Source organism: Cervus elaphus, chromosome 4, assembly GCF_910594005.1.
Source record: "Cervus elaphus chromosome 4, mCerEla1.1, whole genome shotgun sequence".
Taxonomy (NCBI): domain Eukaryota; kingdom Metazoa; phylum Chordata; class Mammalia; order Artiodactyla; family Cervidae; genus Cervus; species Cervus elaphus.
Genome location: NC_057818.1, coordinates 45887557 through 45998994, shown reverse-complemented (window position 1 = coordinate 45998994; position 111438 = coordinate 45887557). Strand labels below are relative to the sequence as shown.

Below are 111438 nucleotides of genomic sequence, written 5' to 3'. Positions count from 1 at the left end.
ACGTAATCTCTCTTACTTAGACTGGGTGTTGTCCTTGGAGGAAGGATTGGTGGCCATTGTGGGAGATCTAAGGTCCTCCTCCGGGCTACTTGTTGCTGTTGACACAGTTGGAGAGTCAGCAAAATGGACCAATAAGCCCAAGGTCATGAGGTGGGGGTGGGATGCCCAAGGGGTAAGGGTGGTGATGGGGTGGGGGTTGTTGGGCCTTAGACCATAATCTCTCCCCTATCCTGCCCATCACAGCCTAGGGAGCTGGACGCTAGGTTCCCAGCTCAAGACAGACCTTCCCAGCTGGGGCTTTTCCCTAGGGTGCTGGGGGCCACATGTCTCTGCAGTGGGCATTGGGGTGGGGGCTGCCTGTTACCCTGGATAAGACCATTGCACTGTGCCGGCCTCCCTTCCCCCCACCTCCTGCCCCTCCTCCTCATGGCATTCCTTCCGGCTGGGGTCTGTGCAGGCCCCCACTTGGTTCCCGTTGGGGTGCCCCCTCCCCCCAATTCCTCCTTTTTAGACAGAGGGACTTTTGTTTGGGAGCTGGATGGAGAACAAGGTGCCTTTGAGTGGCTGGCGGAGGATTGGGGTCACGGGGAGGGGCAGGGCCAGGAAAGGGGTGGCTCTGCTCTGGCCACCAGGCGACCCCCAACACCACTGTGGGGGTGGGAGGAAGGCCGCCGGAGCCAGGCCAGGGAAAGGGTGCCAGGGCGAGTGCTGGAGGGCAGGATGGGGATGGGAGGTTTCGAGGTCAAGGCTCTGCTGGAGGCTGTCTGCTGGGGGCAGGGAGAAAGGACCCCCCCCACCCCCACCACCACTTCTCAGCAGGGAAGGACGAGGGTGGGGCAAGGAATACCCGTCCAGATACTTACGTTCTTTATGTGGGTCCCTCGGGCAAATTCTCAATCCCAGGACCTAGACTAAGACAGGGTCTCCTCCCAATTCCTATCAAGGAGAGGCCCATCCCTACAAAGAGTGGGGCTCAGTCAGGATGTGGCTCAGTCAAAGCAGGAGGTTCAGAGGGAGTTAGGAACAGAGAAGGGGAGGCCTGATTTGGGGAGGATCCCAGCCCAGCTAAGGAGGTCTTTGTGTCTGGGCAGACAGCATCTCTTTCCCAGACATTTCAAGATAGCCACGTCCCATTTAAGACCCCTTTGGTGGTCTTGGGGATGAAGTGGTGTCTCCCTCTGCTGGGAACTCAAGGAACTGCATGCACCCGAACTTGAGTGGGGACCAGGGCTGGGTGGCTAGGAAGGATGGGCCATCCTTCACCTGTGCCAGAGTCTGCACACTCAGTTGCCAAAAGAGCCAGACAAGAATCATGAGCAAGTAAAGCAAGACAAGTGTGAGACTACAAGTCACGATGGCAACTTGGTGAACAAAACTGAAGTATCTCCCAGACATCTTGTTATGGGGGAAAAACAGCAAGGTGTTGAGAAGTATGCTACCATTTGTAAGGGGGAAAAAGAATGTATATTCATGTACTTAGGAGTGAATGAAGTATCTTTGGAGATTGGCACCCATGGTTGTTTCTAAAGAGGAGGACCCAGAGGCTGGGGGATGCCTGGGAAGGGAGACTCACTAATCCTCATACACCCTCTTGTACCTTCTGAATTTTATATCCTGCAAATGTACTACTTTGAGGAAAAAATTTATTTAAAAGAATTTCAGGATAACCTCTATACAATTCTAGCCAATTGCTTCTATGCTTTCAAAAGATGTCAGCACCCTGGATCTTTATGCAGCCCTCTCTATATTAAAAGTTAGCTCCCATTTAAAAAAAAATTATGCAGGTTAGACAAAACATGTCTAAGGGCTGGTTGCAGCTTGAGAGGACCACCGTTAGAGTCTTCTGCCAGCTTCGTTCCCTGAAGCTTTAATCACGTGGCCTTGCATTTGGATAGACAGATGTTTATAAGGCTATACCCAAAGCAGGCTGGACTAGAATGTGCCCCATCCAAGTGGGTGTTGGGCTGGGGCTGGGGCTTAGGGCGGGGAGAGGCAGGACTTGAGACCCCTGTGTGGTTGGAACAGATGTGAACAATGAGAACCTGGGGAACCTGCAGGGAGTGGAGTGCATGTAACCACTTGCATCCTTTAGGGTTTGAATTTTTTGGGGATGAGTCTTCCAGGTTGATTTGACTTCAGTCATATTGAAAGTGTGTCTGCTTATTTATATATGTGTATGCATTATGCATGTACGATTATATACAAGTACGTTTATGTGTGTGTGTGTGTGTGTGTGTGTGTGTGTGCGTGTGTACTCTTTGCGACCCTGTGGGTTGTAGCCCAGCAGGCTTCCCTGTCTATGGGATTTCCCAGGCAAGAATACTTGAGTGGGTTAGAAGATTCCCTTCTCCAGCGGATCTTCCCACCTCAAGGATCGAACCTGAGTCTACTGCATTGGCAGGCAGGCTTTTTTACCGTGGAGTCATGGGGGATGCCTGGGATCAGAGATACCCATGTACAGATGAATGTCACCTCCTGGGGCTTTGTGGAGCTGCTCCCCATGACATGAGAATTCAGTACCTATGGGAGAAAAGTGGGAACTGTCAGGTCCTGTCCTGCCACTTTGGGGGTGTGGCTGTGGGCATGTTGCTGTCTGCCTGGCCTCCAGGAGTCACGTGAGGTGCCAGACAGGGTAACTCATGGGCTTCCTGGTGGCTCAGTGGTAAAGAATCTGCCTGGGATGCAGGAGACACAAGAGAGTTGGATTCGATCCCTGGGAAGATCCCCTGGGGGAGAGCATGGCAACCCACTCCAGTATTCTTGCCTGGAGAATCCCCATGGACAGAGGAGCCCAGCGGGCTACAGTCCATGGGATCACAAAGAGTCAGATATGACTAAGCAACTGAGCACACACACACATATTGTTACCTGGAGGTTTGTACTCTTGCGTGTGTGCATGCACGTGCGTGTGTGTGTGTGTGTGTGTGAGAGAGAGAGAGAGATCTGCACTCTGTGTTTCTCGGATGTCATCTCCCACCAAAAGAAGCCGGAAACATTGATTTTTAGGATGAAACCTCTTGATATTTAAGTGTTGGTAACTGACTTTTAATTTCCCTAACACTTTGTGGAGTAAGTGAAATGTGTCCAAGGTTGGATCAGGCCCTACAGTCAGTAGAGTGAGTCCCCATCTTAGGGACTAGGCAAACTGGGGAAGGGTCAGGGACCACTACCTGCCACCCTGTCTCCCTCCCCAAGTATGTTTCTGCCTCAGGGCCTCTGCAACAACTGCTCCCTCTGCCTGGGATTCTTCTGCCTGTCACTAGGTAAGAGCTCATTCTGATACCTTCTTCAAGTCCTGGCTGAAGACGTGGACTTCCCTGACCCTCTTGCCACCTTTCATTAAGATTTTTTTTTTAATGTGGACTATTTTTAAAGTCTTTGTTGAATTTGTTACAATATTGCTTCTGTTTTATGTTTGCAGTTTTTTGACCACCAGGCATGTGGGATCTTAGCTTCCTGATAGGGATTGAACCTTGCACCCCCTGTGTTGGAAGAGAAGTTCCAACCACTGGAGCACCAGGAAAGTCTCCACCCTTGCCCTTTCTACTCCCTTCTTTCTTTATTTATTCATTTATTTATTTTTGGCTGTGTTGGGTCTTCATTGCTTTGTGCGGGCTTTCTCTAGTTGTGGCAAACGAGGACTACTCTTCATTGCGGTGTGTGAGCTTTTCTTTGTAGTGGCTTCTCTAGTTGTGGAGCACAATCTCTAGGCCGTTGGGCTTCAGTAGTTGCAGCTCATGGTCTGTAGAGCACAGGCTCAGTAGTTGGGACTCACAGGCTTAGTTGCTGCATGGCATATGGAATCTTCCTCGGACAAGGGATCAAACCCATGTCCCCTGCACTGGCAAGCAGACTCTTATCCACTGTGCCACCAGGGAAGTCCTTCTATTCCTTCTTGACTTATCTATCTTCAAAGCATATTCAGGAAACTTCTCTTTGCTTTTTTGATTATCTGCCTCCTCTGCTGGCACATCAGCTCCCCCCTCCCCAATTTTCATCTGAATTATACATAGAGCATATAGTGGTGCTCATGAAGTATTTCTTAAATGATAAGAGAAAGGAACTCATATGACTCCCCTCACCATCACAGAGGTCTTTCTGGACTGAGGTGGGGGTGGTGAGGGCAGCGCTGCTAATGGAGGCAGGTGAGCAGACAGACCATGTTTGCTGACGGGCCTGGAGCAGTTTCCTCATCTCTGGGGGTGACGGTGTGGGCCGATGGCTAGAGGTCCTGAGTGTGAGTAGGGGTTATCGTGTGAGAGGGGACTGGGTGTTCAAGGGGGGCACCCTGCAGCCTCCCCCCAGCCTGTCTCTGTCCCTGAAATGAGGATCTCACATTGGCGGTCCCTGGGCCAACCCAACTATTGTACATGTTTGCTTTAGTTCCAAAAGTATTGCAACTATTTATAGTTGCCAACATTTAAACAGGATATTTCAACGTCAAGCTACGTGTTAGGCTTCTCGTGGAAGATCTGGCTTAACTGAACCACATCCCTCCTTGACACTAGTTGTTGGAGGGACAGGTCTGTCTTCTCGGGGTGACCCTGGCCCCATCTTCCCCTGATAGGAGGTTCCATAGGAGGAAGAGAGGCAGTGGGTGATCCACGGTTGCTCCGGCCCCAGGCCTGCTCCTATCACCTTCCATCTGAGCCCCACCCTCTGCCTACGTGACCACTATTTCAGCACTGACCCTGGACACACACGTCCAGGTGGTGGATCCCTGGGGAATGTAATGGGAGCAGTCACGCAGGAAAGATCCCCAGGGCTGTTTGCCTGCTGTCAGGGGAAAAGGCATGATTAGCAAAAAGCCTGGTCTTATTTTGTGACTTCCTCCTGAAAAGCCTTTGACAGGCAACTAATAGCGGAAGAAACCGAGGCTTGTGAAATGCCCGCACGTGGAAGGGGCTGGAGAAGACTTCTGAGATGCAAGAGCTCAGAAAGAAATCATAAACATGGGCAGAGACAGGGAGAGCTAAAGGAAATGAGCCAAACTACTAAGAATTAGTGAATCTCTCTGAAGGGTTTTTGGGTTCATTGTACTGGTTTATGTAACTTTTCTGTAGTTAAAAATAATTCAAAAGAAAAGTTGGGGGAAATCAGTAAAAAAAAACTTTTAGAAATAAACATTTACACAAAACAATAAGACACAAGGTCAAAAACAACAGCAAAAGAATGGAGGAAAAAATAAATTCAGAATTGGGTAACCTACATGTCAAACAGAATTTAATTGAACTTTGGATATCATGTATTTATGTATATTTGTTCTTTGTTTGGTTGCTAAGTTGTGTCCAACTCTTTTGCGACCCCATGGACTGTAGCCTGCCAGGCTCCTCTGTCCATGGGATTTCCCAGGCAAGAATACTGAAGTGGGTTGCCATTTCTTTCTCCAGGGGATCTTCTCAATCCAGGGATTGAGTCTCCTGCATTGGTAGGTGGGTTCTTTATCACTGAGCCACCAGGTAAGTCCATTTATATATATATAATAAAAATACATACATTATATATATACACACACATATTTTTCCCCTTTTAGATAAAAGCCTGTGTTCATTTTTTGCCCTCCCCCAATAGCTTCGTTTTCCTTCTTTCGGATCAGTTCCCTGACTTGTGGGTACTCTGCTCTGCCTCTCCCTAGCTGTGGTTGCCTCACCCTGCCATGGCTGCCCAGCCCAGGCTGGTGGGACCCCTGAGGCTCTGAGGCAGATTCTAGGGCTGATAGACTCCTGCTTCGCTGCAGATGCAGAGAAATGAGTCTGCAGTTCTAAGAGCTTGGCCGGTTCCCACGGCCCTGGGGAGGCATTGACCAGGCAGCCCGCTGGCAACCAGGGGCCCTGACATCTCAGCCTTCCCATCCCCCTGCCCCCTGCACCTTGGCATCCAAGACAGTGCGGAGAGCCAAGGGCACGCCCCTGTACATCCCTGAGTCATCACCTACTATTGCTAACCGCCTCTCTATTGTCAACTAACAACCCTGCAGCGTGTGGCTGCAGGACTCACCACTTGCTGGGCAGAAAACTGGTGCAGAGGGGTTCAGTCAGCTCCCGAGTCATTCAAGGGTCAAAGTTGGAATTCCAAGGCAGGTTGTCTGGCTCCACACCCTGTGTGTGGGGGGCAGGGGAGTGGTGACAAAAGGGCCACGGGCCCCACATAACTTTGAGGGTCCCAAGAACAGACAGCAGGTTAGAAGAGGGAATTAGACACCAGAGAAGACTGCCAGAACCAAACCCCACTCCCCTCCCTGCCCCCACCCTGGCCCTGCCTCTATCCTCTCCCTCCTGGACCATCACACAGCCTCCTCCCTGGTCCCCCTGCTCCCTCCCAACCCCTACAGCCTGCTCCTCACACTCAGAGAAGGGCACCTGTGAACCCCTGAGTCAGATCAGGGCTCCCCTGGCTCAGAGCCCTCCTCTGGCAGCATCTTTCTCCTGGCAAAAGCCAGATCCTCGCCAGGACCCACAACTTGTAAGTCATTCCCCTACCTGGCCCCCCATCACCTCTCCTCACCCTCAACCCCTTACTTATTCACTCACTCACTCCTCGGCTCCAGTCCCACTGGCTGCCCTATTGCAGGAAGGGGGGCTGCTTCCAGGGCCCGAGAGTGGACTTCTGTCTAATGCTTGGAAATGAACTGTCTGAGGAGACACACGTGCTCATAAAGCAAGAGACTTAATTGGGGAGGGACGCCCAGCGGGGAGAGCAGGAGGGTAAGGTGTTAGGTAGTTAGAATAGGGAAAAAGAGTCCAAAATGGCGGTGGCTAAAAGACCTGGAAGGGAAAGCCTGCGAAAATAGAACAAAGGAAGGTCCGAGGACCGGAGTGAGAACCTCAGGTAAAACAAACAACGCTCCTGCCTAAGCCCAATTTACATAAGACAGGCCCAGGGACAGAGAAACATATAAAAAGAGGAGCCAAAGCCCTCTTCTCTCCCTTTTCTCTCTCTCTCTCTCTCTCTCTCGCTCTCTCCCCCGCGCGATGGGGCGCTCTTCTCTTCGCGTCTTTGGGTCGACGTGCCCTCATGCCTCGAAGATGGATTTTCCTGCTATTATCTAAATAAACAGAGCTGTAACACTGATTTATTTAAGAGCTATAACACGGTCTGTCCTCCGAGAGCTATGACCTGCCAAGGGGCTTTAATGTCCATCACTCCAAATTTTTGTTGTGATGAGACAAAGAACCGAGGAGCATACACTCGCGTGACAAAGGGAACCCAGGAGAACTGCTCTGCCACCTGACTCGCAGTGCCAGGTTTTACGGTGATAGGATTAGTTTCCCGGTTGTCTCTGGCCCATCATTCTGACTCAGGGTTCTTCCTGGTGGTGCATGCATTGCTCAGCCAAGATGGATGCCAACGAAAAGGATTCTGGGAGGTAGAAGGACACATGGGGTCTTCTTTTGACCTTTCCTAAACTCTTCCAGTTGGTTGTGACTTATTAGTTCCAAGATCCTTACCAGGACCTCCTGCTTTAAAATAACTCACGGCCGAGTAGTTACTATGGTGCCCGGCCAGGGTGGGCGGTTTCAGTCTGTGTGCCTCCCCCTAACAACTCTGCTGCTCCTCCAACCCACTAGGTGCCTTTCTAGCCCCAGGACCTTTGCACTTGCTGTTCTCACTACCAAACTCATCCTTCTCACGGATGTCACGTGGGTCACTCCCCTCACCTCCTTCCTTCAGAGCTTTGCTCAAATGTCACCATCTTCATGAAGCTTTCATTGGCTACTGGATTTAAAACCACTTACTTTTTCCATCTGGAAACCACCACACCCCACCCTATTCTCTTTTTTTTTTTTCTGTAGCACTAGCATATGTCACCTCCTGCCATACTGAATAGTTACACACTTATTGGTTATATTTATTCTCCCTCCCACTTCTGTAATGTTAGCTCTGGGAAGAAGGGGCCTTCTTAGGCTGTTCCATTCCCTGTAAGTCTCTAGCACTAAACACAAAGTCTGGTACATAATAGGTGCTCAATAAATATGTGCTGAGTGAATGAATGAAAACTATTTTTTTTTAAGCTTGATAGTTTATTTATTTATCTATTTGGCTGTATGGGGTCTTAGTTACACCAAGCAGAATCTTCATTGTGGCATAAGAACTCTGAAGTTGCGGGCTCAGTAGTTACCCCACATGGGTTTATTTGCCCCGAGGCCTGTGGGATCTTAGTTCCCCAACCAGGGATTGAACCCATGTCCCCTGCATTGCAAGGTGAATCCTTAACCACTGGACCACCAGGGAAGTCCTGAAGATTAATTGAGGCTGATTTCCCCCCCCTTTCTTTTGTTGTTGTTTTGGCCACGTGGCTTGTGGGATCTTAGTTGCCCAACCAGGGATCGAACCCAGGCCCTCGGCAGTGAAATCACTGAGTCCTAACCACTGGACCACCTGAAAATCATTCTTGAGAGTTACTACATCCCAGGCCCCATAACAGATGAATCAGGTACCTCCCTTTCCTTAAGCAGGTCACATTTAGGAGGCACACAAACCCACAAATGGAGAAGAAAGAAACTCAGAGCAGAGGTTCAAAGCTTAGGTTCAAATCGTAGCTCCACCTCTTTTTCCCTGTGTGACCTTGGGCAAGTAATTCTTCCTCCCTGGGCCTCAGTTTCCCCATCTATACAATGGGGTTAAAAATAGAATTCACCCTGTAGGCTGCCCTTTGGATTCAATGGGGTTGTTGTGTGGGATGCTGACTGCATGACTAATTCTGAAAGTGGGTTCCTTTCCTGGAAATTGGGGGGGTGGGTAGTGGGAGGGGCACAGCTGTGTGTTTTCCAACAGGCAACAATGGAACTCTTGTAGGCAGGGGCCCTCAGGCATGGAAAACACATCCACCCCTGTGGGTTTCAGACAAAAGTCTCAGGTCTCAAACGGGAGGTTTTCCAGGGCATTTACATTTTTTTTTAAGATTGTTGTAACAAGAAATACTGGTTTGGAAATAGGAGCCCACTGGAGTGGGCTTCCATAGCACCCTTCTCTCTGCAATGAGCCGCTGTGAGTGTTGGAGGGACCTCTCCTACCTACAGCTCCTGAGGCTAGGGCCGGATGGGCTTAAGACAATCCCTGGGCCACAGTGATTGGCTCTGTGTGATCCAATTAGAGTGAAGCACAGGAATTTTGTTTCATAGTTGAGGGTAGGAAAGATTTAGGTTTTGCTATGGACAGTGGAGGAAGCACATTTGCGACCTGGAAGTTGCTGTCATTTTGCCACCACCATGGAAGCCAGCCTGAAGACAAAGCTAACACTATGGAGGACCACAAGCCAAGAGAAATGCTGATAAACAGAGTCTGCACCCTGATCAAGCCTTGCCTGCTCTCCCTCTGGAATTTTATGCAATTTAAATTTCTACCTGTTTGAGTTAGTTTTAATAATATTTCCTGTTAATTGTAAATAAAACCAACAAAACTGTTATACAGAAAAATTCTGTGGACCCAGAATCACTGCACTTTCACTAGGATACGTCACATGATTTTTACTTAGTTTGAGCCAAAGCATTTCTTTTAGCTTAATCAGTTTGAGTGTCTCCAGGGGGTCAATGAGTGCTTACTTCAACCAGGCCAATGCCCTCTCTCTGTAAACAAATCTGCATCTCATTCACTTGGATAGACATCTTTGAAATGGACCTGTCCTCCTTCCCAACTTCCACTTTGAAAAAAGGCAATGAGCTGAAGGAGCCACAGGACTTGGCAAAGACAGAAACACAAATTCCTGGGAACTCGGCAGTCCTCCCATTGAAGGTGGTGATGTTCGAGTGCTCAAAGGCCTGGCACGTGCATGGGGAGAGCAGGTGGCACCCCAAGATGCCCAGGCCCTCAGGAGGAGGGGGAGCAGTGCAAGTGGAAAGCTTACAGTGGCAAAACTGCTCACAGTGCTCCCCAGCCGGGTGGTACCTGCCCCCTCCCCGCCATGGAGCAGCTGCCCTGCACTGCATGAGGGGGCAGGGGCATGCCATCAGTGCTGCTGAGCACAAATCCTGTGTCGCAGCTGTTAGGCCGGGCGGGCTCAGCGCAGGAACTGGGACATGAGGAGCCACAGAGCTCAAGTGGCTGTGGGGAGGACAAGCCAGCTCTGGAGGAAGATGGATGGGGGCTAATAACTAGCCCAGCATTACTGTTCTGGAATACATCCAACCAGAAGACAACCAAGGGGGCAGAAAGAGAGTTGAGGGGGACAAGGGCAGGTCATAGGGCAGGGAAGAAGGTGGAGGCATCATCCGGAGGTAATGTAATGGTGAGGATGATAATGTGATGGTGAGGATGATGGGGATGGTACCAGTGATGGTGACGTTGATGATGCTGATGAGAGTGGTGGTGACAGTGATGATGATGGTACCTCTGATGGTGATGATGGTAGTGGTGGTGATGGTGATGAGGGTACCACAGTGATGATAATGGTACGAATGATGGTGATGATGTTGGTGATGATGGTGGCGGTGGTGATAATGATGGTGATGATACCCATGCTGATGATGATGGTAGTGGCAGTGATAGTGATGATGATGGTACCAATGATGGTGATGATGGTAGTGGTGGTGATAGTGATGAGGGTACCAATGATGGTGACGGTGATGGTGTAGATCATGGTGATGGAGAGGAGGACAGTGGTGGTAATGATCATAATGGAGGTGATGTTGGAGATGATCATGTTGGAGATGATCATGTATATGATGATAGGGTCATTACCTCCTGAAGATGGTCTGAAATAACATTTCCTGAACACTTACTGGACACCAGGCTCTGCTCTGTGTTTCCTCAGGGAAAACTAATGTTAATATTCTTTTCCTGAATTCACTGAAGAAAACTGAGTTAGCCAGAAGTTATGCAAGGTCATTATCATCTCACTGGTCAAAAGAACTACCTGTAATTGAGCAGATAGCAGGAGCTTGCTTTTCATATGGCATGCTGCCCACAGGAGACAGGACTTTCATCACCCCCTTTCACAGATAAGGAGACTGAAACCAAGAGAGGTTAAGTGACTTGCCCAAGGTCATATGACTACTGAGCGTCAGAGCTGGAATTTGAGGGCGACTGGGTTCCCCTGAGCCCGGACTCCCACTTAGCAACAATCATTAATGCTTTTGAAAGCAAGTTCCTGGAAAATAAGTTTTGAGTAATTTTTTGAATAACATTTTTCAGGATCTGACTTGTGATTTTTAAAGGATTCAGTTGGATGCTACATGGAGAGCAGATCATGGGGACAGAAGCAGGGGGCCCTGGGGGGCTGGTGTCTGGGCAGGACTGCCTGGCACAACCTGGGTGCCCGGGTTGGTGAGTGCAGCACCAGCCCTGTAGGAAGGACACCCTCCCACATTTGCCTGGTCTCCCCTCATTATTACATCTGCTTCAGCCATTTGCTGCCTGGCTCCTTGGGCATTTGGGTTTCTGAGCCCCGAAGAAGCAGCAAGAAACTGCCTGGCGGATGTAGACACACATCAGAAGTGTAAAGAGAGGTGACGGGCAGCTGTCAGGGGTCAGGAGTGTCAGTCCACGTGAGGGCTCCGGTGCTCGGTCAAGGGCTGGCACTTCATCCTAAGGAGAGCAGGAATCAAAGCAACACGCATCTTGCTGACTCTGAGCGACCTCGCCCAAGTTACGGAAACTCCTCCTTGTGCCTCGGCTTCCTCATCCATAACACAGAGGTAATTCTAGCCCTCTCCCTGGCAGGTTGTTATGGGGACTGAATGAGCTAATGCATATTGTAGAGTCACTGATGGTCACTGAACGCCCATGTGCTGCCCCATCCCAGCCCCACTCTCGTAGGGGAGTGGGGCGGGGGGAGGGAATCGCGACACGATCTAGCCAAAGTGCTATGACTTCCAAGGTGAGGGTTGAAGAGTGAGGGGGCGCACCTGTGACCGGGGTGGTGTGACAAGATGGAAATGGACTTGCATGGTGCCCTGGACTACTCTGTGGAATTTGTAGGAGAGAGACTAACCCTTGGTCATGTTCAGGAATGCAGATGTCAGGTGGCTTGGTTACTGCAGCGTAACTTAGACTATCCTGGCTGATTCGATGTCACTCAATGTCTGCCATCATTTTTAATGAAGCAGTCTTCCTCAAGGGGACAGTTACCAGCAGGGTGCACAGTGACTTTATTTGAGTGGCATTGACCTAGGAGGACTTCCTGGAGGTGGTATTGGGCCAGCTGGTGAGAGCAGGCTGAGAAGGACCCTCCCCTGGGAATCCCCACTCACCGCAGGCCACCAGATGTACCCAGGGCTGCGCCGGGAGGCCTGGCTCCTGGCATTCCTGGGTATAGCTCCTCAGCACAGCACACAGTCTGCCCCGACCACCGTGCGGCACAGAGCTCGTGGACACAGTTCTCCACGTGGACCCAAGGCTCCATGTCCTCACTACAGGGCCCGTTGCAGGCGCCCAGCAATCTGCAGACGGCCTGGAACAGGGCTGCCTTGTCAGGTCTGTGTCTTGTGGATACAGAGGGGTGTAGGCCCATGGCGGAGCTGTGGGCATCAGAGAACCACGTTCTGTTGGAGCCATGGGAGCTGTACGGAGTACCCATGTGAAAGTCCCCGGCCAGGCCACAGAAGGTGCTGGCCATCTCGGAGATCTCAGAGGACGTGGGATTCATGGAAGGCCACAGAGAAGCCGGGGGCTACCTGGACTGTGATGGCTGAGGATGGAGAGAAGGCTCAGAGTGTGCCCCCAGCCAGCATCACGGGGTAGGCCAGCCTGGAACCCGGACACCCAGGTTGTGTCAGGCAGTCCTGCCCAGACACCAGCCCCCCAGGGCCCCCTGCTTCTGTCCCCATGATCTGCTCTCCACGTAGCATCCAACTGAATCCTTTAAAAATCACAAGTCAGATCCTGAAAAATGTTATTCAAAAAATTACTCAAAACTTATTTTCCAGGAACTTGCTTTCAAAAGCATTCATTGTTATGCCCAAAGTTTTCAGTTCGTACTTTGTCCCGAGTCTAATTTAGAACCTTCGATAAAAATACTAAAAGGTACAAAAGGCAATTTCACCTCCCTACCCTGCCACATGTTCAGAAAATCTTTTCATATATAATCAAATTAAGGGAATTTAATCTTAATAAGAATAAAAGCAAACTGGAAATGGAAATTATAATGGCAGTAAATTGAGAACATTTCTTGTTTGTTCATTCACCAAATAAATTGTTGCTTCAGGCAAAAAAAAAAAAAATCAGATCCTGTCCTTCCTTTATTCCAAACCCTTCCGTGGCTCCCTAGTACACTCAGATAAAGTCTAAACTCCTCCCCATGGCCTGTGCAGCCCTATGAAACCAGCCTCTGTCACCCCTCTTTCATCATCGCTCACTTACCCCCTTGTCCCCTGCCCCAGAGGTGGGCCGCATTCCAACCTCTGGACCTTTACACTGGCTGTTCCCTCTGCCTGGTTCCCTTCCCTGCGGTGTCTACCTGACTCCCTCCCTCATCTCCTGCAGGTCTCTGCCCCAGTGCCTCCCTGCCTTCTGTCTTAAAGTGTAATATCCCACTGCATGTTCTTGTCTCCTTTCTTGCTTAATTTGTCTCCAGGACAAACTGTATCTTCTGTAGTTTCTGACGTACTAGAAGTTTACTTTTGTGCTCGGATTTTTGTCTATTTATTCAACAAAATAAACGAAGTCCCTGCCCTTGGAGATGTCTTATCCAGTCAAGAGGAACACAGACAGGAAACAGAGAAGTGATTAATAGAAAGGATGATTTAAGATGCTGACAAATTACTCTGAAGGAAAGAAAATGGGGGACTATAATAGAGACTTGGGAGAGGTGGCTCCTTTAATGGGGGTTAGCGAGGAAGGGCTTCTCAGAGGAGGTGACATTTGAGCTGAAACATGAAGAATAAGAAAGCGTCAGCTATGTGAGGCTCTCAAGGAAGAGTGTTTCAGGCAGAGGGAACAGCCAGTGCAAAGGCCTTGAGGCAGGAGGCTGCCTAGGTGTTGGAAGGGCAATAGAGAGGTTGGTGTGGCTGGAGCAGAGTGAGTAAGGGGGCAAGTGTGAGAAGATAAAGTCAGAGTGGTCTCAGAGGCCAGTTTTGTGGGGGTCACATGGATCACAGTTATATTCCAGGTAAGATAGTGCCATGGGAGGGCTTTACGATAGGACCTCTGTGACCTGACTTGGGAGTTTCAAGGATTGCATTTTACTCTGCCTGTGGTGGGGGGCAGGGCACCACTAGGAAGCTGGTTTGCCCTTGCAGTTATGTTTTATTTATTTATCAAACATTTTATCCCCTTACTAAATACCCTATCCTAGGCAATTTATACCTTTTAATGCTCACATACAGGTAGGCACTCGTGACATATTCAGAAATACATACAGTAGGTCCCTTACACACAAATGAGTTCCGTTCCAAGAGTGTGTTCTTAAGACCAATTTGTTCGTAGGTCCAACCAAGTTAGCCTCGGTACCCAATAACATAGTGGGCTATATAGTGCCATACTGTAATAGGTTTATAAATCTTCTTGCACAAATAATACATAAAAGACAATCAAGAAAATATATTTAACCTTACAGTACAGAACCTTGAATAGTACAGTAGTATAGTACAACAGTTGGCACACGGGCTGGCATTGAGTGAACAGGCAAGAAGAGTTACTGACTGGAGGAGGGAGACGAAGTGGGAGATGGTAGAGCTGAAAAATCGTCAGAAAAGGAGAGTGGAGGAAGCTGCAACTTCCCTCACTCCTGATGTTGATGGCCCAGGTTCTGGTTCCTTGCTGGGTTCAATTCTATCTACCCTCTTGGAAAAAATGACCTGGTGATGTGTGGGTAGTAGCTCTTCTGTTCGAGTCATAGATGACATGGTAGCACGTGATTGCATTGAATGGCAGCTGCAAACTTTGAGTCCCATTCTACATTCGGGTCCTATGCCTCAAAAGCTAACAGTGTCTGCTCAGATAGAACAAACTTACGTGACTGGGCGTACGAACACACGGTCACATCTTTCAAAGTTTGCAACTTGAAGGTTCATATGTAGGGGACTTGCTGTTTGTTGTCTCTGCCCCCAGTTTCTGGCGCATGGCTCCTAAAACACTTGTATTTCCTGAGTGACTGGGGTGCCAGGAGCGTCTTTCGTCCTGCTATTTTGTCCTTGACCCTTGTTCCTGGTACGCAGAGCTCCTAGATCCTCTGGAATTCCCGGGGCACTAGGGGTGTCTTTTGTTCTAACGAGGCAATGCTTGGTGGGCTCCTGGATGACTTCCGGTCACTTGAAAAATCAAGCCAAGATCAGGAGCTTTTGTTGTTATAGTTAGAAGCTTGGAACTTTCAATCCCATCCCTACCTCCTTCCTCTGGGGAGAGGTGAGGGGCTAGGGATAGAGTTAATGATTGATCACGCCTACCTGGTGAAGCAGCCATAAAATTTCCTCAACTACGGGCTTTGGGAGGGGGGCACTTGTGGGCTGCTGAACACATTCACACGCTGAAGACACAGCCCAACTCCTTAAGGGCAGAAGCACCCACATTTGGGATCCTTCCGCAGACCTCACCCTGTGTACCACTCGCCTCTCCATCTGGCTGTTCAGCTGTGTCTTTGGGGCTTCCTTGGTGGCTCTGAGGGTAAAGCGTCTGCCTGCAATACGGGAAACTTGGGTTCGATTCCTGGGTGGGGAAGATCCCCTGGAGAAGGAAATAGCAACCCACTCCAGTAGGCTACAGTTCGAGGGGGTCGCAAAGAGTCGGACATGACTGAGCGACTTCACTTTCACTTTCTTATAATAAACCAGTAAATGTGTTTCCCTGAGTTCTGTGCACCAATATAGCAAATTATTGAAACTGAGGATAGAGGGTGTAGGAACCCCTGATTTGTAGCCAAATTAGACAGAAGTGTGGGTAACATGGGGACCCCACTAATTTGGCATCTAAAGTGGGGATAGTCTTCAGGGGTTGAGCCTTTAGCCTGTGGAGTTTGCTGACCCAGGTAGAGAGTGTCAGAACTGAATTGAATCGAAGACACCCAGTCGGTGTCCAAAGAGAATTGTCTGGTGTGGAAAACCCCACATCTGGCCACCAAAGTGCGCACAGCACCATTATCACTCCTCCTACAGATGAGAAGACCAAACCACAGACTGTAAGGTCACCAGGCCAAGTTCAATAGCTAGCGAATGGCACAGTGGGATTCGAACTCAGGCCTCCAGGTCCAGCAGCACACTTTTCACCACTTTGCCCCATTGCCTGCTAGAGCATCAACGAGCTCCAGGTGGGCCCAAAAGGTGGACCCAGAGTGGTAGTCATTCAGTGGTGTCCAATACTTTGGGACCCCATGGACTGTAGCCCACCAGGCTCCTCTGTCCATGAGATTCTCCAGGCAGGAACACTGGAGTGGGCTGCCATTCCCTTCCCCAGAGGATCTTCCCAACCCAGGGACTGAACCAGGGTCTCCTGCATTGCAGGCAGATCCTTTACCTTCTGAGCCACCAGGGAAGCCTGTGGACCCAGAACAGCCATGTAAATGGAGGCTCACAACTCCTTTGTGTTCAGGCTGCCAAACTGCCAAATGGAACATGTTCTAGCCTCTTGCCTTGACACCAGGACCTTCCTAATGGCCGAAGGCCAGGTGACACCTTAGGATCCCTGGGTAGGAAATGATGCCCGAGCACAGGCTGCCCCTGGCCCACCTCCTGTTTCCCGCCCTGGTTTCACCCAGCTGCAAGGGGCCCTGCACGTTCGTATGACCCAGCCTGCCCCTCTCTCAGTCCAGTCGGGTCTCACCCTTCCCGCAGGGGCCTTTGGCTGTGCTCACTGCTGCTGCATGGTCCATTCTCGGGAGCAAGGTCTAGAAGGGGGTCAGGGAGGGGGTTGGGTAGCAGGCTCCAGGGGGCACGTCCCAAAGGGCCTGGGACTCCACCACCCGTGGGGAGAGGGTGCAGTCAGAGGAGCCCAGAGTGGGATCTCTGAAGTGCAGGGCTGGGGCAGGGACTGTCTGCCCAGTTCTAAGGGCATCAGAACCCCAGTATTTCCATCTCCAAAGGGGACACCCTTGGGCTACACTTTTGTCGGTCTTCTGTCACCCATGCTTGTTGCAAGTTGGCTGATGCCTACCTGGACTGCCCCCAGCTATCCCTCCAACAGTGCCAGCACCACCCTGCCAGTTCCACACCCACCTGCTGAGCCCATGTGGGACCCCAGGGCTCCTGATGCCTGACCTACACCCAGATGGTGCAGGGGTGTGCTGTGGCAGCAAGCTGAGGTCAGTGCCCCCTGGCCAGGCCCTCGACACTGGTGGTGGGTTCTGCTGAAGGTGCGTGGGTGAGGGTCTCCCTAGGGCCACAGCACCCTGCGGTACATGAGGTGGCAACCCCCAACACCTCAGGCTGGTGGCACAGTTTGGGGACCCACAGGCACAGGAGTGGCTCTCAAAGGGGGGGTCTACACCTGTAGCACACATACCTCTGGTCACAGGTGGCTCTGGGTAAACCTCAGTGCCCAGAGGGCTGTAGCTGGCCTGCAGGCGGCAGCCACAGTGAGGGTCCAACACTCGTCTGCCCACTTCCAGGCCAAAGCCCTCGTGGCAGAAACAGCCCACTGTGCACGGGCAGGCTCAGGGCATGGAGGAGTTAAGGCTGGCCAGGGGGCTGGGCACGGGGGCCCAAAGAAGTCATAGTGGCTGTGGGCTAGACACATCCAGCCAGGGGAGGGGTGCCACCCTGAAACCCCTGAATCAGAGGGGAAAACCTAGGATGGTTGCAGGACAGGGAAAGGGCAGGGCTGGACCTCAGGACACTTCCTAGGTCACCACTGTTTTGGGTTAGCGCTTTTCCTTCATGGGTTTATTACCATCACACCCATGGGCTGCTTAAAAATCATGGCAGGTGATGAGCAATGAGAATGACTCGGGATGAAGTGCAGAGAGGAGGGAGGGGGGATTAGAACAAGGGCTGAGAGGAGCCCTGACTCTGGTTTTTTAATACCTTTTTTAATGTATTTTCTATTTTTGGCTGCACTGGGTCTTCGTTGCTGCACCTGGGCTTCCTCCAGTTGAGACAAGTGGGGGCTACTCTTGAGTTTCGGTGCTCGGGAGGCTTATTGCAGTGGCTTCTCTTGTGGAGCACAGGCTCCAGAGCGCAGGCTCAGTTGCAGAGCACAAGCTCAGTTGCCGCGTGGAATGTGGGACCTTCCCAAACCAGGGACTGAACCCATCTCTCCTGCACTGGCAGGTGGATTCTTAACCACTGGACCCCAGGGAGGTCCATGAGTCTGGTTTGAGGTTTGGGTGGCCATCCTGGGGAGCAGGGCTTGGGGTCTCCCTGGGGGAGACCAAGGAGGGGGGCATCGAAGCTGCCCAAGGGGTGAGGTTTTCATCAGCAGTGAAGAGGCACCTACTGCATCCCAGGGTGGCTCGCCACTCAGGCAGGCAGACGCTGCACTGGGTACCAGGGCTCAGCATAGGTCTCCAGTGAGGCACACAGCATGCAGTGCCAGGGCCTACTGGTAGAGGTCAAAGACGCAGGCCTGCATGCAGGACAGGGGGTCCTCACGCCATGGAACTTGGTGAAGGGCCCGGAGCAGTTTGCCAGAATTCTACAGAGCTGCCTGGCAGCCTTGGCAGATTTCCAGGCCCCCTGTGTCTTGCTGACAGCTGGTGGGAGGGTAGGGGTCACAGGGACTCAGCACAACCACCTCCAAACCTCACATCCTACCCCCTGGCTGGCCAGCTCTGCCAGCCCTAGTCCTCCAGTCCCTGTCTGCTCCTGGCAGAGTTTTATAAACTTAAAAAAAAAAAAAAACCCAACCCAGACTTCCCCGGTAGTCCAATTGTTAACACTCTGTGCTTCCACTACAGTAGGCACAGGATCGATCCCTGGTCAGGGAAGTCCCACATGTGGCTCATTACGGCCAAAAAAGAAATCCCAACCTATTCATCTTAGGGTGGCTGTAGTTCTGTAGTCTTGTTGGTTTCAAGCCTGTGGCTACTGAGCACTTGAGATGCGGCTGGTGTGACTGGAACAAGAGGTTTAATGTAATATAAACTAATTCCTTTTTTTTTTTTCTGGCCCCACGTTGCAGCATGTGGGATCTCAGTTCCCTGATGAGGTATCGAACCCATGCCCCCAGCAGTGGAATCACAGAATCTTAACCATTGGTCTGTCGGGAAAGTCCCTAAATGAATTTACATTTAAATTTACATGGCACATGAGGTTAGTGGCTGCAGCATGGGGAATCTCAGGACTAAAGGTTTGGTGAGGGGGAGGATTTTCTTTCTCCTTTTGGTGAGGTGGTAGTGTGGAGTATTTAAGATCAAGGCCTCTGGATCCAGGCTGCCTAGATTCTACTCCCTGTTCTATCATTTACTACTGTGAGAACTTGGGCAAATACCTTCTGTGCCCCAGTCTCCTCATCTGTAAATGGGTACAACAATTGTTCCTGGTACTAAGGAGCACCATGTGTTTGCTATCAGTGGCCTCTGTTTCAGCCATCTGTCCTTGAGGCATCCCCTGCTTGCCTGCTGTTTGCCCCCAGCCTAGCATTTCCCCCAACCCAGGCCTCCCTGGCCCTGTGTGGCCACTCACCCAGGCCGGCTATCATGGGTCTGCCAGGTGCTGTCAAAGTCAGCATCGCTAGGGGCGGGCACCCCACTGGGGAGCACTTTGGCATCACCAGGGTCACCTCTGAAGCCACAGAGGCTACAGAGACGGCCCCAGTGCCTGCCCTTGGTACTCAGGCCGCACCATCAGGAATAGCCTGTTGAGGCTGTTGAAATGAAGTAGGAGCTGGTACCCACCTGCAGCACCGTGATGCCCTGCTCCCACCACACATGAGTCCCGGGGCCCAGCTACACTGGGAGGCTCACTCCCTTGCTGCCCACCTGGGCATGGGGGGCGCTCAGGGTCTGACTCCTCCCCCCACCTCCTCCCCCCGCCCAGTGTTGCAGGTGTCAGGGAAGGGAGGGAGCAGTTAGAAACGGACATCTCCAACTCCACCTGTCCAAATGTGAGCCCTGTTCCCCCCCACCTTCTGCATCTCAGGCAGGGACCACTCCACCTTTCAGGATACAGAGGCCCCAAACCAAGTCATCTTGGACCTCGCCCTCTCTCTCACCCCACATCTGATCCTTTCAAAATATTTCAAAATCCCACCACGTCTCCACACCCCCTCCTATCCTTGCCCTGATTCCAACCCCTGTCACATCCTGCCAGGCCTTTCACATCAGCTTCCTGCTCCCAATTATAGTCTTTTCCCCACAGGAAGCCAGAGGGAATTCACCCCATTTAAAATTGTAATCCCCTCCTCACACACATGGACTCCCAATCTTCCTTTCATGTTTTGTTTTTCTAGGACTTATTACCATCTGACGTGTATTTATTTTTACTGTCTGTCTCCCACTGTTATAATGTGAGCCCCAGAGGAGCAAGGACCTGTCTGTTTTGATCTCTGCTGTGTCCCCAGAGTCTAGAACAGGGTCTGACACGAAGTCTCTGTAAAGTTTTGTTGAATAGACGAGTGATGATTGATGGATGAATTTAAAGATGGGTGGATAAATGGATGGATGGAAGGATGGCTGTATAGAGGGAGGAATGAACTGAAGGATGGAGTGATGGATGAATCAGTGGTGTGCTATATACTAGAGATGATTTGATGCAGGGGAGTTTCAATAAAGTTTTATAGAGGGGTAGATAATTGAAGAGTGGAAGGATGGAGGGGTAGGGGATGGGTGGATCAATGAATGGACGAAAAGGTGGATGGATGGATGGATTGAGGAGGATTGTATGGAAGAATGGTTATATGGATTGATGGATGGATGACCTCATGGACTTAAAGGCATGAAGGTGGGATGAGGGATCGGCCTGGACAGGACTGAGAGTGGGGCTCACCAGTCCACCCTCTCACCTGAACTTGTAGCCCCCGTTTCAGGGTCACACAGGTCTTCAGTCTCCAGCTGCTGAGCTCCTCCTCCTTGCTGCACAGGAAGGACATGTGTGGTCTGCGGAGGTTCCTGTTGGAAGCCACACGGAAGGAGAATCCCTACAGGAATGGGCCAGGTGGTGGGTGCAGGTATCTTGCAAGTGACCCATGGCCCCATTGAAGAGGAAGTAGTGAGGGTCTCTGGGGTCCATACAGGTGCCTAGGGGGCTCTGACAGCCCAACTGTCCCCCACCCCGAAGACCACAGACCTCCCCAACAGGGCACAGAGCCGGGCTACAGCAAAGATGCCCTGATCTGTCGCAGTTGCAGTGGGGGGAGCATCAGATCAGCTAGACCACGTCTCCTACCTGGGGAGGGAGGCCAGGTGAGCAGCCCCGTCCCAGGCTGGCCGAACAGAACAGGGCACAGTGGAGGCTTGCAGCAGGCAGAAATTTAGGTCTGGCTGCTGGATTGGGAGGAGCAGAGGCTGAGGGGCTGGCTCAGCGAGGATGGGTATGAAGGAGATGCGTGGAGTCAGCGATGGGCATGTCTGATGCTCATGACGGGCTCAGAGAGCAACAACTGAGAAACCAATGTCCCCTGGCAGAGAGCACAGCCCAGCAGTGAAGAGCACAGTTGAGGGTCGGAGAGACCTGGAGTCCAGACCTGGCTCTGCCCCTTGATCGCTCGGCACACCTGGCAGTCTTGGCTTCCTCCTCTGAACAATACAGATGATAAACTCGAGCTGTTTGAGGGTCAGTGCGATCGTGTGCAGGAGGCACGTGGCACCCAACTGGCCTACAGTAAGCTGTCCACACACACTGACTAATATTACTATTAATAACATGCTGACTCAGTGCTTGGTATAGAATGAGGTCTTAGAAAATATTACCTGCTATTATGATGACAGGATTACACAGTAGTAAATGACCAGACATGTTGGTAAATGACCAACGTGTAGTAAATGACCATTTACATGTAGTCAGTGGCCATTACATGTCGTGTAAATGACAACAACCATTGTTGTTATATATCCTTAAACACTTAGCACAAGGACACAGCAAATGCCCAGTACATATTGGCCAATATTATTATTATGATCGTCATCATTTTAATATGCTTACATACAGATAGGCACATGGGAAATGCCCCAAATATATTAGCCATTGTTGTCTTTGTTGTTAAAATGCTTAGCCTAGGCATGAACACAAAGTAAATACCCAATATATTTTCATTACTATGAGCATTAGTAGTGAGGGACCTGACATATGGTCAGGACTCAAATGTTAGTCACTAAAATAATAGCACCAACAGGGCTTCTCTGGTAGCTCAGACAGTAAAGAATCTGCCTACAATGAAGGAGACCTGGGTTCAATCCCTGGGTTGGGAAGATCCCCTGGAGGAGGGCATGGCAACCCACTCCAGAATTCTAACCTGGAAAACCCCATGGAAGAGGACCCTGGCGGGCTACAATCCATAGGGTCGCAAAGAGTCGGACACAAATGAAGTAACTCATCAATGCTAAATAGTTAAAGACTAGGCATGTTCACTGTGGTGGCGCAGGTTCAGTCCCTGGTTGGGGAACTAAGATCCTGCAAGCCACACAGGGAATATGCCTTTTCCCCACTGTATCCCTAATGTTCGAACCTCTGATATCCAAGCATTAGGGAGCCAGGAAAAACTGTGGTGCAGGAGAGGAGGGCAGGATATTTGGGGGACAGTCAGAAAGATCTGAATATGCACTCAGTTTTTCATATCCGGGAATTCTTGCTCATTTTGTTAAGTGTGAGCAAATGGTGCCTTTTTAAAAAAGCCATATCTCTTATTAGAGCATCATGCTGAAATATTTATAGGCTTCCATGATATCTGGGACTTGCATTACAAAAAGTGAATAATGAGTTCAGGAGTGGGATGGATAAAACAAAGTTGGCCACAACTTCAGTTCAGTCGTTCAGTCATGTCCAACTCTCTGCAACCCCAGGGACTGTAGCATGCCAGGCCTCACTATCTATCACCAGCTCCCGGAGTTTACTCAAACTCATGTCCATTGAGTCGGTGATGCCATCCAACCATCTCATCCTCTCAGCCCTTCTCCTGCCTTCAGTCTTTCCCAACATCAAAATCTTTTCAAATGAATCAGTTCTTCACATCAGGTGGCCAAAGTATTGGAGTTTCAGCTTTAGGATCAGTCCTTCCAATGAATATTAGGGACTGATTTCCTTTAGGATGGACTGGTTGGATCTCCTTACAGTCCAAGGGACTCTCTAGAGTTTTCTCTAACACCACAGTTCAAAAGCATCAATTCTTCGGCACTCAGCTTCCTTTATAGTCCAACTCTCACATCCATACATGACTACTGGAAAAACCACACCTTCGACTAGATGGACTTTTATTGGCAAAGTAATGTCTCTGCTTTTTAATATGCTGTCTAGATTGATCATAACTTTTCTTCCAAGGAGCAAGTGTCTTTTAATTTCATGGCTGCAGTCATCATCTGCAGTGATTTTGGAGCCCCCAAAATAAAATATGCCACTATTTCTATTGTTTCCCCATCTGTTTGCCATGAAGTGATGGGACCAGATGTCATGATCTTAGTTTTCTGAATGTTGAGTTTTAAGCCAACTTTTTCACTCTCCTCTTTTACTTTCATCAAGAGGCTCTTTAGTTGTTTGCTTTCTGCCATAAGGGTGGTGTCATCTGCATATCTGAGGTTATTGATATTTTTCCCAGGAATCTTGATTTCAGCTTGTGCTTCTTCCAGCCCAGCGTTTCTCATGATGTACTCTGCAAATAAGTTAAATAAGCAGGGTGACAATATACAGCCTTGACATACTCCTTTCCCGATTTGGAATCAGTCTGTTGTTCCATGTCTAGTTCTAACTGTTGCTTCTTGACCTGCACACAGATTTCTCAGGAGGCAGGTCAGGTGGTCTGGTATTCCCATCTCTTTAAGAATTTTCCACAGTTTGTTGTGATCCACACAGTCAAAGGCTTTGGCATAGTCAGTAAAGCAGAAATAGAAGTTTTTCTGGAACTCTCTTGCTTTTTTGATGATCCAGCAGATGTTGGCAATTTGATCTCTGGTTCCTCTGCCTCTTCTAAATCCAGCTTGAACATCTGGATGTTCACGGTTCATGTACTGTTGAAGCCTAGCTTGGAGAATTTTGAGAATTACTTTGCTAGTGTGTGAGATGCGTGCAATTGTGCAGTAGTTTGAGCATTCTTTGGCATTGCCTTTCTTTGGGATTGTAATGAAAACTGGCCTTTTCCAGTCCTGTGACCACTGCTGAGTTTTCCAAATTTGCTGGCATATTGAGTACAGCACTTTCACAGCATCGTCTTTTAGGATTTGAAACAGCTCAACTGGAATTCCATCACCTCCACTAGCTTTGTTCATAGTGATCCTTCCTAAGGCGCACTTGACTTCACATTCCAGGATGTCTGGCTCTAGGTGAGTGATCACACCATCATGATTATCTGGGTCATGAAGATCTTTTTGTATAGTTCTTCTGTGTATTCTTGCCACTTCTTCTTAATCTCTTCTGCTTCTGTTAGGTCCATACCATTTCTGTCCTTTATTGTACCCATCTTTACATGAAATGTTCCCTTGGTATCTCTAATTTTCTTGAGATCTCTAGTCTTCCCCATTCTATTGTTTTCCTCTATTTCTTTGCATTGATCACTGAGGAAGCCTTTCTTATCTCTCTTTGCTATTCTTTGGAGGGCTTCCCTGGTAGCTCAGATGGTAAAGAATCCACCTGCAATGCGGGAGACATAGGTTCGATCCCTAGGTTCAGAAGATCCCCTAGAGAAAGGAACTGCTACACACTCCAGTATTCTTGCCTGGCCAAAACTTGGTCATTGTTAAGCTGCCCTGTGGGTACAAGAACCTCCATGATACTATTCTACTTTTGTTTATGTTTGGAAATTTTCACACTAAAGAATTTAAGTAAGTAAGAAAGAACTGAAGAATGTTGCTATAATAACATTTTTTTTTCATCCCTGGAGAAAGAAAGTCTTGGGTTCCAGCCTTAACAATGTCCTTGATTAGCTGTGGTCAAGTGAGTTTAACTCTATGAGCCTCAGTTTTCCCCACTGTAAAATGGGGGTTTACAAAGTCATTGTCTCTCAGGGACTTCCCTGGTGTCCAGTGGTTAAAACTCCATGCCTCCAACACAGGAGGCTCAGGTTTGACCTCTGGTCAGAGAGCTAAGATCCCACATACCACATGGCTCTGTGGGGAAAAAAAAAATTAGAAAAAAAGAGGGACTTCCCTAGAGGTCCAGCGGCTAAGACTTCAAGCTCCCAATGCAGGGGGCCTGGGTTCAATCCATGGTCAGGAAACTAGATCCCACACACCACAACTAAAGGAACCCACATGCTGCAACTAAGATCCAGTGTAGCCAAATAAAAATAAATAAATTTTTTTTGAAAAAATAAAATTTACTTTTTAAAAAAATGTCATTGTCTCTCACTCATGGGGTATTTCTGAGGAGGGGACAGCAAGAAGCACATGAAGCCCTCAGCCCCTTGCCTGGGACCCTATAGAGGCTCCAGAAGTATTAGCAATTGTTGGGATTATTATCTTGGGATCTCTGGGAATTAGAAAAGTGGGCATCTCAGGTCAGGCTCTGTGAGGATAGAAAAGACCCCTAGTCCGCTTGACAAGAAGTCAGGGATTAGCACAAGGAATCACTGAGTCAGCCCAGGCATGGTATTAAAATATACAGCAATCAATAGAATCGCTCCAAAGCAATGAGCATGCCTCCAGATATAGCCTGGGAAGAGTCTAGAAGGCCTTGCTATGCCAGGCTTTGTCATGTGGGAAGAATTCGGGGGTGCCCAGTAGTACAGAGGTGTTTCTGTCTGTTAACAATGAGCATGGCCATCTAGAGCTTGTGGTGACTTCCTGGCCCACTCCACCATGACTCACAGCAGAAGGAAGAATTCCTGCAGGGTCCAAGGGTGACATTTGCACTCTAGGGTAGACTGCAGCGTATGTCCGCAGGGCCAAGCAGAGGGTGGGGTCACTGCCCCCAGCAAGACGCAGACCACTGATGTCACTGGATACATATGAATCTGGATTGATTTTGCTGTGGCAAGGGGCAAAGGGCCCCTGGGGGTCCTACAGAGGCCAGTGCCTCCTCCTGGCTGATGCAAAGGCCTTGAGGTAGGGGGGAGCTGGCCGTGTTCCAGGAACAGCAGAGAAGCCAGTGGGGCTGGAGCCAAGTGAGCTAGAGGAGAGGGAGTGTAGAAGGTGAGGGGTGTTGTGGGGGGAGCTGGTGAGCAAGGAGAGGCAGCACAGGAGGGTCTCTTAGGAAGACGCATGAAGGTTAAATTTCATTCCAAGAGGAATGCCGCACCATGGATGGTTTTAATCAGGAGTCTGATGAGATCAGATTTATAATTTTAAAGGTTGCTGATGACACTGGGGTGACCAAGACAGACCCCCATCCATGAAGACAGAAACCACTGAAGACAGACCCCACACTTGTCTTTGGGCGTTTCAAAAATCAAGGGAAAGACAAATTGGAGGAGACATTGCTGAGGAGTGTGTGTGTGTGTGTGTGTGTGTGTGTGTGTTGTGGGCAGTCTCCCAGCCTCAGAATAAAGGAAGTCAAGAAAAGAGAAATGCTCTGGAGTGGGACAGGGGAGTTTTTCAACTAAAAGTTCATCTTGATTTGGGTGCACAGAGCCCTGGGTGTGGGGAGGAGAATGGGGAAGGTGCCCGCACCCTCCCTGGGCTGTTTTCCTGGGTTCCTGCTACCTGGAATGTTCTCCCTCAGTCAATGTGGACCCTCCCTTCATTCCCGTGGCACGTCCCTCACACCCCACACCCTGGTCATCCTTGACCCCAATGTATCTTACACACCTCTTCCCCAGCATCCCCCAACCCCTGCCTTGCCTCATTTTGCTGACATACACTTTATATTTATTTTTATTTATTTGGCTGCCCCAGGTCTCAGTTGCAGCATGCACACTCTTAGTTGCTGCACATGGGATCTAGTTCCCTGACCAGGGACTGGACCTGGACCTGTGCACTGGGAGCATTGAGTGAGCCACTGGACCACAGGCGAAGCTCCCAACAATACTTGAATCTGTGTATTTACCTTACTCTTTCTGTCTTCTCCACTGGAATGTCACACCCTTTAGAGCAGGGTTTTGTCTGTTTTGCTCACTATAATGTTGGTTGCTCAGCTGTGTCTGACTCTTTGCAATCCCATGGACCATAACCTGCCAAGCTCCTCTGTCCATGGGATTTCCCAGGCAAGAATACTAAAGTGGTTTTCCATTTCCTTCTCCAAGGAATCTTCCAGACCCAAGGATCAAACTTGCATCTAGCACCTCCTGCATTGGCAGGCAGATTCTTTACCATTAGGGCCACTTGGTGGGTCCCTAGCCAAAAATACTGCTTGGCACTCAATAGCTGCTTAATTAACATTAGTTATTGTTACTGTAAAGTGAGTAATGATCTCAGGGCTTGTCTCTGGCTTTAAGAGGAGGGGCAGGCCAAGGAGGGTAGAATGCCCAGCCATCCTCCCCAACACCACCCCGCAACCACCAATCCCACCAGTCCCTTCTGCTGGCCTTTGGAACATGCAATGGGTTGCTTCCTTTAGAAAAAGAGGGATTTTGTTTGAAGGACACTAAACTCAAACAAAATGGGAAAGACTAGAGATCTTTTCAAGAAAATTGGAGATACCAAGGGAACATTTCATGCAAAGATGGGCACAATAAAGGACAGAGACAGCAAGGACCTAACAGAAGCAGAGGAGATTAAGAAGTGGCAAGAATATGCAGAACTGTACAAAAAAATGACCCAGATAACCACGATGGTGTGGTCACTCACCTAGAGCCAGACATCCTGGAATGTGAAGTCAAGTGCGCCTTAGGAAGCGTTACTACAAACAAACTAGTGGAGGTGATGGAATTCCAGTTGAGTGATTTCACATCCTAAGAGATGATGCTGCTAAAGTGCTGCACTCCATATGCCAGCAAATTTAGAAAACAGCAGTGGCCGCAGGACTGGAAAAGGTCAGTTTTCATTCTAATCCCGAAGAAGGGCAATGCCAAAGAATATGCAAACAGCTGCATGAGTGTGCTCATTTCACATGCTAGCAAGGTAATGGTCAAAATCTTTCAAGTGAGGCTTCAACAGTTAGTGAACTGAGAACTTCCAAACATACAAGCTGGATTTAGAAAAGGCAAAGAAACCAGAGGTCAAATTGCCAACATCTGTTGGATCACAGAAAAATCAAGAGAATTCCAGAAAAACATCTGCTTCATTGACTATGCTAAAGCTTCTGACTGTGTGGATCATAACACACTGTGGAAAATTCTTAAAGAAATGGGAATACCAGACCACCTTACCTGCCTCCTGAGAAATCTGTATGCAGGTCAAGAAGCAATAGTTAGAACCCAATATGGACCAATGGACTAGTTCAACATTGGGAAAGGAGTACGTCAAAGCTATATATTGTCACCCTGCTTATTTAACTTATATGCAGAGTACATCATGCTAAATGCTGGGCTGGATGAATCCCAACCTGGAATCAAGATTGTTGGGAGAAAGAGTAACGTGGAAACTTTCATTACCATATGTAAAATAGATAGCCAACGGGAATTTGCAGGATTGCTCAGGAAACCCAAACAGGGGCTTGGTATCAACCTAGAGGGGTGGGATGGGGAGAGAGATGGGAGGGAGGTTCAAAAGGGAGGGGATATATGTATACCTATGGCTGATTCATGTTGAGGTTTGACAGAAAACAACAAAATTCTGTAAGGCAATTATCCTTCAATTAAAAAATTAATTAATTAAAAAAGATTACTGGGAGAAATGTTAACAACCTCAGATATGTAGATGATACCACCCTAATGGCAGAAAGTGAAGAGAAACTAAAGAGCCTCTTGTTGAAAATGAAAGCAAGTGAAAAAGCTAGCTTAAAACTCAAAACTCAAAAGACTAAGATTATGGCAACCAGTCCCATCACTTCATAGCAAATAGATGGGGAAAAAAATGGAAACGCCATATTTTATTTTCTTGGGCTCCAAAAGCACTGAACGTGGTGACTGGAGCCATGAAATTAAAAGACGCTTACTCCTTGGAAAAAAAGACAGAAACGGCAAACCTATGACAAACCTACACAGCATATTTAAAAGCAGAAACATCACTTTGCCAACAAAGGTCTGTATGGTCAAAGCTATGTTTTTTCAGTAGTCATGTATGGATGTGGCAGTTGGACCATAAAGAAGGCTGAGTGTGGAAGAATTAATGCTTTTGAACTGTGGTGTTGGAGAAGACTCTTGCGAGTCCTTTGGACAGCAAGGAGATCCAACCAGTTCATCAAAGGAAGTCAACCCTGAATACTCATTGGAAGGACTGATGCTGAGGCCAAAGCTCCAATATTTTGGCCACCTGATGCGAAGAGCTGACTCATTGGAAAAGACCCTGATGCTGGGAAAGATTGAGGGCAGGAGGAGAAGAGGGTGACAGAGGATGAGATGGTTGGATGGTATCACCGACTCAATGGACATGAGTTTGAACAAGCTCCGGGGGGTGGTGAAGGACAGGGAGGCCTGGCGTGCTGCAGTCCATGGGGTCGCAAAGAGTCAAATACAACTGAGCGACTGAATAACAAACTCACTCCCTGTCCTGAGAAGTGCATGGGACTGGGCTGGGGGGAGGGGAGTTGCTGGGTGCCATCAGCTGGGGCGGGGTCCCAGGCCGTCAGGATAAAGCCCTCCCTCCATGCCTGTCATTGGAGGCCCACAGGCCTGGCCCCTTGCAGCCTCATCCTTCTGCAGGCTCTCTCTGGCTCCACTGCATGCAGTCTTCTGCACTTTAACTTTTTGCCTCTAGGTTGAAAACACTGTTCCTTCTTCCTGGAACATTTCTCTTCTTGTTTACCTGTCTGACTTTGACTTGTCATTCAGGCCTCAATTCAGATGTCCCTTCCTCTGGAAACTGTCCCAGACTCCCCCACCTGGCCCAGATCCCTTGTAAGGGCTCCCAGAGACCCCTAAGTGTCCCTCACTGAGCCTCGATCACTCTGCCTGCCCTTCCCCGATCACAGGCCCCCCTACCCCGCACCCCGCCCCGGCTTCTTGCTGTCTGAGTACAGCTGTCTATCCCAGCGGAGTGTGGGTTCCATGGGACAGAGGCAGGGACCTTATCAGTCACTACTGCGTCCCTAGCATCACCCAGGACAAGGTCTGGTCCAGAGTACCTCAACCCACTCCATAGCTGTGTGTCCTCGAGCCAGACCCCTCACTTCGGTGCCTCAGTTTCTCATCTGCAAAAGGGGTAAGAATGTGGGTCAGGCCACCCCTCAGCTGCCTACTGAACTGAGGAGGGTTTGGGCAAGGCTGACTCCAAGTTTTCCCCAGGATGAGATGACTCAGGGCTCTGGAACAACATCTGTCACCAAAAGGGCCCTGGAATGCAGAGCCCTGTGGGTCTGATCTGGGGGTAGAATGACATCAGTACAGTGTCTTTCCCTAAAGTGAAGAGTATAAATAAAATTATGACAGCTAATCCTTAACAGCAATCAACGTATTATGTGGAACTGTTAAAGCATTTTATTCTCACAGCAACGCCACAAGTTAGGCACTATTAGCATCATTTGTTTTCATGAAAAGGGAAACTGAAGCACAGAGAAAGGTTAAGTGATTCTCCCAAGAGCATCCAGTTAGGAAGTGGTGCTGCCTGAATTCTAACCAGGGGAGGCTGACTTTGGGATCTGCATTCTCAACCTAAAGGCTGTACAGATGTATTGGATAATCTCTACTTTTATATTTGTTTATTTATTTGGCTGCCTTGCGTCTTAGTTGAGACACATAGGATCTTCATTGTGTCAGTTGGGATCCTGCATTGCAGTGCACAGACTCAGGAGTGTGTGAGGTGTGAGCTGAGTTTCTCTGGGTGCTGCATGTGGGATCTTAATTCCCCAACCAGGGATCAAGCCCACATCCCCTGCATTGCAAGGTGGATTCTTAACGATTGGACCACTTGGGAAGTCTCAGAAATCCCTGTTTAAATTTAAAATGGCAGAAAAAAGGGAATGGGAAGTATTTGAATGTCACCTATTTGGTGATACTTTGTATTATGTGTATGCATATATCGGTGTGGCCAAATAATGGCCTAATCCCTGGCTCCTGAGAACCTGTTACATCACATGGCAAAATGCCTATGCAGATATGATTACGTTATGGACCTTGAGGTAAGGGAGGTTATTCTGGATTATTCACATAGGGCCAAATGTAATCACATGAGTTCTTGACAGTGGAAGTTGGAGGCAGAAGGGTTAGAAAGAGACAAGAGAGGTTTGAAGTATGAGAGGGATTGGGCCTGCTGTTAGTGGTTTTGATGAGGGAAGAAGGGGCCACAAGCCAAGGAATGTGGGAGGCCTCTGGAAGCTAAGAACAGACCTCAGTTTACAGCCAGCAAAGAAATGAAAACCTCAGTCCTACAACCACCAGGAATTAAATTCAGCAGCAATCTGAATGAACAAGAAGATGGCTCTCCCCAGAGCCTCCAGGAATGCCTGCAGCCCTATAAACACCTTGATTTTTAGCCTGATGAGAACTGTGTCCAATTTCTGACCTAAAGAATTGTATGTCATAAATTTGTGCTGTTTTAAGCTATGGAGTTTATGGCACTTTGTTATAGCAGCAATAGAAAATGAATATAATTGGGTCCTCAAACTAATAGTATTTTGTACTGTGGGTCTTTCATCAAAAGTATTTGAAAGACTCCTTAATACTCCTGATGAAGGTGGCATGGCAGCAGGGCAAGTTTGGGGAGAGGAGTGTATGTTTGTCCTTGGGGCACTGGCCAGCATCCGTTGCCCACTGCTAACCTCACCCCAGCTTCTGCCCATGCAAACACCCAGAGCCAAAGCCTGGAGTCAGGGAGAAGCCAATTGGAGAATTATCCCACCCTGCATCCCCGAGAATGAGATAGAAAAACATCTCCTGAGAGACACATTTAAGGTCTCCAGTCTGATACCTAAAGAGATTCTCTGACAAGCAAAAGAAGTCTTCAGTGATGGAATAGCCTCAGTTAAGAATCGATGGTTTAGGGACTTCCCTGCTGGCACAGTGGACAAGAATGCCAATGCAGGGGACACGGGTTCAGTCCCTGGTGTGGGAGGATCCCACATGCTGCAGAGCAATTAAGCCATGTGCCACAACTACTGAAGCCTGAGCACCTAAAACTTGTGGTCCACAAGAGAAGCCACCACCACGAGAAGCCCATGCACCACAATGAAGAGTAGCCTCCCCTTACCGCAACTAGAGAAAGCCCATATGGCAACAAATACCCAGCTCAGCCAAAAACAATAAATAAATAAATTACATTTTTAAAAGAATTCATGGTTTAGGATTTTACAGGACTACATTGAACATCAGGTTGATGATAAAGTGATGGCAAACGCAGTCCAAAATCTCCCATCAATACTCCCAGAATGAAAGAAGGCTACTCTGCTCAGGGTGAGCCTGGCTGGACAAGGGCCAGCGTGGCAGGAAGCAGCAAACCAGGGCTGATGACCCTGAACTCCAGGTTGATCCAGGCCTGGAGTAGCTACTCTTAGATCCTTAATCACGTAAACCAACAAAATGAGCTGCCCTCAGTTGGTAAAGAATCCGCCTGCAATGCAGGAGACACGGGTTCTATACCTGGGTCAGGAAGACCCACTGGAGAAGGGATAGGCTACCCACTCCAGTATTCTTGGGCTTCCCTTGTGGCTCAGCTGGTAAAGAATCTGCCTGCAATGTGGGAGACCTGGCTTTGATCCCTGGGTTGGGAAGATCTCCTGGAGAAGGGAAAGGCTACCCCCTCCAGTATTCTGGCTTGGAGAATTCCACGGACTACAATGGTACTTGAAAAAAAAGTTATGACCAACCTAGACAACATATTAAAAAGAAGAGACATTACTTTGCCAACAAAGATCCGTCTCGTCAAGGCTATGGTTTTTCCAGTAGTCACGTATGGATTTGAGAGTTAGACTATAAAGAAAGCTGAGTGCCGAAGAACTGATGTTTTTGAACTGTGGTGTTGGAGAAGACTCTTGAGAGTCCCTTGGACTGCAAGGAGATCCTAAAGGAGATCAATCCTGGGTGTTCATTGGAAGGACTGATGTTGAAGCTGAAACTCCAATACATTGGCCACCTGATGTGAAGGCCTGACTCATTTGAAAAGACCCTGATGCTGAGAAAGATTGCAGGCAGGAGGAGAAGGGGACGACAGAGGATAAGATGGTTGGATGGCATCACTGACTCAATGGACATGAGTTTGAGTAAGCTCTGGGAGTTGGTGATGGACGGGGAGGCCTGGCGTGCTATAGTCCATGGGGTTACAAAGAGTTGGATGTGACTAAGCAAGTTTCACTTTCACTGTTCTGTTTTCTGTAGCTAGCAAGCAGAAGACTCCTGGCTGGCATGGATAGGAAGGCAGAGCCCAGTGCCTGAGAACTGGTGGGGTGGACTCTCACCACCATCTACCCGGTGTCTTCACAGCTGCAGGGGGAGGCCATGTGGCTGCCATCGCTGGGCGTAGCTCCCCAGCCCGGCACACAGGATCTTCCTCAAGCCCCCAGGGGCACGGAGGTTGTGGACACGGTGGATTTGGGCCTCGGCTGGCTCGTCACAGGGCTGGAAGGGCCAGCTGTGGGCTGTCAGCCCACAGAAGGCCAGGGACTGGCACCAGGAAACCCTGTTGTGAGGGTACAGAGGGACGGGGCCTGTGATGGAACGGCTGACTTGGGGAGCCCAGGTCCTTCCAGCTGAGTGCAAAGTCTCTGTGTCGGGCAGCAGGGAGCCATCAGGGCCATGGAAGTCATCCTGGGGGTCCCCATTGAAGTGCCCCCCCCCCAGGCTTCAGAGGGCAGCAATGTAGATCTCAGGCACATGGCAGATAGGTGGTGGGCACCAGTCATAGGCCAGCCTCGGTCTGCACTGCTGCCCAGAACCACTGATGCACACGTGCTTGGGGCCACTGGCCAGGGGCAGGGACAGGTGGGCCTGGGTCCCATTAACCTGGAAACATGAACGGGGCCATGTCCACATCAGACAAGCCCAGGTGGGCTTTCATTCCCTCAGGACCCTTGGCATGGGCCATGTCCCCTCAGGGCCCCCAGGGGCTTGCTGTCCAATCTTGGACTCTGGTCCTAGCCCTGGCTGAGCTTACCTGGATCCTCCCAGGAGTCTGAGCCTCCATCATCACCTTTACCCGCTGGGCACCCACCTCGATCTGCCATGCCCGTCAGGCTGGCTGTGGGGCTTAGGTCATCATTATCCACCCACACCATGAATGCCAGTGCCCCTTGGCCAACTTGACAGGCATAGCTAAGCACACAGTGGTGGGCCCCCTGGTTTGTGAAGATGGCCCAACGACGGTGTGGTGATGGGGGTCACCTGACACTTGGTTACTGCCACTCAGCACTCCACAGCCAGACCCCCACACACAGCAGACACGTGGTCCCATCTCCAAAAGCCTGGGGGCTGCAGCAAGGTAGTCTCCCAGCCTCCTTATCCTTGCCCAGCTCACGCAGTGGGGGATCAGCTCTCGAGCCCTTAGGGGCAGGATGTGTCTCTGCCGGGGCAGCCACAGAGGGCTGGGTGCATGCAAGCCCCACCACTGAACACATAACCAGCGTGGCATACACATCCTTCATGACACAGGCTGTGGCAGGTCAGAGGCACCTTCTCGTGTGGGCAGTTGGTCTGGCAGTTACTGGCACATGTCTCCCAGTGGCTGTTTTCAGGGCAGGATTGTTGTGGAGCAAGCAGAGAGAGAGGGAGAGAGATCAGTATCAAATTTGGGGTTCAAGACAATCCCTCCCCCAGGGTACACACAAAGTTGGGTTGTATCCTCTCAGACCCCAGAACAGGGCTGGATATTTTTGTGCAGTCCACAGCCTGTGCAACCGTACACAGCATTCCCGAACCCAGCTTCCACACTTCTCTTTACTATCTCCCTCCAGCTCACCACAGAAGTCAGGACCATGCCAGGTGCCCAGAAGGGATGTCAGTAGCTTGACAGACCCGGGTGAAGGCAGCCGGTGCCTGACAGATGGCAGCACACTGCTACACACCGTTCCTCCACACAGCTGTCCACACACTGGGAGGGTCCAGGCATGAGCTGGAAAGGGCCTCATCAGTTCTGAAAGCTGCCCACAGGTCTTGGGGCCTGCATACATGGCCCTCAAGTAGGCTGCAGGGCCCCACTTCCAGCCAACTGGGCTGGAATGGCCCGGTTTCAACAGGGGTATTTGCTGTAAAGGGTGTCTAAGAAAGGGGGCAGGAGCGGGGTGTGGGGGAGGGGTGCAGAGGGACCGAGGGATGTTTCTTGTTGTTCACTCGCTAAGCTGTTTCTGACTCTGCGACCCCATGAACTGCAGCACACCAGGCTTCCCTGTCCTTCACTATCTCCTGGAGTTTGCTCAAACTCATGTCCATTGAGTCCGTGATGCTATCCAACTGTCTATCCTCTATCAGCCCCTTCTCCTCCTACCTTCAATCTTTCCCAGCATCAGGGTCTTTTCCAATGAGTTGGTTTTTTGCATCAGATGTCCAAAGTATTGGAGCTTCAGCCTCAGCATCAGTCCTTCTAATGAATATTCAGGGTTGATTTCCTTTATGATTGACTGATTTTATCTCCTTGCTGTCCAAGGTTCTCTCAAGAGTCTTCTCTAGCACCACAGTTTGAAAGCATCAATTCTTTGGCATTCAGCCTTCTTTATGGTCCAACTCACACACCCATTCATGACTACTGGGAAAGAGGCTTCTTAAGATGGACAGATCAGAGCCTGTTGGAATGCAGTGAGAAGGATCCCGTAAGAAGAGGCAAATTGATATTGCAGCATTAAATCAGTGTTGCTCTAGCTTGCGCGTGCATCAGAGTTCCCGAGGGGCTGGTTAAAACAGACCACTGGCCCCACCCAGAGTGGTAGTCTGGGGTGCCACCCAAGGATATCCATCCAAAAATATTCAAACAAGTTCCCAGGTGCTGCTGCTGCTGGTTTGGGCCCCCTTTGAGAAGCACTGATGCAGAAGAGAGAGCGCAGAAGAATCTCCAGGTGAGATTGAGGAGCAATCACGGAGCAGGGCTTAGCCAGGAGCACAGACCATCTTCCATCCGTGTGGCCTGCAAGATACAGGGGCCTGGGCAGAGGGGCAGGGAGGGTGGGGGCTCACGGAGGGTTTCTGCCCCCATTTCCCAGTGAAATAGGAAGTGAGACCATCACAGCCGAGAGTGAGGTGACTTGGTCTGAGGGGAGAGGGGGACAGTGAGGGGGGCTGGTGAGATGGCCCTTCAAGTTCATGATCCCAGGTACGAGGTTGGCCGTGCAACCTAGGGGCGAGAGCAGGAGGATAGGGGCACCTTCTGACAAGGGGCTGCCTAGGTGCGAGGGAGGGAGGGCACAAGTGGTGAGGGTGCAGGCCAGGAGGGAGCCTGAAATCCTAGAAGGAAAGTGATGAGGAAGAAGCAGCAGGGTCAGTGGGTTGGTAGGCTGCGTGGCCAGTGAGGGCAACCAGCGGCTAGAGTCAGGGAACCAGGGAGTGGGAGCCAGAGACTGGGTTGTGTAACAAAGAAAGGGGACGGGTGGGGACAGAGGGCTATCAGCCTTCCTCTCGCTTTCCCTCAGTCTCTATTTTATTTTTAAAAAATATTTGTTATTTATTTATTTGACTCTGCTGGGTTTTAGTTGCAGCACTTGGGATCTTTAGTTGGGGCATGTGGGATCTAGTTCCCTGACCAGGGGTGGAACCCGGACCCCCTGCATTGGAAGCGCAGAGTCTTACCCACTAGACCACCAAGAAAGTCCCTTTAGTTTCTATTTTTATTTCTCTTTTCCTGCCTCCACTCTCCCAGTCCCCATTCCCCAACCCTCAGACTACCTACCCCTTCCTCTCTTTCACTCTGTCTCTCCATCTATGGTCTCACTCCCTTTGCCATCTCTCTTTCAGTCTCTCTCTGTCTCTCTCTCTTCCAGTCCATGTCTGTCCCCCTCTCTCTCCATCACCCATTTCTCTCTCTCTCACTGCACTTTCCTCTTTGTCTCTCCATCTCTGCCATCACCCTCCTGTTTTTATCTTTTGCTCTTTCCCTCTGTCTCTGACTTTCCCCCTTGGTGTCTCCCACTTGCCAAAGAACCAGATCCTTCTTCCCTGGGACTGGGCCAGAGAACCCCAGCCTCAGTCCTTCTCCCTTCACCCCTTTCCTCACCTGGGACCAAGGGCCCCAGGAATGGGAACTCGGTCCCAGGTGGCCACAAGCAAGGCTCACCGGGAGGAGGCACGGGCCAGATCTCGGGCCTTCCACTGCAGCAGCTCAGGCTGGCAGCTCTCCACCTGCTCAAAGGGGATCCCACTCGGTGTGGACCCATCTGCCCAGAACGGGGCCGCAAAGGCCTGGCCCATCTCCAGGGGAAATAACCTCAGGCGTGAACTGGGCCACAGGCTTCCCAAAGGACTCCAGCCTGTTGGTACCGACCTGGGGGAGGCAGGGAAGGAAGAGATGGGCAGAAGGGGCTCAGGTCAGGGATTGGAGAGGGTGCCGGGCCCAAGACCCAGAAGGAGGAGGGAGCAGATACAGACTGGATGAGGCAGGAGTGCAGTCGGGGGAAGAGGGAGCCCAGAGACATACGGTCAGGGGTCAGGGCACTCACACAGGCCACCCCGTGCGTGACCTCAAAGAGTGTAAAGGGCTTCCGCAGCTGTAGCTCCTCGAGAAGCCATTGCCCTCTGAGGGGGGCCTCATCCCCACATTCCAGCCCCAAGGGAGCGAGGCTGGGTACACCCAGACCACTGAGGCTCCACCAGCCTCCCCAGGGTGGGGCCACGTCCCCTCAGACACCCCCCAGGGAGGGGCCCTGTCCCCTCAGACATCCCACGAGGGTGGGGCCATGTCCCTTCAGACATTCTCCCAGGGTGGGGCCATGTCCCCTCAGACATCCCCCCCAGGTGGGGCCATGCCCCCTCAGATCCCTAGGCCCCTCTAGGCCCCTCTCTGCCTGTCCCCCAGTCCTGTCCCCTGACCAAGTTGGGGAGCATGTCTAGCTTCACCTCCTCACTCCTTGCTCCATGTCACTTGGTTCTGCAGGACTGAGGGAAAAGGAAATGGTGTCAGCTAAGGGCTGGGCGCCCCCATCACATCTGACCCTTTTCCAGAGTCTTCTATCCCACTCAGCCACCAGCAATGGCCAGAGAAGCCCCCAGGGTAGCCCCATGGGCTGGGTGGCCGCTCTGGCTTGTACCTGGAGGAGAAGGGACTGGATTGCCAGGGAAGTCCCGGAACAGGTTTGATTTATATTGCAATAAAATATATGCCACTTGAAGCCCATGGTTTCATAAATATTACTATTAATGTCAAGGTTAAGTTGAAAAAGGGGGAAAGACAAAAAGAAAGATAATTATTATATTTTATTTTATTAAATAATTATATTTTATTTTATTAAATAAAATAAAAATACAAATGGTACCAGAGTATTTGTTCCTGGTCCGTCTCTCCTAAAGGCAGCTCCACAGGGCAGGGAATTTTGTCTGTTATTTTTTTGTCTCCATTTCTGCCCCTGGTGCTTAAAACAGTGCTTGACACAAAATAGTTGCTCAATAAATATTCGTTGAATGAATGAATAGTAAAAGTTAAGAAAACCACACTCAGACATCTGAATTTGGGAAAATGATTAATTAACATACATAAAACTCTCAGCAGTGCCCAACACATAGGAAGTGCTCAAAAAATCTTCACGAATATGCTTATTATAAAAATGATTATTATTTAAAGATACAACACATAGGCATTCTGGCCAAATGCTTATGTGCTCAAAGCTTAATATCATCATCTTAGAATGAACTTCTGAGATATTAAAAAAAAAATCTGAAAATGTATTTAAAATGTATTACTGTCGTAATTTTATTACCCACAAAGGTCAAGGGCAACTCTTCTGAGTTGACACTTCAGATAATTTCTCCACTTTGTCAGCAGCCAGTGTTCAATTACAGTCAATAAACACCTATGGCAGTTCTAAAACATAGCCCTAAATTTTCTGACTAGCCTCCCATCATGAGGTGGGGGTCTGTCTCTGTCTCCCCTCCTTGAATCTGAGCAAGTTTGTGATTACTTCAACCAACAGAGCAGAAAAGAAGTGAGGCTGGGCTGTGAAAGGCAGCATTTGCTAGTATGTTTGCTATGGAGCCCTGAGCTATGTGAGCAGTCCGCATGTCCTGCGGCAGCCATGCTGGGAGGAAGGCCAAGCTGCTTGGACAGACCAATGCTTTGATGGTTCCAGCTGAGCCCCGCCACTGAGCCGTTGCAGCCCAGGCACCAGACTTGTGAGTAAAGCAGCCCGTTTTCACCAAGTCAGTCCACCGTTTAGGACAGTGGTCCCCAATCTTTTTGGCCCAGGGACTAGGATCAGGGGGAAGCAGTTTGGGGATAATTCAAGCACAATACACTGATTGTGCACTTTATTTCTACTATTATTACATTGTGATATATAATGAAATACACAGCTCACCATAATGCAGAATCAATGGGAGCCCTGAGCTTGTTTTCCTGAAACTAGATGGTCCCATCTGAGGGTGGTGGGAGACAGTGACACCCAAAGTGTGTTGCCTAAGTCCAGTCTCTGCCATGATCTTATTTGCTTGCTGTCACTGCAGAAAACCCTGCTTCACAAATATAGGATGTTGGAAACAGAAGCAGGCTTTTCAGTATTTTGTGGCAATCCTGAGACACTCTGCTTTGACTTTAATCCAGAATGTATGGATATTTGAAGTCTTCAACATACTTTTAAGGCCACTGTCATTTCCCATCTCAAGTGGTAACACAAGCTATGGGGAGTGGTTGTAAATACAGATGACGCTTCACTCTCTTACCCACTGCTCACCTCCTGCTGTGCAGTCCAGTTCCTAACAGGCCATGGACTGGTACTGGTGCATGGCCCAGGGTGTGGGGATCCCTGCTTTAGGACTTCTAGCTGAAGACCTGGACATCATGAAGCAGAGTTGCCCCTGCTGTTACCCCTCTGACTTTCTGAACCACAGAATCTGCATAATGAAATGGTTGTTATTTTACACCACAAAGTTTGGGATGCTTTGTTATGCAGCCTAGAACTGGGACAGCTGCTCACTAAGTAACTGTAGGATTTAAATAGTATTACTTTTTCTGCAGAAACTAAAATCCATTCTCTCCTTACAGCCCTATTTGAACATTCAACAATAATTATTTCTGAATACAGAATTCATGGCCATCATAATCATTGTTAATTATGGTGGCAATTTACTTGCAGAAAAACCATGGTAGAAAAAAAATAACTGTATATTTCTCCTTCGATTTGACTGGGAGAATGCCAACTTATAAACCACATATGGAGCTTTCCATTCCAAGTTACATCCAGAAGGCTTTCTATATTTGAAAGTGAATACTCAGATATAAACACTCACCATGAGTGCAAAGCCTTGCTCGTATCCCTGAGGTGGTTACATAAATTGGGCCAAAGATAAGATGGGCCAAATATTTCTGGCTCGGAGATACACAGCAATGACATGGAAGAAAGAGTTTGGATATTTGATCTTTCTGAAGACCAAGATCCTGGCAGAGCTTCAAAGCAACCCTGTGATTGTTATTAATATTTTTCTAATATCTGCGTGACTCCTTGAGTGGGTGGCAAGGTTCAGTGAGAGCAGAAGGAGAAACTGAGGCTTACCTACCACTGGCCAACGAAGACTGCTGATTGGCTGTTGAGTAACTCAATCTCCCCAACCTCTTCTCCCCTCCAAGAGAAATGATGCAGGCAAAACCCAGAATGACCTCCTGGTTAACAACTTCCTAGAGGACGATCTATAAGTTTTTAATGTCCAGATTTCCAACCAGATCCCCTAGAATCAGACTGCATCCCCTCAGGCCACCCAGGGTCGGAGTCCTACCCTGGAACTTCAGTCCCAACCAGAGAAGATTGTGTCTTCTCAGACTGGCCCCCTCCCAGCCAGAGTAAGCTGTGTTCCCTTGGACCCCCCAGGACACAGCCATATCTGCTCAGAATCCCCAAGGTAGACCATGTTCTCTCAGAGCTCCCAAACTTCACAAAACACATGTACAGTACATTTTTTAATTGACAATGATAAAGGAAAATTTATAGTCCCGTCCCTGTAATTCAAAACATTTTAAACAAGCAATGTGCGAATCAAGTCTCGAATTATATCTCCAATATGGTGGGTAGAACAGCGAGCACAGCCACACACAGATGTTTGGAAAACTGTGTGGAGATGTGGGGTCAGGGCATTTCTGATGGACAAAGCCATGGTGGGGATCACCAGATCCTAAGGGTCTGATCCAGGGAGAAATGCTTGGAGCATTTTCCAAGTAAATAGTCTGTACTCATTGGAAAAGACCCTGATGCTGGGAAAGACTGAGGGCAGAAGGGAAAGGGGGTGAGAGGGTGAGATGGTTGGGCAGCACCACCGACTCAATGGACAGGAGTTTGAGCAAATTGTGGGAGATGGTAAAGAACAGGGAAGCCTGGAATGCTGCAGTCCATGGGGTCGCAGAATCGGATATGACTGAGCGACTGAACAAAAATGTTATTTGAAGGGACTTTTCTGTGTCTATTTGTGTTTTAGGAAATTGCTTGGGGACTTGTGGTTGATGGGCAACACATTTAACTTTTATCATGGGAAAATCTTGGGAAACAGGCATCTGGTGGGTGTTTTCCTGCAGAGCATCTGATGTCCAGCAGCACATGGTCAAGCCTAACCAGGAAGCCCCATAATTTAGGAGCAGTGGTGCCCCCTGGTGACCATCTGGGTCCCCCCCCCACCACCACCACCGAGATCTGTCAATACTTTGGTGCAGTGGTACCCAACCTTTTTGGTACCAGAGACCAGTTTCATGGAAAATAATTTTTTCATACCCAGGATGGGGAAGCTGGTTTTGGGATGACTCCAGCACATTATATTTATTGTGTACTTTAAGGAAATGGCAACCCACTCCAGTACTCTTGCTTGGAAAATCCCATGGATAGAGGAGCCTGGTAGGCTACAGTCCACAGGGTCTCAAAGAGTCAGACACAACTGAGCGACTTCACTTCACTTATTACTATTATTATTACATTGTGATATAATCATAATGCAGAATCAGTGGGAGCCCAGGGCTTGTTTTTCTGAACTGAGGCAGTGATGCGAGCAATGGGGAGCAGCTATAAACAGATGAAGCTTCGCCTGCCCAATGCTCACCTCCTGCTGCAAGGCCTGGTTCCTAACAGGCCACGAACTGGTAATGGTCTGTGGCCCGGGGCTTGGGGACCCCTGCTCTAGGGAACAAAGTGGGTCCAAGGGGAAGCTGAAAACTACGTCCAGCCCAGATGAAGAGATGAGGGGGATGTCTCAGGCTGTGTTCACTGGGCATGGCACACCTGCCTTCTATCCACAGGGTCGTTTCCCATGGAGATCCACAGTAGATGTCTTTTTTTCTCACTGGGTATCTACAACCATTCCCCCCCCCCCCCCCCCCAGAAACAGCACCCATTCTCCTCTGGAGAAGCCCTCACACTCAGGTCATGTAGTTCTTGAGGGTCAAACCTCCTCCCCACCCCAATGCATAGGTGCACAGTGATCTGATGAGGGATGAGCATATGGGCCAAATCTGTCCAGGGAGAGCCAGGCCTGGGACTTTTTTGCTACAGCTGATGGGAAAGAAGCATTCTTTCTCTACTGAGGCCGCTAAGTGGTCCATGGCATGTAAGCTTGGAGTTTCGGTGGGTTGGGGGGGAACATCTCTATCTCTAGTTGTAGAGGAGACTGCTTGAAAATGAAACAGACACAGAGAAAAGCAGATGTGAGGGAGGAAGTGAGGCACAGTCCTGAAAAATGTTTGAGCAGCTGGATGGAGACGAGAAGCCAGAGGCTCCAGCGCATTTTCAGTTAAGTGAACCAATTAAGGTCTTTTCTGTTAAGCCAGTGGGAACTGGAGGATTATGCTCCCTGCCTTGATCCATGCCAGGCCCTAATCGCTCTCCTCCATGAGCCCAAAATGTCCTCTTTTGCTGCTTACAGCTGCACACCAAGAGACCGCATTAATCAAAACCATCTTTATTATTTAAAGAGCATCCTGTCATCAGGAGCACAAGATGGGGGGTCCCAGATGGCAGAACAATATTTACACGGGGGGCAGGAGGGTGGTCCCAGGGCTGAGTGGGCCCGCCACTGTGGAGGACCTTGGAGGGAAGAGTATCCTTGGACCTGTGGGCTGGGCCCAAGAAGAAAAATGTTCCATCCCTGGCCCAGGGGGAACCCCATCACGTGGGACTGGGGCCCCTTAGATCAGCTCGGGCCCTGGAGGCGTGCACAGCGAGGAGAAGCCACAGGTCAGAGCTGGGTTACCATGCCGCTGGCTTCGGAGTGAGTCTGGGGAAAGACAACTAGGGGCTTCCCCCAACGTCCCACAAGTGCCCACTCCTCCCCAGGAGCCCCGTGAAAGCCATCCGTTCCCTAGGGTGACCCTTCTAAGCCCTATAGGTTTCCAGAAAACCCTGCCTCCCTTTCCCGCTCAGAGTCCCAACCCTCCCGCCCTCTGGATCCCATCTGGGCTCAAATTTCACCTTTATGGCCTGGAAGATCCACTCCCGGAAGTCACTGACTTTGGTGTAGACGCCTGGCTTCTGGGCCAGGGCACAGCCGGTGCCCCAGCTCACGATGCCACACAGCCGCCAACGTGGCGTCCGAGAGATGCTATCCTCACACACGAAGGGACCACCACTGTCACCCTAGTGGGGGACGGAAGGCCTGGCTGGAGGCCGAGACGGCTGGCCAGGAGGCCCTCTTCGGAGAGCCAGGGACTGTGGTCATAGAGCCCTCTGGCCCTGAGATAGGGAGCCCGACTGCCCAAGGCCCTGTGTCTCCATCCCTGGGGAGGCCGGGGCCCCAGCTGCCCCACAACATCCCTCACCTGGCAGGCATCAATGCCACCCTCAGGGTAGCCGGCACAGAACATCTTGGGCTTGATCTGGTTCCCGTAGTAGTCGGGGCCGTTGCAGACATCATTGCTGATTATGGGGACTCGGGCCTCCTGGAGCACCCCAGCCTGTTGGCCTGGGGGTGTGCGGGCAAGGCTGGCCGAAGCTGGGGAGCATGCACACCCCCTCCCCTCCCCTCCCAGTGCCCACCTACACCCTTAGGGCCAAGAGGCACTGGCGTAGCCCAACTGCCCTTCCCCAGCCCGGCTCAGAGTCTCCCTAAGGCAGCTTCCCAGCAGAGGACAAGACTTACCATAGTACTGTGTGTTGCCCCAGCCAGTCACGGTGCAGATCTTGCCATCCACCAGGGCCTGCCCGGCAGCCGGGAGACACACGGGCTGGATGTACTCTGTGCAAGAGACCACAGCAGTCTGGGCCCCTGCCAGTCTGCCCCGCCTAGGACAAACCTCACTCCAGCTGCCCCAGCCCACCCTTCCCTCTGTTCTTTCACAATCACTACAACAGAAGTTGCCTCCTATAAACAACAAGGTCCTACTATATAGTGCTGGGAACTATATTCAATACCCTGTGATAAACCATAATGGACAAGAATGTGAAAAAGATATATGTGTGTGTGTGTGTGTGTGTAACTGAGTCACTTTACTGTATACAGGAAATTAACACATCATTGTAAATCACTATACTTCAATACAGGGCTTCCCCAGTGACTCAGCGGTTAAGAATCCACCTGTAATGCAGGAGACATGGGTTTGATCCCTAGGCTGGGGAGATCCCCTGGAGGAGGGCATGGCAACCCATTCCAGTATTCTTGTCTGGAAAACTCCATGGACAGAGGAGCCTGGCAGCTACAGTCCATGGGGTCGCAAAGAGTTGAACACGACTGAAGAGACAGCATAGTATCCTTCAATACATTTTTAAAAATAAAAGAAGCTGCCTTCTATTGAGAACTCACCATGTACTCGCGCCTTTCTGGGTGAATTCCCTTAATATCCCATCAGGTCAGAGAGATAGGGGCTATTACCCCCACTTAAAGAGGGAAATATAAAACCATGTCACTTGTCCAAACCCTTAGATTGAGTCAATGACAGAGCCAAAATTTGAACCCAGGTTGGCCCAATTTCTAAGCCTGTGTTCTTAACCATGGCCCATGGGGCTGCCCCCTACCCAGAGAGGGACTTTGAGAAATTTTAATTTATTTTTTCAATTTTTTGGCCACTGTGGCATGCGGGATCTTAGTTCCTAGAACAGGGATCGAAATCTGTGCCCCCTGCATTGAAAGCACCTCCCATTTAACTACTGGACGGCCAGGGAAGTCCCTTCTGTAAGAAATTTTACAAGGCACTATCCTGAGATATTGGACTTCCACCTGTCAAAAAATCATCATAATAAACACACCAGTCTATCCTGTCCACAGTAAGAATGGCATCCCTGAGATATGACGTCCTTGTGCAGTGCACAACCCATGCAAGTGGTCCTGGCAGCCCTGCTAGCAAGCCTTGCTGGTGACTTCACCTGCCTGAGCTCAGAGCTCTCAGGTGCAAAATGGAAAGAATAATCATCCCCCCCACCTCACAGAGGTGTATCGTGAGAAATTGGTGAAGTGTTGAATAGCATGCCTGGCTAACGGGAAATGCTCACATAACTAGCAATAGTAGTAAACAACAACAGCAATGATTGTTAGTATTAACTGAATGCCGGCATTGCTCTAAGCAATTTGATTCAGATTAACTCTTTTCAGCATTTTGATAACCTTCAGGAGTCATTTAACAGGTGAGGGAAACTGAGGTTTGGAGAGGTGAAGCCACATACACAAGACCGCAGAGCTGCTGAGTATCTGACCCCAAAGCCCACACCACTCCCCTCAGCCCCATGTCCAAATGCAGGCCACTCACATGTATTGTTCGCTTAAATGGAGAACTAGTCTCATGGACCATTCAAAAGAAAATAACCATTAAAAGTAAGAATAAGGCAGACTTCCCTGGTGACCAGAGGCTAAGACTCTGAGCTCCCAACACAGGGGCCCGGGGTTCAATCCCTGGTCAAGGAACTAGATCTCACAAGCCGCAACTAAAGATTCCCCATGCCACCACTAAGACCCAGCAGAGCCAAATAAATAAACAATTATTTTTCAATCATAAAAAAAAAGACAATAATGCAAACTACAAAATAGTACTGACTTCCCTGGCAGCTCAGCCAGGGGCTTATAGGCACAGATTCCAGAGCCATGCAACTTGGGCTCAAACCTTTGCCATTTGCCAGTTGTGGGAATGTGGGGTATTATGTACCTTCTCTATGTTGGGAGTTTTACTCTTATGAAAAAAAACAACAACAACACAGGATCATAAGAGAACCCACCCTCGCCAGGCTGCTGTGACAATGAAATGACTGCATGCTTGCGACATGCTGAGGCCGGTGGCTGCACACGGAAGGCACGTGCAAGTGTTGGAGTTCATCCTATCATCACTATTATTGTATTCTTCCATTATTACTTTTTAAGATGTTTTAAAATCTTATTTATTTATTTAAGGCTGTGCTGAGTCTTTGTTGCTGTGAGGGCTTTTCACTACTTGTTGCGAGCCGTAGTGGGGCTACTCTCTGGTTCTGGTGCATGGGCTTCTCATTGCAGTGACTTCTCTTGATGTGGAACAGAGGCCTACAGCGATCAGGCTTCAGTAGTTGTGGTACCTGGGCTTAGTTGCTCTGAATCAGGGAATGAACCTATGTCTCCTGCACTAGTAGGCAGATTCTTAACCAACAAACCACCAGGGAAGCCCAAGACTTTTAAATTTTTTTTATATGGGCCATTTTTAAATTCTTTATTGAATTTGCTACAAAACTGCTTCTGTTTTATGTTTGAGTTTTTTTTCTTTGGCAGAGAGGGCATGTGGGTCTTAGCTCCCAACCAGGGATCAAACCCACACCCGCTGCATTGGAAGGTGCAGTTCTAACCACTGGACTGCCAGGGAAGTCCCTCTTTCTCGTTATTATTATCATCATCATACTGATGCCTGCTGAAGGTTCATCATCATTGCTATGATAACTTCCTTATCATCAACGTTATTATTATTACTATTACCACCACTCGGTGGCCTTCTGAAAGCTGAAGCCCACAGCCCACTCTTAATTCAAAAGGCATGTGTAGACAAGGTATGAAAGACATACTGACACCCAGGTGAGTCTTTCTCATTGACAAGGAAATGCTCTGGAGAACTACAAAGGGAATAAATAACTCCTGACTTTCTCATTCATTCATACACTTTTTTTTTTTTTCCATTTCTTTCTTTTATTTTGGTAATAGCTTTTTTGGAGATATAATTCCTGTACCACACAATTCACCCACTTAAAGTACACAAGTCAATGGGTTTTAGACAGGTTTTAGATTCAGGGACCAGCCTGCCTGGCAATAAGGAAGGTACAACCACCACCACAATTGATTTCAGAACATTTTCATTCGCCGCCTTTACCTCTGACCTCCCAACGTTTCTCTGCCATCCCCATGCCTGGGGAACCACTGATGTACTTTCTATCTCTGCAGGTTTACCTGTTCTGGACATTTCATAGAAAAGGAATCATATAGAATGTGGCTGTGTGGGTCTGACTTCCTTCTGAGCACAGTGCTGTTCCAGGGTCATCCATTGTGTACCCTGGATCAGTCAGTACTTCATTCCTTTCTAACCTAATATGATTCCATTGTACGGGTCTAGCATGTTTTGTTTATCCACATGGCAGATGGTAGACATCTGGGTGGTTTCCACCTTTTGGCTGCTGTAAATAATGCTGCTTATGAACACCCATGCACTAGTTTTTGTGTAGCAATGTATCTTCATTTCTTTGGGGTACGTACCTAGGAGTGGAATTGCGGGGCCAAATGGTAACACTCGCACATGGTTTTCCAAAGTGGCTGCACTAATTGCCCCCACCTAATGAATGCACAGTGACTGCCCCTGGAGATCATTTCCCTCATCACCATGAATTCTGTGCCCCAGCCCCTCCTCTGTCCTCCTGGCCCCTGGAGTCCCCAGGCCTGGGATTAGGCCCAGACGTACCTGTGAGGGGCAAGGTGCCGGAGAGGTGGACCAGGGCGATGTCATTGCTATTCTCCTCGCTGTTGGGGTCTCGAAAGGGGAGATAGCCCCCATGGTAGATGACGGCCTGCACCCCCAGTTGCACACCGTGGGGTGAAGTCTGGGCCACAGCACCAGCAAACACTCGCCATCGTGACAGGACCCGGTTCCGCCTACCGGGGATAGGAGGGGAGGGTGGCCACCTGTCTAGGCACAGCCTCCTCCAGCACACGGCTCCCCAGCCTCTCCCCTCAGTGCCCTGCGGGACACTCACTCAGGGAAGCAGTGGGCGGCTGTCAGCACCCAGTCCCTGGAGAGCACGGACCCCCCACAGAGATGCGCGCCATCATAGCGAAGACTGACTTGCCATGGCCACCTGCCCAGGCTGGTGTCCTGGCCGCCCACAATGCGATCGACGGGCAGTTTTCGGTGGCCACAGTCTGTGGGGAGAGGGGCAGTCAGGGGCCAGCGGGAGGCCTGGACCCCCTGCCCCGGGGGTCTGAGAGGTCATGCCCACTCTGGGGAGAGTGAGTGGTCACGATCTTAACCTGAGGGGTCTGAGGAACATGGCTCTGCTCTAGGGGGAAGGGGTCTGTCCGAGGAGACACAGCCCCATCTGTGGGGACCTAGGAGGACATGGCCCTACTTTGGGAGTCTGAGGGGATGTGGACCCCCCACCCTGGGGGAGTCTGAGAGGACACAGGTCCATCCTTAGAGGATCTAAGAGGATAAGGCCTGTCTGGGACAACCTGATGGGCCATGGCCCTGTCACAGTAGGGGCAGGGAGTCTCAGAAGAGGGCTCTGAGTTTTGGGGCCTCACCTTGGCAGCTGGTAGCCAGGAAACGGCCTCTGGGACAGTCGCTGTGGGAAGAACGGGGATGAAGACACAGACACAAAAAAAGAGGCCAATTAAGACGGAGGGAAGGCACCCGGGGGAGCATGGGTGCCCAGGTGGTGGGGCCCGCGCGTGCGCCCCACCTGCCCGCCGCCCTCCTCACCACACGGAGAGGACCTCGAGCAACCTCCGGGCATGCGGCAGCCTCCCCTCGTCCACGCAGAAGAAGCCCGACGTGCCATTGGCGCCCGCCGTCCGCACGTCCAGCTCCGAGTAGTCCAACGCCCTGGGCAGGGCAGCGGTCAGACCTGCGCCCCCCGCCCTCCCAGCCCCCCACCAGGGGCGCCCGGGTACCTGAGGAAGCCCATCTCCTCGCAGCTGAGCCCCGCCACCCTGGCGTTGGAGCGCGAGGAGCAAAGCAGGCGCCACGTGCCCTCCGTCTGGTCGAACACCGTGAGCCGAGCATCCGCCGGGCCAACCTGCACTGCAGGGCAACAAGAGGACCACCGGGGTCGCCTTCCCGCCCGAGCCCTCCTGGCCTCTTCTCTGCCCGTGCCAGTCTAGTCCCGAGTCCTGGCAGGCCCGATCGGAGCACCCTGGGCTCCGCACATTTGTGACTGCCTCTGGAAGGGCTTAGGACTCAAGTTGGACCAAAGATTGGGGGTCCTAAGACTCTGGCTGCATCGCCATGGGGAAACCAGGCAAGGTGGGGGAGGGGGCATTCCCCTTGCCACCAGGATTCCTAAACTGGTTGCCCAAGAGCTGGAAGCTAGATTTTTCAAAGTCCACCTTTGCCTGCAGGAGTGGGAATGGGGGGGCAGTGGTGTTAAACCAATGTAGAGGAAAGCCAAGAGATTCTGATAACATTTTTATAGCTCCTTAATGGAATCAGGCTTAAAGAACCTCCAGAATCATTATTTAAGTGAGTTAATAATTTCCCTTTTTGTTTAGCCAGTTTCTTGGTTTTTCCTTTTCTCTTTTGCATCCTGAAGATCCTTGACCAATACATCACATTGCCAAAATATCTGAATAGATTTCTTATAATCTTAAAAAAGAAGAGTTATCTTTTTTCTGCAGGACTTGTCAGAGCCTTGAATATATACTAAGTTGCAGGATAATTATTCAAGCAGAGGATGCATTCATTCATTCATTCAAATGTATTCATTCATTTGTTCATTCAACAAGTGTTAACTAGACACATACTCCATGCCTGGTCCTACATGGGGTGATGCTGGGGGACATAAAAATGATCAAGACATCTCTGGGCTGTACCCTCCCAAGTACAAAGTCCATCTGTAAGGGAGACAGACAGCAATTAAAAAAAAAAACCACCCAATCAAACACAGCATCACAAACTGTGACAAGAGGCAGATACACAGCAAGGCTGCAGAGTGCTTATGGGGGATTCCTCCTCCTGCTTAATGCCCTGAGTGGTGCTCCCCTCAGCCCCTCCCAGCCTGCTCCTCACACACGGCCAGAGGACCCTTGCCACACCTAAGCCAGGTCACAGCCCTCCCTTAGGTGTGCTTTAGCAAACACTCAGGCTGTGCCAGGCTCTATTTTGGGCGATGAACAAATCAGACAAAACCCCCAGCTGTGGGGAGCTCAAAGGCCAATGGGTGAGATGGATAACAAACAGGAGGGAGAAGTAAAATAGATGCTCTGTCACAAAAGAAGGGGCCTGGGAGACGAGTCAAGCTTGACAGAGAGGCAGGGGAGTGCTGACATGGGGAGAGACAGGAGGCTGCACTTTCCTATAGGTGGGCAGGGAAGGCTGCACTGAGAAGGTGGTACGCAAGCAGAGATCTGAAGGAGGTGAGAAGACAGGTGAGGGAACAGAGAACTAGGCCAAGAGAATTGCAAGTGCAAAATCCCAAGGAGTGGGGCGGGGTTGTTGAAGGAACAGCAAGGGGTCTGGGCAGAGTGAGCGAGGGGAGGAGGGGGCGGGAGACAAGACTAGACTGACTTTGACTTTTACCAGGAGTGAGGGCTGAGCCAGGAGGGCCTTGATCTGACTCAGGGGCTCACAGGCACCCTCTGGCTGTGTGTACGGAGCAGACTGTAGGGGGCAGGATGGGACCAGGAGGACCAAGGAGGAGGCTGTGTGATGGTCTAGGAGGGAGACCATGGAGGCAGGGCCAGGGTGGGGACAGTGGAGGAGCAGAGCTCAGATTCTGCACAGAATTTGTGGGTGGAGCCCACAGGGTCGGCTATGACTGGATGTGGGTGGAGGGAAAAGAGGGGCCAAGGGCAATTTCAAGGTGTTCAGTCTGAGCCAGTAGAAGGATGAGCTGCCACTGATTGAGATGGGCGAGGTGGGGAGGAGTAGGTTTGGGGAAAGATCAGCTGTGAACCCCTTTTCTCCAGAGCCTCCTGCATGGCTGGTGTTCTAAGAGCACATTCTGGGACAGTGAATCTGGTCCAAACTCAACTTTGCATCCTTGGAGGAAGAACGTGGTGAGGCCACACCCAAGCTGAGCAGTCTTCCCACAGCCCCACAGATCTGGACAAAGGGAGGCAGAACTTCCGGGGAGAACTCTGTCCTGCTGAGGACAGAGAAAGGCAAAGAGAAGGTTTGCATTCAGGCCTGAGTGACTCCAAACCCCAAGCTTTTAATGTTGCCTGTGACTGCAGTCATGAAACTAAAATACACCCGCTCTTTGGAAGAAAAGCTGTAACAAACCTAGACAGCATATTAAAAAGCAGAGACATCACTTTGCCGGCAAAGGTCCATATAGTTAAAGCTATGGTTTTTCCATAGTCATGTACGGATGTGAAAGTTGGAACATAAAGAAGGCTGAGTACCAAAGAACTGATGCTTTCAAACTGTAGTGCTGGAGAAGACTCTTGAGTGTCCCTTGGACATTAAGGAGATCAAACCAATCAATCCTAAAGGAAATCAACCCTGAAAAATCAATCCTGGATATTCATTGGAAGGATTGATGCTAAAGCTCCAATACTTTGGCTGCCTGATGTGAAGAGCTGACTCATTGGAAAAGACACTGATGCTGGGAGGGATTGAGGGCCAGAGGAGAAGGAGACAACAGAGGATGAGATGGTTGGATGGCATCACTGACTCAATGGGCATGAGTTTGAGCAAACTCCAGGAGTTGGTGAAGGACAGGGAAGCCTGGTGTGCTGCAGTCCATGGGGTCACAAAGAGTCAGACACGACTGGGCAACTGAACAACAACAAGACAGCCTTTCAGGCAACTTTCCTCCTAAGGGTTAAACAAAAAAGGCACAGTAATAACACTGGTGAAGGAGTGGGTGGGACAAACGGAGAGAGCAGCACTGAAACATACACATTACTCTATATAAAATCAGTAGCCAGTGGGAAGTGGCTGTGTAACACAAGGAGCTCAACCTGGTGCTCTGTGACGACCTAGAGGTGTGGGATGGGGTGGGGAGTGGGAGAGAGGTTCAAGAGGGAGGGGATATATAGCTGATTCATGTTCTTATACAGCAGAAACCAATATAACATCGTAAAGCAATGATCCTCCAATTAAAAATAAATTTAAAAAATAGTAACACTGACTACATTTTCTGGGGATGGGCTGACTCCATGCTATGCGTCATATCTGGGGGGTTCTATCCCACAATCATCCTGGGAGGGAGAGACCATCTCTATACCCATCTTACAGATGGGAAAACTGAGCCTTACAGAGGACATACTTGCCCCTGAGAATATAGCTAAGAACCGGCAAAGTCAGGATTTGAATCCAGACCTGCCTACCTGCATACTCCCTGCTCCTTCTGTGGCTCTCATACGGACCTTATCAGCTCCTTTTCCCCAAATATACTCATGTACGGCCTATACTAGGAGCTTCCTGGTTAACTGGCCTTAATCATGGCTTCCTGTTCTGGGATGGGGCCGGGAATGTCTGGTACCTTCACTGGGTGATATCTACCACCCCTTGAGTTCCCAAACCAAGACTTGGGGTTCAGAACACCAGCTGGGGGTGGGAGTGAATTCTTATTTTTAAATGACTTCTCAGTGCTCCAGAGATTGTGATTTCCAGAAAGTGTGAGGTTTTAGGGGGAAAAAAATTATCATTTTATGGATGTATTTGGAGGGAGCAGCGGAAGGAAGAGGAGGAGGGAGAGAGGAAGGAATATCAAATGCCCCCTCCAAGTATTTTTAAAGCTATATTCTGTGCCACTGTTTCTCACTTTTAAACTCTTTTTTTTTTTGTTTGTATTATTTTAAGCCATGCAGAAAGTACGTTCTGGGTCACCTGGTTTGCTTACCAAATTGTCTGATATATTTAGAGATGTGAAAAATACCAGAAAAGTGAGGTGGGGATATCATTTCTGGGTTGTTTCTGTTTGTTCGTTTTGTAATTTCCCAACATTTCTGAGAAACCCTAGTGTAACGGGAGGGCACAGTGCTGGCAGCGGCCAGAGTCAGGTCTGAAGTGTGGCCTCATTACTTTTCAGCTGAAGCCCAGGACAAGTTAGTTCACCTCTGAGGTTTGTCTTCATGCTTATTCATTAAACAAAGGTTTCCTGAGCACCTTCTATGCACCAGACACTGTCTACGGCAGTAAACAAAATGCCCCTGCCCTTCTGAAATTCCCCAGGAGTAAATCATGAGCTGTGTGAAGAGGGTCATAGAGGGGGTGGTGGTGATACACAGAGTGATTGTGGGGGGTGGAGGGTATAGAGCCTGGGAGCAGAAAGGTCCAGCTTGGGAAAGTTAAAGCCTAAAGTCTGAGACACAGAAGTCCGTGTTAACCAAGTTGGCTGAGAGTCAGGCATTGCACGGATCATCACCTCCGCTAATTCTCACCACCCATTTCCAGATAAGGATGCTGAGAATCAGAGAGGGCAGGCCAGGTGGGAGCCTCAGCTCAGTCATGATGGTACAGGACCCAGAAACCTGCCTCTGGGTATGAGCGTAAAGAGGAGGCGAGCAAAGACTGTGGTGCCAGGAGGGTCCTCTGAGAGTGAGACAGAGGCCCGTGGGCCGGGGCTGAAGAGTGCTGGGAGGAAGCATGAGGTGAGGGTGGAGAAGGGCAGTGCCTTAGGAGCCCTGGAGCCGGCCAAGGGTTGGGATTTGTAGCCCAGGGGCAGTAGTGAGCCACGAAGGCGCATCTGGTAGGTTCATGACCCCTCTGCCCTGCCATTTATTCAACGTGCACGTCAGTACAATTCACTGGGCCTCAGTTTCCCCCATCTGCAAAATGGGAGTGATGATAAACGGCCCCAACTTCACAGGGCTCTTGTGCAACGGCTGTAGCCAGGGCCTGGCATACGTTAGCCATCAACACGGCAACTCACTGGGCTGTTTCTTGAGAAACAAGAGCGTATAGTAGTTCTACACAAGCGCTGGGTCCAGGCTGTCCTCGTTCCCATCCCTGTGACCTGGGGCAAGTCACTTGGTCTCTCCACACCTCATTTCCCCATATTAAAATGGGCCATGGGAGGGATTTAATGAATTAATACCTGCAAAGCCCTGAGGCCTGTGCCTGGCACAGGTAAATGCTCTGCAAGTGTCAACTGTGGTGATTGACCTTGATGGTGGCTTTCCCGTCTAGATGTCCATTTCTGCTCTTAATGTGAGCTCAGTCCTTTATGGAACTAGATGAGCCTCGTGGGAGTGAAAAATGAGTCCTGTCACCCAACGTCCCCTTTCTTCCTGCTGCCCTGGGCCACAGAATGGTAGCTTGGAGTTAGCATTTAGAAAGATTCATTCATTCATTCTATAATTAGTTTCTACATCTATTAGTTTCTCCACCTATGGAACAACTTGAATGAACTTTTTGGCCACCCTGGTGTTTATTCCTGCCTCCACTTCTCTTCCAGTCAAGCCTAAGTGCTATTCCTGGTGCCATGATGTGCCCACCGTCTGTCCTCTCCAGTCCTCACTTTCTACATCTGTAAAATGGGAATAACAACAGCAGCTACCACCAAGAAGCAATAGAAAAAGGCTGGCTGAATTCATACAGTACCTCTACCTCTCAAACATGTATTGACCATGTTTCACAATAAGAAACATGTTTACATTATGATGTAGCCCTGAACTTCCATTTCCTGGGGTGAACTACGGCATTGCTCCAAGCCTCAGTTTCCCCATCTGTAAAATGGAGGGAATAACAGTCCCACCTTCATAAAACCCAAAGAAAAGATTAACAGAACTTTTTCTTACGGAAAGAGAGGCACTCTGATTTTTTCAATCGAATCTGTTTCATACTTTTTTAAATGTGGTTTTCAACTCACTGATTTCATGATGCACTTAATGGATAACATGTTTAGAGTCTGAAGAACACTGGGTTAGACCAGCCACACGGGTACATAAACACCACCAGCATTCCTGCAGGCCTTCAGGCATTCATTTAAAAAATCCTTTCACTGAGTTCCCACCAGGCGCGAATTTCCTCCAGGGCTCCCCAGAGGGTCTCAGCCCACTCTACTCACCTGGATACAGCGGCTCCTGATCACTCCTGAGTAGAACAGTCACTGCGGAGAAGGCAGAAGTGAGGGCAGGCAGGCTGGGGGCTGCCAGGGGCAGGGGAGGGTAGAGGTGCAGGGGTCTGTCCACTCTCACCAATGGCCCAGGACGCTGCCCCGATGCCTGTCAGGAGCAGGACGGTCCCCACAGTGAGAGCTGCCACCTTGGGTCCGGAGCAGCATGGCACAGTCCGGCCACCTGCAATAGACACGGTGCTGGGGCCACTTGCCAGGTCTGTCCTCACTGTGGCAAGGGACCAGCTCTGCCCTGCCCCCCAGGGCTAACTCAGCACGCCTGAGCCTGCCCTGCCCTGGGTCCAGTTTCTTGGGGCGAGCAGTTGGCAGGCCTGCCCCGCCCCTGCAGGGAGGATGACTAGGTGCCCAGCCCCCCAGGGCTTCCAGCTGGGAAGGGGTGTGGCTGGGACAGTTGCCACCCTCCCTGCCCACACTCCTGGCACTGAAGGGTCTTCTCCTTTCCAAGGACGTTGCGCTCTGTATCTCCTTCTCGGACCTCTCACTTCTGCTAACTTTCCCAGAGGTTCTTGGAGCCTCTTGGGGGCTGTGACCCCTGACCTTTGCCCTCTTGGCAACTCTCTTCCCTGCTGTTTGGCATTTCCTCACTGCCTCATTTCTCTCTGCTGTTCCAGACCCTCTGTCCCTGGGAACCCCTCAAAACCAGACCTCTCCTGAAGGACCCAGCTCCAATGTCAAACTGACCCCAGAGGTTGAGAACCTACATTTGGAAATTTGTCAGCCTCACTTAAAAATATTGGCCTTGGGAATTCCCTGGCGGTCCAGTGGTTAGGACTTCATGCTTTCACGGCTGAGGGCGCAGGGTTGATCCTTAGTCAGGGAACTAAGATCCCACAAACCACATGGCCCAGCCAAATTAAAAAATACATATATTGGCCTTACCCACGGCTATATATTGGACCTTGGGCAGGTACTATCACCTTTTTGAGCCTCAACTTCCTCATCTATTTAATGGGCATCCACCTAGCACTCATCTCTAAAAGTAATACTTGAAGGTTCTTTCAAATAATTAAGAGCCGTACTCTTATCAGATGCCTTATGTGCCAAGCACTGCTCTGAATGCATTAAATTATTCAGTCCTTGTCTCAGTTATGATTCCTATTTTTCAGACAGGGGAAACTGAGGCTCACAGAAGTGGAGCCACCTGCCCAAGGTGACTCAGCCAGGAAGAGGTAGTACTGATTTGGCACTGGGATCCAGGCCTATAACCACAAAGCCTTGCCACCCTCTCAGTGCTATGGTGGCTGGCGTAGAGCAAGTTCTCAATAAATGCTTTTTTTTTTTTCATTTTTATTGGTCAATAAATGTTTTTAAATCATTATAGCTATGTGATCTTGGACAACTCCCTTCACCTCTCTGGGCCTCAGTTTTCTCATCAGTAAAATGGGGGTTTATTCACTCGTGGTCCTATGGAGCATCCACTGTGTACCTGGGATTCTAGGCTCTGGGGACACATCCCTAAACAAGACAGCTGAGATGCTGGCTCTTACAGAGCTCACATTTTCATGTGTGTAAAGTGAGGGGGAAACCAAAACAAGCAAACAAGTAAATGAACGTGATCATGTTCAGAACGTGGCCAAGTCTATGAAGAAAATGATATGAGTCGGGGCAGCAGGTCTTCTGTGGGTTATTCAAGAAGGGCCTCCCCAAGAAGGGGCTTTTGAGCTGAGACCTGAGGGCTGAGGCCAGCCAAGCAAAGAGCTCTCACGGAAGGGCACAGTGGGCAGAGAAGAGTACAGGCCAGGGCCTCAAGGCCAGAACAAGCATGGTGGGTGAGAGGGCAAGAGAGGCCACTGATGTGGCCAGAACGGCATGAGCTTGCGGAAGGCAGTGGAGCCAAGGCTGGGACCAGCTGGGGAGGCCTGGCAGCCTGAGGAGAAGAGGAATTTTATTCCCAGTGCAACAGGGACCCTGGGGCTGAAAAGCCAATCCTTTGGCTAGGGATGGGGGGACCAAAGAGAAAAGGCCACTGAAAGCCTTCGCTGGGCCTGGCATGCACCCGACTGCCCCTGGCATCTGCAGGACCTTCCAGTTCTGCCATCTGGGTCACGGCAGTATGGCTGATGGGCACAGGGCCAGGCCAGCACCCAGAAAGGAGCAGGGAGTGGTCCAGGACCTTCCTGCAATGGCTATTGTCTGAGTGTCTTAAGAATTTGAGAACCCAGCCATTCTTGTCCGGTGTTCCTCCCTCCAAAGAGGCCCCAGCGGACCAGACCAGCCCAGCCCCGGCTGGCTGACCCCTCCCTGTCTTCCTGAAGGGGCCTCTCAGGCTCCGTCCCCACCTTGCTGCTGCTGCTGCTTAGCCACTTCAGTTGTGTCCGACTCTGTGCGACCCTGTGGACTGTAGCCCTCCAGGCTCCTCTGTCCATGGGATTTTCCAGGCAAGAATACTGGAGTGGTTTGACATTCCTTTCTCCAGGGGATCTTCCCAACCCAGGAATTGAACCCAGGTCTCCTGCACTGTAGGCAGATTCTTGCCCTCTAAGCCACCAGGGAGGACCCCGTCCCCACCTTGGTCCCCAACCATATTCCTGGTTTCAGTGGGAGGTCCTGGCTCCCCAAGCCATCAGGCTGGTCCTGGGTCCTTTGTTTTCAGACATGCCTGCGGAGCTTTGGGCCACTCAGAGCCCAGGCTAGAGGCACTGGCATGACTGCCGGGGCAGGAAGCACGGCCACCCGGTGTCGCTTAAGGTGAGAGGAGAAACTTGCTCCATGCCCTGTGATTCAGGAGTCTTTGGACAACCCCCAAACAGGTGCCTCTGGTGGGACAGGAAGCGTCCTCACCCGAGTTCACCAGCATGAGAGGCATCCTGACTGCATATCTTTGCCAAGGCAGGAAGTGTCCTCACTGCGCGAGAGGCAGCATCCTGGCGTGATTCGTCAGGGCGAGAGAGCCCGGCAAGCCCGGACCCCCGAGCGTCCTCCTGAGGCTCTGCCCTCTGTTCCTTCAGGGGCGCCAGGCTGCCCTTGTCTCCTCACAGGGCAGCTCCTCTGCCTCCACCATTCGGCTGAAAACCCTCCCAAGTGACGTCCTTGGTTCCTTGTCTCGGAAACTCCACTCAAACAGCTCCGTGTCTGTACTTGTGTACTCAACTCCAACTTCCCGAACAAAACCCTCTCCCCATCTGATTTCTGGGACACCACCCTTGTCCGATTTGCTCACTAGTTCTCAATCTCCTGACCCTCCACACGCTCTCTGAAATCTGGGGTTCACAGGGCGGCCCCGGCCTCCTTCCCCTCATGCCGCCCCACTCCACCCCCACAGACTGGGTTGCTTTTCTGTCCCCAGCTCTGGACTCTCCTTAGTCCTAGATCAGGAGTCCTGCAGCCTCTTAGATGCCTCCCCCTGGAATCACCACACTCCATCACACCTCCCAGGTTCCATACTGGCCTCCACGTCTCCCTAAGTCCCCAGCTCCCGTCTCAGAGGTCCTCATCCGCAGGTCTGTCCCTATGTGCAGAACACCTCCCTCTCCCCACGGCTCAGGCCTCCTGAATGTCTCCTGCCCACTCTCTCCTTCCCGGCCCCCACCCCTCCAACCCCTGGGTTCAATCTCTCCTTCTGGTCCAGCCTCCACATGGAAACCTAGGGGATCTTCCCAAACAGCAAATCCAACCTGTCCCTAGAACACTCCATGACTCCCCAGTGCCCCTCAGGACAGAGTCTAAGGCCCTCAGCCCAAGGTGCCAGGCCCTCTAGGATGTAAGCACAGTGATCAGAGATTTGGGGGTTGAACATGTTTTCCCCAATTCCCAGACAGCCATAACGGTCCTTACCAGACAATTGATAGAGCTTCCAAAAAGCAACCAAAATGACAGGACTTATAACACGACATAACTTATAACATGACTTATAATGACAAGGTAAAAAAAAGAAAAGAAAGAAACGAAGAATAACCACCAGCGCCATCTTGTGGAGAGAGCCAGCACTGCCTGGGCATGGACCAGCTTCTCACCAGAGTCCTAACAGAACTTGGTCCAGCCTGCATGTCTCATCACCCTCCCAGCTCCATTTCCAACTTTACCTCCAGAAATCCCGAATTATCTACATGCCACCATACACCTGGCAGATTGTCACCCCCAGCTGTTAGCCTTGCTCTTCTCTGTGCTTGGTACACCTACTTACTCCTGCCTCATTCTGAGTGTCAACTCAGATATTACCTCCTCTGATTCGGGGTCCCCAGGGAGCGCCAAGAACCTCACCTTGGGCGCACTTCACCAGCAGAATGGCAACACAAATGTTAGCATAACCGCAGCTCTCAGAAGACACACCAACCCTAGGCCTGTCCTAACCCCATCCTGCCAGTGTGTGTGTCAGTGACAAGCTGCTTCAGTTGTGTCTAACTCTTTGTGACCCTATGGACTGCAGTCTGCCAGGCTCCTCTGCCCATGGGATTCTCCAGGCAAGAATACTGGAGAGGGTTGCCACGCCCTCCTCCAGGGGATCTTCCCCACCCAGGGATCAAATCTGCATCTAGGTCTCCTGCATTGGCAGGTGTTACCACTAGCGCCACCTAGGGAGCCCAACCCCATCTTGCAGTTGCCTGAAATCCTTGCAAGCTATCAATGAAGGAATATATCATTATCACCATCCCCGACGTACAGATGAGGAAAGGAAGCCCAGAGAGGTTCAGCCACCCAGCCAGGTAACCCAGCAAGTAAGCCCAGGCTTGCCATGATGGTAGGACTCCCCTCCAAGACTAGGACTGAGCTGCCTGGAGATGCACTGAAGCCCACTGTGTCTTGGTTGTCTGTCCTCAGACCAGTTCCTGGCCGTCCTTCTGGACACACTCCGCTTTTTTTCTCTGGTTCATTCACCCATAGGCTCCAGGCCTGGTGAGTCCCTTCAGTGGGCTCCAGGAAGGAAGGTTTCCAAAGGCGCAAGGCTCTGCCATGCACCTGCTCAACAAGGGAGCAGTGCCTTCTCCCAGGCCACTGGGAGCCTGGTGGCTCAGGTGGTAAAGAATCTATCCACAATGCGGGAAACCCAGGTTCAATTCCTGCATTGGGAAGATCCCCTGAAGAAGGGAATGACTATCCACTCCAGTATTCTTTCCTGGAAAATTCCATGGACAGAGGAGCCTAGTGGGCTACAGTCCCAGGGATTGCAAAGAGTCGGACACAAATAACACTTCACAGTTGGATGGTTTGAGGTCTGATTTTCTAGCTGTGCTGAGACGCAAGGAGGCCAGTGATCCATATCCATCATTTCAACCAACACACTCAGTGCTTCCTGCGTATCATGGCATTTAAATCCTCACACCATCCTATAAGATGGACATTAGTACTGCTTTTTTATTTTTATTTTTTAGCAGAGGAAGAAATGAGGCCCAGAGAGGGTTAGCCACTTGCCCAGGGCCTAACAACTAGAAAGTGATACTGCCTGGGACCGAAACCAACTAGCCTGGTTACAGGAAGAAGAGAGAGAGTCAGCCCCAGCCGGGGAGGGCAGGAAGAAAGAGCCACCCCTAACTGGTCTCCTCCAGCTGGCTCACAAGTGTGGAGGAGGTTAAGAGGGAGCCAGGAGGTCTGGAGCCCCTGCCAGGGGCTTCCATAAGCCCTCGAGTGTCCATCAAACCGGAGGCGTGGTTTCTCCCCACCATCCCTAGGGTGGTTTCTCTGTTGTTTCTCTTCTCTTCATCCATCCAGACCGGGTCCAAAGTCCTCCCTGTGCTCTGCCCACAGTGTGAGGAGGTGGGAGGAACGTCTGGAATCGGTGGGGGTCTTGGGCCCCAGGTCTCCAAGTTGGCCGACCTCTGCCATGACAGCTCTGGGGCACCCCGCATCTGGGGCACCCCACGTGTTTTATGAACGAAGTCCCAGGCTGGCGCCTTGTGCATGTTCTGTGCTCCCAACAACCTCATGTAGGTAGGTAAGTAGCATTAGAACCCACGCTTGACCCAGGGGGAAATGAAGCCCAGAGGAACGACGACACTCCCATCAGATCGCACAGTAAAATCAGTGGCAGAGGAAGATTCGAAGGCAGCCCGGTGGGGCTTCCCTGTTGGCTCAGTGGTAAAGAGTCCGCCTGTCAACACAGGAGACTCGGGTTCCATGTGGGATCCAAGAGGATCCCACATACCGCAGAGCAACCAAGCCTGTGTACCAGAACTATGGAGCCTGTGCCCTAGAGCCCGGGAAGCGCAACTAATGAGCCCATGTGCCCCAACTACTGAAGGCTGAGTGCCCTAGAGCCCATGCTCTGCAACAAGAGAGGCCACCGCAATGAGAAACCCTTGCACCGCAACTAGAGAAAAGCATGCAACAAAGACCCAGCACAGTCAGAAATAAATACATGAATAAATAAATAAAATTATATATGTATCTATTTTAAAGGCAGGCCTCTACTTTCGATTCGAGTCTATGTCCTGAACGATGATAGCTAGTTTCCCCACCTTGACCCCAAGTAAAGGACAGGTCCAGAGGTAGCTGAGAAATCGCTGGGGGGTGAGGGGAAACTGAGGCAGGGAGCCAGGAAGGTCATATGGGGTGGCCGGGAGGCAGGTGGTGTTGCAGCCCCATAGAGAATTTGGTTAATAGTTAATTAGGTGGAGGAGGCTTCAGAAGGGGGTGGGGGTGGGCCCACAAGGGGGTGCCAGAGAGAGGGGGCTCCAAGGGAGCGGAGGGCTGGGAAGACAGCACAGAGGGAGGGGAGGGGCGGCAGGCAGAACTCAGGTCTCAGGGACAGGGGGACTCACCCTCCTTCTCCGCCATGTCACGGCCTCTAGTTAATGATTCCCCGGCTGACCTCTGGGGCCGGGGCGGGACCTGTGGGGAGATGAACAAGGGGGAGGCAGGGCCTGGGGGAGCCCAGCCCAGCCCCTGTGCCCCCAGTCCCAGGCGCCCATCCAGGGAGGCTGAGGGACTGGGCCCTGGCCAGAGCACGCCGTGATCACGGACACAGACTGGGCTGGGTTCAAGGATGGGGTCAGTGTGTGACCAGCAGCTAGGGGGATGATGGGATTTACAGCGCCGGGGGACCCTGGGCCTGGGCCGGGGTGGAGAGCGGACTGAGGGGTCTGAATTCCCGGGTCTGAAGGCGGAGAGCTGGAGGCCTCAGCTCCTGGGTCCTGAGAAAAGAGAGGTTTGGGGGCCAGGACTGCTTCTTATGAGGGAGGGGCGGCACAGGGGCCTGGACTCCTGGGTTGGAGGGAGGAGGAGCCCAGGACCCGATCTTGGGAGTCTGAAGAAGCGGGGGCTGGAACTCTGAGGTCCTTGGAGAGAAGTCCGACTGGCCCCTCTCAGAGCACCTCTGTTGGGAAGTGGGCATTAGGGTGGGTAGGGGTGAGGGGACCCATGTCCGGGGGACAGGAACCTGAGGACCCTGCTCCTTACCCTGGGGTCCGGCAGGTGGGGGCGGAGCTGAGAGATGGTGCCGGTTTAGGGTCAGTCTCCAGGCCTGGGCAGGAGCATGGTGGCCCCGCAGCGGCGCAGCGGGCCCCGGAGGCAGAGGCAGCGGCAGCGCGAGGGGCCTGCTAGGCCTGGCTGCCTCACCTGAGGAGGAGGGGGCGGGGGAAGGGGCGGGGAGGGGCTGGGCCAAGGGATTGGCAGGGCTGGAGGCCACCTGGCTGGTGGGACAGGGTTTGCAAGGGGCTGGACCGGGGGCCCAGCAACCTGCCTCCAGCCTGGACGGGCCCCAGGTGTGCCGGTGCGAGGGTATGTGGAGTTGGGACAGATCTGGCCTGAGGGCCCGGAGTCTGGGGAAACAGGCCAGGCTGGGGGGTGCTGACAGGGCCCCCAGGAAGGAGGTGTTAAGTGGAGAGGCACAGATGGAGGGCCCCAGCTGCCTCAAGGCCGCCCTGTCCCTGGTCTCCTCTGCCCCCTGCCCAGCCCTTTGCCCACCGCTGCGCCTGCCATTTCCTCCACCCGTTGTCCAGCTCCTGAACAAGGCCTTCCCAGTCCCAGGCCGGGCCTCAGCCCAGCCCTGGCCCCAGACCCCTCCTGCACCCCAACTCCTGCCCCAGCCTCTGCCGCTTCGTGTCCCCGCTCCCGACGCCGGCCCCCACCTCTATTCACCCTCCCCCCGCCCCCTCCCCCCCAGCTGCTTTCCTACAAGTCACGGGGGTTGGTTTGCTTTGGCAGCCTCTCTGCCGCCTGCAGCGATGACCTCTGGAGCTGGGAAGTCCCAGACAAGGGGGATGGGGACTTGGCCCGGAAAAGGCAGCATGGAGTGCTGGGGCCCAGGCCAGGCAGCCGGAAGTGTCCACAGCAGATACGCACTGTCCCGCCAGCAGCCCAGGAGTCATCGACGTCAGACCCCAGGGCCGGATGAACACCCAGACACACAGGGTCACTACCTGTGGACAGCCGCCACCCAGACTCAGTCAGGCCACAGCTGCTCACCCCAGACAGGCCACCCCTGCGCCATCAGACCCAGCCGCTGGCCCCACGCACCCCTGCACCCAGAGCCACGGCCTCACCTAGGGGATCGGCCGGTGCAGGGCCCCCAGTGCCTCCCCCTCCCCCTCCATTCCTTCCCTGATCACCCCCCACCTCCACTACCAGTCCACTTCCTCCGCTCCAGGCTGGCTCCCTCGAAACTCCTGGTCCCCGCTGAGCTAATCACTCCCTGAACCCCAACAGTAATCAAGTATCAAGTGGCTGCACCTGCTGAGACCTAAGGCAGGTGTTGAGCCTGAGATGTGGCCCCCGTCTGTCCTTCTCCATCCTTCCCCGCCCCTCCCTCACCCAGAACGCGTGCACAGAGGCCCTGTCACCTGCCCAGGAGGGCGGGTCCCCGGAAACACCAGGGGGCTCTCTCGGATTTGGAGGGGGTGTAGAAGGTGACTGGGCTCACGAGAGAGACTGAATCAAGTCCAAGAATCTTTATTTCATGAACAAAACTACTTGTGTAAAGAGAGACGAGGCTGAATGGGCCCCTTTCTAAGTGGCCACAATCCAAGGCTGGTGAGAGAGGGTGGGTTGGGCTGGGGTGAGAGTGCGTTGCAGGGAGAGGAGACCCCAGGTCCAGCCGGAGGAAGCAGGAAGGGAAATGGCATCAGGGGTCAGAGGGAAGTGGGAGGGGGTCCAGGAACCCCCTGCCCCGAACCGTTCCAGCCATCACAAGCCCCACTGGGCGGGGAGGGGGCAGGGAGGCGCTGGGCCCCCGTTAGTGCATGTCCGAAGCGGTCAGTGTGTGCAAATCAGCAAGAAGGAGGGGTGCGGAGCCGCTGCCCCCACCTCACCGCCCCCCCCCCCAAACAGGCAGCAGAAGCAGGGGTAGGGGCAGCGGTAGTATTGCTTTAGCCATCATGCATGGCGTGGGTGGGTGATGGGGCAGGAGGAAGAAGGCTGGATTAGGGGTGTGAGCCGAGCCCCCTGCCCCCTCCCACCCTGGAGGCTCCGTTGGCAGGACTCTGAGGCTTGTGGAGGCCCAGGAATGGCCAACCCCCATCAGGGGCAGGCCTCGCCTGGATGTTCCCCCGTTAGGGCTGGCTCTTCCTTGAGGCGGAGCCCAGGGCCTGAAAGGGGAGAGACAGGGCATGAGGAGCCTAAAGGCTGACAGCTGGCACCTCCCGGGCCCTCCAGCCCCTGCCCGCCTGCCCGCCCACCTTACCGGGGCTATTTGGCCACCTGGACACCCGTACAGTTCTCTTTGCTTTCTGAGGTGATGGCCAAGTATTCCGAGCTGTGGGGGCAAAAGCCAGGTGTCCAGCGACCCCATCGTCAGTCTGGCCCACTCCCCCTGTGGAGACTGATGAGGGTTGAGGTCTCTGTCCCCAGGGGCACAGGGGTCAGAGAGAAGAGAAGGCTGCAGGCTGGATCCTAGGGATCCAAGAGGAGCCCAGGCTGGACGTCTGGAGTCCTGAATGTGAGGGAGGAGGGGTTCTGGGGGCCTAGACTCCGGGGTCCTGGGGTGAAAGGGGTTGAGGGCCTGGAGTCTGAGTCTGAGGGAGCAGCGAATAGGGGGCTCAGACTCCTGGGTCCTGGCAGATAAAAAGGGCTAGGGCCTGGAGTCATGTATCTCTGGGGCAGAGGATGCCGGGGCAGAGGATGCCAGGTCTGAGCTCGGGATCCTAACAGAAGTGGGGGCTAAGAGTCTGAGCAGGGAGGGGAGGGGACCCAATTGCAGCCTCATCCCATCTCTGGCACCAAATGGTCCCCTCTGGGGAGGACCTGCAGATGGTGTCTGGGTCACTTCCCCACCCGCCTCCCCACTCAGCCCATGCTCCCCTCCGGGAAGCACTAGGCGTCCTGGGCCGTTTCCCCCTCCTCAGGACCCCACTCACGCATTCTCTTGTGCGGCAGCCTCCGTGGCAGCGGCGATCTTCTTGTAGCAGTAAACCATCTCTGCCACGAGCCAGATGGTCAACACCACGATGAGCACGTACATCATGATCTCGGACACGATGGACGCCATGTCTCTGTTGGCTGTAGGGGCCAGGCAGGGTCAGGTGGCAGCCTGAGTGTATCCTGAGTTTGCTGTGCAAGCCTGGGCAAGTGGCTTGACCTCCCTGGGCCTTGTCTGCAAGTGAGGCCATGCTCTCCCCCTAGAGGCATCATTGTTCCTGTGGTTCTTAATAATCGGCCTTGGAAGGGCTTTCGGATTGACCCGAACCTGTCTCCCTGTGTAACTCAGGGCGCCTCCGTGTCATACAGGTGATTGTAGGTGCCCCAGAGCTGAAGCTCGGAAATGAGAAGGCTCAGGTTCAAATCCTGGTTCTGCCACTGGCCAGCTGTGTGACCTTGGGCAAGTGACTCAGCCTCTCTGGGTCTCAATTTCCCCACCTCTAAAAAGTTGATAATCACAGTATCTCCTTCACGGGAGTGTTGTGAGAATTAAATAAACCTTTAAAACTCTTAGAATACTGCTTGCTATATAGAGAGCACTTGATACATGTTTACTATTATTGATATCATCACTGTTATTATTGGGGCGACACAGCACAGTAGTTAATAGCCAGGCTCTGGGGCCAGACTGTCAGGGTCCAAATCTTATCTCTGCCTCTGCTGTGTGACCACAGGCAAATGACTCCACCTCTCTGGGCCTCTATTCCCCTGCCGTAAAATAAGGATGATAATACTCATGCCTTCTCACAGGGTTGCTGGGAAGAGGAAACGAGTTAACATCTGTAACATGCGTGGATGTCAGCACTGCCTAAGCGCTGGCTATTCACTGACGTTTTCCGGAAGCCCTCTCTCCTTTCCACAGACCTGGCTCTTGCCAATGTCAGCTTCCTTTCATGGAGCCTAAATTTAAACTGTAAAAGGGGCATGCTCAGCCGGGGGGCCAGAACGCAAGCCCACGGTGGCATCCTTGGCCGGATTTCGCAGGTGTCCACCCCGCATCCCCAGCCCCTCCTCCTGGATGGCCGGGACCTCATTTTTCCCGCTGTTCCCACATGGTCTTCCTCCCCTAGGTGTGTGCTCAGTTGCTTAGTCATGTCCGACTCTTTGCAACCCTATGAACTGTAGCTCGCCAGGCTCCTCCGTCCATGGGATTTTCCAGGCAAGAACACTGGAGCGGGTTGCCATTTCCTCCTCCCCTGGGAGTGGGCGCTTTCTGCTGCTCCACCCGAGGCAGATGGTACCAAGGCTTTCTGGGCCACAGGGAGGGGGGTGCAGGGCCTGATGCCTCTCCCCTGCTTCCCGGCAGGAGGAGCTGGGGACAGGACTCCACACCTCACCCGTTTGTTTGCTTGTTCTTTCACTCCAGAGATACCCTGAATGCGTCTCCTGCGGTGAAAGCATGCTCTCGCCTGGGCTCTGTCCTGAGTTTTTTATCTGAGCATCTCCCTGACTCTGAAACAACCCCAAGGATACAGAGGGTCCAGGCTTCCCATGTCAGCCGACCTCCAGAAGCACAGAGTTGAATACACGTTGGATAAAGCTCAGTGGTAAAGAATCTGCCTCCCAGTGCAGGAGACTCAAGAGATGTGGGTTCAATCCCTGGGTTGGGAAGATTCACTGGAGCAGGAAATGGCAACCCACTCTAGTATTCTTGTCTGGGAAATTCCACGGACAGAAGAGCCTGGTGGTTGGGCTACAGTCCATGGGTCACAAAGAGTCAGACATGACTTGAACACACATACAAGCAAGCATGGATAAAACTCAGTCATCAGAATTCTCACCCCTGCTCCTGGAACTCACCAACCCAACGGATTTAAGTAAACTGGTATCCTGCTCTCCCAATCAGATTAGGACGTTGACAGGCACGGCTCTCTAGGCTATCTGCAGGACAAGTTTACTGAGGACTTCCCTGGTGGCTCAGACGGTAAAGAATCTGCCTGCAATGCGGAGACTTCGGCTCAATCCCTGGGTCGGAAGATCCCCTGTGAATGGCTACCCACTCCAGTATTCTTGTCTGGAGAATTTCACAAACAGAGGAGCATAGCGGGCTACAGTCCACGGTGTCGCAGTCAGACACGACTGAGCAACTTCATTTCACTTCAGAGAGGAGAAAGTGCCAGGCAAGGGTGCACAGCCAGGATTGCACTCAGAGCCAGGAGTCAACTCCAAGTGGGACTGACTGCAGGGTCCGAGCTCTTATCTACTCCTAAAAACTCCCGCAGCCAAAGAGAGACTTGGAAATGGCCGTGGTATGTCCAGGGCACTCTCCATCAACCCACAGACGTCTCAGGAGGCGGGGCTGTCGTCGCCCCCACTTCACAGAGGAGAAACTGAGACAGAGCCAGGAGCAGAGGCAGTTCCTCCAAGGGGGCCTTTGATTTCTTCAAAGCTTCACCTGCCTGCCTCCAGGGGCAGATCTGAAGCCCCAGCCTGCGGGCCGGATGTCTCGCCAGCCTCAGTCACCGCTGCACCTCCACACCTGCTCCCCTCTTACTGGGTGTATCCAGACAGAATAAGCCTTTCTGTCCTCGGATGCCAGCCCCACTCCTGGTGGGAGACACCCAGATGCTTCCTACCATCTTCTGCACCCCTCCCAACTCAGTGAAGGCCTCATCTCCAGCACCCACTGCTCCCCGCTTTGGAAACGACTCAGTTCATTACTGAGGGGTCATGACCAGGAGGTAATACCGACTGATAGGTAATGTTGAAATGGCAGTAAGACAGTGGCTTATGATAAAGAGGAAACAATGACTACTGATGCTAACAATACAATGGGGAATGAAACGCCATAGAGTGACACATAATGTTAAAAATACTACAAAATGAGCACGGATGCTGATTACATCCATTTATTAGTATTTAATAATACTAATTATTAAAAAATAAAAAAAATTTAAATACTATGACATGACTGATAATATTTTAGAACATATAGCATGGTGGCTAAGGATTAAAAAATGATAATATGGTGGATAATATTAAAAATACTCTGGGATGATGGATTACAATTAAAAAAATACTGTTGTTATGTTTGGTGTTTGGTAATGTGAAAACACTATAGCATATAGTATAACATAACATACGATATCACAGTGGCTAAGGTTAAAAAAGCAGTATTATAACATGGTGGATTAAAAAACACTGGGGTATGATGGATGGTGCAAAAAATACAGGCTCTGGGAAAATAATAGAAACAGTCCTATATTACATAAATATAAGTTCATGCGTGCTAAGTCACTTCAGTCGTGTCCAGCTCTTTGTGACCCTATGGGCTATAGTCCACCAGGCTCTCTGTCCACGGGATATCCCAAACAAGAATTCTGAAGAGTGTTGTTATTCCCCTCTCCAGGGGATCTTCCCGACCCAGGGATGGAACCCGAGCCTCTTATGTCTCCTGCATTGGCAAGCGGGTTCTTTACTACTAGCGCCACCTGGCAAGCCCAACTAAATGTAAGTCCTGCAATTACATAAATATAAGCCTCCCACATATACTGGGAAGCAGTATAATGCGGTAGATAATGTTTAAAAAAAAAAAAGAAAGAGGCTCTTCTGGGACCCGGGCGTGCCTGAGCCCAGACTCCACCATGCTGGGGAAGACAGCATCATGAGCAAGGGCCGAGCCACAAGATGGAAAGTACCTGGGTACTTTCCAGGAAACTTCCTACCCCCTGACCCTTCACCTGAGCACAGATTTGGGAGACAGGACTGACCCAGACTTTGTGAAGCCACAGTATTTGGGGGTGTCTTTTTCACAACTCCTCCACCGTCACCCAACTCACCAGGGCAGGGCTCCATCATCGACGTCTGTGGGTGGCCACCCACCCAGCATCGTAACCTACACCACAGAGGTGCTCAGACATGTCTCCTGAATTGAATTCTGCTAGGTCACTTTGCTAGTACACGTAAAAATGCTAATTACCAACAGGAACCCACAGGCTCTGGCTGACAGCAGAGTATAGTGAATCATGCCAAGAATAAAAACAACAATCACACAGGTTTGGCTGGGTTCAAATCCAGGTCGCAGCTCTGTGACCTTGGCCTTATAATCTTACCTCCCTGAGCCTCGGTTTCCCCATCTGCAAAATGGGGATAAAATGAGCCTCTACACCAGAAGGTGGGTTGTTTTTCATTGCTAAGTTATGCCCGACTCTTTGCGACCCTGTGGACTGTGGCCTGTCAGGCTCCTCTGTCCGTGGGATTTCCCAGGCAAGAATATTGGAGTGGGTTGCCATTTCCTTCTCCAGGGGATCTTCCTGACCCAGGGATCGAACCTGCACCTCCTGCATTGGCAGGCAGATTCTTTACCGTCTGAGCCACCAGATGGTGGGTGGGAGGATTCAGTGAGGGACTTCATACAGGACAACAAGGCCAGCCCCCGTCTTGGGGAAGGGGGGCACCAATGAACGTCGCCCGTGATGGTGCACGTGTACTGACGGCCCCTCGGGACTCAGCTGCCATGCTCTTTGGAAGCCCAAGGTCTGGGATATCTCCCTGACTCTCTAGGTCAATGGTCCCTGAGGCCCTGGAGAATTCCAATTTACACCCAATCAGAAGATGGTTCAAGGAAGGAGTCCAAAGCAGTTGAAGCCGAAATGATGAAAAATGGTTCAAAACACACCTTAGATCTTTGCTGCTCAGTGTGGCCCCAGACCTGCAGCCTTGGCCTCATCTGAGACAGAATCCTGGGCCCAACACGGATCTGTTGAGTCAAGATCCAAACAACAACACGACCGCATATGGTAGAATTTGAGGAGCCCCGCCACAGGTGACACCGCTGATTTCCTGCCCCAGGTGATACAGGGGGGCAGGACTAAGGCTGTTGACAATCAGAAGCACCACGACCATGGCCCCTGTGTGCCGAGGCCCTGCTATGACAGACACAACAGCCTCAGACACCCAGCATCTCACTCCATCCTCACCACCTCCCCACGATATCAGAATGGCTCCAACGACACACCAAGAGAGAGGCACTATTATCACCCTGTTTCCTACAGGACGATACTCAGGCTCAGAGAGAGAGAGGCACCCGCCGGGGTTCACAGCACAGGAGGCAGAGCTCAGCTCTGCACTCAGCACTTCCGTGGGACAGGCCCGCCGTGACCTCTCTGCGGCTGAAGGGAAGCGGGGGCCGGAGCTGGAGTCCTGACGGGAGGTGTTGCCTCCACCCCCCGCTGCCCAGGCGCTGAGCCAGCCCGTGCATCCCCCCCGCTCCCGCCATCTGGTCCCTCCATCTGGCTGCCCGGGGGCCTGCCTCACCTTTGTCCACCACCTCAAGGTGGATCTTTTTGACGACGCTGGTGTTGTGCTCGTAGTTGTCGAAGAAGAGCAGGCGGTACACGTGGCACTCGTAGTCGCCCGAGTGGTTGTAGGTGACGTTGGTGATGAAGATGGACAGGTCCTGCAAGTCCTTGGTGCCCCGGCTGCCGTTCCACACCACGCGGCCCTCAAAGCGTTCATCCTCTTCGAGTTGCAGCACCTCGTTCTCATAGCGCAGGATCTGGGGGCAGTGGGCGCGGGGTCACCGCCAGTCACCCCTGCCCCACCGAGACCTCTATTCTGTCCCTCGCCCTGACACACAGACACAAAAGGACCCAGACTGTACCGAGCCCTGACACACACACGCCGCTGCACGCGTCCCTTGGCCATCCTCCGGAGCCCCCATTCAGCCTTCCTGGTCTTCATTCTCTACCATCCTGCCCGGCCCCCAGACACACTCTCCAAGCAGGGCGAGAGACAGCCCGATTCTGGCTGCTGTAGACTCCAATTCTCCAGCAGGCCCTCAAAAAGTTTATGGAACCCCCTCCTATGCAATTCAAAACACACAGAGGGTGAAAAGGAGGTCAGAAAGTTCTGTTTCCTTCCACGATAACCATCTGAGGCATTTTTTGCTGGTACGAAATAATTCTGATGACATATATTTTGTGACAACCGTGTGCCAGGTGCAGGAACTCAGTCCTCACACCAACCTCAGAGCTAGAGGCTACCCGCTCCCCCTTCTTTACAGAGGGGGCAATGTAGGTTCAGAGAGGTTCAATGGCTTGCCCAAGGTCACCAGCCAGTCCATGTGGATCCAAGTCATCAGAAATGGCACCTGGGTGCAGACAAACTCGCAATCCCAACCGGAACCCTGCTCCCCGTCACTAGCTCCCACATAGATGCCCACCCTCCTGTGCCAGGAGCCCACCCACCTTGACAAACTCCTCTGTGCCCTTCTGGCGGAAAGTCCACTCGGTGAAGGTCTCGGCGGTGGTCTCACTGCGGCGCTTGCAGGAGATGCACAGGATTTTGAAGGTCATCCCGTACACGGCCTCGGTCTCCGAGTCCACCTCCACGCAGCCCCCCCAGGCTGAGGACACTGCAGGGACAGTGGGCTCAGGTCAAGCCGGGGCACCCATCACCCTTGGCAATGCCGGGCTCACTGGCTGTCAGCTCTCAGGCCCCTTGGAAGCCATCTGGTGCCCCTTGATTACAATCAGGAATGGCCAGAACCAGGCTCGGAGCTTGGCCCTGCCACCAGCTACGTGCCCTTGGTGAGTCCCTCATCCTCTCTGATTGCCCCTGTGAATAGTGAGGGAAACCATCGTCTTTCTTCTGGAGGTGGCTGGGCAGGTTTCAAGGTAGATAAGGCTGCAGGGGACCTGATACAGTGTGTGTGTGCTCAGTCATCTCCGACTCTTTGCAACCCCATGGACTGTAGCCCACCAGGCTCCTCTGTCCAAGGAATTCTCCAGGCAAAAATACTGGAGTGGGTAGCCATGCCCTCCTCCACAGGGTCTCCTGCATTGCAGGTGGATTCTTCACTGTCCGAGCCACTAGGGAAGCCCATGGTACACTGAATGCCCCCAATCAACAAGGCTGTTACTGTGGTCAGTAACTTAGAGTCTGTGCTACCCAAGTACCCCTTTCTCAGGAGGCCACTTGTCCAAGGTACTGCAATGTCTAGGTGGTGGGACCAGTGGTGTTTCTAACTCCAGTGGTGTTAGAAATTCAAGGTGGCAGTGTCAGTTCTACCAGAATTGATTGCTCTCTAAAACCAACCAGCCCCAAATGGGTTGGGAGAAGCCAAGGCCTCAGAGAAGGAGGTGGGCACGGGATCCAGCGCAGAAAAACACTCCAGCCCTGCTCCCCAGTCCCACAAGTTCCCGCCGTCCACCCCCTCCTATTATCTCCTGCCTCAGTCACCCCTGCTCCCAGGCTCCTCACTTCCTGAAGCCAATCCCACCCCCATCAGCTTCTCAAAACTCTCTGAGCTCTTTCCCGCCACAGGGCCTTCACATCCCCAGCAGATTCCAGTCCCTTTGAGTCCCTCATCCTCATTCTTACCTGCCTCCTCCTTCCTGCTCACTAGCTAGTGCTGTCTTTCCAGCTCGGAGGCTTCTGCTTTGCCCCCCATTCTTCCCCTATTAATCGGGGTTTTCTGCCCTCCTCCTCTGCTCTTTCCATCTCCCTGAGTGCCTCAGTCTTTGTCGCCCCCTCTTTATCTCTCAGGGGTCTCTCCGAAGGCCCCACTTCGTGTCCTTGTCTCAGGCTCAGACATCCTCTCCTGGCTTCTCCATCTCTCCTTGCACTTTTCCCTGTCCTTTTAAAATTCCATCTCTCCCTGTGTCTACCTGTGTCTCTATCTCTTCCTGCCTCGCTCGAGTTTTTCTCTCTCCACCGCTCAGATCCCTAACTCTCTGGCATACTTTGCACCCCTCTCTGTCTCCCCCGTCACTTTCCAGCTCCCCAGTCTCTCAGCGGAGCACTCAGGAGAACTTCTGTGTGTCTCGCTGCTCCTTCCCTTCCGTTTCTATCTCTCCTGTCTACTCTCTCTCTCTCTCTCTCTCTCTCTCTCTCTCGGTCCCAATCTCCGGGCGCCGCCTCCCCCCTCCCACCTCCCGCGGCTGTAGGTGTCACATTGCAGCCTGCGGGGCTCTCCGGGAGCAGCTGACTCCGCGTTTCCTCGCCCCCGGCTGGGCGCCCGCAGCCGCCGAGCCGTGCCAGCCCGGCCCTCGCCCGCTCGCGCCCACCCGCACCTCTGCGCCCTCCCAAGCCCCGCTCCCCGCGCGCACAACTTCTGAAGCGGACTTAGCCGGGCCGGGGGATGGGCTGGGGACGGCCCTCGCCCGCGGCCCGGAGTCCCGAGCGCGAATCCCGCCGCCCGGCCAGTGTGCCGGCGGTGCCCCCGCCGCGCGCGCCCCCCGCGCACTCACCCAGTGCGGCGCCGACCACGAAGGCCAGCAGCGTCCCCATGGCTGCGCTGCGCACGCTGCGCCCCCCTCCCGGGCCGCCGGTATTAATAGCGGGGCGAGAGGCGGCGGGACCCGGCGGCGGTTAGAATGTCCCCGGGAGCGCGCGGGCGCAGCAGCTGCGGCTCTGGGACCGGCGAGGGGGGAGGGGGGGCGCGGCCCCCCCCGCTCCGGTTACCGCCGGGGGCCCAGCCCCGGGGCCCGGCGTCCGGGCATCCCCGCCGCGCGGGCGGCGGCCGCTGCTCGGGCTGCTGCGTTGGCGCGCGCAGCCGGCCACATCCGCCAGGTGCGCGGACCCCGGCCCGGCTCTGGCTCGGGCGCGCTAGGGCGCGGGCCGCGGTCTCCTGCGCACTGCAGCGACGGCGGCGGCGGCGGCCACGGCAGGGAGGAGGGAGAGGGAGGGGGCGGGATGAATCACCGCGGGGGGAGGGCGCGGCTGCCCAGCCTTTGCCGCAGCGGCCCGGGAGGCGCCCGCCGCACCGGCCTCTGGCGGTGGTGGCGCAGGGACAGCGGCTTCGGGCGTGGGGCGCGTGGTCTGGGCGTCGGACCCCTCCAGACTCCGGGGACCCCCCAGGTGCGGAGTCTGGGAAAGGTGACCCCCCACCCCCACCCTTTCAGAGTCACAAGAGGGCTTGGAGGGCGGTTTGAGCGCAGGGCTCCGGACTTTAAATTATGGAGGTCACCCCCCTGGAATCTCCAGGGGAACCTGCCAGGAACCTCCTGGTGACCTCCCCCTCGGACCCCAGGCACTCGGGCCTGGAGGTCACTGTGTTGAAACCCAAGTGGGCTTGGAGGGTGTCAGGCTAGGGCTACCCATAATACTCCAGACCGCTCCCAAGCAGGAGGGACACTCTGGATCCAAACCATAGAGGCTGCTCTGCTCTGGGTACTAGAGGTTCCACGTTTCCAGAAGAGGACCCTTCGTGACCCCGCTACCCTCTCTGTCTCTGACGTCATCTTCCACTCCTCCCCCTGCCCTCCCCGCCCCCACCCCGCTCGCTGCCGTCCAGGCCCGTGCTGTTTCCAACACACCAAGCTCATTCCCACCTCAGAGCCTTGTCCTTCCTCACCTCTGCTTGGACCCCTGTTCCCCTAGGTGACCCCAGGGCTGGCTTCCTCTCCTCCTGCAGCCCTTGGCTCTGACATCACCTTCATCAGGCCCTCTGTCCACTCGACAAACTGCCTCCACCGTCCCTTACTTGACCTCTTTTACCAGTTTTTTTTTTTTCTCACGGAAGTTGTCACTACCTGACATTATACTCTTCTTTATGTGGTTCCTCCATTCACCTCTTGTCCTTCCAACCCTGGAAAACAAGCTCCCCCAAGGTGAGAACACTGTCCCGGGCACCACTGCGTCTCCAGCATCTTCATCTGTGCCTGGCACCTTGGAGTGTTGTGTTAGCCGCTCAGTCGTGTCCGACTCTTTGTGACTCCATGGACTGTAGCCCGCCAGGCCCCTCTGTCCCTGGGATTTCCCAGGCAAGAATACTGGAGTGGTTTGCCATTCCCTTCTCCAGGGGATCTTCCCAACCCAGGGATCGAACCCGAGTCTCTTGCACTGCAGGAAGATTCTTTACCATCTGAGCCACCAGGGAAGCCCTTTGTCACTTTGCAGGTGCTCAATAAATATTTGTCAAGTGAATAAATAACTACCAGTGCTAGAGCCCCGCTCTATGCTGGGTCCACTTCTACCTCCACAAGCATGTATGTAGCAAGTTCTGTTGTTAATCTGCATTTTACGAACTGGGAAACTGAGGCTGGGAGAGGGCCATTCCCTTGCCTAGGGTCACGCAGCCGGCCTCAGATGGGTCTGGAATCCTGCCCGAATGGCAGGTGACTTGTCGGCTGAATGAAAAGGATGAGGGTAGGGGCTCTTTCGGGACCACCGTGGGGGCTTTTGGCTGAGGGTTGCTCTTCAGGTCCTGACTTCCAGTTCTAGATAGGGTGAAGTTCCAGAATCTCCCCAGCCCAACTTTGCCAGGCAAGAGGAATCAAGGGTGGGGCTGGCCCAGGGCAGAGGGAGAGGAAGCCAGGGACACCACTCGAGGGACACCAGACACCTTTGTGGTCTGGGCCTTTGTGCCAGCACTTCCTGGGCTGTGAAATTCCCCTGCAAAAAATAACTCTCTTGCTGTTTCAGTCCCTCCTGTCAGGGGTGGCAGGCAGAGGCACAGTGAGGACAGGTCTTAGGCACCACACAGGGGCACCTGCAAACTGATGTTCGCTGAGCACCTACTATGGGCTTGGTGCCATTCTAAGCACCTTACTATTAACTCATTTAATTCTTCCTACAAGATGGGTGTTACCATTATGCTCATTTTACAGGTGTGGGAAACTGAGGCACAGGATGGTTAATTTGCCTCAATCGCTAGCTAGAGGATAGGAGAGGCTGGCTCCGTCGTTTACCACTGGTGGTCCATCCTGCCCCATCCAGCCCCTCCTTCAGTCCTCTGCCCCAAACCATCAATTATGATTCTTACAGCCTGTGACCTATCAGAGGTCTCTTTTTACCCATCCTCATTCACTCTGTAACCGAAACAGGATTTGAGTGAGACAGATCTGGATTCTACCTGGACCAGAGTTTTGCCTCTAAGCTCATTTCTGAATTGGTAAGATAAGGTCCAGCGGCCTCAACTTCTGGTGTGGCCCCCTGAAGGGGGCCTTTTATCTGAAGGTGGAGACACCAGGGGCTAGGCCTTGCCTCTCTGCTGAGTGGTGCCAGGCATGTAACTATTTGTCTCCATCTCATGGTGTAACTGAGAATTAAATGAACGTTTGGGTTTGCTGGTGACTCAGACGGAATGCATGAGACAGGGGTTTGATTCCTGGGTCAGAAAGATCCCCTGGAAAAGGAAATGGCAACCTACTCCAGTATTCTTGCCTGGGAAATCCAATGGACAGAGGAGCCTGGTGGGCTACACCCTGGGGTTGCAGAGTCAGGCACAACTGAGCGACTAATACTTCAGACCTTGGCACAGAGCCTGGTACATACTTGGTCCTCACTATATGACTTACTTTTTTTCTCCCCTGATTTTTCTTCTTCCATAATAGTAACCTTTATTGAATATTTATTCTGTGCAGGCTATTTCTAGTAGCCACCTTTATTAATTCCTTGAATCCTTTTAGAGTGGTTCTCAAAGTGAGGTCCCTGGACAATCATCATGAGCCTCACCTGGGAACTTGTTGGCAGTGTAAGACCTCAGCCGACGCATGGCAGGTGGGCTGAGTCTCAAACTGAGCGTGGGGTCCGGCATTCTGCTTTTTAAGAGTCCTCCAGGAGATTCTGATGCAGCTAAAGTTCGAGAAAACTCACTTCTAACAATCCTGAAAGACCGGTGCTATTCTTTGTTTTTCTTGGCTCAAACCTGCACCCTCTGCAGTGGAAGCACGGAGTCTTAGCCACTGGACCACCAGGCAAGTCCCTGACTGGTGCTATTCTTATGCTCATTGCAGAGGAAACTGAAGCTCAAAGAGGTTGAACTGCTCCAGGTGACATGCCCGCTAAGTATCAGAGGTAGGATAGAGCCAGGCCACCAGTCTGTCCTTGGAGCCCCCACACTGGATGCTGATGGTGCAAAGCTGCTTGGGAATTCCAGGTCACGTCAGTATCTGTGGCCCCAGAAAATGGATCGTATGCCCCTCCTACCACAGCGGGATCTAAAGTATAACAGGAGGCTCTCACCGCTCCCAGGGCCCCTACAAGGACAATCACAGTCATTTCCAACCTTTTATTGGGGCTCTGTCAGCCCCAAATAAATATAATACATTAAACCCAGAGCTGAGGGAATCGTGCACCCCAGGAGGCACCCCCACAACCCCAGACGGGCACAATAAGTTAGTGGGGGGCCTGCCAAAGGCCGGGCCAGCTCCCTGGCAGGGCAGGTGACGGCAGCTGGACTCGCACACGCTGGTCTAAAGTGCATCTCGGTTCTGTGGTCCCCGTGTCTGTGTGGCCCCTGGCCAGGCCACCGGGAGGGGTGGGCGGGAGGCTCCCGGTGCTCACACTGTGCCAGCAGTGGCCACCGAGCCTCTGTGTCTGTCTGTCCATTTAGGAGGATGGCCGTGTGTCCTCAGGAGAAGCTGTCGTCAGGCTGTGGCTGGGAGTCGAAGGGAGGGTCTGAGACGGTGATGCCTTGATGTAGCTTCTCCAGTGAGAACTTCATCTGCAGGGAGAGGTGGGCAGGGTTGGGGGGTGAGTGCTGGTAGGGGTGACACACTCCCACCATCCTGCAGCTGAGGACCTAGGCAAGGTCCAGAGAGGCCAAGGTCAGCCTGTCCTGAGAGAGGAGCCTTTCTGCACCCAGTCTGACTTCTCATAGGCAGAGGACGAGATGGTTGGATGGTATCACCGACTCGATGGACATGAGTTTGAGCATTATCCGGGAGATAATGAAGGACAGGGAGGCCTGGCGTGCCGCAGTCCATGGGGTCGCAAAGAGTCGGACAAGACTGAGTGAGGGAACAACAAAGGCAGCAAGTGGAAGCGGCCCAGACGGTCTGGGTTCAAGTCATTTTATGGGGTAACCTTGGGCAAGCCCTTAACTGCCCCAGGTCCCTCAGCTGAGACACTAGTCAGTAATATTCCTGCATCAGAGGATTACTTCAGGGATCTCCCGGGTGTACGCCTAGGAGCTGGCATACAGGGTGTTGGGTGCAGTTAGCTAGTCTTACTCCCTGCCATGCGACCTTGGGAATGTCTCTGCCTCAATGTTCCTGTCTGTTACATGGCAGGGGGTGGGAGGGGTGGAGTGGTAACAAGAGCATCCCCCTCGAAGGCTGGCCACGAGAAACAAATCAGTTGGTCATTTTAGCTCTTAGAACCATCTGGCTCAATCAGTGTCTGCTGTTAAAGTTAATTTGTGTAGTCGATTCCGTGCCCTTGGCAGAGAAACATAATCAGAACTGAACTCAGGATGGGAAAGCCCTGACCTGCTGTCTCTGAACAATGGCACCCCAGCCTCAGTGATCCCTCGTCCCTGTCCTGCACAGCCCTTCCCCTTCCTCCTAGCATGATTTCAGGGTGCAATGAGGCCCCTAAAGGTAGACCTCAGCATTATGGTTCAGAGTGACCAGAAAGGACTTTTAGCATCACCCAGCAACGTGGGCTATGATGCCCTTGGGCACCCAGTCAAGGCCAGATGCTCCCCAGCGCCTGGCACCTGTGCTGACCCACCACTGCATTTACTGAGCACCTGCTTTGCAGGATCCCACTAATAACAGCAAACACAGGCGAGGTGTTTACGTGAGCTGGGCACTACTCACAGGCTAACTCCTTTCTAGTTGATACTATTTTCTGGCCACGCTCCTGGCCACAGCATATGGGGCCTTAGTTCCCTGACCAGGGATCAAGCCCACAGCCCCTGCAGTGGAAGCTTAGAGGCTTCCGGTGCTATACAGTGGGTGTCTGGGGCAACCCCTCCTGGAGATGAGATCCCTCACATGATCCCTTAGTCATCTCACAGGCAGGAAGGGGTTCAAGGACCAAGCCTCATCTACCCCTGGCTTCTGTGACTGGTTGGGGGAATGGGCACGTGACCCAGCAGCCAGTAAGAATGAGCTCCTTCCTTTGGCTGCTACCTCGGAGCTGCAGGTACCATCTCAGTCAACCTGGGATGCTCCTGAAACAAAGCCAGTCCCGGGGGTGGGCAGAGTCAACAGAAGGTAAGAGACCGATTCTTATTACTATTGGGTAGCTGGATCCAGCCATGCCTGAAGTCAAGACATCCTGGACTTCTTCCCCAGGATGAGAAGCAATAAATGCTATCTTCCATCTCGCTGATTTCTCTAGCAACCCTGGGAGGTGAGGACTATGAATGGCTTCCTCATTTAACACAGGAGGAAAGCGAGGCCCGGATGCATTATGCCGCATCTCAGGACGTGACTGCAGGACCCCGCAGCCCAGGCCGCACCTCGTCCAGGAGCTCCACGGAAGCCCGCAGGATCTGCCTCCACTTGTGTACCTCGACGCTGTGGAACTGCTTCTGCAGGGCCAGGATCTCCGCCCACTCCGTGGCCGTCTGGGGGAACTTACTGTGGAGAAGACAGGGCCCGGGTGGGGTCTTGGCCTCCCCCACACCTGCCCAAGCTCCCAACCCCCTGGGGCTACCCACTCACCCCTTGGCCAGGGCCAGACTGTGCCAGGACTCAAAAGTGTGAGCTGTCCTCTCCAGGGACCAGAGGCGGTAAAAGAGGAGGACGTTGAGGGCAATGAGGACGATGAGGCTGGGGAGACGAGGTCAGAGGTCAGGGGTCAGGATCCCAATGCTCCCACAAGTGGGCGGGCACCCACTTGACCATGCCTTGAAGGGGCACCATGACTAGCCCTCTTTCCAGAGGAGGAAACCAAGACTCAGACAGGGTGAGTGACATGCCTGGGGTCACAAAAGCCAAAGCCAGGGTTCAAACCCAGGCTGGCCTGATGCCTGAGCCCTTAACTGCCGTTCCAGTCACCTCACTGGGGGGAGCCGGGGGCACAGAGTAAGGAGAAGGGGTTGCAGCTGGGGGGCAAGACACGGGGGAAGGGAGGGTGGGACGCAGGACCCTACCTCACACAGATCCTGAGAAGGCAGAGAGAGGGGGAGACAAAGAGATGAAAGCTGCCCAGCCTGTCCTGGCCACCCCTTGACCCCCAACCCCAGCAGCCCCAGGCTGAGCACATCACACGCCCCTCATGGACCATTGTTACTGGCCAACTGAGGCCCAGAGGCTGAGCATGAGGCTGATCTCTCACTGCCCATGGTCTGGCAGGAGCGTGGATCTCATTTCTATCTTCTCAGAGTGCCCTGCCCCCAGCCCAGGCCTCTGTACATGTGGGATACCCCACCACGCAGGCCAGGATACCCCCAGGCAAGGCCTGTGTGCAGGTGGGTCCCCCCAGGCCAGCATACCCCCAGCCCATGCCTCCATGCAGGTGGGTCCCCCAGCCCAGGCCTCTGTACAGGTGGGTCCTCCAGCCTAAACCCACTCTGGGGGGTGGGGGGAGGTGGTCTCAGCTCAGAGTCCTCTGCTTTCCCGGGATGCCTTCCCCAATGACCCACTGTCCGGCCTAGAGGAAGCCTTCTGCGGCCTCCCATGGCTTCCCTGTCGCCCTTGCCCATTCCCTCCATCACAACCCCATCCCTCTGGTCTGGTGCCAGACCTGTCTCACCCCAGGACTGCTGATCACTACTGTGTCTCTCGTGTCACACAGCTCAGGGCTAAGCACAGAAAACCTGAAACCTCCATGGGTAAACCTCTCCTGGCCCATCTAATTCCACCTCCCCTGGGAGCCCACTCCTCCAGCTCCCTGGGCGAGGCCATGCTCCCTCTGAGCACTGCCCCCAGAGCCCCAGGGTTTCCCTCTCCCTGTGGTTTGACCTCTCCACGAGAAACTAAGTGATACAAGCTGAGGAGCCCTCCTGGGCGCATCCCAAACATCGCCTCCTTTAACCCTTGCTGTGGGGTAAGCCCACGCTCCCACGTAAGCAGAAGCCCAGAGAGGCCAAGCACTGGCCCAGGGCTGCACAGCCAGGGTGCAGATCCAGGCCTGTCTGACCCCCCCCAAGCCCGGCCCCCTTACTCACACAATGCTGATGAGAACCAGGGCGCTGGGGGTGCCCGCCCCGGGGCCCTGGTCCACAGACGGTTCTGAGAAGCGGGAGCTGAGGGAGCCTGTGGGGGAGCAACTCCGAGTTAGATGGACTCATCTCTACAGGCCCCCAGCTCCTCCCTGGCCCCCCGCCAGGCCTGACGGAACCCACCCGAGGTGTGCATGCCAGTCCGGGCACAGGGGTCAGGGTCCGGGTGCGGGGTCCCATCACCGTGAGCCCTCCAGCTCAGAGGCCGCTTCCGCCGGCGCAGGCTGGACAGCAAGCCCCGCGCGTCCTTCCCGCCTTCCTCCAGGGACAGCTTCTCAGCCTTGGCGAGCTCTCGCTCTGCGGACACAGGAGAGGGCTCTGCACGGCCGCCCTGGCCTGGCCCTGACCCTGGCTGCCGCCCGCCCTGGCCCCTGCACCCTACCCAGGTGGTGGAAGTAATCCTCGATGCCGCTCCACGAGTTCTTCTCAATGAGGGACTTCACGAGGCTCCAGGGCTGCTTCCGGTAGCGGATCTCGGAGGACACTCTGGGGAGCAGGGCCGGGGGAGGGGGTCAGGGGCTGACTGCAGCCTTGCTGTCCCATTCTCCAGAGGGTATGTGCCCTCATCTAATTCAGAGAGGGCCCCATGTCACCCACACACAAAACAGACACCCCCCCGCAAGGGTTCCCTGTGATCCCCACACAACACCCCACTCAGCCCGCAGCCCCTCCTCTGTCCACACCCGCGACCATGGCAGGTCCCCCACCGTCACTGCTGCCCCAGCACTGCCCACCCAGACTGCCATCCTAGCCCGCACCTTACCCTTGAACCCCTTCCACCCTGAGGCTATGTCCACCCCCACGCGGGGGTCTGAGAGACACAGCACGTCCCAAACTGAGCTCCCAGTCTTCCCCCCAAACCCTCCCCTCCTTCCCCTCCTGGTCAGTGGCGACTCCGCCCTTCTGGTGGCTCAGGTCAACCACCTCGGGGTGTTCCTGACTTCTGCTCATCTGCCGGGGTGGCAACCAGCATTCTGCGGCTGACTCGAGACGGGGAGAATGGGGTGGGGGGGCTCTGGGACCACCTGGGTGTCAGGTGGTGGAGCCAGGGCGCGGCTCACCGGAGGCGGGCCTTGTTCCGGGCGAGGCCCAGGATGCAGTAGCGGTGGGCAGTGTAGAAGTAGTCTTGGTAAGGGATGCCCTGCGTCAGCACCTCGGAGTCCACCACACACCCTCCCGCCTGGGGGCCGCGCCGGAACAGCGTCTGCAGGGCCAAGGGGGGAGCCAGGAGTCAGCACCATCCGCCCTACCCCGACCCTCAGCCCTCCACCCGCCAGCCCCCCTGCCCAGCTCACCTGTGTCTCCACCACAGAGGCGCTCTTGGGCCCCAGCGGGTTGCTGATGGGAATGGTGTAGGTCAGCACTCGGCGCTGGTGGCACTTGCTGTCCCCGCTCCAGGGGCTCAAGGTCACGTCTGGGGGGTGGAGGGGCAGAGTGAAGACCCCAGTCTCCAGTCCTCTGCCCTCAGGCAGTAGGAGACCCAGTCCTCTGGGGAAGGTTCCAGTTCTTTGGAGACTGGCTCCTAAACCCACACCTCCTCCCTGCCCCCACCCTGGTGTCTGTCCCCCGTCTTTCTTCTAGATGCCTAAAACTTTAGATGCTGCTGATCTTTGGAGCCAGGACCTCTCTCCTGCCCATACTTCTCAAGCCCTCCTGGGCCCACTGCATCCACTCTGCAGCCCTTGTCTCCATGCTACCAGTACTGGCTTCTCCCCTGAGCCTGAGACCTAGGGTCCTGCGATCTCTTCAACACCTCCCCCGGATGTCCTCAGGACCCTGCATACCCACTGGCCTACCCAACCCCTGAAACATGCCCCTCTTCGTTGGGCCCCACTGTCCTTTAGGCTCCCTGCAGAGCTTTGGGCCTCATCCCGGTCACTATCTATTCACTGACTGCCTCAGCACTGTCCTGGTTCATCCCATCCTTGCCATTCCAGGGCACCTCTCCAGCCTTCCCCTGAGGTTCTGGCCTCCATCTCCAGCTCTGGTCCAGGGGAAGCTTCTAACAGCCAAGGCTGACCCTGTCCCTCCCTACAACACTCTATGGCTCCCCAGTACTGCTGGACAGAGTCTGAGCTTCTCCATCTGATGTGCCACTCTCTCCAGAAAATAAGCATAGTTTGGGGGGATTCGAGTGCTCCCAACGTAAGGCAGTCTTACCCACTCTGCAGAGGATGCTGCATGGTTTGTTTTCATCAATCAAGAAAAAAGACACAGGCCCCTCCCCAAATTGAACCACTTTCGTAGCCTCCTGAGCTCCCTGCTGGTCTCCTGGTCAGCCCTTCCGCCTCCCCTGGTGCTGTGGCTTCCCCCCTCCAAACCTGGCCTTGGGGGCCCAACCCCAGGGGCCTTCTCCCAGTGCCTGCCTCCAGCTTCAGGACCTTTGCAGGTACCCTGCTGGCCTCCCCGGGCTTCCTCTCTCCCACCCCCTCCCACTTCCCTAGGAAAGCTCCTCCATCAGGCCTTCGTTTCAATTCATATCCTTCCAGCATCCTTTCCTGATACCCTCTAGATCACAGCCACCCCTCTGATACACATGTTTATCTGTGTCAGTATCTCTTCACTGCTGTTCCCACTGGACTTGAGTTCATCTGTCTTGGGCTCTGCACTGGCCTGACAGAGCAGTCTTTAATTCATATTTATTAAATGGCTTCCTATCTGCTCCTATTCTAGGCACTTGCCCAGTACTGACTCATTTAGTTCTCACGAGAACCCGACAAGGCAGGTACAACATCACATCTGCCCCACACAGAAGAAACTGGGGCACAGAGGAGGTCTGCCCCTGGCCCAAGGCCACTCAGCTGGTAGGAGGTGGAGCCCCTCCGGTCTCACAATCGCTGCTTCTCACGCCCTGACCCACCGCACCCAATCTGCACGGCGGTTCCTGCCGGTCTCCGGGCCTGCTCCTCCCCGCGCCCTCCCCTGTAACGCGGCCAGCTCAGCCGCTGACCTGTGAACTTGCACTGCTGCAGGAAGTCCTGCAGGAAGGACGAGTCTGAGAAGAGCATCTGCTGGAGTCGCTCGGCACCCACGTGGAAGACGGAGTTGATGAGGAGACGGCCGGAGAGGTCAGGCAGCAGGGCCGCCAGGTCGGCTGGGCGACAGAGAAGGACAGTGCATGGGGCTGCCTGCGTTCCTCGGGTTCCCTCTGGGGGGACCGCTCCTCCCCACTCCCAGGCTTTGTGGGGCGGTCGGGCAACCCCGTCCTCCTGGACCAGAGTGGACACTGACATGCACTGACTCAGCCCCCTCCACCACGGGATGGCTTTAGGGTGGGCGTGCGCCCCGAGCCAGACAATCAGAGCCATCACTGTGGGTTCAAGGTGGAGCACACACCTAGGCCCAATACTTGCAGTCCCAGTGACGACGGGGGTGGACCTGTCATAAGCCCACCCTCAAGCTCATAACCTTGAGCCTTTGGCCAAGGTGATTGGTTCAGGGGGTGTGTGTGTGCGCGCGTGTGGGCATGCACAAGTGTGTGTGGCTGATGGCCAAGTCATCAGCCACAGTTATGGGACTCAGGGGTGGGGGTGTGTGTGTGCGCATGCCTGTGTGTCCCAGGCCAGCCACAGTGATTGGATCAGGGTGTGTGTATGTGTGCGTATATGTGTGTGACCCAGGCCAGGCCACTAGCCACAGTGGCCAGCTCTCCATTCAGAGCCAACCCTAGAGCTTGGTGCAATCACTGGGAAAAGCAGGCTTTCTTTCCACCAGGCTTGTCTGGGGCAGGGATGGAGCTCTCTCTGCCCCCACAAGAGTAGAAGCGACCTGAGGATGCAGTCGGCATGGAGAAAATGGAAATGCTGTTGCCGCTGATGGGAATAAGCCAACACTTATGGACTGGCCCAAGCATTCTACATGTATTAAGCCATTTCATCCTCTTCACAACAGCCCTATGAAGTAGGCATTATTACTGCCAATCCATTTTTCAGATAAGGAAAAGGAGGCTCAGAGGTTGAATAATTTGCCCACGTCACACAGCTCAGAAGTGGCATGGTCAGGATTTGAGCCCCAGCCATCTGGCTTGAGATTCTGTGCTCCTATCCACCTTGCTAAGCTGCCTTCAAAGCAGAGCAAAATATGGACAGATTTCTAACAAGAACACCTGAATGCCTTATCTGCCCATGCTGTGGATTATTTCAGTCCTGTGAGCCAGCAGCTCCCTTGGTCAGCCCGTCTGAGTAAAGTCTGTCTCATGTAGCCAAAGCAAACGAGTCGGGCCACTTGCCTCACCTTCCTCCCCCGTGGATGAGGAGGAGTTACTCGTGTCCGTCAATAGTTCCTCACTGGGCAGCAGATCCAAGGGACCCAGGGAGGTGGGCCCGTCAGGTGAGGTGGGCTCTGTGCTCGGGGGTTCAGCCACCGGGGTCACTGTCTGGCTGGAGGAGGCGTCTGGCTGACTGTCTGTCTGCTCCTCCTTGTCCTCCTCTGCCTGCAGAGAAAAGTTTAATCCAAGCTTGTCCCTTGGGTGCCCACATCCACCAGAAGGCTTCGAGACTGTAGGAAAACCAAAGCTGGGGAGGTCGTGTGTAGCGAGGGCTCATAGCTGAGTGGCGAGGGGTGCTGGGGCCACCCGGAGGAGGACTCCTCTCAGCCTCTCAGTCAGGCGTGTCTTGGATGCCTGGCCCATAAGCTTTCTTATGCCTCTCCTGTCCATGCCTCATCTGACTGCACCCCACCTCATCCATCCATCCATCTGTCCATTCCTCTCTTGGCTCTTCTGTCTCTCCCCCTTTCCATCTATCTACCTGCCCCACCTATTTCTCTCTCTTCCCCTACATGTGCTTATTTTCCACACCCATCTTCCCAGCTCCATCCCATTCCTCCATCCATCGCTCACCTCCCCCTCCAGCCACCTCTTCTCTGTCTGCTCCCTGCTGGTGCCCTCAATGTGTCAGTCCGTTCCTCTCCCCAGCCCCACCCAGCACCCTCCTCTCTCCTCTACCCGCCTGCTCACCCCATGGTCTGCATCACTGCTGGCCCGGGACAGGTTGGGGGTGATGCGGCCACGGCGTGAACCTGCGGGGCTCGGCTCCTGGCTGTGGTCAGCTGCCCCCGAGGGGGTGATGTCGCTCAGGGCGATTACATCGCCCACATCCTTCGGGCTCCTGCGGAGAAAGAGAGGGAGTGAGACCACTGTGATCTTTGAGATCCCACGCACCCTCCTGGTCTCCCAAACTTTTGTACACCCACCTCAGTCCACCCAGGATTCCAGGAGCTACAGACACAGTCCCTTGTGTCTCCTCCCAACCCCCCGGAACCAGCCACCAACCATCGACTCACCCTAGGCCATTCAGCTGCAAGGGGCAGACATAGTCCTCATCCTCGCTGGTGAGACCCAGCTCTGAGCCGTAGCACTGATGCACCAGATGCCAGAGCTCGCGGGGACTCAGCGTCTGGATGGACAGGACGTTGGGTTGGCCTCTACCTTGCAGTCAGAGCCCTTCCCTCTGGCCCACACCAGCCTCAGCCTCAGCAGTTCCCCCGGTGTCCACAAGGGGGAGCATGACTTCCCATCGCAGACCTCTCTCAACCCACTGGGTAGGAGCCAGTGTACTGGGGAATTCTCCCTTGGGTCCTCACAATACTCTCACTGCTACAGGTTAAACTTCCCAGTTTTATAGAGGAGGATATGAGGCCCAGAGCGGAGAAGTCGTGCTTGAGTTCAACTCTGAGGTTCAAACCCAGCCAGACTCCGGAGCCAATGCTCCCACCCACCATGCGGTCCTGCCCCCCATCAATACTTCTCCCAGGCGTCCTCAGGAGCTACCCACGGCCAGAGTGGCATGATGAGACTGATGAGATAGTAATAATAATAGTAGCAGCAGCAGCAACTGACATTCACTGAATTGTTACCACATGCCAGGCATTCTTCTAACCCTTCACGTGTGCCAACTCAACAAGTCTTCAAAACAATTCTGTCAAGTAGGTGCTAATATTATGATCCTTTCAAGATAATGACAATGAGGCACAAAGGTGCGTGTGTGTGTGCTCAGTCGTGTCTGACTCTTTGCCACCCCATGGATTGTAGCCCGCCAGGCTCCTCTGTCCACGGGATTCTCCTGGCAAGATAACTGGAGTGAACTGCCATTTCCAACTCCAGGGGATCTTCCAGACCCAGGGACTGAGCCCATGTCTCTTGCATCTCCTGCACTGGCAAGCAGGTTCTTTGCCACTGGTGCCACCTGGGAAGCCCCACAGAGGTAGGCAACATCATTCATTTAGGAAGTGGTGGTACTGAGGTGATGGGGCAGCCCTGGAGCTAACCACTTGGATGTACTACCTCCCAAGAGCTGACGTGATGGAGCACTTATTCTGGGGCCAGCTCAGGTGCTACAAGGAAGGAATGGTCCCCATCTGACAGATGGGGTTCAGTGACTTGCACTCAGTGATGGGGCTGAACTCCATCCCCAGCAGTCTGGCTGCCCTCAGCCTCCCTGAAGACTCTGATGCTGCCCTGTCCCTCCCTCAGGCTCCTGCTCCAGAACTCTTGCCCCTGAGGATGGCCACAGCTGCAGCTGCCTCAGAGGACAGGATATGAGTGAGCCCTGCTAGAGGAGTGTGTTTGGGCCTTCTGAGGTGCTGCATGCCAGCAGTAGCAGACCCCAACATCTATCCACCCTCCCTTCTTGCCAGCAGGACCCTGATAAGTCTGGGGTGAAAATCTTCCCCAGCCCCAGCAAATTAAAACTGGCTTATACCAACTCATTTTTTTCATTTGCCATATAATCCATATAACTCTGCAACCAAAGGTGATCATGTGACCAAGTTTTAGCCAAAGAAATGTAAGGAAAAGTCTGCTGAAAGAAACTTTCCCTTCCTGATAAAGGAATGCTCACTTTCCATCCATCCCTTTCTTCCTTCACGTTTGGGACACTTAAGTGAGGGCATGACATTTGGAGCTGTAGCAGCCACACTGCAACCATGAGGCAATAAGCATGTGAACAAAACATTAACAGCAGAAAGATGATGGTGTGAAATAATGGATAAGAGTTTGGAAAAAAAAAAAAGAGTTTGGGTCCTGAATGACACAGGGAGCCCTCAACCCCACCGCCCCCCACCCCCTGGGATTGCCTACCTCCAGACCTCTTGTTACGTGGGCATCAGTGTGATTAAGTGGACGCCAGAACCTGACTACAATGGGTCAGAACCCCACTCAGCCACAGAAAAGCATATGTGACCATGGACAAGGCTTTCCCTCTGTGCCTCCTTGGTGAAATAAAGATAACCATATTGCCTCAAAGGGTGGCTGTGATGATTAAGTTAATTCATGGAAAGCTCACAACAGTTCCTGGCACCCAGTAGCTCTGTTAAGTGCTAGCTATTATTATTACCATCTGAAGTACTTCAGCATCTGTTTGCTTAAACCATTGTCTGGTTGGGTTTTCTGCTGCTTGCTGCCAAAATGCATGCTACATAAACTCATTCAACCATAATGGACATTCCAGGACAGCCCACTCAGAGTTGGCCCATAACAGACTATTAGAATGTGATAAGTAAAGGTCTGAAATCCCTTACTCAAAATCTTTGGGGTAAAACTTGATTCAAAATTAAGAAATTTGGGGATTTAAGAAAATTTATACAGTGCCTATACTGTAATACCCAAAATATCTGTATTATATTAGTATCCAGTAAGTGCAGAGTATACCAGAGGTTCTCAAAGTATGGTCTGACTTCTGGGTGTCCCCTAGACTCTTTTAGGGAATCCATGAGGGAAAAATTATTTCCATTAAGTATGAAAGTGTTAGTAGTATAAGATATTACTTGCCTTTTTCACTTTTATTCTTTCATGAGTGTACAGTTGGGTTTTCCCAGAGACTTTGTGATATTATCATTGTTCTGGTGGCTAATCCAAGTGTAGTGGTGTATCTTATGCTTAAAAAGCTCCCAGTTTCGATTTCTAATCCAGTATATATTGACAGATATACTGCACTTAAACAAAAGCTCCTTGGAGTCTATAATTAAAGAGTGCAAAGGGTTCCTGAAACTCTGGTTTGAGGGTCACTGGTATATTCTATACTGGATACTATAATTTTATGTTGAATCACAGTTATATTTAAGATTGACCCCAGTCATACATATAAATATTTTGTGGCCCATTAATTGAGATAAATACAGACCTGTGTTATATAAGAAGCACACAGCATGTTTTAAGTTTAAATTAATTCAAACTGAAATTAAATTACAAATACAGTTCCCCAGTCACACTAGTCAAGAGTTCAACAGGCACGTGTTGTTAGTGACTATCATACCAGACAGCATAGCACCAAGTTCTGTTAGACGGTGCTGACAGGGATTGTAAATCTCCATGTTAGCGCAAGTCAGGTTTTGTTGCCAAATGTATCCCAAATCTCCCCATTTTCAGAGCTTTTTTTCCTTTTTTTTTTTGGCCATGCAGCATATCGGATCTTAGTTCCCTGACCAGGGATTGAACCCACGTTCCCTGCATTAGAAGCTCAGAGTCTTAACCACTGGACTGCCAGGGAAGTCCCTTCAGAGCATTTCCGATTCACAGGTGGTTACCAAGGGGCCGTGGGTACGCATTTCTGGGGTGGGCTATGGCACTGCAGCCCGTGGAGGCCCTCTGGGCAGTGGGGGGTGGCCTATGGAGAAGCTGCAGGTGTGCTGGGAGCTGCTGCCCATGGAGAAGAGCTGGAGGGGTCCCCCAAGTCCTAGCATCCCTGGCTCCATGGTGCCCCCCGACCCCCGCCCGGCCTCTAGCCTCCTTGTCCAGGAGTCGCCCAGGCCCACCTTTTCAAGCAGCGCGTTCTGCCAGAGGCGGAAGATGAGGAGGAAGCAGCGATCTCGGGCCCCAAAGGAGGTGAAGAAATGCTGCAGGAGAGAGAGGGGTGTGAGCAGTTGGGGAGACACCAAGCCAGAGCGAGGAGGAAGCTCCACCTGTGCACACGCCGTGATCCCGGTTCCCCAGCCCGATGTATCTACTGTCATCCCTTCGCTCACCCCACAGAATGTCAGTTCTGTGCCCAGCCCATCAGTGGACAACTCTGGAGTCCCAGTGATTAAGAGATGGCCCCTAGCTCTGCCCCGGGACTAACAGTCCAGGGCGGGAGACAAGGTCAGCCCAGAGTGGCTGGGCTGCTCGGGGGAAGCCCAGGGCACATACCCAGTCTCCTGTGCCCACTTAGGGGTGGCTAACAGATCCCCCTTTGGCCAAGAAAACACAAAGAGAAGTCTGCTGTGAAGACTTCCCTCCCTATTTCTTTCTCCTGTCTGGGCCACTGGTGTGAGGCAGCCATCTTGGACCATGAGGCAACAATCATGATAGATGGAGTATCAGGGAAGGTTTCCTGGCAGAAAAGGCCTCTGAGCTGATAGAATTTTTCTATTAGGACTATCCCTGAGCATCTGTGTGAGGGGAGAGTGCAGGGCCTGAGTCAGCAGCAGGTGCAGGGGTCCAGGCTAGAGACGATGGGAGCCCAGGCTGGGGCTGGAGAGTAAAGAGAACAGGTATTCCGTGGGAGAAGCTGGGTGCAGAGTGAACAGGGCTCTGGGTGGTGGGGAGGAGAAAGGAGTCAATGAAGATCAGGGACCCAGGGGCCCCTGTTGGCCGCTCCTCTCGCTCACCTTCTCGTTCTCCGTGCAGATCTGGATGGCATTGGGGATCAGCTTGGCCGTCTTTTCCTTCTTCAGACACGTCACTTCCTTCAACTGGATGGAGATCTGAGGATGAAAGGTGGGTCAGAAGGGGCCAGGCCACTGCCCGCCCCGGGGCCCTCCTTGTCCCGGGTGAGTCGGCTCACGGTTGTCTCCCAGCGGAAGATGTTGCTGTAGAAGCAGATCCAGTTCTCGGAGAGATAGAGGCGGCCCTGGAGGAGGATCTCACGCTGCAAGGCACAGGAGTAATCTGAGGCGGCCGAGAGCAGAGACGGGCAGACACCCGAGTCACAGGCTGGCCTGGCCTGGCCGGGCCGGCGCACGCGGGGAGGGTCAGGAGGGCAGAGCTGGGGGCTCAGGGTCTGGCTGGGGGTGGTGGGGGGACGACTCACCCACAATGAGGCGTTCTGCTTCAGGGAGTTTGCTGAACAGTTTCCGGAAGTCCTCGTTCCGCTGTTTGTACGTGGGGCTCAGCATCTGGGGGACGTTTGGGAGGTAAGAACTGGGGCAGATTTTCACACCCCTAAAATTCTGCCCCTCAAAGCTCCCAGCACACCTCAGTCTCAGCCCGGGACAGCCTCTCTGAGGCTTCAGTATCTAGCTCACTTCTGGCTCCCACTGCCCATAACACAAGAGTAACCATAATGAGAGCCATTTACTGATTGCTATAGAGCCAGGCGCTGTGTCGGGCACCCAGCAGCATCACTGACTCCCAGGGAGTGTTCCCTTCAGTCTAGTAAGGTGGGTACTGTTTCTCAAGGAGACAGCAGCCCAGAGAGGTTAAACAACTCGCTCAAGGTCACAGAGCATGTAAGCAGCAGCACGGGATGAGACCACCCCCCCAGGTCTCCTGACCCCAGCACCCACTCTCTGACAGCGGCAGCCAGGGGCCCCAGTACCTGTCCCCGTCCCTCTCATCCCTCCGGCAAGGCCCCCTGCCCAGATACTTACACTGTACCAGCTCTGCATCTTCTGCAAGAGAAAGGAAAGGAGTCAGAAGGAGCCCCTGAATCCCCGTCCTCCCACCCTGCCCCCACCCCACCTGAGCTGGCACCAACCTTGCTGTTGCGGATGAAGTTCCGGCTGCCCAGGCTCTGGGTGCTGGGTGTCCCGGGCACCCCACCCTTCTCTGAGGAGCTATCCGACCCCTTCTCCACCATGGTGCCCGGTTCCGGCTCAGGCGGGGGTCGGCTTGGGGGCAAGAGCTGTAGGCGCTTACGGAGGGATGGAGAGCTGCTTGGCGTGCTCCGGCCAGAGTGGGGGGTTGTGCTGGGGGGAGAGGAAGAGGGTTCTTATGGGGGGAGGTAGGCTGGGGGGATGACGATGGGCCTGTTTTGGGGGGACCCCCCTTCAGCCCACTGACTCTCACCCACCCACCCTGCTCCACCTCCTTGCAGAATGATCTAGAGCAGGCCTCACAGCTCCCTGTCCTCGGTGAGTTCATCTATAACCCAGGGGTAAGAAACATACGTTGTCTTCTTGTTTGGAGGGTTAAACAAGTCCATACATGTAAAGGGCTTCTAACAGAGCCTTCTAACAGAGCCTGGCATAAAGTGAGCTCTCAGTCACGCCTGTTATTTTTCAAACTAACTTATTCATTCATTCATATATTAAATATTTGTTGAACACATACTTTCCACTCAGTTGCCTGAGCTAAAAACCTAAGCTGCTTCTTCTTTCCTACTTACTCTTCATTTTTAATGTTAGCAGGTTTCCCCTGCTCCAGCTCTAAGATCTATTTCCATTATTTTTATGTTGCCTCCTTCTTCCTGCACCAGGACCCTGGCCCAGCCTCCAGGTTCTCTCCCTCCTGGACATCTCAGCAGCCTCCTCCCCGGTCAGCTCAGGGCCCTCCTGTCTGAGCTCTCCCCACCATTGCACTTCACTCCAGGGGAAGGCAAGGTCCTCACCCCATCCCCTGCTCAGGACTCTCTTCTCTAAGACGCCTCCCCTTGCCTCTCCATGTAAAGCACATTCCTCCTCCCCAGCCCCTTCCCTCTCCACCATCCTTCTCATCACTTCTCCTGCACTTCTGTATTTTCTGGTTTCAAATCCTCCCGAACCAGCAGGTGCCCTTCACAGGGGGAGGGGGTTTCATCCGCAGGTGCACCCCCCTGCCTAGAAGGAGGCCTGGCATACTGCATGTGCTCTGCAAGCTTCTGCCCTTGTGGACTGAATGAGTGATTCAGTCCCCCCTACCTACCCCACCCCCAAACTTGGATTCCACCAAGTATATGACTTGCCCAACCCTTGGCAGCCTGAGACCACTGCAGATCTCAGTTGGGCCACTTTGCTGTGTGACCTCAGGCAAGTGTCTGAACCTTTCTGGGCCTCGGTTTCTTCTCGAGTATAATGGGACTAATAGCAACATCCACCTCACAGGGTTGTCTGGAGGAGGACATAGATACATAAAGCCCACCACCTGGAAGGCATCCTGGAAGGCACCTTTATTAACTGTCAGACTGAAATGGAGCACATAGCCTTGCTGTCAACGCAGCCCATTTGCTGCCAAAGTGCCACGCTGACTCCAACAGGTACCGCACAAATACCTCAGCCTAACCCAACTGACCCCAACTCCAGCCATTCACTCTCTGAGTGCACACCGAGCCCCTGCCCTGCACCAGGCACTGGGGACACAGAAGGGGCAAGACAGATGCACCACCTGCCCACAGGGACCTGGCATTCTGACTGGGGAACAGGGATGATCAATAAGAGAACAGGTAAATGAGGATGATGACCTCAGACACTGGTCAGTGCTATCAAGCAGCGCTGCTCACAGGAAGTGCCCAGAGTGGTTAGAAATGCAGAGTCCGGGACCCACTGCAGACCTCCTGAATCAGGAAGTGGGGGTGGGACCCAGGAGACTCTAATGCAAGTTCAAGTTGGAGGACCCCGGAGATACAGGAGGACTAAGTTGGTGGGGGCGGGGCAGTGTTCAGGGCACACTTGAGCTGAGCCCCAAGGACAAGGATCTGGCAAAAGGCCGGGGAAGGCTGTTTTAGGGGCAGGAACAGTGAGTTCCAGAACAGGACTGAGCTTGGCAAGGCTAAGGAGGAGTGAGGTGGCCAGGGGGTGCTGGGGAAGGAGGATGGGATGCCCCAGGCCCACCCACAGGTCCTGTAGGCCCTGGGCAGGAGTCTGGGCTTCACCCTGAGGGCCCTTGTGGGCTGAGGGAAGGGTTTGAAGGAGGGCTGATCACATTCCCCCCTTGCCTCATCTTCCTGCCTCTCCAGCCTGAAATGATCCCCTGGAGAAGAAAATGGCTATCCACTCCAGTATTCTTGCCTGGAGAAGCCCATGGACAGAGGAGCCTGGTCCATGGGGTCTCAAGGAGTCAGACATGACTGAAGTGACTGAGCACAAGACCCCCCCCCCCCCCCAAGCTCCTGCAGCCGCAGGTCTGGGGAGGGTGCCTGCAGACAGGTCCAGCACACGCAGCCAGGGCACGGCCTGCGCCCCCAGATCTTGCTCTCAGCAGGACAAAGAGGAAGTGCTGACACCCTGCGGCTGCCCCATCAGGCAGGCTGCAGCAGTGGAGGGAGGGGCCCTGCCATGGTGACACGGCTGGAGGCACTTGGAAGAGAATGGGGTCTGTCACTGCAGACACCTCACCTCTGGCCTCCTGGGCCTAAACAGCCCTCTGGGCCAACAGCTCCCTCTGGGCAGAGGCATTCTGTGCATGGGTGTGCACAAAAGAGAACCTCCACATGGGTCACACATAGCCAGGGTCCCAGGCAAACCGCAGTTCCCCACAGTTGTAAGATGTCTCCCCCACCCCTCACCCCCACACACCCAGCAGTAATGTCACAGGTATACTACAGTCACACACAATGCCCCAGAAGTCACACACACACCTGCATGCATGACAAAGACATGCAGCTGCAGAGCGTGACAGAAACAGAAAAGTCTCAGGTACATTCACACATACAGCTCCAGGGAGGTTTTGCAGGAGACTTGAAAGTAACATTTCCACAGTGACAGAGAGGGCCATACAGTGAAAGAACAGTCCCAGAGGCCCCCAGCTAGCACGTGCACCACCCAGGTAAATTAAGTCCAGGCTCAGCTCAGTTCTCATGGCACTCCCCATCAGGAGCGGAAGACAGAGCAAAGACCTGCTCTTACGTGGCGCGAGATGGACGTGGCAAATGCTGTTGCCGAGTGACTGAGAGCCCTACACACACACAGCCGTGAAGGACTCAGGAACAACGCAGCCCCGGAAGGCTGTGGACACACCTCGACAACACAGTGGCCAGGGATTGAATTTGAAATCATGCGTGGGACATGTTCTATACACAGGAGAAGTTTGCTCCAGACCGTCAAGGGTACACCCAAGGTCTCCAGAGGGAGGGTCCCAGGCTCACTAAGAGCCACAAGGGGTCTCTCTCTCTCGTATTCTTCACACACCCTTCACACACACAAAGCCCCAGAGAGTCCCAGCTGCTCACATGGAAGCCAGGGGCATACAACAATGTCATAAGGGACACACACAGAAACTTTCACACAAAGATGGAATCAGACGTAGATTTAAGGTACAACCCCAGAGGGTCTCAGTCATACTCACCAAGGCTGGAGCCAGACAGTAATGTCACACATGGACACACAGGTGACTTACATTTGCCCACTATGCTAATAGGTACAGAGGTAAATTACAAGCACACACAGATGTGAAAGGTCACAGCAGCAAACAAAGAGCCCCTGACACAGGCGCACACACACTACAAAGTCACAACTGAACACATAGGCAACTTACAGTGACACTTGGAGCCACAGATGGAATCCGAGATAATAAATTCACACACACAGGCACACGGCCAAGGAGGACCACAGCTGTTGCTGCACACTAGGAGGCTTAGACACATGTACACACACTCCAAAGTCACAACTAGACACGCGGATGTCTGATGGAATGAGGTACAGTGCACACACAACCACGGAAAGTCACAGCCGCGCACACAAAGCCCCAGACACACACGACGATCCCAGTCAGACTAACACTCGGAGCTTACACCACCACATGAAACCACACACACACAGAGCCAAAGAGGATCACAGCTGCCTGCACACCAGGAACCCAGACACGCACACACACGTCCAAGACATCTACAATGCATAATCTAGAATACTCTGGGCCGGGACAGGGACTAGGTCAATTCCGTGCTCAGGACCCCAGAGGATCTGAGGCACGCGGTCGGCCGGCCACGTATAAGACCCCATCTGAGCAACCTCGAGACTCGAGACAGACCAGAACCGAGGGAGGGGGCCCAGACCTGGAGAGGCTGCTCCCGGGCCTGTCCCGGACTCACGGGCCTGGGAGCCCGGTCGGCGGGGTCTCGTCTCCGCCCAGCCTTGACCGCAGCCCCAAAGACCCGGGTCAGCCTCGCGCCCACTCCTCACCTCCCAAGCAGCGGCAAAGGAGGCCCGGGGCGCTCCCAGCAGGCCGCGCTCCTAGCGCGATGAGCCCCGGACCCTCAGCCAAAGCTCGGCCAGGCTGGCGCATCGCGTCCGGGCAGTGCCAAGCAGACCCGGGGGGCTACCCCGCCGTCAGCGCCCCAACCCCGAGTGCACCCCTGGCCCCCGAGGCCTCCCTCCTCTCCCCTCCGGCCGACCCCGGTGCACAAGCTCCTGGACCTCGGCTGCGATCGCGCCACGCCGGGCCGAGCCCGTGGAGCCCCCGCCCCAGCGACCCCCGCCGGACCTCCCCGCGCCCGCACCCCTGCCCCCGCCGCGGTCCTCACTCGAACATGGATGCGGCGCGGCGGGCGCGCCCAGCCGCAGGGCAGGGCCGGGCCGGGCTGTGCAGGGCTGGGAGGCGTTAGGCGTCCCCGCCGGTCAGCCGCCTCTCCTTCTTTGGCTGCCGTGCCCCCCACCCCCGCCCAACCCCGCCGCCCTCTGCCCGCACAAAAGGCCGGGGCCGCGGGACGCCGCCGAGGCGTCAGCTCCGCTTTCCTGCCTCCGCCCCGCGCGTCACGGCCCCGCCCCCCGCCCGCGGGAGGGGGCGAGAGGGGAGGGCTCGGCCCTGGCGGGGAAGGGTGGCCGGGAGGGACGGCTGGGCCTCGAGGCAGACTCAGATCCCCGGAGGGAGAAAGGGACCGGAGGGGAGGCGGGAAAGCAGGAGGTGAGAACTAGAGGGAGACCCCGGGGGGGCTGGTCAGAGGCGAGGGAGGGACGGCGGGGACCCAGCGGGACCCCAGGGAGGAATCCGATACTGGAGGGAGAATTAGAGATGGAGTGACGGGGCGCAGGAGCAGGAGGAGCGAGACAGAGGTCGAGAGGGGGCGGCGGGGTCGTCAGGGCCCGGAGAGAGCAAGAAGAGGGGCGAAGAGAAAGAGAGAGACGGAGGATCTAAGGAGAGAGACAGACAAATGGACCGGGAAGGGACGGAAAAACAGAGAGACAGACTCGATCAGAAACACAGCTCCGCCGTGGTAGCCTGGGCACAGGCCGGACGCGCTCGCCTGGTACCCAGAGAGGGGTCCTCCGCTCCAGTGAGGCCTCGGGCCGGGCGCGCTACGTACCCCTACTCTCCACCCGGGGCGGAACCTGAGAGAGGGGGCGGGGCTGGGGATGGGAGGGAGATTCGGGGAAACGGAGGTGTTGGGGCAGTGGGGACGCGGGAAACCGCAGCTGGCGGAAAGAGGTGGGGCCCTAGGCCTCCTCCCTCTCCACATCTCTGAGCGGCGTCTCCGGGGACCCCTTTCGGTGCCAGCCGCAGTCAGCCATGACGTCGAGCAAGTCACCCCAGTCCCGGGAACCCCACCAACTCTGTGGTCAGGGTTTTCCCACAGGACGGGGTTGGGAGCTGGGGAGGTGGGAGTGCTCCCCTTTTATAGAAAGGGAAGCCCCGGCCTCAAAGATGCTAAGTGACTCGCCAAGGTCACTGTTGGTGGACGCAATCCTCCATTGATGCCCTAACCCACCTTTATCTCTGCAGCAGCTGCCCAGGTCTCTCGGTGTCCTGGACTCCTCCCCCGAGAACACAGATTTGTGCGCAGAACCTCACAGCTCCTGGCCACAGGCCCCCTAGCTCAGACTTGCTCCCCACCCCTCTCCAGAACAGGCTGTTCCTACCTCTTGGAAAAAACTCCATTCCCACTGCTCTTCCACACTTACACCCCTTCCCTCCTAAAACATCCACTGACTTCTCCATTTTGGTGGGTGTGTACTCAGTCACTCAGTCCTGTCCAATTCTTTGTAACCCTGTGGACTGTAGCCAGACAGGCTCCTCTGTCCATGGGATTCTCCAGGCAAGAATACTGGAATGGGTAGCCATTCCCTTCTCCAGGGGATCTTCCAGACCCAGGGATTGAACCCATGACTCTTGCATCTCCTGCGTTGGCAGGTAGAGACTTTACCAATAGCTCTGCCTGGGATGCCCATTTTGGTGGGTGGAATGCCCCAAATTTCAGCCTGTCTTGACCCCTCTCTTTCCCTCTAGTCTCTCAGCAAACCCTGTAGGCTCCTCCTACAAAATCTATCCAGTTTAAACTCCTCTCCCTCACTGCCCCAACCCTGGCCCAGCCTCCATCCTCTCCCTCCTGGACCATCATACAGCCTCCTCCCTGGTCTCCCTGCTCCCTCCCAACCCCTACAGCCTGCTCCCCACACACAGCCTGAAGTAGCCTGTGAACCCGTGTCAGGTCGAAGCCCTCCAGCACAGAGCCTTCTGACTGCACCTCAGTCCAGCTAAAAGCAAAGTTACCAAAGACTCCACTCTTAACTTCTCTGGCTCCCTTTTATTCACTGCCTCTAGCTTACTCAGCCTCCCTGCTGTTGCTCTGACTCCCCAGTTCCTGTTCCTGCCCCCAGGCCTTTGCATTCCCTTTCCCTCTGTAGGAAAGATCACTTCTTGGACAACTGCCTCTCAAGGTCAGATCTCAGGGTCAGATCCCAGTGAGGTCCTCCTCCCACCATCTCCCTCTGTCTCACTGTTCTCTTTTTTTTGTATTTCTCTTGGCCTGTTTCTTCTTTTGAAATACTTAAAAATTTTAAATTAGGGAATGTTTATTTCAAACAGGAAAAATACAAGAGTTATCTTGGTCCCCACCAAGCATATATAATAGGTGTGGACATTTTACCATTTTTGTACATTTTTCTATCCTTTTTCTGCATCAAGATGCATCCACTAACAATATATCCTGTTGTTCAAAATCTTTTAAAAATATACATAATTAGGCTCCTACTATCATTTTGCAACCTGTTTTTCTCCATCATCTTTATTTCTGAGATTTCTCCACATTAACACACAGAGCCCTACTTCATAAACTTTAACTCTTATCCAAATGTTCATTGTTGGAAAAAAACACAATGGACATTTCTGTTAAAGGCCAGCGTAGTTCTTTCCTCCTATAGCCTTCAACCTCCTTGTTCCTGTCTCCTTTTGCCAGAGGTAGTGTTCCTTTGTAGAAGTTTTGTTTAAACATTTTTTTTTTGCCCATGAGCTGCAACAGGAAATACCATTTATATTGGTCTCCAAGTACACAATTAGAAATAGAATCAGCCCTCTATATCTGCAGGTTCCACATCTATGGATTCAACCAATCAAAGATCAAAACAGAATTTTTTTTAAATTCTGGGAGGAATACACTTGAAACTAAGACAACATTGTAAATTAACGACACTTCAGGTTTTAAAAACTGGATAGATAATATTATATTAATTTCAGGTGTATAGCATAATAATTTTTGTATAAAAATTTTCCAGAACAGGAAGGCGATAAATTAGGAGTCTAGGATTTCCCTAGCGGTCCAGTTAGGGCTCAGCGCTTTCACTGCCAGTACTGGGTTCAGTCCTTAGTTGAGGAACTGAGATCTCGAAAGCCCTGTGGCTTAGCCAAAAAGAAAAAAAATAAACAGCAAGGATATACTGTATAGCACAAGAAAGTATATTCAACACCTTACGATAAATAACCTGTAGTAGAAAATAATCTGAAAAAGAATAGATATATATATATGTATGTATAATTGAATCGCTTTGTTGTACACCTGAAACTAACACAACATTATAAATCAACTGGGCTTCAATTTGAAAAAAAATTTCAGAAAGCAAACTTGAGTTTGCTGGCTGGCAACTGTTTGCATTGTATTTGGAGCTTCCCTGGTGGCTCAGACAATAAAGAATCTGCCAACAAAGCAGGAGATGCAAGAGATGCGGGTTCAGTCCCCTTTTGGGGGAGATTCCCCTGGAGTAGGAAATTCTGGAGCAGCCTACTCCAGAATTCTTGCCTGGAAAATTCTGTGGGCAGAGGAGCCTGGCGGGCTACAGGCCACATGGTCGCAAAGAGTTGGACATGACTGAAGTGACTGAGCATGGCACAGCACAGCACAGAAACCTGTGAGTAACCTAGAGGTATTCCAAAGTATACAGGAGAGTGTGAGGAGGTAATGTGCAAACACTACACCATTTTATATAAGAGATTTGAGCATCTGCAGAGTTTATCCACAGGGGTCTTAGAATACTCCCATGGGGATGGAGGGTCTGCTATATATGTAATGTCACAAAATCAGTAGGAAACCACACTTGTTCACTGCCTGCTACATTGCATTTTTTTCTTAGTCTTTTTATTTTTTGTTTTTTTTTTACACTGTGTTATGTTCAGTTCTCTCCTGATTCTATCTGGGGAAAAAAAAAAGTGTTCACTGCAGTGTACTACATTGGTTTCATGGCCCTTAAATGGGTCATGACCCAAAGTTTGAAAAACACCAGTTGGTGAGTATTTGCCTCTGGTTTTAGTAAGCAGTGCTCAGCTGAGCACAGCTGATTAACCCAACACATATTCCAGTTTTTATCTGCATGTATTTCACAACTTCCAGTCAGGCCCCTGTGGGGCTAAAGCCACATTCTAACTGACCTTCAAACCCCCACCAGGACAGTGCCAGCCACAGGAAACCCACCCTTGAGCTTGAGTCCTGAGAGAGAGAACCCCCTTCCCATCCCACCACCTAGGTCTGACCTGTCCTGGGGCGAACTCTCCGGGTCTGGGGTCCTCGGCAGCTGCAGGCACTGAGGGGGTGGAGTGCAAGAGGGTGACTCCTCATCGCTGGCTGGTGTTATCTGAATGGTGGGCACCTCCAGGAGCTTCCAGCGCTTAGGGGCCAGGCCCTGGACCCTGCCACCCTGTGCCTCCTGGCTCGGCCCCTTGGCTGGGGGCACCTGTGAGTCCTGGGCACAGACATCCTGGGTCAGCAGGGGTGCACAAGGCAGCAAGGGCAGGAACTCAGTCATGGGGATGGCTCTGCCACCCAGCCGGGGGTCTTGGACCGTGGTATGGCCTCTGGGGGAGAAAGAAGAGGTGAAGGGGTGGAGGGGAGAGTTCCCAGACAAACCCTGCCCCTCACCACCTCCCGCTGCCCAGTGGGAGGAGGGGTCAGCTGAGCTTCAGAGCATAGCTTGGGAGTCAGAGAGATCTGGGTGGGATTCCTGTCTCGGCCAACACCCTCCTTTGTGACCCTGGTTCCTCTTCTGGAAGCTGGAGAGCCTGATGGCGACCTGCGAGGGTGGCCGGGCAGTGTCGGGGAGCTCTGACAGGTGGAGGGCTAGCCCAGGGTCTGGCACATGGTAAGTGTGCCCCTGTTCTGGGGTTTCTCTTTGTGCCCCGGGACTGGGGTTTATTTTTTCTAGCGTGAATGAGCTACGGTCAAGCTCATTCTCTATACACCCGCCACCCCAGCTCCCTTCCCGATACACAGGGCCAGGAAGCAGCCAGGTCTGAGGGGGCCCCAGGGGCCCAGGGGCCTGAGTAACGGCTGATTAAGGCCAGGATTTCCCTTCCCTCTTTGCTCAGCAATTGCCCCTCCCAAGACAAACAAAGGGAGGGAACGAAGCCAGTTCCTGCCGTTATGATTGTGATACTGGAGGCCGCATGGGTCTGGGGAGATGAGATTAGTGTCTGTCTGTCCTCACTGCAGGTCACGGTGAGGGCTTCTTGGCACCCCGCTGCTGGGGGAGAGACAGGGAAGGTTGACCCGTGGGACCCAGAGAGGGTTTCCCCTGGTTTGGGAAGAACCTGACCCTTACAGGCCAGGCTGGGACCCCAGAGTCCTTCCCAGACACCCCAGTGCCCCTACCTTATGGCTTCCTCCTCCTTCCGTCCTCACAGGCTGTGCTCCGGCTCCTAGGGTTAGGGCAGGTGACCAGGCCCTATTCTTTCCCCCGGGGAGTCCTGGCTGAGCCAGGGAGTCACGACCTTGTCAGGCGGAATAGAGTGTCCGGCTGGAGTCAGGTTCCCCTCTGGCCAACTGTTCCCAGGAGAAAGGGCTGAGTGGGGGTGGGGGTGTTCCGACCTCAGAGGAGGCCCTTCCCGCTTGACTCTGCCCTGGGGCTCTGCGGCTCCATCTTTCCTGTTGGCTGCAGCCTGTCACAGTGTAGCTTCTGTCCCCATTTCTCCCCCAGCACTGCTCCTCCAAGCCCAGACATCACTCCCATCCTCATCCTGTCCTGCTCTTAGCGCCAGGAACCTTCGAGACTCCAATTCCTTCCTTCTGGTGGGTTCTCTTGGCACTCCAGGGCACCCTACTGACAGCTCCTTCTCACTCTGTCTTCTCCACCTGATTGGTAAAAGCTGGCATTCCCCACAGCTTAGCTCTTTTTCAATTTCATTACATGATAATTGACACACGCTAAAGGCTGTCTGGAGCCTAGTTGTGAGGTAGCAAGTTTAACAGTAAAACGAACCCCTCAGACCCAATTTGAGAGCCAGCATGTCACTGTGAGTCCCACCCTGCCTCCCTTCCAGAAGTCTCCATCACCCCTCATTTATCAGTTATCATTCCCTCTTTTAATAGTTTATTTTTTAAATCAGTTCGGCATGCATTCCTATTATAATTTTAGCTTTACTGGATTTTGAGCTTTATAAAATGGAACATTCTGTGTTCAGTCACCAAATCGTGTCCGACTCTCCTCGACCCCATGGACTGCAGCACGCCAGGCTTCCCTGTCCCTCACCATCTCCTGGAGTTTGCTCAAGTTCAGGTCCATTGAATTGGTGATGCCATCCAACCATCTGCGTGTCATCTTCTATGACTAGCTTTTCTCCCTCAGCTTTATTTCTAAGATTCCTCCCAGGGAAGTAGGTAGTTATACTTTATCCATTTTTGCTGCTGCACAAAGGTCCCTTGTGGAATTAACACCACAATATATTTATCCAGTTTTCCTGTCCATAGACCCTGGGTTGTTTCCAGCTCTGTGCTCTGAGGAGCAGCTGAGCTGCCCTGAATGTTCCTGGATCTGCTTCTTGGGTATCTTGTGGGTAGTCAGCATCCCTCTGATTGCCTGGCCATCTGTGCCTCACCTGTGCGACTCTGCCTCTAAATGCCCAGGCTGGTTCTGTGGATCTGCCTAACTCTGAATCTATGAGGTATTGCCTCAGTTGCTTCATCTTTAAAGTAAGTCTTGATATCTGGTGAAGCAAGTCTTTCTATCTGGTCCTTCTTCTACCAGCATTGGCTTGTCAGATTCCAAGGGGGAAAAATCAACAATGGGAGCTTAATTGTTATGCTCTAACCAACAATTGATATCTTTACAACACTGAGTTTTACAAAATGTTCACACGGGGTTACACTGAATGTATTTAGGTATGTCTCAATGTCCCTCTCCAAGTGTTTAGGTTTTTTTTTCTAAGTTGTGGCAAAATGCACACAAGAGTTACGGTCAGTCTTTTTTTTTTTTTTTTTTTAGTGTGGAAAAATTTAATCCATTTTACAATTCCTTCCAACATATACTAGAGTCATTTTGGTGTATGAGTTTTCCCCAATATATGAGGCAAAGGCAAAGATGGAGGTTTTCTTGGGACTTCTAATCACCTCTGCATTGAACTGTGGGAAAGAGGATATGTCTTGCTTTTACCATGGCAATCCCGTTTGGAATCATGGGGAGGACCTTCCCTGTCTGAACTCTCTCTCTTTACCCTGACTTTTTCTTCATTCCCATCACTTTCTGCTTCTGAATCACTCAGCTCCACATCTGGGCAATACCCATCATTCTCCTGATATGGAGCTCTCCCTGCAGACCGCCTGACAAGCTGCTTGCCCCAAAGCTGCTCTTTGGGGTTAATATTCTTGGTTGCCTTCACATAGCACTGGAGGTTCTCTGTGGTCTTCACCCACTTACTGGTGACCTCCCTAAAGGACCTGCTGAGGTGCTCCACAGTAGATTTTCTAAGGCTGCCCTGACTACCCAAGTGGGAGCTGAGCATGGGCTCCTGGTCAGAGAACATCTCACCTGAGCTGTCTTTTTGGGTGACATCCCCAGATCAGGTGCCCTCTAGGCCATTGGATTTGGCAAACTTGGGATTAGGTTGATTTTTCCCATTCCCAATGGAAGACTGTCCATGCAGGGCAGCCTGAAGGACAAGAGGCTTTCCCAGAGACTGCCCATGATAGAACTCAGGAGATGGCAGTTTGCAAGCAGGACTGGGATCCTCTGCTTCACTTCTATCATCGCTGGGACTGGTCAGTAAACAGTCAGTCTGGCTCTCTTGTGGATGCTTTGGGTATGACTTCATTCTCATTTGTACATTCTCATAAGTGTACAGTTCAGTATCATTTTCATTCACATTGTTCTATAAACACAACTACCATATGTTAAGGTACTTTTGAAGCATAATGTTTCTTGGGACTTCCCTACAGGCCAGTGGTTCAGACTTCATGCTTCCTCTGTAGAGGGGTGGGTTCAATCCCTGGTCAGGGAACTTAGATCTTACATGCCATGTGGAGTGGCCAAAATAATAATAATGTTTCATGTAAAGTTCTTTTAAATCTTTTCCTAGATTTTTTCCCTTTGGTATCTTATGTTTTTAAAAAGCTTTCTGTGACAGATATTACACACAAGAAATGGCATAAAATATAAATGACTTAATATATAATTATAAAGGAAACTCCCATGGACCCCACCACCCAGGTCAAGAAAAAGCATGTTGTTTCCCCCGCCCAACCTCACCCCCGTCAGATGCCACCAAGTGCTTCCCAACCAAATCTCTTTCCCCTCCAAAGATAAATATGCCCCAATTTCAACATTAATTCCTTCCTTTTGTTTTTCTTTGCTGTTTTATTACCTGAGCACATATTCTCCAAAACCCTAATTTAATTTTGCCTGTTTCTGAATGTCATATAAATAGAATAGCACACTTCAAAGTCTTTTGTGTTTGGCTTTTTCATTTTAACATTTTGTTTGCAAATCATCCACTTTAGTGTGTGTGGCTGAAATTTGTTCATTTTTACTATTGTACAGCATTCCACTGATGATATAAATTGGAGATAAATACTACTATTTACTTATTGATTGTGTTGATGGATATTTGAGGGCTTCCCAGTGTGTGTGTGTATGTGTGTGTGTGTGTGTATGTGTGTGTATGTGTGTTTGTGTGTGTGTGTGCGCGCTAAGTCACTTCAGTCGTATTCAACTCCTTGAGACCCTGTGGGCAAAGAGCTTAGCTAGCCAGTCTCCTCTGTCCATAGGATTCTCCAAGCAAGAATGCTGGAGTGGGTTGCCATGCCCTCCTCCAGGGGATCTTTACGACCCAGGGGTTGAAACTGTGTCTCTGGGCTTCCCAGTTTGGACTGTTAAAAATAGTGCACCTGGGACTTCCCTCGTGGTCCAATGGCTCAGACTCCATGCTCCCCATGCAGGAGGCCTGGGGGTTCAATCCCTGGTCAGGGAACTAGATCCCACATGCCATAGCTAAGAGTTCCCATGCTGCAACTGAGACCTGGTGCAGCCAAGTAAATAAACATGTATTTTTAAATAGCATTGCTGTGAATATTCTTTCACATGTGTTTTGGTGTTCCTCTCTGTCACACAGCAAGTGTCTATCTATCCACCCATCCCCATCTGTCCATCTATCCATCCATGAGCCCTTTATTGGTTCATTTGTATATACCTGTGCAAGAGCCACACTATCTTAATTATATATGCCTAATTATCATATATATAAACACATACACGACCCCATGGACTGTAGCCCAAACAGGTTCCTCCATCCATGGGATTCTCCAGGCAAGAATACTGGAGTGCATTGCCATTTCCTTCTCCAGGGTATCTTCCTGATCCAGGGACCGAACCCAGGTCTCCCGCATTGCAGGCAGATGCTTTAACCTCTGAGCCACCAGGGAAGCCCAAATATATGTATACACATATGTATTTTATATATCTATATATATACATGTGTAGTTTTACAACTAGTCTTGATATCTGGGTCGGTAAATCTTCCCACTTTGCTCTTCTCTAAGAGTCTCTTGGCTTTTCATGTTAGAGGCTTTCCTCAAATGTGCATTATCCTTGTTTCATATTTAGAAGTGGGGATCAGCCTGTGATTTAACAACTGAGGGGGCAGAGGATGACCAAAATAAGAAAAGGCTTTGCAGAAAAACATCAAGAATTCTATTCAGGACAACTTGTTGGTGATGCCTATGAAAGCTCCTAATGGGGAAGTCCAGTGGGCAGCTGACAAACAGCTCAGGGTTGGCCCGGGGAGTCCCCAGCATGTGATGTGATCACCCACCTCAAGACACCTGGCATCAAAATGTCCCTCCCCTCCCCTGGTGCATCTGGTCCCGGAACTCAGCCTCTCTTCCTGCACAAGTTCACTGTCTTCAAAGAACGCTGAGCTTGACCTGGATTCCCTTTTAGGGGTTGAGTAATGTGGGGGACCTGGGCTTTATCTTTTCTGATCTCTGTTTTCGCAGACAGGTCTCTGAGGGAAGTTCATGACTGGCATTAGGACTGCAGGGAGAAGGAAACTCATTAGCACCTAATGTCCTTGGAAACACAGGAACGGCTGGTGTATGGAAGTGAAATCTCAAACAGAGGAGGGCTACCTAAGAACACCCCACATGAGGCTCTCACGTGAAGGTCCCTGTGTTTCCCCATTGGAAAAACACTGTGCGTTGAAAATCACTTGTTTCTTTTTTTTTTTTTTAAAGTGGATTTAAAAAAATATATTATTTTTTTGGCTGTGTTGGCTCTCTGTTGCAGTGTGCAGGCTTTCTCTAGTTGCAGTTCGTGGGCTTCTCTTGTTGCAGAGCACCAGCTCTGGAGAATGCAGGCTTCAGTGAGCAGGCTTAGTTGCTCCGAGGCTTGTGTGTTTCTGACACATAATAAGCAATAAAGTGATATTTTCATTCCCCAAATACTTCAGGATTTCCCAACTCTTTCCAATGAACCCTGACTTCTGGTTTCTTTGCTGAGTGTATCCACGTGGGTGTGGTTAAGTTTTGACTTCTTACCAAATCTCACCTACTCCCTCTGTATATGCAGGGTATCTTCCCCCAAGTGTGTCTGATTTTAACAAATTCCTTCCCACACCCTCCACCCTGGAGAGTCCCAAATTATCTGGTCTTCTACCCTTCAGTTCTTTGTTTGCATATCGAGAGTTCTCCCTTTGGGCTAGACTGAGCTCCATTCCAACAAAACAGATGCTAACAAAACAGGTGCTAACTGGGCCGTCTGTGGGGCAGGCTGGACAGCGTCTCCCAGCCGCCCTCTGCCTTGACTTCCCACACTGCGTCCCTGGAGCATCTCCTTCTCTTGCGCTTCTGCTTTGTCTGGCCACCATCTCGGGTCCGTGTTGGTGCTGCTGCTGCCAGAGCAAAGACGCCCACTCCAAGACCATTTCCTGTCCTTAAACTTGGGTTTATCTGGGAGGTAGCTTGGTGGACCTTGAGTTCCCAAGGAATCAGAACCTTTACAAGATAGGAAGGAAGAAGATGGACTTTTTCTGCTTTGTCAACTAGAGCATTAAGGACTGGGCCTCCCAAGGGTTTCTTGCTTCTCCCAACTTCCTGCCTAGCACCTATTTTTCTGTTCTGCCTTCTAATTTTTTTTTTAGGATAGTTTCTTCTTACTTTTTTTGGAATTCTTTTCTGTTTGCTTTTTTTTTTTTTTAACTTTTTATTTTGTATTGGAGTAAAGGCAATTAACAATGTTGAGATAGTTTTAGGTGGCCTGCAGATAGACTCACCCATACATATACATATATCCATTCTCCCCTTCTGCCTTCTAATCTTATGTACTTTATTCCCACCCTGAAAACTAGAAGGGGACCCAAGACCTGCTGTAAGAAAAAATGCATACTAAGCCACTTCAGTTGTGTCCGACTCTTTGCGACCTTATGGACCATAGCCTGCCACGCTCCTCTATCCATGGAATTCTCCAGGCAAGAATACTGGAGTGGGTTGCTGTGCCCTCCTCCAGGGGATCTTTCCAACCCAGGGATTGAACCCACATCTCTTATATCTCCTGCATTGGCAGGTGGGTTCTTTACCTCTAGCACCACCTGGGAAGCCTTATGGCCTGTTCTAAAAACCTAATTACATTTTTTTCTGACCATTTGGGTTCCTTTCTGCAAGGACTTCTTGAGACTAAATATAACATTTTCTGTAGAAAATAGCTGTTTGGGATATAAAAAGCCAACTAATGGTTTCCAAGGGAAAGAGAGGGGAGGGCAGGAGGAATAAATTAGGCATTTGTGATTAACAGATACACACTACCATGTACAAAATAGATAAAACAACAAGGATGTACTGTATAGCATAGGAATCTAGATTCAATATCTTGTGATAACCTCTAATGGAAAATAATCTGAAAAAGAATACATGTAAGTGAATCAGTTTGCTATATACCTGAAACATTGTAAATCAACTATACTTCAATTTAAAAAATAAACAAATAAATAAAGCAAATAACTGTTGGAGGGAGGGCTTATAAGGCCCAGTAAACATTCGATTCTGTATTTCACCTGGATTGGGAAATCTTCAAGGAAACTTACAGGTATCGAAGGCTTCATTTCAGCAGTGATGTCAGGGGAGGCTTTTGATAAACTGCAGTGATTTTGTAGGCTCTCTCTCTTCCCATGGACACACACATTGTTGGCTGTTCTCCTAGAAAATGAAAATTAAGCCACTGACAGACATGGTCCCTGTGGTCAATGTGCTTACAGCCCTCATCTGTGAACTGTGAAAAGGGTTATGACCCACCTCCAAGGGTTTGGAGTGAACTAATGAGATAATACAAGCATAGTTCTTAGCCTGGGCTTAAGCACACAGTGTATACCAGTCATGATTTCAGCTGTTACTATGTGTTCACGGGTGGTGTTTGGATGAGCATATATGGTTCATGATTTCAACAACCACACTATCCAAGATGCTAGAACACAGATGTTGGGGAAATAGAACTGGAAGAAGTATAAGAATCCTAGAATGGGGACTTCCTTGGTGACCCAGTGGCTAAGACTCCAGTCTTCCAATGCAGGGGGCATGGGTCCAATCCCTCATCAGGAAACTAAGATTCAGTCTAATAAATTTTATGGTGCAGCCTAACAAATAAATAAATACAGCACTTGCTGAGTGCTTATAGAAAGAAAAGAAAAAGAATCCTAACATGCTTGTCCTGTCAAGAAAAAAATGTTGGTTTTGTTGTGCTGTGGGTGTTTCTTCACATCACATACTAGACAGATCTTAAAATGAAAAGGTGATGCATGCTTGCTTGCAGAGACCAAAGAAGGAGGAACTAGAAAGATTTCATTTTGCTCCACCGTCAGGCTTGTGAGGAAGGGAGCCCTCCAAACAGGACAGGTTTAATATGGCTAACTTTTTTTTCTGTTTATGTAGCAGGATGATGCATATTTTTTTGCTTTTTATTTTAAAACACTTTAAAATTAAAAAAAGAAAACAGTTAAATTTTAAGCATGGCTAATTTTAATAGGAAAAAACTGGCCTTGCCCCTGCAAAGGTGAGTAAGGGAAGGGCAGTGATAGGGGAACTGGCTGCTCCGCAGAGGAAGTGCGGCTGCTCAAGGACTAGCCAGCTGTCTCTAACGGAAACCACACACACACACACACACACACACACACACACACACACACAGAGTGGGCTTGTAGATAGGCCTGTAAGCCTACTGGAGCCACCTCAACTCTTGAGCACTGAGCAAACACTACCTGTTCTCAGAGAGGGGGAGAAACTTAGTCTGGCTTGAGAAAGTCTGCCCTCAAAATACCTTAAAATGTTCCACTTGAGTGTTGTGCACGTGACAAGCAAATGTACATGGGTATACATTAAGTTACACTTTAAATGCCATCTGTCTAAGCTTTCTGGGTCTGCCATAATGCAGTACCATGAACTTGGTGGCTTACAACAACAGAGATGTATTATCTTGGAGTTCATTTCCGGGGTGTGGAAGCCCTAAGTGTTGGCAAGGCTGAGCTCTCCCCAGAGGCTCCAGGGGAGAATCCCTCTTTGCCTTCTCCAGCTTTTGGGGGCTCCCCTCAGTCCTTGACTTGGAGCTACATTAACACAGTCTTTGATGCCGTCTTCACATGTGTGTCCATTGTGAGGACACTTATTGGATTTAGGGCCCACCTATATGATCCAAGGGGCTTCCAAGGTAGCTCTAATGGTCAAGAACCTGCTTGCCAATGCAAGAGACTTAAAAGATATGGGTTCAATCCCTGGATTGGAAGATCCCCTGGAGGAGGGCATGGCAACCCACTCCAGTATTCTTGCCTGGAGAACACCATGGACAGAGGAGCCTGGCGGGCTACAGTCCATGGGGTTGAAAAGAGTAGGACACAACCTATGTTACTTAGCACACACGCACATATGATCCAAGATAATCTCATCTCGAGATCCTTAATATCTGCAAAGAATCTCCAAACAAGGTCACACTCACAGGGCCTGGGGGTTAGGCTGTGGATGTATCTTTTGGGGAGACTGCCATTCAGCCCACCACATCACCCAAGAAAAAAGACTGCAAATATCCACTAAAAGGCATGTATTGAGTTGGCCAAAAAGTTCATTCAGGTTTTCTCCTGAGATGTTACAGAATACCTGAACAAACTTTTGACCAACCCAATACAAGAATAACGATGACATCATTTGACATTTTTCATAGCAGCCCCGAACCTGAAACCACCCAAATGTCCAACAGCAATAGAATGATCAAATAAATTGTGATAGAGTCATGACATGGAATACTATACAAGAATGAAAATGAGCCAACCATTGGTACAAGCATCAGCATGGAGGCATTTCCATGAATACGATGTTCAATAGAATTTGTATCCTACTGTTGTGTGAAAATTATATAAATCTTAATTATGTTGATTTGGTCCACAGTGACTTTCAGGTCTGCTGTATCTTTCTGCTTTTCTATATATTCATTCTATTAATATTTGAGCATTTGATATTGAAACTCCAACTAAAAATCTTAATTTATCTACTTAGAAAACTAATTGTAATATATGAAAATTGCTCAGTCATTTCCAACTCTTTGTGACCCCATGGACTATACAGTCCATGGAATTCTCCAGGCCAGAATACTTGGAGTGGGTAGCCTTTCCCTTCTCCAGGGGATCTTCCCAACCCAGGGATCAAACCCAGGTCTCCCACAGTGCAGGCAGATTCTTTATCAGCTGAGCCACAAGGAAAGCCCAAGAATACTGGAGTGGGTAGCCTATCCCTTCTCCAGGGGCTCTTCCCGATCCAGGAATCAAACCGGGGTCTCCTGCATTGTAGGCGGATT

At 52.1% G+C, this 111438-nt stretch overlaps 3 protein-coding genes across 7 annotated transcripts; all 3 read right to left on the bottom strand.

Annotated features, from left to right (window-relative positions):
• Positions 1 to 42896: 42896 nt before the first annotated feature.
• On the bottom strand, positions 42897 to 62666 carry HPN (hepsin). Its single transcript, XM_043893412.1, has 13 exons — positions 62517 to 62666; positions 61880 to 61949; positions 55246 to 55347; positions 55116 to 55157; positions 49051 to 49180; positions 48860 to 48982; positions 48682 to 48722; positions 48135 to 48300; positions 47843 to 48033; positions 44089 to 44184; positions 43769 to 43911; positions 43422 to 43586; positions 42897 to 43227 (listed from the first exon to the last, which is right to left on the bottom strand). Exons 2-13 carry the CDS (start codon positions 61893 to 61895, stop codon positions 43189 to 43191), a joined length of 1254 nt encoding a protein of 417 aa, XP_043749347.1. The 5' UTR covers positions 61896 to 61949; positions 62517 to 62666; the 3' UTR covers positions 42897 to 43188.
• Positions 62667 to 63991: 1325 nt separating this feature from the next.
• Positions 63992 to 74065, bottom strand: SCN1B (sodium voltage-gated channel beta subunit 1). Its single transcript, XM_043893916.1, has 6 exons — positions 73664 to 74065; positions 71660 to 71826; positions 70728 to 70968; positions 65411 to 65552; positions 64738 to 64809; positions 63992 to 64642 (listed from the first exon to the last, which is right to left on the bottom strand). The coding sequence occupies exons 1-5, from the start codon at positions 73701 to 73703 to the stop codon at positions 64743 to 64745; spliced, it is 657 nt and encodes a 218-aa protein (XP_043749851.1). The 5' UTR covers positions 73704 to 74065; the 3' UTR covers positions 63992 to 64642; positions 64738 to 64742.
• Positions 74066 to 77412: 3347 nt separating this feature from the next.
• GRAMD1A (GRAM domain containing 1A) lies at positions 77413 to 102128 on the bottom strand. 5 transcript variants are annotated; one of them, XM_043892277.1, is made up of 21 exons: positions 101994 to 102128; positions 100880 to 101200; positions 91989 to 92199; positions 91882 to 91902; positions 91323 to 91407; positions 91077 to 91180; positions 90901 to 90996; positions 90067 to 90147; positions 86599 to 86711; positions 86273 to 86423; positions 85549 to 85747; positions 84266 to 84409; positions 82611 to 82729; positions 82377 to 82519; positions 81698 to 81801; positions 81439 to 81612; positions 81262 to 81349; positions 80245 to 80256; positions 79814 to 79921; positions 79609 to 79729; positions 77413 to 77862 (listed from the first exon to the last, which is right to left on the bottom strand). In XM_043892277.1, the coding sequence occupies exons 2-21, from the start codon at positions 101149 to 101151 to the stop codon at positions 77770 to 77772; spliced, it is 2439 nt and encodes an 812-aa protein (XP_043748212.1). In that variant the 5' UTR covers positions 101152 to 101200; positions 101994 to 102128; the 3' UTR covers positions 77413 to 77769. The 5 variants fall into 5 exon arrangements, with proteins under 5 accessions (XP_043748212.1, XP_043748218.1, XP_043748225.1 ...); XM_043892283.1 differs by lacking the exon at positions 80245 to 80256 and having other exon boundaries at positions 101994 to 102127; XM_043892290.1 differs by lacking the exons at positions 100880 to 101200; positions 101994 to 102128 and adding an exon at positions 96666 to 97423.
• Positions 102129 to 111438: the final 9310 nt, after the last annotated feature.

What these genes read in the sequence shown, in the direction of transcription:
- HPN (XM_043893412.1), bottom strand. An exon ending in TCAGGAGCCGCTGTATCCAG is followed by an intron (nt 49,181 to 55,115) that starts GTGAGTAGAGTG and finishes GTTGCCCTGCAG; the next exon opens with TGCAGGTTGGCCCGGCGGAT. An exon ending in GGGCAACACACAGTACTATG is followed by an intron (nt 43,912 to 44,088) that starts GTAAGTCTTGTC and finishes GCACACCCCCAG; the next exon opens with GCCAACAGGCTGGGGTGCTC.
- SCN1B (XM_043893916.1), bottom strand. Translation starts at nt 73,703, where the DNA reads ATGGGGACGCTGCTGGCCTTCGTGGTCGGCGCCGCACTGG. An exon ending in CGTGGTCGGCGCCGCACTGG is followed by an intron (nt 71,827 to 73,663) that starts GTGAGTGCGCGG and finishes CTGTCCCTGCAG; the next exon opens with TGTCCTCAGCCTGGGGGGGC. An exon ending in GCACAGAGGAGTTTGTCAAG is followed by an intron (nt 70,969 to 71,659) that starts GTGGGTGGGCTC and finishes CACTGCCCCCAG; the next exon opens with ATCCTGCGCTATGAGAACGA.
- GRAMD1A (XM_043892277.1), bottom strand. Translation starts at nt 101,151, where the DNA reads ATGACTGAGTTCCTGCCCTTGCTGCCTTGTGCACCCCTGCTGACCCAG. An exon ending in AGAACGCGCTGCTTGAAAAG is followed by an intron (nt 86,712 to 90,066) that starts GTGGGCCTGGGC and finishes CTGTCCATCCAG; the next exon opens with ACGCTGAGTCCCCGCGAGCT. An exon ending in AGTCTGGCCCTGGCCAAGGG is followed by an intron (nt 79,730 to 79,813) that starts GTGAGTGGGTAG and finishes TCTTCTCCACAG; the next exon opens with TAAGTTCCCCCAGACGGCCA.